Source organism: Panicum virgatum, chromosome 1N, assembly GCF_016808335.1.
Source record: "Panicum virgatum strain AP13 chromosome 1N, P.virgatum_v5, whole genome shotgun sequence".
Lineage (NCBI taxonomy): Eukaryota > Viridiplantae > Streptophyta > Magnoliopsida > Poales > Poaceae > Panicum > Panicum virgatum.
Genome location: NC_053145.1, coordinates 56,061,564 through 56,168,683, shown reverse-complemented (window position 1 = coordinate 56,168,683; position 107,120 = coordinate 56,061,564). Strand labels below are relative to the sequence as shown.

The 107,120-nt window shown below is 47.3% G+C and overlaps 6 protein-coding genes, 1 long non-coding RNA gene and 3 pseudogenes across 8 annotated transcripts; 6 read left to right on the top strand and 4 right to left on the bottom strand.

Moving 5' to 3' along the window:
- Nucleotides 1-2,594: 2,594 nt before the first annotated feature.
- Nucleotides 2,595-2,941, top strand: LOC120656829 (annotated as a pseudogene).
- A 16,337-nt stretch (nucleotides 2,942-19,278) lies between these two features.
- Nucleotides 19,279-20,520, top strand: LOC120656828. Its single transcript, XR_005668002.1, has 2 exons — nucleotides 19,279-19,983; nucleotides 20,071-20,520. It is a non-coding gene; the product is annotated as an uncharacterized LOC120656828 (long non-coding RNA).
- A 10,258-nt stretch (nucleotides 20,521-30,778) lies between these two features.
- On the top strand, nucleotides 30,779-32,056 carry LOC120656826 (annotated as a pseudogene).
- Nucleotides 32,057-46,132: 14,076 nt separating this feature from the next.
- LOC120656825 lies at nucleotides 46,133-50,445 on the bottom strand. Its single transcript, XM_039935008.1, has 4 exons — nucleotides 49,920-50,445; nucleotides 48,981-49,205; nucleotides 48,541-48,885; nucleotides 46,133-47,092 (listed from the first exon to the last, which is right to left on the bottom strand). Exons 1-4 carry the CDS (start codon nucleotides 50,379-50,381, stop codon nucleotides 46,625-46,627), a joined length of 1,500 nt encoding a protein of 499 aa, XP_039790942.1. The 5' UTR covers nucleotides 50,382-50,445; the 3' UTR covers nucleotides 46,133-46,624.
- A 3,755-nt stretch (nucleotides 50,446-54,200) lies between these two features.
- LOC120654206 (probable helicase MAGATAMA 3) lies at nucleotides 54,201-56,421 on the top strand. Its single transcript, XM_039931740.1, has 3 exons — nucleotides 54,201-55,280; nucleotides 55,386-56,050; nucleotides 56,127-56,421. Exons 1-3 carry the CDS (start codon nucleotides 54,201-54,203, stop codon nucleotides 56,362-56,364), a joined length of 1,983 nt encoding a protein of 660 aa, XP_039787674.1. The 3' UTR covers nucleotides 56,365-56,421.
- Nucleotides 56,422-56,688: 267 nt separating this feature from the next.
- On the top strand, nucleotides 56,689-58,075 carry LOC120656824 (cytosolic sulfotransferase 5-like). The gene has a single exon (XM_039935007.1). The coding sequence runs from the start codon at nucleotides 56,776-56,778 to the stop codon at nucleotides 57,772-57,774; it is 999 nt and encodes a 332-aa protein (XP_039790941.1). The 5' UTR covers nucleotides 56,689-56,775; the 3' UTR covers nucleotides 57,775-58,075.
- A 1,750-nt stretch (nucleotides 58,076-59,825) lies between these two features.
- On the bottom strand, nucleotides 59,826-60,930 carry LOC120656821 (testis-specific gene A8 protein-like). The gene has a single exon (XM_039935005.1). The coding sequence runs from the start codon at nucleotides 60,738-60,740 to the stop codon at nucleotides 60,039-60,041; it is 702 nt and encodes a 233-aa protein (XP_039790939.1). The 5' UTR covers nucleotides 60,741-60,930; the 3' UTR covers nucleotides 59,826-60,038.
- Nucleotides 60,931-61,327: 397 nt separating this feature from the next.
- LOC120656822 (tobamovirus multiplication protein 3-like) lies at nucleotides 61,328-64,414 on the bottom strand. Its single transcript, XM_039935006.1, has 8 exons — nucleotides 64,162-64,414; nucleotides 63,465-63,555; nucleotides 63,320-63,372; nucleotides 63,069-63,233; nucleotides 62,488-62,606; nucleotides 62,114-62,231; nucleotides 61,954-62,031; nucleotides 61,328-61,804 (listed from the first exon to the last, which is right to left on the bottom strand). Exons 1-8 carry the CDS (start codon nucleotides 64,294-64,296, stop codon nucleotides 61,706-61,708), a joined length of 858 nt encoding a protein of 285 aa, XP_039790940.1. The 5' UTR covers nucleotides 64,297-64,414; the 3' UTR covers nucleotides 61,328-61,705.
- A 568-nt stretch (nucleotides 64,415-64,982) lies between these two features.
- On the bottom strand, nucleotides 64,983-67,188 carry LOC120654205 (heavy metal-associated isoprenylated plant protein 45-like). Its single transcript, XM_039931739.1, has 2 exons — nucleotides 67,101-67,188; nucleotides 64,983-66,994 (listed from the first exon to the last, which is right to left on the bottom strand). The coding sequence occupies exons 1-2, from the start codon at nucleotides 67,152-67,154 to the stop codon at nucleotides 66,500-66,502; spliced, it is 549 nt and encodes a 182-aa protein (XP_039787673.1). The 5' UTR covers nucleotides 67,155-67,188; the 3' UTR covers nucleotides 64,983-66,499.
- Nucleotides 67,189-74,766: 7,578 nt separating this feature from the next.
- LOC120656820 lies at nucleotides 74,767-81,672 on the top strand (annotated as a pseudogene). Its single transcript, XR_005668001.1, has 5 exons — nucleotides 74,767-77,877; nucleotides 78,228-78,344; nucleotides 79,161-79,772; nucleotides 79,857-79,985; nucleotides 81,171-81,672. The product of XR_005668001.1 is annotated as a pentatricopeptide repeat-containing protein At3g49240, mitochondrial-like (transcript).
- Nucleotides 81,673-107,120: the final 25,448 nt, after the last annotated feature.

Sequence of the window (107,120 nt, the reverse complement as noted above, 5' to 3'; positions counted from 1 at the left end):
CTGCATGCCTGCCGAGCGGGCGCAAGTTCCACCGCCTGCATTGCTCCCTCGACGACAACGGTGAGTGTGACCCTCGCGCCATGGTGTTCACCGAGGATGACGTACAGGAGGACCGAATAGGGTGGAAGGCCGACATGGACGTGGACTCGTCGCGACAGCTCAGCCCGGCTCCGTCCTCAAAATCAGATTTTGTTAGAAAGCTAGAGGCCCTGTTTAGGGGAGTTAGAGCTTCTCCAAAAGCTCCATTTGGAAAAGCTCCACCGCCTAGTTTAAAAAGCTACTTTTCAGAGAAGCTAGAGAGGTTTGTTTGGGGGAGCTTCTTGACCATCAGCTTCTATCTCCTCCCTCCTTCCTTGCCCGCCGGCCTCCGCCACCATCGCCGTGCTCGCCCTCCTCCGCCGTCCTGCTCGCCTCCCGACGTGTAGCCCCGCCCGCCGTGCTGGCCTCCCGGCGGTCATGCCAGACCTACCGCCGCGCCGACCTCGCCGGGCCCGGCTGGCCGCACCGCGCCCCGCCGCACCCCGCCCGGCCGTACACGGGCGCTGTAGCCTCTGCACAGAACCCCTCCGCACCCCGATGAGGCCCGCCGAGCCCCTCTGCACCTTGCCGAGGTCCGCGGAGCCCCTACGCCGCGCGCGCTGGATCACGGGGGGGGGGGGGGGGGGAGGGCGACCTCGAGGGAGGGGGAGAGGAGGCCGCCGGATGCGTGCGAGCGGGAGAGTGCTCGGGGAGGCAGAGGTCATCGAAGGAGGGAGCTCGAGAGGTGCCGGCCGTCGGCTGTCAAGGGAGGGAGCTTGGGACGGCACCGACCGTCGAGGAAGGGAGCTCCGGGCGGGGCGGCCATCGGGGGAGATCGGGGCGGTGCCGGCAAGGGGGAGGGGGCCATGGCGGAGGCCGGCGAGGGGAGGACTCAGGGGGCGACGGCCGGAGCAGAGGGGAGGGGAGGGGCGCGGAGGGGAGAGGAGGAGGAGCGATGGCCGGCACGGAGGGGAGGTGAAGGGTGGCGGTGGTTGGCGCGGAGGGGAGCGGAGGGGGAAAAGGAACGGGGAAGGAGGTGGACGACGGGACGAGCAAAAGCTTGGTAAGCTCCTCTCACCGTGCTTTTCGTCGCTAGGAAAAAATGAGCTTCTGGGTTTGTTCGCTGGTGGGAGAAGCAACCCCGTTTGGGGGAGCTTCTAGCTTTTCCAGCTATTTGGAGTAGCAGAAGCTGCAGGAAGCTCCCCCAAACAGGGCCAGAGGCTCTGATGTTCTGTCACCTCTCAAGTTGCAAAAGAGTTGTTTAATGTGGACAATGTGCTATGTACAAAATGAATCATTCAGAATATCCTAGGAACTAAATTGAAGAGTGGAATGTGCTGGACACAAAGGCCTTGTTTGTTTTCCTCACGCTAGAAAAAGAATCTGTCATGCATGGAGTATTAAATAAAGTTTATTTGCAAAATCTTTTTATAAATGGGTGTAACTTTGCGTGACGAATCTAATGACTGTAATTAATTGATGATTGACTACAGTGATGCTACGGCAGGGTTAACGAAACCGGTGGGAACCAGTCCGGTTTGACAGGTTACCGGTCAAACTGGCCCGGCCCGGTTACGGTTTGGGTCGGTATCAAACCGGCCCCAATTCAAAATTTAAATTTGAATTCAAAAAAATAAAAATTCCCAAACCGGTCATATCGACCGGTAAACCAGTCAAACCGGTCTACCGGCCCCAATTCAAAATTCAAATTTGAATTCAAAAAAATAAAAAATTCCCAAACTGGTCATCCCGGCCGGTAAACTGGTCATCCCGGCCGGTAAACCTGTCAAACCAGTCGGTATACCAGTCGGAACCGGTTGCACATGCGATTTTGAATTTGGATTTGAATTCAACCGGTTTCTACCGGTTTTCGGTAAACCGCTACCGGAGGGCGGCGGTTTGACCGGACCGGTCTGATTTGGAAACCCTGTGCTACGGTAACTATCTTCTAATCGTGCGGTCAAAGGCCTCATTACATTCACCTCGCGAATTAGCGCAGGGTTTATAGAGTTAGTTTTGTAAATTGCCTTTATTTAGTATCTTTAATTATTGGTCAAAGTTTATGCTACTTGTGCTACATACCAAATCAAACAAAACTAAAATCACCTATTGAGGATGTGCTATTGACAAAAAACCCTTCATCCAAACAAGCCCTCAGTGCAGCGGTGCAGCCCCCATACGCTTTGGTGGACCACTAGCTAAGCAGCACCCCAAGAATTCCAAAACAGTGCCACGTCGAGGATTCGTCCCAACCCCAGGTCGCATGTCCCCCACCATCAGATCACATCCAATGCCTACAAACCTCACTCCACGGATCGACCCGTCCACCTCAACGATCCACAGCAACAGCACCAAAACCTATCCCACCCTCCAACCTCGATCCGACGTCCCAAACGCGCCCATCCACCAAACCATCCCCCCGAAATCCTCCCCTCCCGCCCAAATCCCTCAGTCGCGCTCCCCTCCCAAATCCTCCCCTATAAATCCCACCCCAAATCCGCCGCTCCACCGCACCTGGCCACCAGCCACCGCCAGACAACTCGACAACTCCGCCAAATCTCTCGTCGTAGCAGTCCTCTTCCTCTCTGGCTTCGGCGATGTCTGGGCACGGCAAGGGCGGCAAGGGGCTGGGCAAGGGCGGTGCCAAGCGCCACCACAAGGTGCTCCGCGACAACATCCACCGCGACAACATCCAAGGTATCACCAAGCCGGCGATCGGGAGGCTGGCGACGAGGGCGGCATGAAGCGCATCTTTGGGATCATCTACGAGGAGACCCGCCGCGTGCTCAAGATCTTCCTGGAGAACGTCATCCGCGATGCCGTCACATACACGGAGAACGCCCGCCGCAAGACCGTCACCGTCATGGACGTCGTCTACACGCTCAAGCGCCAGGGCCGCACCCTCTACGGATTCGGCGGCTGAGCGCGTCCGCTCCCTCGTGAGGAATGTTGAGTACCATTCTCCTGGCTGTGATGAGTGAATTGTCAACCGTGCGGTGTGATCGTGTGTTTGGTCTTTGGTTGCAAGTACACGAGCGTCGAGTGTCGACGGAGAGTTGCCGTGAAGGAACTCAGGCCGGGCGGCAGCTGTGGCGTCCACTCCTGGATCGAGGGCGCAAGCAGCAACGAATGGCGGGTTTCTTGGTTTGCGCCACAAAACCAAGTTGGTGGACGGCGGTTGAAGACGCCAAGTCGTGGAGGCACGGGCGTCGGTCTCGGGACTGGCGGAGGAACGGGCGTCGACGGCGTCTAGGGCCTCGTTGCGGGCCAGGAGGTGACGGGCGTCGGGCGACATCTACGGCCGTCAGAAGGCCGAGGCGGGAACTGCGTCTAGGGCCACGGCGTGGAGGCGGGAGTCTTCCTGCGCGTGAAGTTTTGGCGGTTTTCTCAAAACCGGCCACCTACCTGGGTTTCGCGGAACTTCCAAAACTGCGAACCGGATCTTCATCGACATGGTGGCATCGCGGAGAAGACTTCGTTTCGAAGAAAGAACCTCGGCCGTCGGATGAGATCATGTAAATATTTCCGGTTTAGCCCCTGCGGGCGTTTTAGTCTCTAGTTTGAGTCTAGGGGTATTTTGGACCCCTGCGTGGGCACCTTAAATACCCCCTCACCCCTCTCCTCTCTCCGGCGCGCCAGGCACCAAGCAGACCAGCCGCCCAGACCCATCGCCCTCTCTCCTGGCGCCCCCCTGCTCCTTCTCCTCTCTGTTCCTCCCTCTCCTCTCTAGGATTAGGACTTTAGGGATGGATTGTTGAGACCTTGGAATGAATTTGATTGGGAAAGGAGGCCCTATCCTCCTTGTGCCCTCCGGGGTTTTGATCTCGTCTCAATCCTTTTCGTTTCGTGCCTTGTTTGGTTGAATTTCGATTGTCGTTGTCGATTTTTGTGCACGAGGTGAGGAGTTGGTTCTTGTTATTTTCGTGACTCCTTGGGGTGTTTCTAATCCTTCTAGCCTAGTGCTAAAACCCTCGGATTCACGAGCTCCTTCGAATTGATGTCTTTGAGTTCTAGAGAAAACCCCGTTCTTGCTCGGGAATTCCTCGATTCCTCCCAAACCATGGACTAATTCGTCGATTCCTTCCGTGGACATGTTCACATGTCCTTTGTGATTGTGCCTGCAAATTTTGGTGAGGTTTGGACTCGATTTAATCCTCCAATCATCGAGTTTTGGATCGAACCGAGAGTAAAAACAGAGTTTCTGGGCTCGGGCTGTATTTCTACCTAACACCGGTTAAACCGACGCTCAGGCCTGAGATCGTCGGTTCAACCGGTGAGTAGGTTTTCGTGCGTTAGGGTTTTCTGCTGATCGCCAGTTGCACCGGTGCTCTAGCTATTCACAGGCATCGGTTCAACCGGTGAGTGTTTTTCTGCTGTTGTTTTGTCCGTTCAACCGGCGTATAGAAATACGTTGACGTCGGTTCAACCGGTGCTCTGTGAGTTCATTTTGCAATCTCTCTGGACAACTGCACCAGCGTTTAAATTGGATTTTGCCGGATCATCTGGTGTAGTAACACCGGTTGAACCAACGCAGTTCAAACCATTGTGTCGGATCAACCGGTGCTTGCTTTCTCGGGCTGCCGGCTCTGTGCATCGGTTAAACCGATGAGGTGCCCCTGTGCACGTCGGTTCAACCGGTGTGTATACCGTGTGTGTTTTTCAGCATCTTCTTCTCGCTGTTTGCTTCCGCGTTACTTCTCGCTTGTTCCTAGGGCTGTTTTGTGTTAGTGTAGTTCCTCTATAGCTACTCTACACTTCACCTAGGACTTGAGGGTTGGGTGCGAACGTGGGATCTTAGGCCGATCTTTCGGTTGTGAGAATTTTCAATCGGCTCCCATTCACCCCCCTCTGGTCGTCCTTTCGGTCCTTTAATTGGTATCAGAGCTTGGTTGAGGTTTTCAGTACCTTAACCAGTTCGAAAACCACTTGGCGACCATGACGAGTCTTGGTAAGATCCCAGTGTTTTCCGGCGAGGACTATGCTTATTGGAAGGTTTGCATGCGTGCCTTATTGCAAAGCATGGGAGCCGAGGTCTGGGATATCACCAAGAACCAGGCGTACGAGGTGCTTGCCATTCGGACCTCTCCTCTTCAGGTGTCCGAGCACGAGGCGAACGCCAAGGCTGTCAATGCCTTGTTCGCTGGCGTTTCTCGTGCGGAGTTCTCACGCGTCCAGAGTTTTCAGGAAGCCCACAAAGTCTGGATGTGTCTTGAGAACTATCACGAGGGTAGACCTCAAGTGAAGGCTAGACTATTCGAGACTCTCCGGCGTGAATATGAGAACTTCACACAGGGGCCGGGTGAGAGCATTGGCGACATGTTCAGTCAGTTTCAATTGATTGTGAACAAAGTCAGTGCGAACAGATCTGCTGATGCCCTTGACTACACAGACCACGAGAAGGCCCTCAAGTTGCTCTACGCACTTGACCACTCTGTGTGGGATCTCAAGGTGAACACGATCATTGAGTCTGCAGGCTATGAGACTCTGACCATGAATGAGCTTTTCAGCAAGCTCAAGGCCACGGAGGTGGATAACCAGACACGATCCAAGCTCAATGGTGCCCCTCCTTCCAAGAGCATCGCTCTTGTGACTGTCTCAGGTGGATCGAGCTCTAACACTAACTCTGCTCTTGGCTTTTCTCTTGCCTCTTTACCTTCTGTTACAGATGAGCAGTTAGGGACGCTGGGCGACGACGACTTATGCCTCCTCATCAACAAGTTCCAGCATGTATACCACAACAGGCAAAGGAAGAAGAACCCCGGGTGCTACCACTGCGTCGATCTGAACCACTTCATCGCCGACAGCCCCAAGAAGTCCGGCGGTGGCCAGAACAACAACTTCGACTACTACTGCCACCACGACCGTGACGAGGGAGGCTCCAACAAGGAGCGTCGGTGCCACAAGCACCGCAGTCATGACCGGGACAAGGGAGGACACTTCGACAAGGAGTCGCTCAAGAAGCGCTTCCAGTACAAGGCCAAGAAGTGGGAGAAGGCTTTCCTAGCGTAGCTCAGCGACCTGGACAAGATCTCTGACACTGATTGCTCTTCTTCACCGACCTCTGACGACGACGACAAGAAGAAGAAGAAGAAGAAGAAGCGGGACAAGGATGCCACCGGCTTCATCGGCCTTTGCTTGGCGGCCGATCGGCACAAGGGTTTCTGCACCATGGCGGGTGAGACCAATGGTGCTCGTGCGTCTCCAGGTGGACATGCTACACCGATGCATGACGACTCTTCTCCTGGATCCGAGAGTGATTCAGAGGTAAACTCTACTATTGACCTGCTTGATACTGAGGTTAGGTGTTGTACGCCGCTCTCGACAACCAGAAGAGGCTGCTTAAGGAAGCAGCTAGAGAGCGTAGAAAGCTTAGGGCTGAGCTGGCTTGCGCTAGAGAGGAATCTGGTGAGGATGAGTGCGCTGGCTGCATATCTCACATGAATGATCTTGTTGCTCTCTGTGCCAAGCATGATGAGAACGTTGCGAACTTGGATATTGCCAAGACTTCGCTTGCTGACGTGTCTTATGAGCTAGCTAAGGCCAAGCATGAACTTGAACTGGCTAAGGACGCTCCCATCATTAGTGATGTGCTTGAATGCGATGAGTGTCCCATTTTTAAGTCTGATCTAGCTTCTTTGCAGTCTAAGTTTGCCACTGTTGTTTGTGAGCTAGAGGAGCTTAGATCTAGGCCTGTTCTGCTTGGTGCCTATAAGCTTTGTCCCACGCTTAGGTCGGAGCTAGATGAGAAGAACGCCTTGATTAAGTCTTTAGGGAAGATTAAGGTCGGGGAGTCTAGCCCACCTATTGATTGTCATGTTTGCCCTGGTTTGATTTCTGATTTGGATAATCTTGCGATAGAGAAAGCCAACTTGGAGAATGAGAATACCTATCTTAGGGCGATTCTGAGTTGGGTTTCTAGCAGTGAGCTGCAGTTGGGCATGATGATCAAGCAGTTCAAGTATGGTGATGGTTTTGGAGTCGGTTACACATACACGAAGTCAGACTTTGACAAGTTGTATGGTAAGATCGACAAGGCTGCTGGAGCTCCAAGTGCTCTAAACACTGCTAGCACGAGCACACAGCCTTCGCTTGTTGACCCCGTGGATGGTATGCTTAAAGAACCATCGAAAGCACCTCCACAGAAGCAGGTTTGGGTTCCAAAGCCCAATGAGCTGAGGAATCCCCTCGATACGCTCCATGCTGCCACAGCCCAGGTTGCCCAGAAGAAAGGGGCTGCTCCTCCCCGTCCGCAGGCGAGGCCTCCACCTCCCAAGAGAGAGGTGAGGTACCACTATGAGTACTGTGACAGAGAGGGTCACCTGGAGGAGTTTTGCTTCAGGAGGAAGCGGGCTGTGAGGTGTGAGCAGGAGAGACGCAACCCGGACATGTACTCTGCTCGGGTACATGGTCCTCCTCGGCGTGGTGCTAGGCAAGATGCTAGGGCGCGCCGTGTAGGTGGAGGACAGGGAGACGGTGGTGGTTACCGTGCTCCAGCGGGTGGTCGCTTTGCCGGTCGTGCTCCTGGTCGTCCTCAGTACGGCTATGGACCACGGGACCGAGGCTTTGGAGGAGGTTATGATGCACCACGCTTTCCTCGCGGTGGTGGTCGTCAGCCTCGCAGTAGATGGGACAGGGGATACGCTTTGCCTGATTTTGCTAACCCCTCTATAGAGCAAATGGCTCGATACTGGTTTGCTTCACACTTTGCTAACCCCAGTGTTGAGACATTTGCTCACCCTTGGTCTCACTACTGATGTGCAGGTTGGAGGCTTGGAGAACAGGTGGATCATGGACTCCGGTTGTTCGCGCCATATGACCGGGAATGACAAATGGTTCTCCAGGCTCACCCCAACGCGCCACAAAGAATACATCATATTTGGGGATAATGGTAAGGGCAAGGTACGTGGTGTTGTCGCTATTAGAGTTTCTGATCGCTTTACCCTAAGAGAAGTTGCTTTGGTTTCGAACCTTGGGTTCAATTTGCTCTCTGTTTCGCAACTTCTTGATGAGGGGTTTGAAGTTTGCTTCAAGGAGGGTTGTTCTCGTGTTTTAGATTCCAGAGGAGATTTGGTTTGCCGGATTTTACCTCGCAATCGGGTTTTCTTGGTTGACTTCTCTGGAACTTCTCTTGGCCCTTCTCGTTACTTGTTGGCTGGTCCTTCCGATCTGTGGAAGTGGCATAGGAGACTTGGACATTTGAGCTTTGACTTGTTGTCTAGACTTAGCTCACTTGGCCTAACCCGAGGATTGCCCAAATTGAAGTTTGAAAAGGACCTTGTTTGCCATCCGTGTCGCCACGGGAAGATGATTGCCGCTTCTCATCCGCCTGTTAATCAGGTGATGACCACTCACCCTGGAGAGTTGCTACACATGGACACAGTTGGTCCTTCTAGGGTGATGTCAGTTGGTGGGAAGTGGTACGTTCTTGTGATCGTGGACGACTTTTCTCGCTATTCTTGGGTCTTTTTCATGAGAACCAAGGATGAGGCTTTCGAGTTTGTTCGAGACTTGATCTTGAGGTTGAAAAACGAGCTACCCCAGGCCATGCGAGCGATTCGCAGTGACAATGGTACAGAATTCAAAAACGCTCGTTTTGACACCTTTTGCAGTGATCAAGGGCTTGAACACCAGTATTCTTCTCCCTACACTCCACAGCAGAATGGAGTTGTAGAATGGAAGAATCGGACGCTGGTTGAGATGGCGAGGACGATGCTCGACGAGCATAGGACTCCTTGAAAGTACTGGGCTGAGGCGGTCAATACCGTTTGTTATGTGTCCAACCGCATTTTCTTGCATGCTTTCATGCACAAGACTTCTTATGAGTTGCGATTTGGACGCCAGCCCCGTGTTGACCAACTAAGTGTTTTCGGTTGCCGGTGTTTTGTGCTGAAAGAAGGAAATCTTGATAAGTTTGAGTCTCGCTCGTTTGACGGCATTTTTCTCAGTTATGCATCTCATTCCAGAGCATACCGTGTGTTGGTTATTGATTCTAACATCGTCAGAGAGACTTGTGAAGTTATTTTCGATGAGACTGCACCGTGCAATGCTTCTGTCTTTGAAGTTGCAGGAGAGGATGAGCTCGGCAGCTCCATCTTTGAAGATGAGGAGGATGAAGCTGCGGAGGGTGATGCTGAGGCTACCACGCGTGCTGTGGACCCAGTCGCCTCTGCCACGAGCTCAGACGATGATGACGGCCCCGATCCTACTACGTCTACGTCCCGGGGGCCAGTCGAGCATGTGACTCAGCCTTCACCAGCTGCACCTGAGGAGGCACCAGCTTTGGTTGAGGAGGAGGTGACTTCGACAAGGGAAGCACCACGACACATTCAGCGTCGTCATCCACCTCAACAGATGTTAGGTGACCTCAATGAGCGAGTCACACGGTCCAAGGTAACAAGTATCGCTGGCTTTGCCCATTCAGCGTTTATTGCCTCTTTTGAGCCCAAAGATAATTGACACGCTCTTTCTGATTCTAATTGGGTCAATGCCATGCATGAGGAACTCGAAAATTTTGAAAGAAATCAAGTTTGGGTTTTAGTCTAGCCTCCACCTGCTCGTAATCCCATCGGAACGAAGTGGGTTTTCAAAAACAAGCAGGGTGAGGATGGGTTGGTTGTTTGAAACAAGGCTCATCTTGTTGCCCAGGGGTTTTGCCAAAAAGGAGGGATTGATTTTTAGGAAACTTTTGCCCCTATTGCTCGTTTGGAAGCGATTCGGATTTTTCTTGCATTTGCTGCTTCTAAGGGTTTTAAAGTTTTCCAAATGGACGTTAAATTTGGCTTCTTAAATGGTTTTATTGAAGAAGAGGTTTATGTGAAATAACCCCCTGGTTTCGAAAATCTCAAGTTTCCAAACCGTGTTTATAAACTTCAGAAAGCACTTTATGGTTTGAAACAGGCACCTAGAGCTTGGTACGATAGGCTTAAAAACTTCTTGCTTGCTCAAGGTTTTAAAATGAGATGTGTTGATAAAACTTTGTTCCTCATGCGCTCTGGTTCTGACTTTTTGTTGGTTCAGATATATGTGGATGATATCATCTTTGATGGCTCTTCTCACACTCTTGTTTCCAAGTTTTCTGAGCAGATGTCCTGGGAGTTCGAGATGAGCATGATGGGTGAGCTGCAGTTCTTCCTCGGGCTGCAGATCAACGAAACTTCCCAGGGCACGTTCATCCATCAAGCCAAGTACACGAGGGACTTGCTGTGGAAGTTCGATATGAGTGACTTGTCTCCTCAGCCGACTCCGATCAGCACATCGACGGTGCTTGATGAGGACTTGGACGGTGAGGCGGTGGATTAGAAGGAGTACAGGAGCATGATCGGCTCTCTCCTGTACCTGACGGCGACCCGGCCGGACATTCAGTTCGGGGTCGGCCTCTGTGCGTGATATCAGGCTTCACCGCGCACCTCTCACAAGCAGGTGGTGAAACACATCTTCAGGTATCTGAAATTCACCCCTGAGTTTGGTCTTTGGTACTCTGCGGATTCTTATTTGGTTTTGGTTGGCTTTTCTGATGCCGATTTCGGTGGGTGTCGGTTGGATCGCAAGTCGACATCCGGCACTTGTCAATTTCTCGGTATATCTGTGGTGCCTTGGTCCTCTCGCAAGCAGGCTAGCATAGCGCTTTCTTCCACAGAAGCTGTGTATGTTGCCGCTGCTAGCTGTTGCTCCCAGATCCTTTGGATGAAACAAACCTTGCAGGATTATGGATTGAGTTTTGGTAGGGTTCCCATCTTTGTAGACAATATGTCCGCCATTAGCATTGCAAAGAACCTTGTCCTACATTCCAGAACCAAATACATCGATATCCGGTTCCACTTCCTGTGAGATAACCATGAGAGAGGCCACATAGACTTGAACCATGTCCCTTCAGAGAGGCAAACTGCAGATATTCTCACCAAACCACTTGAGCAGGACACCTTTGCTCGCTTGCGAGGGGAGCTTGGGGTTTGTTACCCCTTTTGATCGCTGACTTTTCTTTGGTTAGCTTTGTAGGTTTTATTTGTTCTTCTCTTCGCTTTCTAGGTTTGGTAGTTGGTTTGTGCATATGCATTGTACATTTCTGCATTTTGCATTACTTCACTTGCACTAGCATTTCTGTATACATTGCTATGGCCTTCTGGTGCTTGCTAGTGTGAGTTTATAAACGTGATCATGTTTAGCTTGCTCTACTGTGTATATTACATCCTCTGAGTATAGCTACTTTTATTTTGAAAATCTGAAAACATGATCACCCTGTCTTGGCTACTAGCATGTTAAGGCGTGTTGATATGCTTTGCTATCTTATTCATGCTAGTGTAGCTTCTTGATACTTGAAGTGTTGCAATTCATCCTGGTTCAACAATTTATACTTGACATGCTCTAAAAATTGATAAAATTGCTTGAATTGTGCTTGAAATGGAATGAAAAGATCCAGATGGGATTGCTTGTCGCACTGATCGAGCTTTCGGGACGGCTCACCTTACACTTGTGAGAACCCGGGCAAGGCTGTGCATGACTGAAACGAGTGTCTTAAGCTTCTGACTGCCTTTGGCATAGGCTTGACCTCGTTGCTAAGTAAAACTTGATAAGCTTTCAACCCCTGGCATTAATAATTTAATTGCATAATGGATGTCTGCAACTTGCTATGGTTGTTTTAGCTCACTTGTATGAGTATGATTAGCACAGTTATCCATTCCCAACTTGCTAGTGCTAGATCATGGGTGATGCTTTTATTTCTCCTAAACTGAACTTGCCTAGCTCTAGACGTGATTTGATATACCCTGTTGAGCTAGATGCAGGTCTGGTTTGTGGATGCACACATGCTTGTCACTAGATGATGCTCATATCCTTGTATCCCTGAATGCTTTCAATTACACCTCCTGCATTGCATTCATTGCATAGCATACTGTTAGGGGGAGTCTCAGTTTCAGGGGGAGCTTTAGGTCTGTTTAGCCTTGATGTGTGCATGTGCCAACAAGGGGGAGAAGTTTAATGATCGAACAAGGGGAGAATTGTTTGATTTTTTTGAGAGAACCAAAAATTTGTTGTGCACAGGGCTTTGAGAGTGCATACATGTGGTGAGAGTTGCACGTGTGAGGGGGAAATGCATTTAAGGGGGAGTTTCTGCTTTGTTTTGGCTCCTGGTTTCCTCATTTCCTCGTCATTTCTGCATGACTGTGTCGAGCCCTGCCTCTGTCTTTGAGGAGTCATGCTTGTGTTTGATCGATTGCGTCGAGCCGTTGCCCTTGTCTTAGGGAATCGATCTCTGCTTGGTCAAGTGAATTGTTCTTGCTTCTTTCGAGCTTTTGTCACTTGTTCAAGTTTTCTCTTGCTTCTTCGTTCTTCTCTGTTTTTGTTTCTCTCATTTGGTTCGATTGTGGTGTGTTGACAATGCACTCATCAAGAGGGAGATTGAGGAATGTTGAGTACCATTCTCCTGGCTGTGATGAGTGAATTGTCAACTGTGCGGTGTGATCGTGTGCTTGATCTTTGGTTGCAGGTACACGGGCGTCGAGTGTCGACGGAGAGTTGCCGTGGAGGAGCTCAGGCCGGGCGGTAGCTGTGGCGTCCACTCCTAGATCGAGGGCGCAAGCAGCGACGGATGGCGGGTTTCTTGGTTTGCGCCACAAAACCAAGTTGGCGGACGGCGGTTGAAGACGCCAAGTCGTGGAGGCACGGGCGTCGGTCTTGGGACTGGCGGAGGAACGGGCGTCGATCTCGTCTAGGGCCTCGCTGCGGGCGAGGAGGTGACGGGCGTAGGGCGGCGTCTAGGGCCGTCAGAAGGCCAAGGCGGGACCTGCGTCTAGGGCCACGGCGTGGAGGCGGGAATCTTCCCGCGCGTGAAGTTTTGGCGGTTTTCTCAAAACCGGCCACCTACCGGGTTTCGCGGACCTTCCAAAACCGCGAACCGGATCTTCATCGACATGGCGGCATCGCGGAGAAGACTTTGTTTCGAAGAAAGAACCTCGGCCGTCCGATGAGATCATGTAAATATTTCCGGTTTAGCCCCTACAGGTGTTTTAGTCTCTAGTTTGAGTCTAGGGATATTTTGGACCCCTGCGTGGGCACCTTAAATACCCCCTCACCCCTCTCCTCTCTCCGGCGCGCCAGGCACCAAGCAGACCAGCCGCCCAGACCCATCGCCCTCTCTCGTGGCGCGCCCCTGTTCCTTCTCCTCTCTGTTCCTCCCTCTCCTCTCTAGGATTAGGACTTTAGGGATGGATTGTTGAGACCTTGGAGTGAATTTGATTTGGAAATGAGGCCCTATCCTCCTTGTGCCCTCCGGGGTTTTGATCTCGTCTCAATCCTTTTCGTTTTGTGCCTTGTTTGGTTGAATTTCGATTTTCGTTGTCGATTTTTGTGCACGAGGTGAGGAGTTGGTTCTTGTTGTTTTCATGACTCCTTGGGGTGTTCCTAATCCTTCTAGCCTAGTGCTAAAACCCTCGGATTCATGAGCTCCTTCGAATTGATGTTTTTGAGTTCTAAAGAAAACCCCGTTCTTGCTCGGGAATTCCTCGATTCCTCCCAAACCATGGAGTGATTCGTCGATTCCTTCCGTGGACATGTTCACAAGTCTTTTGTGATTGCGCCTGCAAATTTTGGTGAGGTTTGGACTCGATTTGATCCTCCAATCATCGAGTTTTGGATCGAACCGAGAGTAAAAACAGAGTTTCTGGGCTCGGGCTGTATTTCTACCTAACACCGGTTAAACCGACGCTCGGGCCCGAGATCGTCGGTTCAACCGGTGAGTAGGTTTTCGTGCGTTAGGGTTTTCTGCTGATCGCCAGTTGCACCGGTGCTCTAGCTATTCACAGGCATCGGTTCAACCGGTGAGTGCTTTTCTGCTGTTGTTTTGTCCGTTCAACCGGCGTATAGAAATACGTTGACGTCGGTTCAACCGGTGCTCTGTGAGTTCATTTTGCAATCTGTCTGGACAACTGCACCGGCGTTTAAATTGGATTTTGCCGGATCATCCTGTGTAGTAACACCGGTTGAACCGACGCAGTTCAAACCATTGCGTCGGATCAACCGGTGCTTGCTTTCTCGTGCTGCCGGCTCTGTGCGTCGGTTAAACCGACGAGGTGCCCCTGTGCACGTCGGTTCAACTGGTGTGTATACTATGTGTGTTTTTCAGCAGCTTCTTCTCGCTGTTTGCTTCCGCGTTACTTCTCGCTTATTTCTAGGGCTGTTTTGTGTTAGTGTAGCTCCTCTATAGCTACTCTACACTTCACCTAGGACTTGAGGGTTGGGTGCGAACTTGGGATCTTAGGCCGATCTTTCGATTGCGAGAATTTTCAATCGGCTCTCATTCACCCCCCTCTGGTCGCCCTTTCGATCCCTCACCTCTCACCTCGTCTGCAGCTGCTGGCGGTGGTGCCTGACTGTTCATTTGGGTTACCCGTGCTGTGCTTTTCGTTTGGTGATGTAGAGATATATCAGATTCGTAGATCTGTGGTGTATTTTGTTCTTAGTAGGTGGATGTGAAGTACGGGTCTAGAAGTTCCAACTGCCAGTTATATCCCAGTTTCGTTTCGTTTCCTCGTATCCTTTGCATTGCAGCAATGAAATGTTAACCTCGATCTGCTACCAATGCTCTTTTGGCACTTGTGATTTTAAGAGGCGCCATGACGTTTTATTTTGGTATATGATTGCAAGTTGTGACTCTTTTCTGCAAACCTGATGGATTGAGCTGCTGGCTTGCTGCTCTAAATTGTGGATGCTAATCTAGAAATCCTGGACCTGATTTATAACGCGAGTTTCAATTTCTGTTACGGATAGGCAGCACGCCTGTTCTGCGAAACCTTGAATTCTTATTTGGTTTTAGTTCCGTTGCAATCTGTCCACTGCAATTCCTATGTTTCATCATGCATTTGTGATTTCAGTCCTCTCATTCGTGAACTTTTGGTTTATTCGTTTTCTTCAAACCTGGTGCAGTTTGTAAAGGCAATTGAATAACGCATGATGCTACAGACTTTTGTAATTGGCCTCAATTTTATTCTTGAGTAGCATATCTGACCTGCTGCTTTGAGGCAAACAGACAGGCTGACAGGAAGGGGCAAGAGATGCATGACAGAAGAGGTTGATCATTATCTATCAATACTCTTGCACATTTCTTCACCCATGCTGCTGAATCCTGATTTTTAGGGTGTGTGAGGGCGCACATTTCTTCACTGGTGGCGATGTTTACTTTTCATCTCCTTTCGCTGGGAATATTTGGAAAGAGAGGAATAGGCGAGTTTTTGACCATCAAGCTACCTCACCTTTAGAGTTGTTGCAAGCGATCGAGAATGAGATCTTGGAAAAGAAGATGGCTTGTGGTGGCCCAGAGCTACCTTTTATCGGGGGCGGAGTCAGAAATAAGTCGAGCCCCGGGCTAAATAGTTAACCAATGCCTAACTTCATAATAGCTTTAACCTATCTTCTTAATCTGATCTACCATTGTGTTTTAAGCCTAGGACCCGGGCTGCAGCACAGGCAGCATGGGGCTTTGCTCCACCACTGGCCTTGATGACAGCCTTGGATGGTCATCATGTGTCTCTTGATGATTGATCTTTAACTGATGAAATTATGTATTTGTAACGACCCGGCCCGGGATAACGGTTAAGATATAGCCTGCACATTGAGTAAACCACACCTACTAAATAACTTTCTTGCGTTTTCGTCCTCGCTTCGCGCGAAATGCTGCAGTCGGAGTTACCAGCTTCCCACGACCGACCCTTTTAAGCTGGTCTGATTCGCTACCGATCGGCAGTATGGGACTATCTCTGGGAACACTGTACCGGAGCTACAGCACCCGCCGAGCTACAGTAGCCCAAAACTGGCCCGGCCCATCTTAGCCTGTGGGCTGTTCTGTTACAATCACCCACCCTTTAGGATTCAACGTCCTCGTCGCCTTTAGGATTCGATGTCCGATGTCCTCGTCGAATCATCGAACCAGACTACCCATATGGGATAGGACCAGGATCTCCTCTCTTGGCCACGACTGTATGTCCTAGTGCCCATCAACACATGTACACGTCTGTGCGTCCAGTGCTAACGGCGCATCCCCGATGCCCGCGCGCACTGACCCGCACACGCCCATGTACATGCTGGGCCCGTGACCCACACCTACCCGTGAAACCGCGAGAGTCGGCTCTGATACCACTGTAACGACCCGGTCCGGGATAACGGTTAAGATATAGCATGCACATTGAGTAAACCACACCTAATAAATAACTCTCTTGCGCTTTTGTCCTCGCTTCGCGCGAAATGGTGCAGTCGGAGTTACCAGCTTCCCACGACCGACCCTTTTAAGCTGGTCTGATTCTCTACCGATCGGCAGTATGGGACTATATCTGAACACTGTGTCGGAGGTACAGTACCCGAGCGAGCTACAGTGCTGTAGCTACAGTGACCCGAAACTGGCCCGGCCCATCTTAGCCTATGGGCTGTTCTGTTACAGTATTGACAGTAGGCTTAGCCATCTCACACAGTTCCAGCTTGTTCGTCTTCATGAGCTTCCTTACCTTCTATAACCAATGACCCAAACAGTTTTTGCTTGGCAGTCCTATACTTGGTGCCTTGGTGAGCTGACACAATTTCTGTGTAGATTCTGAAGCAAGTGAGTTTACTGCTTACGTAAATCTTTATATTTAGGTGTGTCAACTTTTAATTTTGATACCTCATCTTTTGCAAAGATATGAAAGGAATACGATTCGCCACATTACATGAGGTTCAAGCTTGCATGAATTGGACAGGAAGCAGCTGAGAACGCGTGCAAAAGAGTAAGTATGATTTACCTCACGAAAATAGACTTCTTCTCAGGGCAACATATCACCGCACCTGCCGTTACAAAAATATGCTCATTGACCTGGGTTCGGAGAGCAATGTTTCATCACTAATCACTAAAAGAAAAATGCAACGGGTGTTTAAATTAGAACCAAGATTTCCGGCAATTCAATTTTCCCTCTATTTTGTCATCGGCGAACAAAAAACTGTGCCTCAATTTTGCCAGAAGGTTTTCTCCTTTTGGACTCTTGGGCATTAAGTATTTGCAGGTTAGCTCAGCCCAGAAGAAGAGCTCTACAAGTCACTAAAGCTCAATAAACGGATCGCCAAAGCCGACAGGAGGTGCTTCGATTCTTTGGTAGTGTTAACATGTTGGATTCTATGGAAAGAGCGCAACAGGAGGACTTTCGATCATCACGCGTGCACTATCGCTGACTTGCAAACTCTAATTTCTGATGAGGTAGTTTCTTGGTGTCAGGCTGGACATCAACAATTAGCTCCAGTTGCCGCTGCTTTCGGTAGGGAGTCGGGTCGCCGGAACGTTCGTAATAGCTTCTTTGCTTTTCTTTTCGCGGTGGATTCCACTTTCTGTAATCTGCCGTTGTAATTATATTTTTCTACCCTCTTAATGAAAAACGTGCACAGACACGTTCGCAAAAAAAAACTAAAGCTCAATATTCAGAAGGACTGAGTCTCCACAATATTTGATGGAAGTGCGTTGCATCTTATTTCTATGACAGATTCCAGCCGTGTTCCTCATCTCCCATCTTTTTTCTATGGCAGATTCCAGCCTTGTTCCTCATCTCCTTGGACATCATCTTTCTATGTGCATAATTTGCTCTGAGATGTGGATAAAAAGTTGCTGCCATTGCGAGTTGCATTAGAATTGGTGGGCAGCCATGGGTCGAATTGAACGCTTGCTAATCAGCTCTCAACTAGGCATATAGCCCGCGCATTTGCGCGGCTAGTATTGAAATTCAAAAATTTGCATGACGATATATCCTTACTTAAAGATTATACTATTTTTTACCATACATCACTTTGTTCATTATCATAAATTATGTCTTATTATTGATTAAAACAATTCAAATATAATCTACTTATAGTAACAATTTGATTTATTGAGCTTTAATAATATTATGCATATAATTATTCTTATTTTTGTTTTATTTTGATTGATTGTTGTTAGCTTTAGTTTTTATTAATAGTATATATTTGTAACTGATACATAGCTAAATTGTATTTTATATTCAATTTTTCATAATGGCATTGGTGGGAGATTTTTAATTAGGCACGGGGGTATTTTAGACTAATATTTATCATAATGGCAGTGGTGGGTAATTTTTATTTTTTATTTTTCTCCGATTAATGTGGGAATTTCTAGGCCTTGAAAGCGAACGTTGAGGCTCCGTTTGTTGGGCAAATAATAAAATAATAGATACCAGATGTTGCGATGCCAGAGTATCTTTTCTAATGAAATCGTGAAGCCATATATTTCTCCAGAAATTTGGAAAGCGATATACCTCTGAAGTGCATTCTACTGTGTATAACGAGCATCAATAAACCAACATTTACATATTCAATTGTAACTTACTGAATCCGAGAACATCCAATGCTTGGGTCAGGTGTAAGCCGGAGCCATCCAATGTTTAGACTCCCAACTTTCTTCAGCAGCGCGGGTGTGGCAGAATGAAACCGTTCTAATCCGATCAGATTAGCACCAGCTTCAACTCTCCCACGCCAACGCGCCATGCGCTCATGAACTTGAAGCTGCATCCACTGTGATATCTCAATATCTGTCGCCCTTCACCTGAGCTTGCCCTGCAAATAGGAACGACATAAATCAGAGTAACGCATCACGCGGAGCAGGACGGCCCATGGTGCATCAGCTATGAAACCGTGGCCATGTAACATCAGCGTTCTCTATCGATCGTAAAGACATGGCACACACCACCGCTCGCCGGAGATCGAATCGCGCCGCCGCAACATCGCCGCGGCGCGGACGCCAGCACCTGGCACTCTCGTCTAGGCTTCAAATCTGAAGCAGTGGGACTCATCCTCGCCGCATTCGACTTCTGGAGCATCTCCAGCCCCCGCGTCCGCCGCAGTGGAGGATCGCCGCCGCGATTCAACTTTTCAGTTAGCCCCGTTACTTATTTGGACCGCGATCACGATTTATTTTTATTTTACCACTGATTCGAATCGTGATTATTAATCTTGATCCGAGTTTTTACGCTTTGCCCCCTGGTTTGGATCGCGACTATTAATCAAGAATCAAGATCCAACGTTTACGTTTTACCCTCTCGTTTGGTTTGGACCGGAACCAATCACGATCCGATTTTGTACACTTTACCTCATGTGAGATTTTGTACACTTTACCTCCTGTAATTTACATATCACCTTTTTTATCAGGCTAATTTTAGTGGTAGTGTCATCGACACAGTTATTAAAACTGGAAACTTAACTGTGTTAGTAGAGTGTTATGTTGATGACACTTCTCTCACATTTTATGACACTTTTTTTCTCTCTTCTCATACTATTGATACATATTAGCAAATTTAATATACATAATACTTCTATAACACTCTCACTGAGATTGTTCTCACTGTCTAGTCCTCCCGCCGCCTGCCGTTCACCAGCTAGGGCCTTGCCGAAACTCGAATGGGCCACGAGCTGCAGGAAGACACCGCTGCCGTCCCTCGATGAAGGAACAGGCAGCCCTCCTCTAGGCGGGCGGACAGCTTGACCAGATCTTTCGTACGCCGGCGCCAGCGACGCTCCTCGAGCATCAACTCGGTGCTGGGACTGGGAGGCGGCCTTGCCTGTCACCTCTGCGCGGAAACGCAACGCTTGGTTTGTTGACGTAATGCACCCGTCGCCGTGTTCTCATTTTCTCACGCCGCTTGTCACACGTCTGGGCCCGAAGCTTACAAATCTGTCGCCCGAAAACATGTTATCTTTGTCTGACTAGGATAATCTGGCTGTCCACAACTCCCTACCTTTCCTGTCAGAACGAACTCCCAGCCATGCCCATTACTTAAACACTTCTGTTTCTGTCGACTCGCGGGCAAGCAGGTGCGGATAAGGGGATAAGCGTACTCGATTAGCCGCACTAGCCCCGGCCTTCAACTTTAACTAACCTAACCTGTCATAGACTATAGTTTGTCTCCTCAAGCAGATAAGCTCATGCCGCATGCCAGGCCACGAATGGATACGGTTTTCTTCCCTTCGATCACCTGAGCTGAATATTTCAATCCTTTTTATTTGACTCGCTGGCCTCGCTGAGCTCTGAACAACTTGCAGGGGGGATCGGCGACGGCGAGGCTGATGGATGGCAGATTCGTATCGCTCGGTGATCTTGGTGCTTTTCCATGGGATTCGGCGGGCGTATTCCGCAATGCTTTTCGGCGGAAACGTTGGGATTCTTTGCCGTATGGTACTGGCAAAGCTGAGCCCAACAAACTGAATGGCTAGCTACCAGCTGTCCAAGGCATTTCAGATAAGAGCTTCGTTCCTGCTGTGGTTCCTCATGTTGGGGGGACAGCATTTCGCTATCGGGAGCTGCCAAGATAAGGCGCATGAATGGACAGTGCGAGTCCATCCTGGTGAAAAAAAAGGTGTGGCCAAAAGCGAAGATTGGACCCAACTCCAACAAATTTATTTTCCCTTCTCCTCTTTCTCATCTTATAGGGGAATCCCCCATCACAATTTTAGTTTATTGGAAAAATATGCTCCAGCAGATTGATTTTTCCCTTTCCCTTTAATTCATCAGTGGATAAGATTTTCTCATGTATGTGGATTTTGTGGCTAGGAAAGAATGGATAGAAAAGAAAAAGGAGAAGGTGGAATTCCCCTTAAAAAAAGGAGAGGGGAGGGAAATAAAAGGGAAAGGGGAAAAGAAAAAATCAATCTGTTAGAGCTAAATTTTTTCCTCTATATTCTCTTTATGACTAAAAAGTGGAAAAGAAAAAAGAGAAAATTAATTTATTGGAGTTGCTCTTAGTGGTCAAGGGGGCAGGACTAGGCCAGCTGAGTCAGCTCCGCACAAGAGTTGGCATCTGCTTAGGGAGAGCGTCGAGACCGAACGGAATCTTCGCCGATTTCTCTAGGTTTCCTCCGGGGCGCTTTGATCAGCTTTAGATGAAGACAGTAACGTCTACTAATGGTCTCGTGTTGTTTCTCGCTTTGGGCAAGTTGTTTGTTCCTCTCTTAGATTATACTATCAATCATATGGTTCTCATATGTCTAATTTATAGCCGTATCTAGCGGCTAGTGTCATACTATACGATGCACATTATTTATTTCTGCCATTGTCGGAGGAGAGGAAAGATATTTTTGCCCCAAAAGAGGTGAGCATGAACGCATGTGTTTTCAGTGCTTTCCCATGGCATGAAAATCGGACAGGTACCCGCAAAACAATACCGTGCATATGATGAATATCATCGGATCGCATATTCTCAGAAATTTCCAGATAACTGCAATTGTTGGTCCTGCTCCCGAAAGTAGTCTTTGCTCCTTTGCTACTTTTTTTTTGAAGAAGTTTGTTCCTTTGCTACTCCAAGTTGCAATTGAGAAAGATAAGGAAAACCTCTTTTTCAAAAGTAAAGAACGGAAAAATCTGGACAGGGCTTCCATTTCAGGCGAGTAAATTCTCCCAACGGAATAATAAGGTCTAGTTTGGTTTTTTAAAGTAACTATCATATCAAATATTCAGATATCAATTTGAATGCTCCGATGTCAATTTAATATAAAAAGAATTAGAGGTCTAGACGAATCTATTAAATATAATTAATGCAGAGGCTAGGGCTCGCGTGGGCGCCGGGGAATCTCGGCGTCCGGGCTGGGACGCGTGGAGGCATCCGGGGCCTCCGCGATGGGTTCTTGGCGTGCAAGGCGTGGGCGACAGGGAGCAGACAGGGCGGGCAGAGGGCAGGCGGGCGGTTGCGGAGCTTTGTCGCGAGGCGAGGACAGGCGCGCGCAGGGGTGCGGGAGCAGGTGAGTCCGCGGCGGCGTCCGCGTGGCGTCGTTGCGGAAAGGGGAAAAGCAGAGCGGCGTGAGAGAGGGAGGAAGGGGATGGGTGAGCAGTGACGCTGGCAGGTGGGGCCGAGACGTCAGCGGCTCAGGGAGAAGGTGAGGGCGCCGGTTGGGCTGTCCGCGACGCGTGTGGCGTGCGACGCGCGCGTGAGCGCGGCGCTCGGATTGACGGGCCGGTGCAAGCGGTGCTAACGGGCCGGGGCAGCAGGCCAAGCGGAGGCAGGCCGAGGTCGGGGCGGATTGGGCTGGTGGGGTAAGGCAGGCCGGAGGGGAAGGCTAACTGCCGAGCTGGGCCGCGCGGGTCTGGGTGGCGAGCAGGTCGGGGCTAGAAAGGTTAGGGAAGGGTTAGAGGTTTGGACCTGTTAGTGGGTTAGGTTGGTTAGTTTGAGTGAGAGGGGAGTTGGCCTTTGGAATTAATTTGAATGGCCACTTTCAAATTAATTCCCACACAAGTTCAAACAAAGTGAAATAAATTCAAATCAAATTTTAGATAAACAAGGTAGATTCGATAACTCCAAATAAAATCCAAATAAATCATACTAACAATATTGTCCTTATATTTATTTGGTTTTAAATTCTAGGAATTTTGAGATAGAGAAGAAGTCATTCTTAGATTATTCTAGCTATTATCACTTCCACACAAAAAAGTTTTTAAAAACTCGTATTTTCGTAATATATAACATTCCGTAAAAATTACGGAATGTTACTGCGGCTGAGCGCGTCCGCTCCCTCGCCTGCAGCTGCTGGCGGTGGTGCCTGACTGCTTGTTCATTTGGGTTACCCGTGCTGTGCTTTTCGTTTGGTGATGTAGAGATATATCAGATTCGTAGATCTGTGCTGTATTTTGTTCTTAGTAGGTGGATGTGAAGTACGGGTCTAGAAGTTCCAACTGCCAGTTGTATCCCAGTTTCGTTTCGTTTCCTCGTATCCTTTGCATTGCAGCAATGAAATGTTAACCTCGATCTGCTACCAATGCTCTTTTGGCACTTGTGATTTTAAGAGGCGTCATGACGTTTTATTTTGGTATATGATTGCAAGTTGTGACTCTTTTCTGCAAACCTGATGGATTGAGCTGCTGGCTTGCTGCTCTAAATTGTGGATGCTAATCTAGAAATCCTGGACCTGATTTATTACGCGAGTTTCAATTTCTGTTACGGATAGGCAGCACGCCTGTTCTGCGAAACCTTGAATTCTTATTTGGTTTTAGTTCCGTTGCAATCTGTCCACTGCAATTCCTATGTTTCATCATGCATTTGTGATTTCAGTCCTCTCATTCGTGAACTTTTGGTTTATTCGTTTTCTTCAAACCTGGTGCAGTTTGTAAAGGCAATTGAATAACGCATGATGCTACAGATTTTTGTAATTGGCCTCAATTTTATTCTTGAATAGCATATCTGACCTGCTGCTTTGAGGCAAACAGACAGGCTGACAGGAAGGGGCAAGAGGTGCATGACAGAAGAGGTTGATCATTATCTATCAATACTCTTGCACATTTCTTCACCCATGCTGCTGAATCCTGATTTTTAGGGTGTGTGAGGGCGCACATTTCTTCACCGGTGGCGATGTTTACTTTTCATCTCCTCTCGCTTGGAATATTTGGAAAGAGAAGAATAGGCGAGTTTTTGACCATCAAGCTACCTCACCTTTAGAGTTGTTGCAAGCGATCGAGAATGAGATCTTGTAAAAGAAGATGGCTTGTGGTGGCCCAGAGCTACCTTTTATCGGGGGCGGAGTCAGAAATAAGTCGAGCCCCGGGCTAAATAGTAAACCAATGCCTAACTTCATAATAGCTTTAACCTATCTTAATCTGATCTACCATTGTGTTTTAAGCCTAGGACCCGGGCTGCAGCACAGGCAGCATGGGGCTTTGCTCCACCACTGGCCTTGATGACAGCCTTGGATGGTCATCATGTGTCTCTTGATGATTGATCCTTAACTGATGAAATTGCGTATTTGTAACGACCCGGCCCGGAATAACGGCTAAGATTTACTCTGTACGTTGAGTAAACCACACCTACTAAATAACTCTCTTGCGTTTTCGTCCTTATTTCGTGCAAAAGACTGTAGTCGGAGTTACCAGTTTCCCACGACCGACCCTTTTAAGCTGGTCTGATTCGCTACCGATCGGCAGTATGGGACTATCTCCGGAAACACTGTGCCGGAGCTACAGTACCCGCCGAGTTACCGTACCTGAGCTACAGTAAACCAAAACTGGCCCGGCCCATCTTAGCATGTGGGCTGTTCTGTTACAATCACCCACCCTTTAGGATTCGACGTCCTCGTCGAATCATCGAACCAGCTTACCCATACGGGATAGGACCAGGATCTCCTCTCTTGGCCACGACTGTATATCCTAGTGCCCATCAACACATGTACACGTCTGTGTGTCCAGTGCTAACGGCGCATCCTCGATGCTCGCGCCTCCTCTCTTGGCCACGACTGTATGTCCTAGTGCCAATCAACACATATACACGTCTGTGCGTCCAGTGCTAACGGCGCATCCCCGATGCCCGCGCACTGACCCGCACACGCCCGTGTACATACTGGGCCCGTGACCCACACCTACCTGTGAAACCGCGAGAGTCGGCTCTGATACCACTGTAACGACCCGGCCCGGGATAACGGCTAAGATCTAGCCTGCACATTGAGTAAACGATACCTGCTAAATAACTTTCTTACGTTTTCGTCCTCGCTTCGCGTAAAAGGCTGCAGTCGGAGTTACCAGCTTCCACGACCGACCCTTTTAAGCCGGTCTGATTCGCTACCGATCGGCAGTATGGGACTATCTCTGGGAACACTGTACCGGAGGTTACCCGCCGAGCTACAGTAACCCGAAGCTGGCCCGGACCATCTTAGCCTGTGGGCTGTTCTGTTACAGCATTGACAGTAGGCTTAGCCATCTCACACAGTTCCAGCTTGTTCGTCTTCTTGAGTTTCCTTACCTTCTATAACCAATGACCCAAACAGTTTTTGCTTGGCAGTCCTATACTTGGTGCCTTGGTGAGCTGACACAATTTCTGTGTAGATTCTGAAGCAAGTGAGTTTACTGCTTACGTAAATCTTTATATTTAGGTGTGTCAACTTTTAATTTTGATACCTCATCTTTTGCAAAGATATGAAAGGAATACGATTCGCCACATTACATGAGGTTCAAGCTTGCATGAATTGGACAGGAAGCAGCTGAGAACGCGTGCAAAAGAGTAAGTATGATTTACCTCACGAAAATAGACTTCTTCTCAGGGCAACATATCACCGCACCTGCCGTTACAAAAAAAATGCTTATTGACCTGGGTTCGGAGAGCAATGTTTTATCACTAATCACTAAAAGAAAAATGCAACGGGTGTTTAAATTAGAACCAAGATTTCCGGCAATTCAATTTTCCCTCTATTTTGTCATCGGCGAACAAAAAACTGTGCCTCAATTTTGCCAGAAGGTTTTCTCCTTTTGGACTCTTGGGCATTAAGTATTTGCAGGTTAGCTCAGCCCAGAAGAAGAGCTCTACAAGTCACTAAAGCTCAATAAACGGATCGCCAAAGCCGACAGGAGGTGCTTCGATTCTTTGGTAGTGTTAACATGTTGGATTCTATGGAAAGAGCGCAACAGGAGGACTTTCGATCATCACGCGTGCACTATCGCTGACTTGCAAACTCTAATTTCTGATGTGGTAGTTTCTTGGTGTCAGGCTGGACATCAACAATTAGCTCCAGTTGCCGCTGCTTTCGGTAGGGAGTCGGGTCGCCGGAACGTTCCTATGTAATAGCTTCTTTGCTTTTCTTTTCGCAGTGGATTCCACTTTCTGTAATCTGCCGTAGTAATTATATTTTTCTACCCTCTTAATGAAAAACGTGCACAGGCACGTTCGCAAAAAAAAACTAAAGCTCAATATTCAGAAGGACTGAGTCTCCACAATATTTGATGGAAGTGCGTTGCATCTTATTTCTATGACAGATTCCAGCCGTGTTCCTCATCTCCCATCTTTTTTCTATGACAGATTCCAGCCTTGTTCCTCATCTCCTTGGACATCATCTTTCTATGTGCATAGTTTGCTCTGAGATGTGGATAAAAAGTTGCTGCCATTGCGAGTTGCATTAGAATTGGTGGGCAGCCATGGGTCGAACTGAACGCTTGCTAATCAGCTCTCAACTAGGCATATAGCCCGCGCATTTGCGCGGCTAGTATTGAAATTCAAAAATTTGCATGACGATATATCCTTACTTAAAGATTATACTATTTTTTACCATACATCACCTTGTTCATTATCATAAATTATGTCTTATTGTTGATTAAAACAATTCAAATATGACCTACTTATAGTAACAATTTGATTTATTGAGCTTTAATAATATTATGCATATAATTATTCTTATTTTTGTTTTATTTTGATTGATTGTTGTCAGCTTTAGTTTTTATTAATAGTATATATTTGTAACTGATACATAGCTAAATTGTATTTTATATTCAATTTTTCATAATGGCATTGGTGGGAGATTTTTAATTAGACATGGGGGTATTTTAGACTAATATTTATCATAATGGCAGTGGTGGGTAATTTTTATTTTTCTTCGATTAATGTGAGAATTTCTAGGCCTTGAAAGCGAACGTTGAGGCTCTGTTTGTTGGCCAAATAATAAAATAATAGATACCAGATGTTGCGATACCAGAGTATCTTTTCTAATGAAATCGTGAAGCCATATATTTCTCCAGAAATTTGGAAAGCGATATACCTCTGAAGTGCATTCTACTGTGTATAACGAGCATCAATAAACCAATATTTACATATTCAATTGTAACTTACTGAATCCGAGAACATCCAATGCTTGGGTCAGGTGTAAGCCGGAGCCATCCAATGTTTAGACTCCCAACTTTCTTCAGCAGCGCTGGTGTGGCAGAATGAAACCGTTCTAATCCGATCAGATTAGCACCAGCTTCAACTCTCCCACGCCAACGCGCCATGCGCTCATGAACTTGAAGCTGCATCCACTGTGATATCTCAATATCTGTCGCCCTTCACCTGAGCTTGCCCTGCAAATAGGAACGACATAAATCAGAGTAACGCATCACGCGGAGCAGGACGGCCCATGGTGCATCAGCTATGAAACCGTGGCCATGTAACATCAGCGTTCTCTATCGATCGTAAAGACATGGCACACACCACCGCTCGCCGGAGATCGAATCGCGCCGCCGCAACATCGCCGCGGCGCGGACGCCAGCACCTGGCACTCTCGTCTAGGCTTCAAATCTGCAGCAGTGGGACTCATCCTCGCCGCATTCGACTTCTGGAGCATCTCCAGCCCCCGCGTCCGCCGCAGTGGAGGATCGCCGCCGCGATTCAACTTTTCAGTTAGCCCCGTTACTTATTTGGACCGCGATCACGATTTATTTTTATTTTACCACTGATTCGAATCGTGATTATTAATCTTGATCCGAGTTTTTACGCTTTGCCCCCTGGTTTGGATCGCGACTATTAATCAAGAATCAAGATCCAACGTTTACGTTTTACCCTCTCGTTTGGTTTGGACCGGAACCAATCACGATCCGATTTTGTACACTTTACCTCATGTGAGATTTTGTACACTTTACTTCCTGTAATTTACATATCACCTTTTTTATCAGGCTAATTTTAGTGGGAGTGTCATCGATACAGTTATTAAAACTGGAAATTTAAGAACTTTGTTAGTAGAGTGTTATGTTGATGGCACTTCTCTCACATTTTATGACACTCTTTTCTTCTCTCTCCTCATACTATTGATACATATTAGCAAATTTAATATTTATAATACTTCTATAACACTGTCACTGAGATTGGTCTCGCTGACTAGTCCTCCCGCCGCCTGCCGTTCAGGGCCTTGCCGAAACTCGAATGGGCCACGAGCTGCAGGAAGACACCGCTGCCGTCCCTCGATGAAGGAACAGGCAGCCCTCCTCTAGGCGGGCGGACAGCTTGACCAGATCTTTCGTACGCCGGCGCCAGCGACGCTCCTCGAGCATCAACTCGGTGCTGGGACTGGGAGGCGGCCTTGCCTGTCACCTCTGCGTGGAAACGCAACGCTTGGTTTGTTGACGTAATGCACCCGTCGCCGTGTTCTCATTTTCTCACGCCGCTTGTCACACGTCTGGGCCCGAAGCTTACAAATCTGTCGCCCGAAAACATGTTATCTTTGTCTGACTAGGATAATCTGGCTGTCCACAACTCCCTACCTTTCCTGTCAGAACGAACTCCCAGCCATGCCCATTGCTTAAACTTAAACACTTCTGTTTCTGTCGACACGCGGGCAAGCAGGTGCGGATAAGGGGATAAGCGTACTCGATTAGCCGCACTAGCCCCGGCCTTCAACTTTAACTAACCTAACCTGTCATAGACTATAGTTTGTCTCCTTAAGCAGATAAGCTCATGCCGCATGCCAGGCCACGAATGGATACGGTTTTCTTCCCTTCGATCACCTGAGCTGAATATTTCAATCCTTTTTATTTGACTCGCTGGCCTCGCTGAGCTCTGAACAACTTGCAGGGGGGATCGGCGACGGCGAGGCTGATGGATGGCAGATTCGTATCGCTCGGTGATCTTGGTGCTTTTCCATGGGATTCGGCGGGCGTATTCCGCAATGCTTTTCGGCGGAAACGTTGGGATTCTTTGCCGTATGGTACTGGCAAGGCTGAGCCCAACAAACTGAATGGCTAGCTACCAGCTGTCCAAGGCATTTCAGATAAGAGCTTCGTTCCTGCTGTGGTTCCTCATGTTGGGGGGACAGCATTTCGCTATCGGGAGCTGCCAAGATAAGGCGCATGAATCGACAGTGCGAGTCCATCCTGGCGAAAAAAAGGTGTGGCCAAAAGCGAAGATTGGACCCAACTCCAACAAATTTATTTTCCCTTCTCCCCTTTCTCATCTTATAAGGGAATTCCCCATCACAATTTTAATTTATTGGAGAAATATGCTCTAGCAGATTGATTTTTCTCTTTCCCTTTAATTCATAAGTGGACAAGATTTTCTCATGCATGTGGATCTTGTGGCTAGGAAAGAATGGATAGAAAAGGAAAAGGAAAGGGAGAAGGTGGAATTCCCCTTAAAAAAAGGAGAGGGGAGGGAAATAAAAGGGAAAGGGAAAAAGGAAAAATCAATCTGTTGGAGCTAAATTTTTTTTCCTCTATATTCTCTTTATGACTAAAAAGTGGAAAAGAAAAAGGAGAAAATCAATTTATTGGAGTTGCTCTTAGTGATCAAGAGGCGCAGGACTAGGCCGGCTGAGTCAGCTCCGCACAAGAGTTGGCATCTGCTTAGGGAGAGCGTCGAGACCGAACGGAATCTTCGCCGATTTCTCTGGGTTTCCTCCGGGGCGCTTTGATCAGCTTTAGATGGAGACAGTAACGTCTACTAATGGTCTCGTGTTGTTTCTCGCTTTGGGCAAGTTGTTTGTTCCTCTCTTAGATTATACTATCAATCATATGGTTCTCATATGTCTAATTTATAGCCGTATCTAGCGGCTAGTGTCATACTATACGATGCACATTATTTATTTCTGCCATTGTCGGAGGAGAGGAAAGATATTTTTGCCCCAAAAGAGGTGAGCATGAACGCATGTGTTTTCAGTGTTTTCCCATGGCATAAAAATCGGACAGGTACCCGCAAAACAATACCGTGCATATGATGAATATCATCGGATCGCATATTCTCAGAAATTTCCAGATAACTGCAATTGTTGGTCCTGCTCCCGAAAGTAGTCTTTGCTCCTTTGCTACTTTTTTTTTTGAAGAAGTTTGTTCCTTTGCTACTCCAAGTTGCAATTGAGAAAGATAAGGAAAACCTCTTTATCAAAAGTAAAGAACGGAAAAATCTGGACAGGGCTTCCATTTCAGGCGAGTAAATTCTCCCAACGGAATAATAAGGTCTAGTTTGGTTTTTTAAAGTAACTATCATATCGAATATTCAGATATCAATTTAATATAAAAAGAATTAGAGGTCTAGACGAATCTATTAAATATAATTAATGCACGATTAGCAGATGGTTATTGTAGTAATTAGTGATCAAATTATATACTATTAGGCTTAATAGATTCGTCTTATCATTAAGTCATGACTTATGAAATTAGATTGTAATAAATCTATACGTAGTACTTCTAAGCTGAGGCGCAGCGCAGTGCAGCCGATAGGGATGCCACGCACACTGCCCGCGCCAGCGCATGTCAATTCGAATTCGAAAGGGAGAGCCGAGAGCTCTCTCTCTCCCATCTCCGGGCTGCGGTCCTCCTCCCCCAAGAAAGCATAAAACCTCTCGGAAAATGAAAGCAAAAAACCTGCAGGCAAAGAAGAAAACTGAAACCCCTCGGGAAAACACGCGTCGCGCATGTATAGAATTTGAAGGCGTGTGTGGCCCAGCTTGCTCCCCCGGTCCCAGCGCAGCGAGCAGGCTCAAGCGCACGCGGGTTCCAAAGCCGCGCGAGCCGAAACCATGTGGCGCCCTTATCCTCTCGCCGATAGCGAAAAAGAAAATGAGAAAAACCTGCGAGAGCCGGGCTGAGGATGATAATGCCGAATCCAACGCTTCCCGTCGCATTTACTTTTACTTGCACACGAGGTCATGTTTAGTTCCCATTCCGTAAACACAAAAACGCAAAATTTTGTGTAGGAATCTTACTAATTTGAAGTGCTAAATGAAATCTATTTATAAAATTTTTTGCATAGATGGGCTATAAATCACGAGACGAATCTAATGAGCCTATGTAATCCATAATTTACAACAGTAATATTACAGTAACTATCCGCTAATTATTAATTAATTATAGATTAATTAGCATCATTAGATTCGTCTCGCGATTTACAACACATCTGTGCAAAATATTTTATAAATAAACTTCATTTAATACTTCAAATTAGTAAGATTCTGTCGAAATTTTTTTTGCGTTTATACAACAGGGAACTAAACACGGCCTAAATAAACCGGCCTCCCTCTTTATCCCCTCCGCTCGCGCGCGTCCGCTGACTCGACTCCTCCGCCCGAGCGCGCTCCCCCGTCGCGTTCTTATCCACGCCCAGCTCCGTCCCCCCATTTATACCTGCCCGTCCGTCCCCCAAAGCCCACGCCGTGTCACACCCACGCTGTTGCTCTCTCTGCCTGCCTGCCTGCCTTCTTTGATCTTTGCTTGCGTTTCATCTGGTGTCTGATCGGTGTTCGGGCTTCGGCGACGCGGAGGATTTTGGATATGGAAGCGTACTTCCTGTTCCGCGGCGGGAGGCCGGAGGAGGCCGCCGCGTGCGGGGAGCAGGAGGAGGACATCGGCTCGCCGTCCACGTCGTCGTCGGGGGAGTCGTCCGCGGGCTCGTCGTCGGAGCTCGACGACGACGCGACCTCCTCCTCGGGCTCGGGGTCGGGCGGCTTCGAGATGTCCGGCCTCATGGCGCAGCTCCCCTTCAAGCGGGGCCTGTCCAGGTTCTTCGACGGCAGGTCGCAGTCCTTCGCCTCGCTCGCCGCCGTGGGGTCGCTGGAGGACCTCGCCAAGCCGCCACGGAAGCGCCTCAAGCCGTCCCGGAGCTACGGCGGGGGACTCGACGCGCACCGCGGCCGACTCCTCTCGCCGCGCGGGCATGCGCCAAGCCCGCCGCAGCAGCAGCAGCAGCAGCAGCGGCCGGCGTCAGGAAGGCGGCCGTGAGGACCGGCGCGCTCTCCGTGCTCGCGGCCGCCGCGCCGAGGAGGCCGGCGCTGGCCGCGGCGCCCAGGCCCGAGGGCGTGGCCGGCAACGTTCTGGTCGTGAGTTAAAGGAGGGGTTCATCGGACTTGGCGTTCGCCTGTGCATCACATGACGGGGCGTAGGCACACGGCTACGCGGCGCCGCATCCACCACCTGCCGGAACTAACCGCCGGGGCAGGCAATGACATGTTCGCTGTTCCCCAATGCGTTCGTGAGTTTTTGTAATGTAAATTCACGGTTGGATTAGAATGGCTGCTTCAAATGGCAATTTGCATGTCTTGAGCATGAAACAATTCAGCATCCATCGCATTTCCATCGTGCTGAAAGTCGAAAGAGCCCGATTGCTTATCAGAGATTCAGAGTTGCAATTTTGTCGCGCTTAGTCTATACTCAGACGCGCTAAATTTGTTGAAAATAATTAAAGGGGTGATCTCATCCCTTAATTATAACCGCTAATCTCGCACCCCTCCTCATCCCGAATCAGCACGTCCTTTGGGCGGTTGCCATCTGTAACATGTATAAATATAGAACTTAATGATCAATGGAAACTCTCGGTTACTTGGTGATTCATTCTGTCACTTGTCTACTCGCGATCTCGATTTACATTTCACACGTTATCAGCACTTTGCTTCCACTGAGAAGAAGGAGAACGAGAAACAGAAGAAAATCGAAGGAAATCGTACTCGACTTCGACATCCAGAGGCAAATCGATCCCCGTCGACGAACTTTCGGCGATTTGACGCAAGGTACAAAGCCGAGACGCATACCGTCGACTGATGAGATTGTTGCCCCTGTTCTTCGTAGGAGGACGACGTAGCCGCACGTGCGGCCACTGTTGAGGTCTCGGCGGCGACCATGGCCGGTGGCTCCGACGGCGACGGCGAGCCCGCCCCGGCCTTCGTTCCCGTATGCTCGGCGGTCGGCAGAACGGGAAAGGAGGTGGACGCTGCTCCGGCCACCGGACCACCAGATTCGGCCGGCGGAGTAGCGGATCCGGCCAACCCTAGGACGGATCTAGGGGCGGAGGGCGGCGGTGACTTGCATCGGCGGCGGTTGCTGAGCGGCGGCCGGAGCTGTTGCAGGCTATGCAGCACGGATACGGATACGTGTATCAGTATCGGACCGATACGGATACACGGATACGGCATTTTATCAAAAAAACTTGATACGCGAATATGTTTTATAAAATTTTTAATAAAATAAATAATAGTGCACATTAAAATTAGAAAAATTTAAAAAGACAATATATAACAAATAGTAGCAGAAGTTTAAGTGTACAGAACTACACATAGTCAAATAGCAAGGAGCCGCCCCCTCCCCCTATTCTTTCTCTCATGCCAGCCACGGCCCACACACTCTCAGCAGCCTTATTCTTTCCCTTCCCCTTCTCTGCTCCTTTCTCACCACCCACCGAGCAGGCGAGCAGCACAAGCATGGCGCCACTAGTCCCTTCCTCTGTGTCTTCCACTCTTCCCCCACCGCAAAGAGCAGCAGCCGACAGCCTTGCTCCCTCGGCCCTGTCCAAGCTTCCCCTTGCGCGGCCAGGTCGGGCCCGGCGCGCGGGGCGAGGCCTGCGGCCTGTGCGGCCAGCCATCCACGGGACCTGAGGGCGATGCTGGTGGCGGCGGTGCGTCCCACGCCGGCCGCTGCAGCGCCGCCCCTCCGCCCTCCCTCCCTCGCCGGATCCAGGTGGTGGCGGAGGACCTCGAGCCCGGCGAGGTGCGCGAAGGGGCGGGGCGCGAAGCAGGGGGTGGCCGCGGCGCGGACGGCGGGCCTCGTCGCGGACCGGCGAGGCGATGCGTCACTCCGGCGGGCGGCGAGCGAGTGCTCCCTCGGGTGCCAGCGGCGGCCCTCGAGCCGTATCCGCGCTTCTCCGATACGTATCCAAATAAGTATCCGGATTTTTTTCTTATTTATTTTTTTCCCGATACTCCTCCGATACGTATCGGTGATGTATCGATGGCGTATCCGTATCGGATACGTATCCGATACGGGATACGCCCATGCACCGGCGTATCGGGGTAGCGTAGGTTGCAGGCGCTGTGGCTTGACGGCCAGTTGCCCAAACTGCTCAGGTTTATACCATTCTCGGGCCATCTGGCTACATGGGCCAGTGCGCCTCGCAGGCCGCCTCGCGGCTTGGGCCGGCGAGCGGTTAGCAGGCCAGCGCGGCTGGCAAGTGAGGCAGGAAGGGCGGCTCGGCAAGTACAGCCCAGGAGCGGCTGCAGGCACTCACGGGCCGGTGCGCGTAGCGCCTTGGTGTTTTTTTTTCATTTTTATATTAAAAAAAATTTCAAAAATATATGCCGAATAATTTTTTTTTCAAAAATGGGTCTCTATCCAGTGGGCGATAGGAACTAAATGTAAAAAAATTATATTTAGGTCCTGGCGCCCAGGGCGTATTAAACAGTGAACTTATAAAATCGTAGAAAAATCAGAAAAATACAAACTCAACTGTTCTGGATTCTATGAAACAAGATCTACAACTTTTGTTACATAAAGTTTTTCATTTGATTAATGTATCTTGCTCTATTTTAAATACCAGTTTAATGCACTTTTATTTAAATCATAAGATCCATCCTTTAGATGTATGTCATCTTTGGCTAGAGTGTTGCATATGGTGAGCATAGGCTTGTACAAAATCTGTAGGCCTAGAAAACATTTCTAGAATAAGTTTTTAAATTAGATCTTGCAATATGTCTAGTTTAAATGGGTTATTTATCCATGCTGCTATACTGAGTTTTAGAAGCCATAACTTTTATAGTACTATTATTTTATTTCTTAAGAGCTACAAAAAAAGTTTGGTAAATTTTAGATAAGCATAACTAGACCAAATAAATTATTTCAGATTTTTCTAGGTACAAGAACTATTTTTCTTGATTTAGTGCATTTACCTTAGTCATAATTCATTTGGTCCAGTTGTGTTTATCTAAAATTTACCAAACTTTTTCTATAGCTCTTAGGAAATAAAATAAGGCTACTGCAAAAGTTATGGCTCCTAAAACTCAGTATAGCAGTACGGATAAATAACTCATTTAAACTAGATATATTGCATGATCTAATTTAAAAAACTTATGCTAGAAGTGGTTTTTGGGCCTACCAATTTTACACAAGCCTATACTCACCACATGAAACACTCTGGCCAAATATGATATGCATCCAAAGGATGGATCTTCAGATTTAAATAAAAGTGCATTAAACTGGTATTTAAAATAGAGCAAGATACATTGATCAAATGAAAAACTTTATGTAACAAAAGTTGTAGATCTTATTTCATAGAATCTAGAACAGTTAAGTTTGTATTTTTCTGATTTTTCTACAATTTTATATTAATTTAAAAGTTCACTGTTTAATGCGCCCTGGGCGTCAGGACCTAAATATAAAAAAATTACATTTAGGTCCTGTCGCCAACTGGATGGGTGACAGCCCCCTATCGCCCATTAGGGGGGCGACAGGCACCCATTTTTGAAAATTTTCCCATTCGGCATATATTTTTGAAATTTTGTTTTTTTAAATATAAAATTGAAAAAAAGGCCGCCTCGGTGCTGTGCGTGCGGCTAGAAGGCCAGTTTTGCTGGCCGGCCGGCGCAACAAGCGAGCTGGTGATGCGGCGAGCGGGCCGGCACTGCTGGGAGCGGGCTGGCGCTGGACGGGCGAGGCTGGCGCTGGACGGGCGAGGCTGCAAGGCTAGCTCGGTACTGGGCAAGGAGATTTTTTCATTTTTATATTTTTTAAAAATTAAAATTTCAAAAATATATGTCCGTTTTCAAATATTTCAAAAATATACCCCGGTCGCCCTCCCATAGGGCGATAGGCCCAAAGTGTAATTTTTTCTTCTTCAAATTTGCAACGAAGTCCCTGGAGAAAAAAAAGGAGGGGGGACCTGTCGCCCCCCCAACGGGCGACAGGGGCCTGTCGCACACCCCTCGGGCGACAGGCCCCTGTCGCCCGTTGGGGGGGCGACAGGCCCCCCCTTTTTTTTCCAGGGACTTTTATTTTTCCAGGAACGTGTATTCGTCATCATCGTCGGCAAGATCTCGGCCGCTAACTCCTACCGCACGTAACTTGTCCTTCATTAAATCACGGGAAAAAATCGCAAGAACTTCCCTTATTTCACGAGCATTATGGAACCCACAAACATAATAAGTTCACATCAATAATATCTATAGAAACAAATGACAAGTAATCTACCACAATCATAAACATCGGATACAAATAAGCGGTCCACAGCTATCTCATTACAAATAAACATCATATACATCTAACCACCCCTAGGGCGTCGGACCCTCTTAGGCCTCTGCTGGGCACGGACATGTCCCTCGGAGTAGGTGAGAACATCCGGAGACCTCACCTGTCGCTCAGGACGCGCAAGGGGCTGCGGTGTCTGCTGCTGAGAGATCCCAAGTGGTGCTCCTCCTAGCTGTGAATACCCCAAGACATCGGGGTCACCTTGCGCGGCAGGCTCTTCTGGACTCAAGCTGTCGAAGTCGTCTAAGGTGAATGTCTCGTTATCTAGTCAAAAGGAGGAAGAAGAAGGTCCGGCGCCCGCATCGGGGTAGAATCCTACGCAAAAAATGTGGATGTTAGCGTACGCTCGTATATTTCGTAATGACATGTAGAAACCGAAATACGAAACATAAATTAACCTGTGTACGCCGGTATCTGTGGCCCCGGTACCATCCCTGGATACGGTCCGCCAACTGATGCTGTCCCTCTAAACATTCCAGTATGGCCGAACGCAGTAGCTGGATCGTATCCTGTATGTGATATTAGTAAATATGTAGGAACACTTGATGTAATTTTAAAGAGATATGTACGTTACCTGCACTTGGGAAGAACTGCGACGTCGGCCCGTGCATGGTCGACGGACACGGGAACGACGACGAGGCCTGAGACGACCCGTGGCTGTCTTCGTACTGCACACGGCTTCCGAAGTTGTGCGCTACCTGACGCAACTGATCACGCTGCCTCGACCATGCCTCTGTCTGCTCAAACTGGGTCATTGGGGATCCGGCACGTACCCTCGTCAGGTAAGTCGAGCAGTCCGTCTCCATCATGTTGCAAAGGCGAAGCTGCATCAATTCAGTAAAGTTACAAACACATGAATTATCTTATGAATATGATTATATATATATGCAAATATGATCAAGAGACTCACCGCGCCAGCTAGTGCCTCCACGCGGTGCCGGCCATAGCCATCCTGAGGCCTCGCCTGGTGTGGCTGCGGGTGAGTGTCAACAAAAACCAGACGAGCCCGAGTCCGGGGTAAGTACCAGGTGAGGTAAGACCTAAAGGAGCTGTCTGTGTGTGGTCCTGTTGGATGGACCAAGAGCTCGTCTGCCTGTTCCCATTGGTCCACCCACGGCTGGATCTTGGTGAGCCAATCATCAGAGCACGGCAAGCCACTCCTTGACAACCTACAAAGTGGATTACGAAGAATCGTTAGATTCGACACGAATGTATGAGCCAAGTTCATTCATAATTACTTGTGGTCCTGGCGACTTACACGCTCCAACGCGGTGGGCACCAGAAACTCCTGGCGCTGCCCAAACTGTCTCCTGACTCTCCAGGGGCAATATGCCTCAACCGCGATGTCATAAACCAGGACGGCGGAAGTAAGCCACAGGCTCGCATTCGCGGAGCAGTGCGAAGACAGGCCTGCTGGTGCACGTCTAGCCACAGCCTCTGGGCTGTAAGGCTCCCAGATAACGTCCTCGGGCGTCAGCATGTCGTGCTCCGAAACAAACTCAGGATATGCGCGTCTAACCCGCGCATGTGCCCAGGACCTCTGCATTCCGAATAAGTAAAATTAAAATTGCACTAATACATCATGTAACAATGAATAACAAAATTAGATTTGATACGAACGTACCTGACGCCAGATCCAGATAGTTCCCATAGTGGGCCTCTCGTCCTCCTCGTCGCCGTACATGCCTCCGTGGTAAGGCTCGTGGCTGACAAAGGGCCGACCAACGGCTAGCCTCTCGTACGACCAAAGCTGTAGCAGTAGTGGGCACCCTGACAGGATAGCGTTCCCATGTGTCTTAATGCAGCCGTCACAGAGTCCACGGTAAGTGGCTGCAAGTACCGCCTCACCCCAGCTGTAGGGCGGTACGTCCTCGTCCCCATCCGCAATCTCCCGTGCATACGGAAGGAGAATCCTATCGACCGAGTTGCCATGAGTGTTGTTGAACATGATGTAACCAAACAACCAAAGTAGATACGCCTCCAGCGATCTGGTCACACTGTACTCGTCGGCATCCGCAGCCAAAAGGATAGGCTGCATAAACAATTAAGATTAATGGTTTCAACTATCAATGGAACATGTGAATTGTAACAATTAAATTTATATTTGGAATGAATACGTACTGTAAACTGTAGGAACCAGGTCTTCGAAGGACCTGCTGCTCGCGGGTGCGGGTTGATCGGACCTGCTTCTTCCACGCGGTCAACCAGGGCAAAACGGGCCTCCAGCTCATCCTTCCATGAGGCCGCCACCACACGCGGACCTACAGCATCCCCGACGATAGGGAGGCCGAGGAGGTAGGCCACGTCCTGCAGCGTAGGAGTCATCTCCCCACACGGGAGGTGGAACGTGTGTGTCTCCGTCCTCCATCTGTCAACGAGCGCCGTCAGGAGGGATCGGTCGAGCTGAATAGGCCCAACCTCGACAAGACGGCTCAGAGTCAGTAGGCCGGCCTCATGTAACCAGCAAAAAAACAAAAAATGTACTAACCTGCAGATCACAAGTGCTGAATCCGGCAGTGCTTCGCCGCTTTCCTTCTCCTCACTCCTCTGTTTTTTTCTGGATTTTTGGTGGAATTTTCGGGCTCAAATGAGGAGGGAAGGGGAGGGCTTGAGCTTATATAGGGGGAGTACCCCCGGTCGCCCGCGGGGGGGGGGGGGGGGGGGCGATAGGCCCCCCTGTCGCCCGCGGGGGGGGGGGGCGACAGGCCCCCTGCCGCGCCCGTGGGCAGGGCCCAGCGGCGGTCGCCCGTGGGCTGGGCGACAGGCACCTGTCGCCCCCCCAACGGGCGACAGGTTTTTTTTATTTCCAGGGACCTTATTGCGAATTTGAAAAAAAAAATTCACTTAAGGCCTGTCGCCCTATGGGGGGCGACCGGGGGGTATTTTTGAAATATTTCAAAACGCACATATATTTTTGAAATTTTAATTTTTAAAAAATATAAAAATGAAAAAATTTCCTGGGCAAGCACGGCTGACAGACCGGTGGGCAGGGGTCAGAACTCGGCTTGCGGGAAAGGCCGGCCAGCATGGTTCGGTCCAGCACATGACGACCATGTCTGAGCAGCTTGCAGGCCGATTAACTTTTTATTTTTATTTCAATTTAATTTGAACATACATTACTATTTAATTTCATATTTTTCATGTATTTTAGTACTGTTAATTTTGGTCATATGTTATTGTAAATGTGTTTTGTACTCAAGTTTAGTTCATTGCCATGTCATTTTAATATTACCTTGCAAATTATTGTTATGGTCCATTTTTTTGTTATGCTTCATACAATGCAATGCAATGTTTAAAGTCTCTATTTCGGAATAATTTGATCCATTTTCTTAGATGTTGGTCATACACGAGGAGGAATCTACGCTATGTTTCTACATAGCGACTATTCCTAAGTGAGATTCCAACATAGAATTTGGACAGTGGGTCTACACCATTTTTGGTGATTAACATGAATTCAATTTGAAGATTGAATTCGCAATGACTTACATCAAATTAGAGATTACCTTGATTCATTTTTCAAATTGGTCATACACAAGGTAGTATCTCTATACTACTGCGGGATCTATACTATGTTCTACATAGTGACTATCTTCAACGTGTGTATCCAATTTTGAATTTTGAGTTATAAGTTCTACTCTATACTGATGATTGTCATCATAATTATTCCAAATCGAGTTGAGAATTAATTGCTGGAATTCAAGTTTATTGAATTCGCATAATTGCATTATTTATGCCAAATAATTTATATTTGGCATTGGATTTTGTAGGAAAAATGGCCGCCAAAGAGTTCGAGGTTCTCGCACTCGATGGGTCCAATTTTTCTCAATGGGCGACGGAAATTAAGGTCAGTCTATCGACCCGTGGAGTGTATTAGTGTTTGACTCCACCTGGTACAAATGATCCACCTATACCAAAAACAGTGAAGTATGGGGCCTTATATATTATAAGGAACCATATTCACTCGGACTTGAAGTCTGAATACATGTTGGAGATGGAACCACTAAGGTTGTGGGACTCCCTGAAGCAAAGGTATGAACAGCAAAAGACGATTGTCTTTTCTGAGGCTTCCTATGAGTGGAACCAGTTGCGCGTCCAGGATTTCAAATCCGTGGATGCATACAACCATGCTGTTCATAAGATAAGGCAGAAACTCAAGTTCTGTGAGAAGGAGCCCTCTGATCTTGATAAGATTGATAAAATTGTCCACAATGCTTCCATCAGAGCGACTCATCACTCAGCAGTACCGTGAGAAGGGTTTCACAGTCTATGCAAATTTGATTCAGACTTTGCGTCAGGCAGAGAAAAATCATGAGCTCACTGTTTGGAACTCACAGCAGCGTCCTCCGGGCACTGCTCCTCTGCCTGAAGTGCATGTCACTCAAAGGACTGGGAGGGATGGCTCTAGCAGTCATCCTCGAAACCATTCTGGTGGCAAGCGGAAGAAGTTCCGTAAGCCTCGGGGAAACTTCAACAACAAGGGTAAAGGCATTTCTAAGCCAAAGAAGAACAATAACAACAAGACTTGTTTCAAATGTGGTTGTTCTGATCATTTGGCTAAGAAGTGCAAGACCCCACAACATCTGGTGGATCTGTATCAGAAATCCACGGGTAATGGGCACAAGGCTCAAGGCATGAAGTATGAAGCACACTTCGTCACTCATGAGTATGAGGTTGGCACTTCGGCCTTGGGCTCCAATGGAGCGGGACCAAGTGAGACCGAGACACCCCATCAGGGGGAGACCTCTTCGGGTGACGACAAGATGATCGTGGAGTACGAGTCCAACGACATCTTAGGGGACCTTAACTAGATTCATTATCCTAGTTGTTAGATATTTGGATAATTCGATTTGCAAGACTTGTAATATTATGACATGATGTTGTCCTTACTTTGGTTGTACTAGCACTCTGTTTACAATATCTATGACATTCATATGTGTTTCTATATATTTGCATGAGTTTTTATGTTTAAATTCTACAAATTATATAGATTTTCTACGGGAGTTGATCCGATAGAGGAAGAGATGTGCCTGGTGGACAGTTGTTCATCAAATACTGTGCTTAGGGAAATGTTTTAACCATCGCTGGACGCGATGCTATGATAGTGGGTTCTGGATGAGCCACTATTGTATTCCCTATGGGTACGCAGATAACAATCGAGGAAGCATTGCTATATCCAGGAAGCAATGTTATATCCTGATGTGACTCGTACCCTCCTAAGCTACAAAGATATCCGTTGTAATGGTATTCATGTTGAGACACATGAAGAGAATAACAAGGAGTTCCTCTTATTCACCAAGGACAACGGATTAGGCAAAGAAACACTAGAGAAAGTGTTATATCTTCCGCCTGGATTGTACATAAAGCCCGTACCGCATGTTGCATACAAGGTGATTTTCCAGAATGTCGATGCATTCCAAGTTTGGCATGATCAACTTGGGCATCCCGGAGTTGGAATGATGAGAAAAATCATAGGCAATTTGATTGGTCATGATTTGAGTAGTGCTAAGTTCCCACAATCTTTGGATATCACGTGCACTTCATGTGCTACTGGGAAATTAATTTTGAGACCGTTGTATCTCAAAATTAAGGAAGAGCCTCTCAAATTCCTTGAGCGTATCCAAGGTGATATATGTGGGCCAAATAAGCCGTTCGGTCCCATATGTTCACACACAGAATGGATTGTCAGAAGCATTAATCAAGATGATTAAGCTTATCGCTAGACCAATATTGTAAGGTTGTAATCTTCCAACAACGTGTTGGGGTCATGTAGTTCTACACGCTACAGACTTGATACAACTTCGCCCAACTGCATACCATACAGCTTCCCCGCTGAATAGTGCGAGGTGATCCTCAAAGTATTTCCCATCTGCGAAAATTCGGTAGCGTTGTATACGTACTGATCTCACCACCCAAGCGAACATCGATGGGGCCACACAGTAAATTGGGGATCTATGTGGGATTTATATCTCCGTCGATCATAAAAATACCTGGAGCCCCTAACTGGGGATTTGCTCACGGCCCGGTTCGCTGATAGTATCTTCAATGAAGATCATTTCCCGGCTTTAGGGGGAGAATTTAAGTACCACGCTAAAAGCCAGGAAATAAACTGGGATGCAAGGGGCATCGCCAACGAGGATCCTCGTACTCAAGAATCAGAACTGTAAGTTCTAAGGATTCTGAATTTGCAAAATATTGCAAATAATCTGCCAAACCAATTTAATGCTGGTAAAGACGTCACAAAGTCCTATATACCGGCAAGGAATGTGCCAGAAAGAATATAGGTATCAAATAAAACTATTCAACTTCCTTCTTCTGGGAAGAGTGGAAGAAGTACGGCAATTCCTGCAGGTGCGGCTTCTCGTAAGCGTAATAGGAAAGAGAAGGATAACCCTTCTAGACTAGCAAATATGACACAACGGTCAATTGAGAGAACTGAAGTGGATAGGAAAATTCCACATCTCGCATCAACAGTGCACACCTATTCTGATGCTGGGATTTCGGAACACCCTAACGGGGTCGTATTGGGAAATGACGAACCGTCGAAGGGGATACAAGAAATTTCCATAAATTATCTTAACACTGGAGAGAGATATGATCGTAAGGCTACAATTGTCGACATATCCTTCTCCGAATCAATTGCTAAGAATCTCCATAAAGATCCAAAACCTAAGTCCATGGCAGAGTGCAAGAAGCACTCAGATTGGGATTAATTGAAGGAGCCAATTGATGCGGAGTTAACCTCGCTTGCTAAGTGAGAGGTATTTTCATCAGTGATACTTACACCTCCTAAAACCTTTCCTGTGGGTTTTAAATGATTTTTCTTTCGGAAACGGAATGAAAACGAGGTGGTGAGATACAAAGCAAGGCTAGTAGCACAAGGGTTTACGCAGAGACCCGAAGTTGATTTTAATAAAACATATTCTCCAGTTATTAGTGGAAATACGTTCCGATATCTAATATCGTTGGCAATACAAAAGCGTCTATCTATGCAGTTCATGGACGTAGTGACCGCATATCTGTATGGGTCACTTGATTCGGATATTTACATGAAAGTTCCCGATGGGATTTCTATACCGAATCAGGGCGCGAATCGCTACATGTATTGTGTAAAATGAGAAGGTCTTTGTATGGCCTTAAGAAGTCGGGACAAATGTGGTACAACCGATTGAGGGAGTACCTTTTTGCAGAAAGGTTACTCCTATAGTGATGATTGCCCAATATTGATAAAGCTCGCAATCATCTTAAGACGGAGTTTGAGATGAAGGATTTGGGTAAAACCAAATTTTGCATTAGATTTCAAATTGAGCCTTCATTCAGGAATCCTAGTGTACCAGTCTGCCTATATCTAGAAAATATTGGAGAAATTCAATATGGATAAGTCTTATCCAGCCAAGACTCCCGTGGTAGTAAGATCGGTTGATCTCGAAAAAGACATTTTTCGGCCACGGGACGAGGGAGAAGAGATACTAGGGTCGGAATTCCCATATCTCAGCCTCATTGGAGCACTTATGTATCTCGCGAATAGAGATGGTAGCGGATTGGGTTCGGTGCGGATATCCGTGGGTTTCGGTTTTTTGGGTTTCAGGTTTGGTATTGATTTTTCACCCACAGTTTTCAGGTTCGGGTTTGGGTTTGGTTTCGGGTTCGGTTTCGGGTTTTGGTTTTCACACGTGGATATCCAATGGATATCCGAAATAAATCATTTGAAATTAAAACTCATGTTTTATAATATGTTAATGATAACTTGTTTACTTAGACTATTAAATTTATTGAAAGTTGACTCATGAAAATATTTATTATTTGTTGCCTTTTATTTATACATGTGAATATGTGTATATTTATCCGCGAGTTTTGGGTATCCATTCGGGTTTCGGGTATCCGCGGGTTTGGTTTTGGTGATGGATTTCCACCCGAATCGGTTTCGGGTTTGGGTTCGGGTTTCGGTTTTGGGTGCACGGAGACTCCACCCGATCCGAACCCGGCCCGTTGCCATCCTTACTCGCGAATAGCACCAGGCCTGGTATTGCTTTCGCGGTGAATTTACTTGCAAGACATAGTGCTGCTCCGACGAAACGTCATTGGGTAGGAGGGAAGCAAATCCTCAGATAACCTGAATGGCACTAAGGACTTGAGTTTGTTCTATGAGAAAAATCAAGATCCTACGTTGGTTGGATACACTGATGCTGGCTATTTATCTGATCCCCATAATGCCAGATCGCAGACAGGATTCGTTCTCTTACATGATAGAACTGCCATTTCTTGGAAATCGTCTAAATAGACATTTGTGGCAACTTCCACAAATCATTCTGAGATAATTGCACTTTATGAAGCATCACGAGAGTGTGTATGGCTTCGCAGAATGATTAATCACATACAGCTGTCGTGTGGTATTGGTTCTTTGGAATCACCAACCATTATCTGAGGATAATGTTGCTTGTGTTACTAAGATGCAAACATGCTACATAAAGAGCAACATCACGAAGCATATTGCTCCTAAGCTGTTTTATCCTCACGAACTCCAACAGAGTGGTGAGATAAACACCTTGCAAATGAAGTCTTGTGATAATCTTGCTGATTTGTTCATAAAGTCCTTACCTGCTTCAACATTTGAGAAATGTGTTCGTGGTATTGGTGTGTGGAGACTTCGAGATTTGCAAGATTCAGGGGGAGAATCCCCAAGTGGTATGCCTTGTTAGAATGCATCACATTGTACTCTTTTTTTCTTTATGAGTTTTTTCCATGGGGTTTTCTCAGTAAAGGTTTTTAATGAGGCAATGTTAACACAAGCATATGTCAGTATTTCTAGTTTTCCCCACGGGGTTTTTTATGGAAATACAAAAGACATAGATTATTCTGTTGAACTCATTGAGTTAATGGAGTAATCATTAGAAGGAAATATTCCCCTTTTTTCCCATAGGGTTTTTGAGGAATAATATAAGTTCATTGATCTAAAGATGGATTCAATCAAGGGGGAGTGTTGAAAATAATTAAAGGGGTGATCTCATCCCTTAATTATAAGGAAAAAGTCTATATAACCCCCCAACGTATCAATGGTGGATCACATCACCCCCTGAACTACAAAACCGGATTTCTAACCACCTCACCTTTGCAAAACCAGACATTTAACCCCCAAGGGTGGTTTTAAAGCCCGGTATTGCTACAGTAGCCCGGTTTTATTTTTCCCTTTTTATTTATTTTTGCTGAATCTTTAAAAAATCATAATAAATCACAGAAAATTATAAAATAGAAAATTTAATTTTGTTGAACTTCACATGAGTAAATCTATACAATGAGCATATAATATAGTATGCTTTAGTACTAATTTTTTGTTGTAGCTTTAGATCTATGCTTTTCTGTATGGAATAATTTATAGATGAAGCTTCTATGGTCCAATTGTGTTGAAATTTTTATGGTGGGCTAATTATAGTATGCTTTTACTGTAGTAAAAATTTCATACTCATTGGATCATGTATAACTTAGTTATAGATAAAGCATAGATTTAACAAACATAAACCTAAATAAAGTTATAACTAAGATATACATGACCCAATGAGTATGAAATTTTTACTACAGTTCAATAATACAATAATTCTCTCACAGTAAAAATTTCACCACAGTTGGACCACAAAAAATGCATCTATGGATTATTCTGATTAATTGCAGTAAAGCATAGATCTAAAACTACAACAAAAAATTTGTGCTAAAACATACCATATTATATGTTCACTGTGTAGATCTACTCACGTGAAGTCCAACAAAATTAGATTTTCTATTTTATGATTTTTATGTGATTTACTATAATTTTTTAAAAATTCAGCAAAAATAAAAAAAAGGAAAAAAGACAAAACCACGCCACTGTAGCAAACTGGGCTGCAAAACCACTCTGGGGGGTTAAATGTCCGGTTTTGCAAAAGTGAGGGTGTTAGAAACCCGGTTTTATAGTTCAGGGGGTAATGTGATCTACCATTGATACGTTAGAGGGTTATATAGACTTTTTACTAATTATAACAGCTAATCTCGCACCCCTCCTCATCCCAAATCAGCACGTCCTTTGGGCGGTTGCCATCTGTAACATGTATAAATATAGAACTCAATGATCAATGGAAACTCTCGGTTACTTTGTGATTCATTCTGTCACTTGTCTACTCGCGATCTCGATTTACATTTCACAAAATTATCGCAAATCGCTGACTTGGACAGAACTTTTTCCAGGAACATTGGAGTGTGACTAATAAAAAAAAACAATGAAAGTATCAAGCTCAACGCGCGATAATTTTAGTTCAGACTGGTATTACAAGAGAGAAGAATGAACTGGACAACACCATCGTGCCCTGGGCATAATATCAAGACCCAGAAACTGCAAATGGGTAACTGGGGAAGAAAAATGGATCCACCATGAAACACAGAAAGCTGACAGTACAGATTCCACAAATTAAAGGAAAGCATTCTGAATTTTGCTATCGTTTGAAAGTGAAGTTCAGTTTCAGCGTCACAAATCTTGATAAGCGAACAAAAAACACTAAGTCTACCCGTTTCCCTCTCCCATGCATGATACAACACACAGCTGTCTTCAACTTTAGTCTGCAAGGATACAATTCAACATTTCAACATAGAAACACGGATTGAGCGCATTATAGTTTCCCCAAACCCCAAGAGGGCGCCTTCCACGGTGCATCAGTACAGTGAACCTGCTGAAGTGAGTTATGCAGAGCAGCCCACAGGAATACACAAGTCAAGGTCCATATCCCCTCCGAAAAATTGTGAATGGGATCCATCTCCTTCATTGGTTCTAGTGCAAAGCAATGGCCTTCGAACCAAGTTGAACCAAGTTCGAAAAAAACAAACTTCCATCCAAGTGCAGTTAATGATCTGAGAGACATCGAACCAAGTTCAGACAGCCCGGTACTCGATAAACAAACTCAACTTCTGAACCAACACAGCCTGTGAACCATATACTGGCTTCCTCCCTTCACTGATCCAATTCTTCTCCAAACTTGCTGGTTTTGCATTTGCTCGCAGGTCATCAATGAAGGCTGAAACTATCTGATAAACTGAAGTCCGAAGAACATCAGCCATGGCATAAACTTTCTTGTGCAAACCGCCTTTTTGCGTGCTCACAATTGCAATTCCAGTTCCTTTTCGTACTGTGGAGAAGTTACCCCACTTAATATTTTCTGGACCCAATGCGGGCTGTGGGTTCATTTTCTTCCCTAAACATGCCTCAATTGCCAATAGAGCAGACAGTAATGTGGTCATCACGGCAGCATTGCAGCCAGTGAGTTGAGCAACTCCATAGCGGTCCTCCTGGCGTGAGCGTGCAGTTAATCCTGCCAATGTCCGAGCACACCATGTGCATATCTACAATGAACAAGTCACAGAAAATAATTTTAAGTTAGGCATTAGTTTACGAAAGCACCATTGGCTAATACCAAACAATTAGAAACATTCCAAATGAAAACACCATTGGCTGCATGATGCTCAATATGAATGCTAACAACTGTAATGTTGTATTCACAATATAAAAACTACATTTTCAAAATTATTCAACATGAATGATTTTATAATGTAAAACAAAGAATTCAAACTACATGTGTTGACCATAATACCGAAAAAATTTGCTGCTATTACATGGATCGTGTTTTGCAAGAATTCATTGTGCATCTACATGCCTGCTAGCAGTTCCATTCTGGTGGTATCTTACAACTATTAACTGGAGGATCCTTTTGGAGCCTCCACGTTAATCCTCACGAGACTTGTCATCTATTCATCATTGATAGTAATAGCCGTTAGATCTATCGTATATTCTTAATAACCACACATGCCATTATGAAAATAGTCTAAAGTATGCCTTTATAAAAAGCGAAAGGGTGCCTAGCCGGATTGGTTAGGTGGCCTCAGTAGCACTCCTCAGGTCCTGGATTCGACTCCCGGTGGGAGCGAATTTCGGGCTGAGGTTGAAAAAATCCCCTTGCCTGCACGCCAAAGCACATGGAAATAGGTCCCGGCTCACCCCGGCCCGCTCTCACACGGGTTACGGCGCCCCTGTGTAAGGGTGGGGCAGGGGTTCGGGGGTTTTCTCGGCCTGCGTGAGAGGTCCTTCTTCTTACATTAATGCCCGGGGGGCGGCTTGCCCCTCGCGGGTCGAGTTTTTTTTTGCCTTTATAAAAAAAAGTCTAAAGTAACCCCCTAAAATCTATATAAATTACACACACCTACCATTATCAAAATGATAATACCCCTGCCCTTAAATACATGACATTTAGGAGTTAGGACTAGCTAATTGGTTAAAAAATGAACTAATTTGCCAGAGTATAAAATACTCAACTAATATCCATACCCTCTAAATTTGAGTCTAATTACCCATCTCCCTAATATCAATAACCTAAAAGTAACCATGTAGCTCTACATATTATTACCATCCTCCATTATTATAATTTATAAAAGAATTCCCATGGTTCTCAGATATATGTGCTTACAATTACCCACTTCTGATATTGTTAACATAAAAAAAAGCTAACTCAAAGTATATCTATATTACGAACGAGGATGAAAACACATATAGAGTAATCGTAACTAAAGTATATCGAAACTCTATAAAGATGAGAAAATATCTATACAAATATTATGTTATTAGAATATGAACAAATAAGAGAGACCACAAAGATAAGGAATCGTCATTAGCTGCGGCCCAACCAAGAATGCACTATGTTAGCAACCAAGACACAAACACGAATAATTCACAGCAGAAAATACAACATCAGAAGTAAAATAGAGTTTTATATCAACCCAAGTCCTATTAGCTTTACCTGAGAATCATCAAATGCACTGAAGAGTATGGACTGTTGTGACAATGAATCTGGCGAATAATCTCCAAGGGCTTGAGCAATTATTGAAGTAAACTCCTCAAGTGGCTTCAAACAAGCTGTCACAATTCTTTTATAAGTTTCACCAGATTCCTCAAAGAAGGCACCTCGGCGCCAAGGTTCCACGTTACACTCAGATACCACACACAAATCTTGGTAAGCAAGATATTGTATTAATGATCGTGGATCACTTTGTTCCAATGTTTCCAGGATAAATTCTGTGGGATTAGTCTCTGCAACGGCAGTGCTCTGAGGTGGAGCAAAACTGCACCTCCTTGTATGTACAACCTGAAATTTGTTGGACGGGAAATTAAATTACAGATCATAGGATTTCAAGTTAGTCATGCTCTGAACACTGAAGACTTGGATCACAAAAAGGAAACCTGGACAAAATGATGGCTTATTTCCAAACAGAAGGAAACCCCAGCTGTGACTATAAAAATGCTGATCTGAGTGAGTCTTTGGCTTCCAATAGAGCCTCCGATTCTGAATTCCCGAGGAAGGAGTAAAATTAGGACAAAGGAAAGGCAGAAGGCCTGAAGCGACACTTTCAGGGCCCTTTTTCCAGATGGCAGAAGCCCCATCTTCAATCCATAGAATAGAGGTCGCTGCACAGAGAAGAAGTGGCAATTAAGAGTACTGACCCAATGCTTAAGAGATTGGTAGAAGGAACTAAAGTATACTCCTTTTTTCTTCTATATGGCGTATTAGGAGTTTACAAAAGTCGTTGAAAGTGTACCTTGACAATTAATTTTGCTTATAATATACAATCAGTTGCTACAAAATCAATATGACAACAAGAACCTATTGATGCATCTTTGGTATAGCAAACATACAAATTCGACCAACAAATACAAGGAATAATTTACTGTATGCATGCAAATTCGACCATAACCCCTAGATGAAGCACAAGCCTATGACAGGACAGGTCTAATAAATCATTTGAAAACAGAATAATACTAATCTCCTTCCTCATGTCCATTGCTTCACCTCAGATTACAACCAAAGCCGGAAGCCATCCCCACATAAGTTCACATAGAATCAAAAACATACTGTAATGAAGCTGTAGAAAGCAGCAGGAATCATGCAGCATACTAGAATAAATCAAGAATAGCTTGAACACTTGCCGTTGCTTTAGTAACAGAAATCACAACCACCAACCTAAGCAGGTAATCCAAACGCATACCAATGTGATGCCTAAGCCTGAAAGTTCATCTTCTATTGTTGCAACAGCCTCGAGAAACTTATAGAACATCTTCAATTCGAGAAAACTCAAAACAATTTGATGTGTGAGAAACCCTAAATTCCCCTAATCCACTCACCTGCACGATGGGGAACTGGAGCAACCACCTCCCACGGCCAAAGTAGTGCGCGGCGAAGACGGCACCCAGCACGACCCCGCGGAACCCGAGCCCAGCGACCGCCGCCCACCCGGCGTCCTCGGGGAGAATCGTCGCGGCGGCGCCCACGGAGAGCGCGCCGGCGGCGGCGAGGAGGGCGGTCGCGAGCGCGCGGCGCTGCAGCGGGGGCGGGCGCGGGCGCGGGGATACGGTGAGGCGGAGCGCCAGCGCGAGGAGCCCCGTGGCGGCGCAGGCGAGGAGCGGGTGGAGCGCGAGGAGGAGGCCGGCGGGGACTCCGAGTAGCGGGTGGCGGCGGCCGCGCGGGGACGCCGCGAGGTGGAGCGCGGAGGCCGCGGCTGAGAGGACGGCCTGGAAGGCGAAGACGGCGAGCCACCGCTGGCCCACGGCGTCGCAGGGCGCGCCGCGCGGAGGGGGCCGGTCCATGGCGGCGACGGCGACGGCGGCGGGGGCGAGGGTTTTGGGAGGTTTTGAATCTCTGGAGCCTTTTCTTCCTGGGGGGGGGGGGGGGGGGGTCTCGGCGCGTTTGAACTGGGGAACTCAATGCGGTTGTGCCGTGTACGCGTGCGTGAGCGAGCCAGCGAGGTGGTTGCCTCTTGTCTGTTTTGAGCCGCTTTGCTCATGGGGTTGACACGCGGAGTTGGAGACTAGCAACTATATGAGCGTTTTCCTTCGTAGCTTAATCTCTAAGCTATGGTGATGGCCTTTATATTTTTCCATAGAATTTTTTTATGAGTAGGAGCCAAAATCCAGAGCACAATAGTCCCACAAATCTTTGTGGGGATTGATTCATAATATGCTTTCATAGAAGGAGAAGTTTGAAAAAAAATCCTTGCAAAATGAAGAGTGTGTTGAAAAGATATAAGAATTGATATCATAACGACAACTCTAAGGGTTTGTTCGGAAGAGCTCCGGCTCCTAAAAAACGGTTTCGCCTCCGGGTTTTTTAGCAGAGCGGTTTTTTTGATAGAGTTGAAGTCGTTTTGGAAAACATTTGGCAAAAACAGCTTCTTGATATTATCTTAAAGATACAATGTCAAAATTACCCTTATCATCTTCTCTTTTTTTTCTTATCATCTTTTTCACACACTCTCTCCTTGTTATCCCCTTTTCCCTCCCGCCCGCTGGCTGCACGCCTCGCCCTCCTTCTTGCCGCTGGATGCGCGCTCCTCCCTCCCTCCCGCTATCGGTCGCGCGCGCCAGGCCAGGACAGGCCGCCGCACTAGGCCACCACAGTCTCCGGCCTCCGCCTCCTGTTGGCCGCCTCGAGCTCCAACGGCCACCACTTCGTTCGGGCCACAGTCACACCCGCGCCTCGCGCCACTGGCTGCCGCGGCGGTCCCACCTGCCTTCGCACGCCATCAGGCTCCGCCTGCGCTAGCTACCTCACTGGTCCATCCCGCCACCGCGTCGCTGGCCTCCGCGCACGCCGCCGTCACTGCATGCGCTGGCTGCCCCTCCGGTTCCCCCACCTCCGCGCGCGCCGCGCCGCGTCGCACCTTGCTCCCTCCGTCCGCTGCCCTTTCCGAGAAAAAGGGTGCCCACGGACGGGAGGAGCCGCATGGAGCCATATTTCCGGGCTTCGCCCCGCGTGTGGAAGCCGCGAGGGGCTCAAGGTGCAGCTCCGGACGCGGAGCCACATCTTTTGCATCGTTTGGCAGGAATCCAGTTAGAGCCGGTTTTGGAGTCCTTCCTAACAGACCCTAAGCCCCTAAGTATTAAACCAGAGCAACGTGCTAGCGGCGCATCTCGCAAGAGGCAAAGCTAGAGCAAACATGAGTGGGTGCATTAGTACTAAGTTGTTATAAGACTCATCTCAAATGGGAGTTTTATAGATATGTCACGAGTATTGAATTTATATCACATAAGTAAATTTGCTAACATGACAGAGTCAATACGAGGAGAGGGGAGGATGAGAGAGGAGTTTCACTGCAAATACACTACTCCGGGTACGGTACCACCTGTATTACACTCCCCACTAAGACTGATATATATAGATTCTAATTTGAAGAGTGTATAAATGGAGGAAATATTATTGTATGGTGCATTGGCACCCACTAACTACATGTCTACATCACTCTCTATGTAGCCTAGTCAACCCAGAGTTCACCTAACCGGTGGGAACCGGTCCGGTTTGACCGGACCGGTTACCGGTCAAACCGGTCCGGTCCGGTTTCGGTTTGGGCCGGTACCAAACCGGTTCAAATTCAAAATTCAAATTTGAATTTGAAAAAATGAAAATTTCTCAAAAAAAAATCTAAAAATACTTCAAGGTGCGACGAATCTAATGGTGTCAAATTTTCTCAAAAATTCGTTCGTTTAACATACTTTTAGGGCATTTAAAGTTAAAAGAAAAAAGAAAAAGAAAAAAAGAGACGGCCCATTAAGACCAACTTGGTAAACCGATCAAACCGACTGGTAAACCGGTCAAACCGGCCGATAAACCGGTCTAACCGGCCGGTATACCGGTCCTAACCGATTACACATGCGATTTTAAATTTGGATTTGAATTTAAACCGGTCAAACCAGCCGGTAAACCGGTCTAACCGGTCGGTATACCGGTACGAATCGGTTGAACTAAATTTTTTGAATTCAAATTTGAATTTGACCGGTTTCTACCGGTAACTGGTCAAACCGGTCCGGTAAACCGGAACCGGAGTGCTCCGGTTTGGGGTGTCCGGTTGGGAAAAAAAACCCTGAGTCAACCTGGGAACCGGTTGGCGGTCAATTTCGCGCGCATGGCGAGTGGCAGCGGTTCCTGCGACCTCTCGGTTGTTTCCGATGGATCGACCTGCTCCTCGATTGTCCTCCCACAGCGATGAATTGATGGCCATCCAAACTTTTAACTACGCAGCCCAACAACCATTGAGAATTGGAACGGCGGATTTGCATTGAATCCATTGATCAATCGTTTGGCCTCTGGCATTCCAACTCAAAATTTACTAGGCACTCGGGGATCCCACTGGTCACTGGTGTTCGCCCCTATAAATCACCGAGGCGACGCCTGGCGTTCGCGCAAACCGGGCGCATTGGTAGTCAGCCTGCAAGCAGTCGAGCATTTGTCAGTCGCCGGAGTTCGGCTGGAGGCGCGGCGATGAGCGACTACTACGACAGCGACGATGGCTTCCAAGCGAGGTCCGCCAGAGGGAAGGAGACAACCAGCAGGTACGGGACGTGGGAGCAGAGCGAGCTGGAGAGGCACATGTTCTCGTGGTCGCTCCAGGATGTGCTCAACAAGAATCTCCTAAAGAAAAAGGTGAGCATCTGCCAGAAATGCATGTCATTTTTTATTCCGACTTAGGAGTATCTGGTCAAAGACAAACCTACACTTTTTTACTCTGATTTGTTTTTGTTGAGGAATAAACCTGAATTTGTCAGCGGACGAACAACATAGTTAGTCACTAGTAACAATTATCCAATGAAAAATGCAGGTTAAGAAAATACCCAAGACTTTCGCCTCTCTGAAGGATTACATGCAATCCTTCATGATGCCACTGGTCGAAGAGACCCGCGCCGATCTCTGCTCCGCGCTGGAGGGCATCAAGCACGCACCGGCGGCCGATGTGGTCAGGATGGAGCAGCTCGCCAGTGACCAGGCCATCTTCAGCATCGCCGTCAGGAAGGCCGGTCCCAACGCGCCCCAGCGAGATCAGGTCTACGCCCCGAAGGACGCCGACGTGCTCGTGCTGACGGATCGGAAGCCCAGGCACAGCTCGGACCTGGGGCGGACGGGGAAGTCGTACCTGATCGGTTCCGTGCTCAAAGCCGAGGGCGGCGACGGCACGGTCGTGCGGCTGTCGCGCAGGCCTGAGGAAGGACTGCCCCTTGTCGCGGTGTTTCTGATCAACATGACCACGTACAATCGCATACAGAATGCTGTGGACGTGCACGCTGCGGCGTGCAGGAACACGAGCATCATTGAGAAGATGCTCAATCCAAAGGTATGGATGGCTCCATTTCCCTAGCTAGTGAATACGCTGTGATTATTTACTTTTACAGTCTGTAGATTTCTTTTTCTCTTATGACAGATTGGCCAAGGGTACAGTGTGTCGTCGTTAGTGCTGCCTTCCTGTCTTCTGGATGGGACGACCTTGACGCACTTGAAAAGTTCGAGCTCAACGACTCGCAACTGAAGGCCGTGCACGACTGCGTTTCAGCAGTGCAGGAACCGACGCGATCCGTGCGCCTGATCAAGGGCCCTCCTGGGACGGGAAGACCAAGACCATCAGCGCGCTCCTGTGGTCCATGCTGATCAAGAACCACATGACAGTGACCTGCGCCCCGACGAACACCGCGGTGGTGGAGGTGGCTTCTCGAGTCCTCGGTCTCATCGAGGAATCCTCCGGCGGAGGTAGCAAGAAGTGTTTCCTGAGTGATGTCGTGCTCTTCGGCAACGAGGACAGGATGGGCGCGGACGGGGACCTAAAAAGGATTTTCATGGAGTCCCGCGTTCGCCGCCTACGTCAGTGCTTGATGCCAGGGTCAGGGTGGACACACTGTCTGAGTTCTATGCTCAGTCTGCTTGAGCATCCTGTGGTTCAGTATGAAAGGTATATTGAAGGCATCGAAAATGACATAGATGAAATGGTTTCAGAAGAAAAGGATGTAAGGGATGACCTTGTCACTAAGACGAACAAAGTGCAAACATCATCCAGAAAAGAAGAAACCAAAGAGTTACAGAAAAAGCTACAGGACATACAGAAAAGTATACAGGAAATAGAGAGAAATAAAATGTCGTTCATGACCCACTTTCAGAGTAACTACAAACGTCTGGAGAAAGATTTGCGCAGCTGTGTGGAGATTTTCTGCGACGATCTTCCCAGATCTGCAACTTCTGAAGAAAACTTTTGCTGCATGGCTGAGGTTCTGCCCTTGCTCAACGCGTTTGCAGAGCTTGTACAATCTGAATCTGATGAACGCCTGCGAACCCTGTTTGAAAGTGACGGCGATGGAACAGACCGTTCTTTGTTCCGCAATTTTTTGACCCATGTGCACGACGGTGTGAGTTTTGAGCTGAAGCAGGCAAGGTCGTCGTGTCTTCTGAAGCTAAAACACCTGTGTGCTCACTTTGAGCTGCCAGAATTATTCGACAGACGAACCATCGAAGAATTCTTGCTTCAGAGGGCAAAGAGCGTGCTCTGCACAGCATCGAGTTCTTACCGTCTGCACTACCAGCAGAAGGCCCAGCCGTTCGAGGTCCTCGTCGTGGACGAGGCAGCGCAGCTTAAGGAGTGCGAGTCGCTGATACCTCTGCAGCTCCCTGGCGTCCGTCAGGCCGTTCTCATCGGTGATGAGCGCCAGCTTCCGGAACTCGTGAAAAGCAAGGTAACTCCTTTTCTTTGTGTGCTATTTCACCTGCCATGATTTGAAATCTGCACTGTCAGTTCGGATGAAAAAATCCTGATCTATTAACAAATAAAACTCGTGCAGGTTTGTGACGATGCTGGATTCGGAAGAAGCCTGTTCGAGAGGCTGACATCCCTGGGGCAGCACAAGCACCTCCTCGACGTGCAGTACAGAATGCACCCGTGGATCAGCAAGTTCCCCGTCGAGAGCTTCTACGGCGTCCAGATAGCCGACGGCCCGAACGTCCTGAACAGAGACTACGAGAGGATGTACCTGACCGGCCCCATGTACGGCTCCGACTCGTTCATCAACATCGAGGGCGGCAACGAGAGCACGGGCAAGCACGACAGGAGCCTGATCAACCCCGTCGAGGCCGCCGCCGTGGTCCGGATCCTGCAGAGGCTCTCCAAAGGTAGCGGCGCAGCTCCCCCCGAGACAATTTTTTCTACTCGGTTATCATATCCGACGATCTACACGTCGTGTACGCTTGCAGAGTCCGCGGACAAGAACAAGGCGGTCCGCGCGGGCGTGGTGTCGCCGTACAAGGGCCAGGTGCGAGCCATCGAGGAGAAGCTCACCGGGGTGTACCGGAAGCACGACGGGTTCTCCGTGAAGGTGCGGTCCGTGGACGGGTTCCAGGGCGCCGAGGAGGACGTGGTCATCTTCTCCAACGTGCGGAGCAACACCGCCGGCAAGATCGGCTTCCTCGCCGACATCAACCGCACCAACGTCGCGCTCACCCGGGCCAAGTGAGCGCCTAGCCCGAGCGTTCGCAGGAACCTTTTGCACGTTTCACTCACCGTGGCGTGTTCTGTGTCGTCGCAGCCATTGCTTGTGGATCCTGGGCGACGCGAAGACGCTGGCGAGCGGCAAGACCATCTGGCGGCAGATCGTGGCCGACGCCAAGGACCGGGGCCGCTTCTTCGACGCCAAGGATGACGAGGACCTCTCTAACGCCGTCATCAAGGCCGCCATCGACCTGGACCAGGTGGAGAGTCTGCTCAAGTTCGACGGCCTCCGTATCGGTGTCAGTGGTGGGTCGCGGTCAGGGGTCCGATGGTAACATCGCTTCCAAATTGTAAAAACCTTGGCTGGCTCCCATTAGCGGAGTGTTGGCCATCACTGGAGTTTATCTTGCTTTGTTTATGAGGTGGTTGATCATGTGAACCCCTTGAATAATCGCCATGACAAGATAATATTTCGCTTGTTCAGTTGTCCTGGTATAGTATAGTAGAGCCACTATCTTCAGGTACGTCGTCTGTCCATAACTTGGAATATAGAAACAATCACGAGTTCTGCATGGCATGCGACGTCTTGTAATCGAGATGACCCATCGAGCCGATTTACTACTTTCTAAGCTTTAGGATTCGCTGACGACGAATGGTAGATGATGTCGCGAGTGCCTGCATAAAAGGTGAGCCGTGAGCAGCATCCAGTCACATAGTAGGCACGACGTCCGCAACAGTCAACAAAGATGTTCGTCGGCGAGAGCGGGTGCGCAGATGCCTTGTCCAAGTATGAGGCGCTCGCGGCGTCCCTCCCGGCCCGGCAGGGCCTCGGGATCACCCCGTACCGGAAGTACGACGGCTTCTGGTACCCGGAGCACCTGATGGCGCCGACGCTGGCCGTGCGGGACACGTTCGCCGCCCGCCCGACCGACGTCATCCTCGCCACCATGCCTAAGTCCGGCACCACGTGGCTCAAGGCGGTCGTCTACGCCGTCGTGCACCGCGGCCGCCACGCGCCGGCCGGCGGGCGCCACCCGCTCCTCGCCTCCAGCCCGCACGATCTGGTCCCGTTCCTGCACTCCTTCTACGAGAGCCCCCGCTCCGCGCCGCCCGGCCCGCTCCTCGAGGACATGCCGTCGCCGCGGCTCTTCGCCGTGCACACGCCGTTCACGGCCCTGCCCGCGTCGGTGCCGGGGTCCGGGTGCCGCGTCGTCTACTTGTGCCGGGACCCCAAGGACGTCTTCGTCTCGCTCCGCCACTTCCTCGACGAGATCAAGCCCGGCGGGTCCGACATACCGCCGTTCGCCGAGGCGTTCGACCAGTTCTGCGGCGGCGTGTCGCCGTTCGGGCCGGTGTGGGGCCACATGGCCGGGTACTGGGAGGAGAGCGTGGCTCGGCCGGGGGAGGTGATGTTCCTCCGGTACGAGCACCTCAAGGAGGACGCCGTGGGGACAGTGAGGAGGCTGGCCGAGTTCCTCGGCTGTCCGTTCACTGACGAGGAGGTGGCCAGCGGCGTCCCTGAAGCTGTAATTGCTCTGTGCAGCTTGGACAGGATGAGAAGCGTCCAGGCCAACCAGGACGGGGTGCACGGGACGGGCCGTTTGTCGTTCAAGAACACGGCCTTCTTCCGGAAGGGGGAAGTCGGGGACTGGAAGGCGCACATCACGACGGAGATGGCGCAGAAGCTCGACGGCATCGTGGAGGAGATGCTGCGAGGATCTGGGCTCTCCCTCGCAGGCAAATGATGGAGGTAGCGCATCGCACCGGTGCGGGTCACCGATACATACTTGCGGATCTTCAAACTTGTTCTGCTTAGTATTTACAAAAAATACGTGTTCTGTTTTAGCTTTTGGCTTTGTCTTATCGTAGCCCAGAAGTCCGACCTACGCAGTGAAATGTGATGGCTTCGTTGCCATACATGAATCATGAATGTTCCCATGTTTAAAATTGGGCGAAATAAAATTATTGCCATAGCACTGTAACATGTATTGTACTGTGTCAGGAACAAAAAGATTGCCATCATAAAGCTGGTGAAGTTTTTCGTTACATGCGGAGCCTCTTAAATTGGATGGAGCATTTTGTTTTCTTGTTGCTTTAAAAAACTGATTTGATTTGCAACAAATTTAACTACGGTTGTCTCCGGCAACATTCTCCACCAAAATGCCCCTGTTGATTGTTAATCACTATTATCTTAGGCACCTTACTAATTGGCATTTTTTGCAGCCTACACGTGAATCCACCTAGAATCCTAGGTGAACACTTTAAAAATAGTGAAATTCTAAAAATTCTCGTAAAATCAGAAGCATTCGGCTGTCAATGCAACAACTCTAATTTAATAGTCATTGATATGTTATCTTTCCTAATAAACTATCAACGTATGATATTATATAAATAGACTAAAGTAACCCCTAAACATATATCTAAATTACCCACTTCTACCATTATAAAAAATTTAAATTAACCCCCCGATCTTTATGTAAATTAACCACTTATGCCATTATAAAAAATAATATAAATAACTCCCAAAACTTACATATAAATTATTCAATTGTGTTATTATTAAAAGTTAGCTTTCCCTAAATCTGAATCTGAATTATATAACTATAATCAAATATAAAAGTGCACCACATAAAATTCTAAATTATTTCTATCATTATTAATATATTATTTATATTATTATTTATATAAAAATAGTATCCACGATACGTGTCACCATATATTCATGCATGATGGAAGAGATAAAAATATCAATTCGCAAACAAATGGTTCAATCAAATATATATCAAACATACATGGAGGTGTGATACAAAATGAATATATCGTAACTAGTTAATAATAAATATGTATTTTAGATTATGCATTAGAATATTAATAGATGAATTATTGTCTGTCCGGAGAAAATAATATTGGATCAGTAACATCTTATTTCATCAATGCAAATTTACAGAATTTGAATTACTTATTGAACTAGCTATTTTATTGAATTTTTATGTTTTACATGTGGCAACGCAGGGGGAATAGACCTAGTGGCAAGATAAAAAAAAACATTATTAAACTTTGTTTAATCGAGATTAACCGCTAAATGGGGACCTAATGTCTATGTTTAACTTACGTTTAATCTACATTTAACCTTTCTAAGCACTAATCAGTAGGCTAGTGCCTGCCTAGTTCCCAGCGTTCTCTTGAACATTGCCTGGTGGACAAAAAGAATTAAAGCAAGACATTAATTACTATAGAGCTTTCGCTTCCCGTTTCAGCTTCGCGGACCAGACATTCAGTTGTGTTTGGTTTGACCGTTTGAGGATTGGAGTGGGTTCGGATCGGACTTCGATAAACCTGCGCTTGGTTACAGATACACGTAGATTGCATTAATTTATCCCGCAAGAGAATATTCCACGTGAATGGATCCATTGATCCGGTTAGAAATGAGCGGACGGGATCGACCCACTTCACCCCATCCACGTCCGTCTCGCGGGCATAGGGCAGCCCGGCCGCAGGTGAGTGGCGGGCCCACATGTAGGCGCTGGAGCGGCGGCCGCCGGCGCGGGGTAGGGGCGCCCGGCCGGCCCGTGTGGCGCCCGCGCGGCCGGCGTATGGCGAGGCAGCAGCGGCCGGCGTCGAGACAGGCGGATGCAACAGCTCGTGTCCTACATTGATCGTCATCGGAACACGAACATGAACGTGCATTGCTAGATTGGTAAAATATTTATCAAATTAATCATAACCCTGAAATAACCACCAGCGGGGGCCGCCGGGGGGTGAGGAATCCGCGCGCGCGCGCGCACACACAGGGACAGGGCCAAATCGATGTGATTATTATATTACTCAAAATCAAAATGAAGTGTCCATCAACAACATTTTCAAGGTATCATGAGCGGTTCAATTTATTAGCAGCCATGTAAACGTAAACGGGCATCTTTACTCAGATCCTAAACATCAGCAATGACGTTTTAAATTTCCCTCTATTCCGTATCGCCGGAGCATGCACACTCCAAGTCAAGTCACGCGGTCAAACCTTCGCCGGCTCCGGCTCTACCTCCTCGGCGTCAACGGCCTCCGCACCGGCCGGCAAGACCACCGTTGCTGGATCCACGACTAGCGCGGCGCAGTCGCAGCCGGCCTCGCGGCAGCGCTGGAGCGCGGACTCGGCCTCCGCCTCCCTCCCCAGGGCGCGGTACAGCACGCTCTGGCAGAAGAGGGGGCGGTAGTCGGCGGGGTCCTCCCGCGCGAGCTCCTCGAGCGCCGCGATCGCCTCGTCCACCATGCCGTCCACGAACAGCGCCTGCGCCGCGAGGAGGCGCGCGCAGCTCTCGCCTCCGCCGGCGGCGGACAGGCGGGCGCGAGCAGCCTCCGCGTCGCCGGCGCGCGCGAGCGCGGCGGTCTCGACGATGAGCTTCTCGAACGGGAGGGAGGCGTCCTGGACGGGGGCGTCTTCGGGCTCGGCCGCGGCCGTTTGGGGAGTGGGCGGAGGCGGAGGCGCGGAGGGGGTGCACGCGAGGGCCGGGGAGGTGGCGGCGAGGAGGACGGCAGCGGAGGCGGCCATGCGGAGGGAGGAGAGGATGGGGTGCGGAGAGGTGGCGGACCCGGACCCGGAGCTGGCCGTCGCTTTGGCGGCCGCGGGGAGCACCGAGCGGCGCCCGGAGGAGGCGGCTACGTAGGTGGGGGCGCGGAGGGACGAGGCGGCGGCGGCGGCGGGAGCGAGGAAGGCCATGGCGGCGGCTAGGGTTTGCGGCGCGGAGATTGCCACGGCTTTGAGTTTGAGGTTGGAAGGAGCAGCGCGGCGGCGGAAGAGCTGAGGTGGGCGTGCGAGCGGGGGATACGCGGAGCGGATGGGAATCGAGGGGAGCAGGTTTTCTCCGCTCCCCCAACCGCTTGTATAAATTTGCAAATCGATTTTGTCAGCTCCGTAGGAGAAGTAGGCGACGATTTTTGCTTTTGGCAGCGCTTCGCGGAATTCGGGGTGGAGCTGAACGGAGAGAGCGCTATGGATTCTGTCAGCTCACAGGAGAAGTAGGCGACAATTTTTTATATTTGGCAGCGCTCCGCGGAATTCGGCGTGGAGCGGAGCAGCGCGAGCGCTGCCAAACTGGACTTTTCGTGAGGACGTTTGTGGAGATTTTGTGGAGAGAAAAGAAAATGAAACTTCAGTTGGTTCGGCAGTAGCTGGTTGGTGGCATCCGTGTCTCTGCTAGGTGGGCCGGCGTCGGAGGCGCCCGGCGCGGCAAACGAACCACAAGTTTCCTTCACAAATACTATTTCGCTGATTGGCCGTCTGATTGAATATCAGCGGCGCAAACCTGGCTTCTAAATAACTGGGGCTTCATATCGTTTTCTTTCTCAACACAAGGCAAAGGCGACTGACCTTGCTACCAACTGGAGTCGGAGCTTGGTGTACCTTTGACCACCGGTGAGCAGCAGCGGAAGGTAGGTGATGTTTGACTCGCTGCTCTTCACATCTCTCCAGTGTTACAACGTGCTCTCAATACCATTAACAAACAACTAATTGCATGGAATCAGAACATTCTACACTGAACTAACAGGGTCAGCTAAAGATGGTCTACAGGAAAATTTCGGATCGCTACTGTACAGGTGTTATACAGTGGGCTCGCTCTTGCATTGGTATGACTCCGCATCGGCCACCACGGTTTCAGCTCACAAGATGACAACGCCTCCCCTCTAGCCGCTGCTGAGGAGGTGATACTGCGATAGCTGTAGCTTTGCAGGGATCCTCCTCAGTATGTACAGGACAAGTGCTGAAGGAAGAATTTCGACAAGCTGCAGGCGGAGAAGACAAGGACAGTAGATCCTCGAGTTATAATATAGTAGCATAGACACCAATTTGGAGTTACCAGACTGGAGCAGATCATCTCAATACACACACTACAAAAGCTGAGTTTGGCGTTCTTTGCAGAAATGGTACTTACCAGGTAATACAAGAAATTAAGGACGGGGTGATCAAGAACGTCGAGGTCAGCTTCTTTGTTAAACGCATCGAAACACATCTGCAAAGCAAATGCAGCACGTTGTTGTAAAAGAACCGTGAAAATCAAACTTGCACGACTGCCAGTGAACAGAAATCCTTACCATTATGCACCGTGCCATGAAACAACTGAAACATATACTGGCAACTCTGCCGACCTCTCTCAGCTTTTGTTGCCTCCCTTTTGACTCAAGAGGGAAATATTTCAGCATGAGGAAAAGCCTGCTCAACCAAACCATGAGTCTATTATGTACATATGTTAATGTGGTACCATAGCTGCTTAATTGGCTACATCAAAATCTGAACTAATGGATATCAATTGAAGTACTAAAATTTAATGTTCTTAGATTAGCACTTCGATGGTACATGTTTTGCCAACAGCCTAGGCAATCCGTTTGGCCAACAAGAAGATACAAAATCCTGATGCATCGCGGTTCAGAACTTCAGAAGAAACATCGAGTGGTATTCCGAATCTTACCTCCCTCCATATAGCAGAAAACCCAAGGCAGTGAAAAAGGAAAGGACTGCGATGAATAACTTCGAAATGACTAGCATTGAATGATTTGGATTCCACCACAAACATAGCCAAAGAAAACCCTGAAGGGATGCACTTCCATCAGTATGTCGTGAATAGCATAATAGGTAGGCGGCTGAATATAAACATGCAAGCAATTGAGGTAAGAAGATTCCTGCCTAAGATAAACACGAGCAACCATATGTAATATAAATTAAGCAATCATTCATAAAAGACAACCAGGAAGTGCTAACAGATGACTCTTTGACGACCGGAGATACTTCCTTTTATCTCTGTCCATTGTTTCTATCTGCTGCTAAGTGGTAACAACTGCATATTTGTGTTAGTAAGCATATATTTTGGCATTAGTGTTGACCTTTTTTTTTTGCTTCAATCTTATAAAATTTACACTTCCAATTGGCTTCTAAATAATGTGGGATAACATCACCTCCAATGAAAATATTATCTGTTGCTTGCATGAATAATCCAAGAAAAAATTGTACAGCTTAAACTAGCAGTGCAGATTTAGAAAGATCATGCTTTACCTGCAATGCATATACAACAACATTAATGGTGTAGAAACCTAATCGAAGTTGATCGGTCATTAGTCCACGTGCTTGATAAAGTATCTCAGCCCAAAAAAGTGCTAACATGGCATAGGTAGTGAAGAATGCAAGCCCCGGAAGGTCAAGGATAATATGATGAAAGATCTGAAATATAAATGAACATGAGGCATTTAACTCCGGTTGATCAAAATTGACATTTATGTTACAGGAGAAAGTTAAGGCATGCAAACCGGAGGGTTAACTTGCTGCACTAAGCGACGGAAAGCAAAGATAGAACACCTGGCTGCAGATTTGCAATGCAGTTAGGTTAGCATCAATCAGTAGATAGCAGAGCAAGTAACTTCCTTTTTTTGTACAAAAGATTGAACCATGTACCCCCATTGACCACGAAATTCAGGAACTGGAAGACCTTTTGGATTGTCCATCCACATTCAGGAACTCTGCACTGTATTCTGGCAACTTGGATCTGCATGGCACATTATAAACATTTTGCCCTCTGTTAATTTGTTCAGCAAACAATGAGCAGTTTACATGGCAACGACAAGTATAAAGAAAAATATTTGCACTCTTACTTCATGCAAATATTCAGAAGCTACGCATAGATTCTTATCTTTCACTACCCATCAGGTAAGATTTCAATGTTTCAGAAAGATGAGTACCGACAAGCAACCTCGAGTCCTAGTCCAACTATCAATCTTCATTCCAAATCGGACTTTTCATCTTGATTGAACTAAATGAGTGCATATATGATATATTCCCCCTGGTTATCTCATCTTTGTCAAGGTTCGGATGCAAAACACTTGTATGCTCAAGGTACAAAGCAGAAAAACCTCTCTTTATTCCCAACTAAATTTGCTGATTGTGATATGGCAAATTTATGGTACTCATGTCAAATAGAAAGAAAATCAAGTATCTATTCTCCATCCATGAGCCCGTGACATCAAGGCGAACAGCAGAGGCTTATTCCGTCGAGGCTTCGACAGTATTACCGGTGAGTAAAGAATTCAGCAAAGAAGCATCTTTCCTAGCCGGCGTCCATGGCTACACTAACAAAAGGAGACGAGACGCTTACGAATGAGGCGGCAGCGACGATGCCGTAGAGGACGGCGAGGGCGCAGAAGATCCCGTCCTGCCACGCCGGCGAGCCGTTGACGCGCTCCCACCACCCTGCGACGGCCGCCGGCAGGGGCGCCGGCGCCGGCGCCATCGCCGCACAGTGCGCAGTGAGAGATCCTTTTTTTTCAAAAAAGAAAAAAGGACAGGGACAACACAACACCCAAAAGGCCTCCTCTCTCCGACCTGAAATCGTGTGCTCGCGGCGGGAGTTCGGCGGCGACGGACGGCGTGGATTTATACGGGGCGGGTCGGGTCGCGACGTTGCGTCGCTTTCGTCGCTCCGCAACAGGGGGGCACAGGTTGGTGTCCGGCTGTGTTCGGTACGGGCCACTCGCGCAACGGATTAATTTACCCGTTAAATCAATCCATTAATTAGGTGGCTCAAACTGGATCTCCGCAGCCAATTCGAGTTTGGAAAACGTCGTTTTTTTTCGTTGTTGTTGGGTGTCTCCCTAAACTACAATTGTTTCAATTTTTAATCTATAAACTATACAAATTTAGATCATTTTTTCCAATGATACAATTTATCTTTCTCGTTTCTCCAAACATAAGTTGAATTTTATTTTCAAATTTTGCATGATAGCAATGGACATCATAGTGCATATTTAAAAAATCATTATAATTTTTAATTGTTATTTTTCATATATTTTTGAATTTAATAATTAATTTATAATTAAATATCCTAACCTATCAAAATTATGATAAAAATTATAATGTATTTTCTAATATGTGTTATGATGTGTACTATTATCTTGTTAAATTTCAACTTAAAACATCACCTAGCATGAAAAAATGAAAAAGACAAATTGTATTAAAGAATAATTTGAATTAAAAGATATTTGAAGGGTAAAATGAATCAAACGATACTTTAAGAGGTTATCCAAACTTTAACTATAGTTCATAGGAGTAATTTAAATTTTTTTTCCTTTTTTTCGTTGTTGTTGAGTTACTCCTGATCGTGATTGACCAGGTCTGGGGCGTGGTCAACACGGCTGAGATCCCAGATCAGCGCATGGTTTGGGTTTCGTTGTCATGAGAGGCACGTTTCTCACGAGCAAACTGGACGCCGGCCGGGCTGGAGAGCTGACCTCCGCGGAGGTGACGCATTAATCTATCTGAACGGCGATTCGTTTTTTTATTAGCGGGTTCGTTGGTGATTTGGCACCGTAATTGTCGGATGGATTTCGCATCTTTGTTTGTGTATAAATTATGTCCGAACAACCACTGAACCTACCACAAGTCTGGATCATGTTACCATGTGTTGTGGTGTGGTCAAGCCTGACGAACAAAAATTTGCAAGCAAAATCATATCCTGATTGGTATGTTATGCGCCTGAGCTGTTGTTGGTGCACCAGTCCCGGGGGTAGGAGATGGGTGGGAATCGTGAAATTTTCCAAGCTGTTTGGTCATGGGATTACTGAGGTTCGAGGGGCGATTTTTAAAGGGTGTTCTGAAAGTTCAGAGGGAGCAATTGGTTGACAGGTTTGTGGATTTGAAAGCAGAACGTGCTTCCCAAATGGATGGTGCAGAGCAGATCAATGCACCTGACTGCTCCTATCATCGATCCAGTTTCTGATTCCGTGTCATCTCTAGCACAAATTCCCTGACAAAACGAACAGACCAAGGAACGAACCAAGGAACGCGGATCCCCACGGCGTCTCTTCTATCCTTTTCTTTGCTGTCTTTAGTGCTCATATCTTCAGACTGTTGCACATAGTATTTCTCAACGTTTCTCTGTTCATGAATAGTAGCATGTCCTGAAGACAGTCAAATGCCGATTGCATTGTTGCTGTCGGGTACGTGAACGGAGCTGCTAATCCATCATAACGTGTTTTCAAATGTAAAATTAGTAATTACCCAGTGCTTGCTGTATAATGCAAGGTTAAGGCCTGCGTGCGTATGGCATAAGATATCTTCCTAGCTAGCTCGAACCAATTTATCATCACTTTTTGGCTGAGCAATTTGACAGCTACAAGAATAGTGCTTCCTTTTGGTACTCTCCGTGTCGTCCAGTGATTCTAATATTCTAGCGAAAACTATAGATACCTTGCTGACTAATACCACCCATTGGCTCTGAACAAAGCCAAAGTTTTACCAGCAACAATTCTTTTTTACTATGTCCGAAGCAGATTTTTCTTTAGTTGGTGTTCTTGAAAAATTGTTATCGATTATCACCACCTGAGCTGAAATTTTTTTAATAAAGGACTGACTGTTGTTTTCTTCCCGTGAAATTAATAACTCGTGCACGCTGTGGTTACGTTGTTTTCTTCATCAGCTAGAGCTCCGCGCTTCCCTCACATTACGGCGCAGGCGTGGACGTTGTCCTCGTGGAAGACGGCGAGCGCGTCGTCGCCGACGACGTGGGTGAAGGCGTGGCAGGGGTAGGATCCGATCATCGGGTCGTTGTAGCCGTGGCGGTAGTACCTGTCGGTGGCCACGTAGGTGTCGTCCACCAGGTACTGGATCGCGAACGGGTAGTACTCGGCGTCGTAGGGCCACGGCCAGAACTCCGCCGCCCTGCCGGTCCGCCGCGCTGCGCGCAGCACCTCCCGCCGGTCCACGTGCCCCGTCACCGTCACCTTCTGCCGGTCCCTGTCGATCTCCACCGAGCTCACACCTGCACGTACGGCCACACCATTACTAGCACTTCGTTGCTTCGTCTCCGCGGGATGGTAAATTGGTAATGGAAGGACCGTGACGGCCGCTTGCGTGCCTTGAAGCCGGGACATGGCCTTCCTCACACGCTTCTCGCAGCCGTCGCAGTCCATGTGCACGTTCATCTCCACGATCTTGGTCACGAGAAAACACACAAAAGGAAACTCGAACTCAATCAGGCGACAGAAACAAATTTTTTTTTTATCATTTTCACGAATCTGTTTAGCTGTTTTTACTCACGGATGAGGCGTTTGACAAGGTAGAGCTCCTCTGCGTCCTCCAAAACCGCAGCATTTTTCAGGCGCCGTCGGAACGGAGCCGCCGCCGGCGATGGGCGCTGGAGGAGCGCAGGGACGGGGCATATAAATACTGCCGCGGAAGGAGAGAGAGAGGCCCCACGACACGGTAAGCTGCGGGAGATCGACATCTAATGCAGATGGATATGGATGCCAAACCACGAGGGATCGATGCCTCTCAACAGGAGAGGATATGAGCGCCGATGCGCGGAGAACAAACATTATTCCTGGGAATTATTTCTGCTGGCCTTTGGTCGGGAACCGCTTTGACAGCTGAACTATCTCTCCACACATGGTGGATGATTTGAAGCTCATCACTGATTCACTGTACAGTAAACACAGTGCATTGTTTATTTGATGCTTACATCAATTGCTGATATAGTTTTATTTAACAGAGTGGAAAGGATGAGAAAACTTTAGCCTCCTGTTTCACAGGGTTGGGCGTCATTTGGAGAGAGTGAGAGACCAGATCACAAGAACACGTACAACATGACCAAGAGAAGAAATGAAGAAAAATGAGAAGCAACTTTGTTCAGATTTGATGGCTTTGAATTGATCTGAATCAAATTAGTGATCAAAGATTTAAATGTAGTTGGATCATCGTTAAAATTTGGTGATCTCATTCTACACTTATAATACTTCCATATGGTCAGCTGGTCCAAGGATTGGTCCACTAGAACATCAGATTCAAAAGGGGTTTGTCAGTGCAATTTTAGTACAAACTTGGTCTATTTAGATGATTAGTTTGAGCAATAAAACCGAGTCCAATTAAGCTAAAACTTTGTTAGTGGATGGTGACTTGTGAGATGGCAATGGGTACCCGATACCCGAATACCCGACGGGTTTTACCCGATATAAAGGCGGGTATGGAATGAATTCTTCACCCGTGGGTATGTTAATGGGAATAATCATCTACCCGTCGGGTAGGCGGGTGCGGGTACGGGTGTGAACTACCCATAACCGCGTACCCATGGGTAATTTATACCCGCAACAATCATGCATAGAACATAATAAATTAGATCCATATAGGTATATATATTCAAAAAATTGATCAATTTGTTTGTTGCTATGTTTTTAATTATTGTCTTCCTCTTATTTACTTATATTTGATGATTTGTGATTGTATTTATATCATATATTTATTAGTTTTGTGTTATTTAATATGTGCATAGCGGGTATCTAATCGGGTACGGGTTACCCATCGGGTTTATTTTATCCGACGGGTACGGGTATGGGAACGATTTCGTACCCGCACACGGGTATGGGTATTGTAGCGGGTATAATTTTTTTTCGCGGGTACGGGTATGGGATAGAACTACCCGGCGGGTATATACCCGTTGCCATCCCTACTTGTGGACCTACGTGCTAAAATTGCAAATTAATCAGGTGATATGTTAGCGTTCACTTCCAAAAACTAAAAAAAGTAAGCTGTGCAAAACTGCAAAGGCTTTCAACTATCAGGAGCACGCAGCGAGTACCGGAGCAGCATTTGTAAGTCTCTGTTCAGCCAAGGCGCAATGCAGAAAACCATTCATACTCTGGTGTTACTGATGAGATTCGCCCATCCGCTCCCAATTCTGAACTCCGAAAGGTCAAAACCTCCAAACTCCTCAGTTATTTTATTTTGATAATTTTAGAAAAAGTGGATATGTACCATTAAAAAATTTCAAAGTTACATATATACTATTGTGATCCACAATATCATTGACTCATGTAAGCCTCGTACTCCCTCCATATCACTTTTAGATGTCGTTTTGGATATGATTTACAATACCAAGGCGTGATTAATTAGAAGGTAGTATTCTCTGTCTGCTCATATTAAATAGCATCTTCTACCTACTTTCATCAGAAATTCGTTCCGATCTGAATGGCTAGAGTGGACAGCCTCCGATGTAGGAGGCCGCCGGTTCGAGTCCTTCAGCCAGTATTTTTGCTGCCGCACTTTTTGCTTTTTAGCCCTTTTCGCGAAAGAATTTCACATATAGATCTTTTTTGAAACGATTTGCAGAAATAGACCCTGGGGGTCGGCGCCGCAGATCACAGCACTGAACTAATACGTCTCGGCGCCGCAGTATACGGCGCCGAGCCCTGGTCAGCGTGCCACAGTAGCTGCTCCCGTGGCGCAGACGTGTTTCCCAACTCGGCGCCGTAGATCTTGGCGCCGGCCTTGGTGCCACAGATCTTGGCGCCGAGCTCAGCGCCATGATCCACGGCGTCGAGCTCGGCGCCAAGGTCTACGGCGCCGATCTGGGAAGCACATAACCCCGCGGGCTGCTTTCTTTCCTGAGCTTGCATTCACTCTTCTTCACCCTTCTCGATTTTTCTTTCCCTCCCCACTTGCCCTACCATTTGAATCCACATATTGGACCTTGGAAACTTCGAATCAATCCATACATCTTCAAGAGCAAGGTATCCTCTCTCCCCTCCTCAATTTGTATGTTTTGATTAGCTAGTTTACATGGTTTTTTGAATGTAGCAGCTCTATTACTTAGGGTTTAGGGTTTGATTGATTTAACGTGTATTATGCAACTAGGATGCCTAGGCGTGGTAAATCTAAGAAACCGCCGGTGTGGACTGGTGATGCTTATGTCCGTTTGCCGCTGCCTAGTGGAGTTCCTGTATCGATGTGCTTCTGCGGTGATCCTTGCAAGATAGATGTGTCCGTTGAAGAGGACACATATAGACAGAGATATTGGATGTGTGCCAACTATACCTTCGATCCAACACCTCGTCAGATCCGCATCGGTTTGCTGGTTAGAATTTATGTTTAGTCTTTATTTACTTTGATATTATTTGAAATCGTGTGTGAATATTATGTAACAATGGATTGTTTTGTAGACCCCTCCCCCGCTCTGTGATTTTGAGCAGTGGGTTGACACTGAGATCAAGGAGGAGGACAAGAGGTATATGGAGATGTGCAAGAAGTGGGAAGCAGAGTGGCTGGAGAGGGTGGAGAAGAGACACCAGGAGGAGGCAGCAGAAAAGGAGCGGCAGGAAGAACAGCAAAGGAGGCTGGCAGATGAGCGTAGGGAGGAGAGGGAGCGGAAGCTTGAGCATGCTCGTCGTGCCAAAGCAGCAATGGAGGAGAATCCAGATGCTTTGAGGAAGGGGAAGTGGCCTCATTGCACGCAGTAGTATGCGAGTTTAGCTTGAACAAGTCTAGCGAGTATTGAAATATTGTGTTCGACTTATGTCGTGTTATCATGTAACGAACTATTAGGTGTGTTGTCATCTGTTCTGGTATTGTCATGTACTGAACTATTTGGTGATGTATCATGTACTCTAATTTTAATATGTTGTCATCATTATTTGTTTGAGTAACTTTTGTGTTCTTATGGCACATAATATAAATATTAGTGGCATGTCTGGAATAACCAGAGGACATAATCAGATGGAATTAAAGACATGCAATAGAAGACATTACAGAATTAGAAAGAGACAACACAGTAAGTGGCATGTCTGTCTAATGGTGTAGAATAGTAGGATGATGTGGTTCTAGACTAAACCTAACATGCCTTATTCCACTAAACGGGAGAAGTAAAATTGCATGTAGCATAGGAATGCTACCAGAGTAGTCTAGTAGTGCGGCCACCTAGCATATTGTGTTGCACCTTCTCCATAGTATGCTTCAGTTGCATGCAGTGGTGGTGGCAGTGTCGGCAACGATGGAGAACCCTGGTTCTTGTGACAGGGGCAGCTACAATCCGGCTAACCATTGTCTGCCACGATGGTTTGTTGCCGTTTTGAGCTGCTCCAACTTCTCCTCAAAGAACTGCACCTCAAGCTGCCGGCCTACTTCTTCAAATAGACTGAAGTTATCCTTGTCATTGTCTTTCTTAAACAAATTCTCGGCAAGGTGCCGAGTACACCAACGATGGTGCAACGGTGCGTACCCCGGGATCTGCTCCTATACAGCATTGAGTATACCCTGGTGCCTATCTAAAATGACACAAACAGTCCTGCCAGGGCCTACAACATGTATGCGAACAAGCCACAAGAACCATCCCCAACTATCTTTGTTCTCCTTCTCCACCAAAGCAAACGCCAGAGGAACCAATGCATTGTTAGCATCACATGTAATGGCTATCAACAGTGTGCCCATATACTTGCCAAGAAGAAAGGTACCATCAATGGAAAAAACCGGACGACAATGCCTAAAGGCCTTCACGCACTGGGGAAAGCACCAGAAAGCACGGAAGAATACCTGTCTCCCATTGATCCATACATCCGGTTTTGGAATGTACTCATAATGCATGCCTGGATTTGCTGCTTTCATTGCATGGAACAGTGCTGTCAACTTCTCATAGGCCTCTTCCCAGTCCCCATATATAATTTTCCAAGCTCGTTGCTTTGCCCTCCATGCTTTTCCGTACTTTATCTTGTATTGAAATATCCTCTCAGTCATTGCAATAATTGACTTGACCTTCATATTGGGATGCTCCTTCAACACTGAACACAACCTTGAGGCAATGAGGGTAGATGTCAATTGTCGATGCCTCTGTTCTAGCTCTTTCTCAGCACAAGTGTGTGGTCCTACAACCTTTGTGATCTTAAACTTTCCCGTGACCTTCTGTTTCTGAGCACATACCCGCCAATTGCAATTTACCTTGTCACACACAACTGTGTAACGACGCTGAACATAAGAATGCCTAACCTTGAAAGGCATTTTTCGTTTCATTGAATACTCCTGCAACCACCTCCTTAATGTAGGAAGGTCCCTAAACACAAGACCCTTCATAATCTCAACGACATCCCCATCCCCGTGCTCACGGCACTCTAGCAACTCATCTTCTCTCCCTTCTGCATAAGCACTGTCAAGATTCCTGACACCGCTGAATTCAGGAACTAGTGGATCACGATCGGGGCAAAACCGTCTAATGAGCTCTCTATCCTCTTCACTCAATGGAGGCACCGGACGATCATCATCTGAATCAACAGCTCTTGCAGTCTCATAAGGCTCGTCTTCATCATCAATCGGGGCCTCAACACTGTTAGAGGCTCGAATAGTATAGCCTGATTCAGGGACTGGAGGAAAACCAATATTATCCGGAATCTCCCCTGCAATTTAGGCACATAAACAATAAAAGTTTGGTATGAATCATTGGATTTGTAGTTGAGGTCAAAATGGAAAAGAAAGTGTTAGATAGCCACTTACTTGGGTGTTCTTGGCTCAAAGGAATCTCCTGAGGAAATGTAGGAATATCAAGACTAATTCCAACTTGATTCGGGCCGGATTGAGCATCAGGAACCCGAACAACATCTTCAACATCCACCTCAATGTTGGGTAATGGGGGATTAGAGGCTCCCGGATTACCCTCTCCTGGCGATAGCACAAGAGGGGTTGGATGCTCATAACGGGGTGGAGACACTTGAGGGGCCGGATCATTTGACATTTTTCGAATAACCAAATCCAAACATTGGATCTCATTGCCCATGACAATATTCACATATCTCTCCCACGCAGCCTCAGATGTAGTTTTGACTAGCCGGCTAAAAATTCTCCCAGATTTACCATAGTGGACAACCCCTTCAACTGAGAAGGCATCCTCATTTAAATTCCATTGCAACTCCTCACAAGCCTTACCAATGACCTCACTAAACAGCGCTCGAGCATCAAACATCAAAGAAACACTTTCCATTTCAACAAATCTGATATTCGATAAGTGATCTTTCTCCACAATTCCTCCATGATATACGGTCACTAATTTGTCCATCTAGTTGGTACGCAAAACATGAAACTTAGTATGCCAATTAATGGTAATGGAGTCTAAATCGACTATGTCCAACTAATATGTCTTACTACAAATTCTCTAACTATACTAAATTATCTAACTAAATTATAAAACAACTATAATTATCTAACTAAATCTCTAAACAAGTTCATTACTAATTATGTAACTATATACCAAATTATCCAAATATACTAAATTATCTAACTATATTACATACAAACTAAAATTAAAGACCTAAAACTCTAAATAAGTTCGTTACTAATTATCTAACTATATTAAATTAACTAGTTTGCAAAAAAAATATACACACATCTACTGGGAGGTTCGCCGGAGAGGTGGGGCGCGGCACGACCCTGTGGCAGGCCGGGGGGGGGGGGGGGGCGTGCACGGCCGGCGGCCGGCGTGCCGACGACGAGCCCGAGTGCGGGCGCCGAGTCGGGCCCCGCGAGGAGGACGACCGGAGGGGACGCAGGGCGGAGCACGCACGGCGGCGGTGGGGCGGAGCGGTGGAGCGGAAGGCGGGCGGCTATGCGACGAGAGAGAAAACTGAACGAAAGAAAACCGGTCGCAGGGGTATGTTTGCCAGTTCGGCGCCAAGGTCTACGGCGCCGAGATCTACGGCGCCGACCTGGCTGCCACGTCGACGCCACGCGAGCAGCAACCGTGGCACGCTGACCAGGACTCGGCGCCGTATATTGCAGCGCCGAGACGTGTTAGTTCGGCGCCGTGATCTGCGGCGCCGACCCCCAGGGTCCATTTCTGCAAATTGTTTCAAAAAGGACCTATATGTGAAATTTTTTCGCGAAAAGAGCTTAAAAGCAAAAAGTGTGGATTTTTGCTGCGCGTGGAGATTTGCTTGGCGCGGGAATTTTTTATTCGCATGCACAACGCTGGTGACCAGCTTGGGCAGGCGAGCAACATGCATGGCTTCATTTCCCCATGCGCTTTTTCTTTCCGAGGGCGGCGGCAGAGCTTCGTTCCCAGCAGGATGTGCTTCGCTGGTAGGGGTAAAGTCGTCCAACAGCACCTCGAAAGAGTAGAACGACTTCTATTTTTACCTATCTATCAACTGCCTAAAACAGCGAGGCCAGGAAGGAGGGGATTTGCTGAAGCCCCTGTCTTGGAGCCGGAGGCTGGACCTGTTCAGGTGTCCGGCCTTGCTTCTTCTTCATCTCCGGTGGATGGCGGAGGTAAGAGGCTTTTGTTCCAAGATTGCATAGCAGGCTGGGGGATGTGTGGATGTTTGGTGACTGAATCTGGCTCGGTCTTCCTTCGACGACGACGGTTGTCGACGGTGAGCTAAAGTCCAGGAGCTGGGGAGCTTGGGGCGCGGCCCCGGTCGATGTGCGATTGCTGATGGCTCCATCCCGTCCTTTGGGACGGGCGTCTACTGCGACTCACCTCAAAGCCGGCGGGCGATGGAGTTCCTTCAGCTCATGGGGTTGCTCGGCGTTCTCCTTTACGGCGGCGGCCGGCGCTAGAGATCTCAAGCATCGATTTCTCAAGGACCTAGGGACTTGGTTGTAATTTTTTTCTTTTCTTCAGGGTCCTTTGTGATGTTTGGGTGGGACAGTTGTCTCTGTATCCTTCCAGTATGTTCCTGTATGGGTACGCGTATTTGTAAGTCTTTCTTATCTAGAAATACATGAATGTTTATAAAAAAAACAGCCTAAAACGACATGTCAAACTGATATGGAGGGAGTATGTCAGTAAGATAACGATGATATATATATCTAATTTTGAGATCTTTTAATGATATAGATTCAATTTTCTCAATATTTTAATAATAAATCGTGTCAATCTAATTTTAAACTAAATTTTAATAATTAGTGTTAATACAGTCCCACCCAAACCCTAGGTTTGGACGAACAATCTCACTCTCCCCTACCGCCCCGACCCAACCTCTGGCTCCCGCCGGGCGCCGCCACCCGCGCCTCCCTCCGGTCGCCGCCCCCGGCCATCCGGCGCCGCCAGCCGCGCCACCCGGCTGCCGCTGCCAGCCGCTCCTCCCTCCTGACGACTGCTGCCACCAGCCGTCATAGCCATCGCGTACACCATCCTCATCAACCAGGACGACAACATCCTCAAGCACCTTCCCTCACTCTGTGACCCCTCCTCCCCGTCCGGCGGCCTCTTGCGGCGCCGTGCCCAACCGCGGAAGATGTCCCTTTCCAAGCCTCTCTCGGCGCGCCGCCTCGTGCCGGCGCTCTTCCCGCTCGCGCACGCGGACGCCGCCTCGGCCGCTGCGGCACGCCGCGAGCGCCGCCAGGACACGTTCGTCGCGACGCCCCCCGTCCCCGCGCCCTCCCCGAAGGCCGTGCGCCTCGCGGAGCCGCTCCCCACGCTGGCGCCGTCCCGCCTGGCGCTCCACAACCGGATCCTCGCGCTCCTCTCGGGCCCTCAGGCCGACCTCCCGGAGGCGGCGCTCCTCACCCGCCACGCGCTCCACTCCAACTGCCGCCCTTCCTCCTTCACCTGCACCGCCGTCCTCGCAGCGCTCCTCCGCGCGCGCCGCTTCAATGACTTCTTTGCGTTGCACCGCTTCGCCCTCCAGGCTGCCGTCCCGCCCACTGCCGCCACGCACGTGCTCTACCTCTCCGCGCTCGCAGCGCGCCGACTCCCTGACGACGCGCTCCATCACCTCCGCCTCCTCGCCCGGCCCAGGTCCCCCGTGCCGCCCTCCCCTACGGCCTATCGCGTCGTCGTCGAGTGCCTGGTGGCCGACCACGGAAGACTCGCAGATGCCGTCCTTCTCAAGGATGAGATGCTCGACTCTGGGGTTGTGGGGCCCGGATCCAAAGGTCTACAGCCTCCTCATGGTTGGATTCGTGGGTGCTGGGGATGGAGCCAAAGCTGTGGAGCTATACCAAGAGCTCACGGACAAGGTTGGGGGCAAGCCGGTTCTTGATGGCATCGTGTATGGAAGTCTCATGAAGGCGTATTTCCTTATAGGAATGGAGGAGAAGGCTATGGAGTGCTACAAAGAGGTGCTTGGTGTTGAATCGGAGGTGAGGTTTGGGGCTGAGAGCTACAATGAGGTGGTTGATGCACTTGGACAGCATGGGAGGTTGGAGGATGCACTCAATCTGTTCGACAGAATGCTCGGGGAGCATGACCCTCCACTGCGGGTTGCAGTTGATCTGAGAAGCTTTAGGGTGATGGTCGATGCCTATTGTGCTGCTGGGAGATTTGAAGATGCAATTGCAGTGTTCAGAAGGATGGGGGAGTGGAAGCTGGAGCCAGATGTTGCATCCTATAATAATTTGATTCGGCATCTGGGACTTAACCAATTGATAAGTGAGGTGGAGATGCTCTACAATAAGATGTGCGAATGTGGTGTTGGTGCGAATGAGGAGACACTTGTACTACTCATGGAATCATGCTTCAGTGTTGATCGCATTGATGATGGCATCTCTTACTTTGACAAAATGGATGGATTGGAGCTGAAGCCTGATGCGATCACATATCATAAACTTCTTGGTGGCCTGGTGGGTTTCAGTATGCTTGATAAGGCTCAGGAATATTTTGATCAGATGAAAGGGAAGGGAGTTAGCCCAAGCATCTCAAGCTATGAGACATTGCTGAAGGCATATGTTGCTGCTGGTCAGTTGGATGATGCGGCCAACATTGCAAAAGCTATTCTTTTGGATGAGAAGGTTGTCTTCAGTGACGAAATGAGGGAGCTCTTGGAAGGAGCTCTACGTGGAGGCGGGCGGGAAGATGACATTACCAAGTTATATGAGGATGTGGAGAGGCAACATGCTGAAGCAGATGCCCGAGCCGCGGAAGAGAAGGCGAGGGCAGAGGCTCTTGTCAAGGAAGAGAGGGAGAGAAGGAGGGCAGAGGCTGCTGCTAAGGATGAGGATGCGGCTAAAGCCAGTGCTGCTGCTATTGAAGCTATCCTAGCCCATAAAAGGAAGAAGGAGAGTGAAGTATCGCCTGCTCCTGATGCAAACACCCTGGATGGTGGCTTTCTCAGTAAGCTAGGCCTTAGATCAGCTGGAGAAGGTGCACTTCAAGGCACTCCGCAAATTACAGAAGGGATGGGAGGCGACGGGCAGGGACAACTGCGATGACCACGAGAAATCCTATACATCCAGACAAGCTTCTAAAGTCAGCTGTAGTTCACAGTGTCCCAGATATGTCGCTTTTATTTGAGGATAAAACATGTAGGAGATGATCGTATTCAGGCATAGTTGTGCTTAGGAGATGAACTGCAGTTGGTAGAAGTTACAGTATATTGTGCCAATTTCTATTTCTGTAATCATGAAACTCATGATTTGCTAAAAAATTTTGAAGTAAAATTAATCCTCTTTGGCATGTCCTTCAAATCAGCACATAAGCAAAGCCTCCGGAGAAAATGAAAGCTGGAGGCACTCACCACGTTACAGTGAAATATTAGAAAACTGGAAGATATATTTGACTATGCCATATCTGATGATGTATTACAAACTGGTGAGCATTCATAAGCTTCATTTTTTGATAGCGCAAAACCATGAAAGTTCAGATACCTGAGCTCTACTTTAAACTGTTAAGACACTTGCTAATGGATGTAAATGTTGAGTCCAAAAGTTATCCTATTATGATTTTACATTGCCATCATTTCTTTTTGCTTGGAGTGCAGCATAAGAGCTCAATGTTTGCTTCCAAGTTCTGGGGTTCTTATAGTCATTGATAAGATTCGCGCAGCCCATCACTCGTTCTAGAAGAATGTTACAGTTAATTCATTGCCTGCTGCTTGCATCTCTTAAGTTCAATTTTGGTTAAGCTGTGTATGCAGGTTTGCTCTGGACAGTTTAGTACATTTATGGGTATTTTGTTCTTCGGATCCATTTTTTTTTTACATTTACTCATCGACATAGTTTTAACCCCTTCCACTAAGGCAATGAACATTTGTAATTGTGCTTGCAGGTTATAGTACCCGGAAAGAACAAAATGTTGGATGTAAGATTATTGGTTCACCTATTCCTGTTCATTTTGCCAACACAGGTCAGAGTATATTTTCTGCCTACAACCATGAGTGTAGCCATTAGCCACTAGGCAGACCTTTCTTATCAGCCTATAGGGAAACACTCAAACATGCACTTTTCATGCTATGTGCTTGCATAGTAGATATTGCAAACTAAATTGTTCGACAAAGTATTATATGCTTATGGGTTCAATGTTCCACAAATCCTGTTATTGGGTCTGATTGCAATTGATGGTTGTTCAATCCCTGTGTTCTGTTTCGAGATCATTTTGTGCTGGCCTTCATTTGTCTTTGACAAGGCATGAATTCCTCAAATGTGGTGTTTTTAAGGCATACTTAATAACCTTTTGTGATGCTTTCTATGTTGCAGATAATCTTCCTATTAAATTGGGATTACAAGTACATTCATGAGAACAAAATCTGTAGATACTTCTGCTGGTAGAATAAGATGCTGGGAGCTGAAAAGAAATTGCTGGCCTTTAAGCTGGTAAGTTTCCTTGCAGGATTACATTTGAACTGTGTATCCAATGGTGGAACATTTGATATCGGGGCTTCTTTGGAGCAGGGCCCTGGGAGTTAATATGAAAAACTCGCTACTGCAGCTTTGTGCCCTCTGATGGTGTCTGTAGAATATATGTTGCTGAAATGCCAATTCAGTTAATGTTTCTTAAAATTTAGTTCGATGTAGAACAAATGCTATGGGCTTGATTCAATAAGGATTTACTTCCTTAAATCCTTAGTATTTGGGTTTGGAAAATGTCATTTTCAGGTGCATTTTATTAGTTAAGTTTCGATGAGCAGCCAAACATGCTGCATAATCTTCGGTTATCTGTAATTCTTAATGGTTAGGGTCAGAAATGCCATATCCCATGAGTAGAGCCTGAACCTTTGTATAGCAGGCTCCATTTGGACCACCATATGAAATAGTCGAGGTTTGAAATATAAATGTAAGGCTGTGGATATGATGCTGCTGACACTCCCGAATTGTCCATGCATAGGTCTTCTATATCTGCTAGAGAACATCTATGCAACAGTAAAAGCCATCTCCCTCCATTGCACACGAGTGGCTTGGTTCAGTTACCATTCAATAAAACAAATTAGGTGGGCATGTGATTATGATCTGGAAGGCCTCGTTCTTGAGAAATTGATGACAGATATTATCATTTTGAAAAATTAATTCTGGATATTAAGCATCAAAGTATTGGGGATTGGATATTGGGTCTCTTTAGCTATAAACATCAAAGTGTTGGAGATAATCCAAGCTAAACTAACTTGTTTCTGATCTTCATTTTTTTCTCGACAGGAGGCAAGTTTCATTTCCATTACTTAAAACGGAAATACCGGCAGTTTGGTATACACCCAGAAGGGGAAAGGGAAAGCCCAAAGGAGATCTAACCTGATTCAAGCTAGACCACCTTAGTTTTGACACCCAGCATTCCCAGGCGCTTGGAACACTTGATCATCTCCAGCAGATTACTTATCCTTCTCCCTAACTAAAAGTCTGTCCTTTTGGTAATGGGAGGTGATCCAGTAACCAATTCTATCGCCAATACCAAAAAATTTTTGGTGATCGCCAAAACACACCTCCCTTTTGCTCAATGTAGGGTATTCCCCCCTCCATCCTATTCAGTTTGGAAGCCCACTTCCTGGCGGGGATCCCCCGCGCCCAACATGCGCCTTTGGAAGCCCTGGTGCGTGGGGGTTTCGGGCCCGGGTAAGCCCAGTTTCCCAGCGGAATAGCGCCCGGCCTATAGACATCGGGCAGCACTCCCCGTCCCTCCTCGTTTCGCTCCGCTCGGCTCCGCGAGCTCGAGTGGGAGAGTGCCGCAGCCGCATGTCGATCTCGTCCTCCGACCTCGCAACCGCAGCGTCTTCTCCACTGGTGTCTTTGCAGCCACCTCCTCCTTCGCATCAGGTGATTCCCCCTCCCTCTCCCCGCACATCTCCCTGCCTCTCGCTAGGGTTTCTCCACTCTTCTACTCACACATTTTTCTTGTAGATCCTGCTGAAGAAGACTTGCGGTTAGGAGCAGAGCAAGATTCGGGCATGAGCCGAACGCAGTGAGCAGGTGATCTGACACAGGCACTGCTCTCCCTCTCCCCCTTCCCAGGTGGACCTCTCGTTCCAGGTAAACCTCAATCGAACTCTGAAGTGCCATGGCTCCAAATCCATATATGTACTGCCGAACTAGCTCTAAAAATGTTGATGTAACTGAACTCTTATGTATTGTGTACTACTATTCAGAATGCATTGAGTAGCTTTGTATATTGAAATCTTGCTTTAGCTTTTGGTGATTCATAATTCATATTGTCCTTAACACGAAATTAGCACCCTGAATTGTTTGATGTAATCCTTGTGTTCAGTAGTGTTCTGCGTCGCAGTCTTTTTGTTTCAGTTAGCAGAGTCTGTTAGTCAGCAGTCCGAGTCTGTTCAGGTTGTCAGAGGTCAAGTCCCTGGCCAAGTCATGGCTGGATTGGCCCGATTGGGGATTGCTCCATTGGTCTGTTACATGCATCATCAGATAAAATTTGGTGAAAACGAAACAGATGGACGGATTGCAGGTCTAGAAGCCATTGGAAAATCCATCATACTCCTATATCTGTTGTTCACGGTATCATCTTCATCGATCATAATCAGGCCCTCATTTTTACATTGTAGTATCACATTTGTGAACATGTGGTGCATTCATATACTGCATGCGATGCATAATATATTGATAGATATAGTGCAAGCTTGCCATGGTCTGATGCCTCTAGATAGATTGAGATTAGGTACACCCAATCTGCTACAAAGCAGTGTGTTGTTCGTCATCCTCTCTGCAAATTAAACAAGTATATTATTATTACGCCCGCCGATCTACTGAAGCCTAATATAGTGTCCTAGCCTTTTATTTATCTTGACCATGTATAAAGCTAAGAATTGTTCTAGAGACAATATTTTCCCAACCCTTCAGCTCTAGTTATTACCATTGGTTATCATGTTGTTTGGTGATGTTGCAGTGTGCAGACATGGACTGAATGTTCTAGTAGTAGTACCAATTTATTGTATGATAAAATACAATCTGTTAGGTAGTTCAAAAAAAATATAATTTCTTACTAGCTCAATATCGGTTATCCTCTCAAATAAAATGTTTGTTAGCTTAAAGAAATTTTGGTTCAGCATCTGTTAGCATACAACATGATATATGGATTTTTTTTTTTTTTTTGGTTTCTCGCTCAGAATTCAGCATTCTAGCTTCTTGAATTTATTTAGTCCGTGCAGTGCATTCAATATTTAGCATTCAGCTTATGAGGTTTCTTTACGTTACTTGCAGAGCACTTAGTGGTACCAATGCATATATAGAAGTTGGAACTTTGTGACAGGAGTGGCGCAAGTGCGGTGTTGGTTGAATATTGTGATGTTGGTAACTTAAAGATCACATGCAGCTTACACCTTGCTTCTGCTTTTGTTCATCCACGTGATTTTTCTTTAGTTTTCTGGAAGAAACTATTACCTAGCTAGTAATCTATCTCCATGGTCTGTCTTCTCCATGATTTTTACCTCCAACTGTGGACAATGCCATATAAAGCGGTTCATCTCTGTTAGGAAACGGTGTTTGGCAGTCGATACAATCTTTTGATATCTGATTTTTGATTGATCTCAGTAGTTTGATTTGTAAGGTGTAAATCATTTTAGCCATGTCTCATCATGAGTATGTTGGTGCTGGTCGAGATGGATTAAGCTTATATGGAATAGCATGTGCCTGTTACCCAGGACCATTCAGTAACTATTCTGCTTTTTTGGATGATATCTTGACAATATATGGATTAAGCTTATATGGAATAGTATAATATTTGACACTTTGCATTTTCTATTCGTTTATCTCCTGATAAAATGTTGCTTACATGGACCAGTAAAATAATATCTACAATTTCTCTATTGTAATGCACCAGCGAAAATAAAGTAAACAAACGCCAATGGACAGATCATTTTGTTAGAATTATGGGCTTGGACTATTTATTTTAATCAATACAATAAAAGAATTTAAAGCCTACTATTAAATGTTAGGGAATCAATTGCTTAATTCTGTACCGGGATTTGAGGATGATCTCAACCGACTTAAAGGGTGGACTTCGTGTACACCACTTGTGAAGCCGGTAAGAGGAGGTCGGTGAACCCCGCGCGCTCGCCGCGCCGGACCGAGGCCGTGGGCGTGGGTGAGGCTGTGGCCGTGGCGAGGCGAGGCGCGGCCGAACGGGCGGTGCGCGTGCAGGTGCGGTGCGACGTGATGTGCTGAGATGAGAAGAACGTTTTGCTGTTAAGAATATTAAAACAGAGAATAAACGTTGACAGTAATGACTGGAGAATCACACCGAGGTTGTGGTCGTGGCGAGGCGAGGTGCGGCCGAACGGGCGGTGCGCGTGCAGGTGCGGTGCGACGTGATGTGTTGAGATGAGAAGAACGTTTTGCTGTTAAGAATATTAAAACAGAGAATAAACGTTGACAGTAATGACCGGAGAATCACACCAGTAACTGCCGCTTATCAAAGCTCTTTACGACGTCCAGGTTCGTTGAACCTAAGGCACACAGAGAATAAACGTTGACAATAATGACTGGAGAATCACACCAGTAACTGCCGCTCATCAAAGCTCTTTACGACGTCCAGGTTCGTTGAACCTGAGGCACCTCCACGCCTATATAAACCACCCCTTCCTCCTCTCATCTACACACACTTCAGCACTTGATCCAGGTACTCCTGCTTAGGAGACCTCTCCCTTCTCCCTCTGCTACTTCTGTCGTTCCCATCGCTAGTGCTGCGCGCACAGCTCTAGCGAGAGCAGGCATCCGGAACCTCTGCTCGCTGAAGGTCCTGCACGGGACGCGGGCAATCAGGTTTTTGGGGAGCGTCTTGACGCGACTGCTCGCTCCCTGATCGACTACTTCGTCTACTTCCCGGCATGAACGAACGACTACTTCGTCTGCTTCCTGGTGACCGTTCGTGGGACTGCACTGCGAACCTCTTCCTGCATCGACATCGTTTGGCTACTTCAGGCAAGGCCAGTCGAATAGCATGTCTATTCCAGCTGGTAACGGCGCAACCGGTGCCTCCGGCACTGGTCTCGCCTTGGGGTACACTCTAAACCTATTCTGATTTAACTTTTTGTTCATGCTTATTAGTAAGAATAACATGAACACATGCACATATCTTATTCACACATTATCACTCATTTATGCCATGAAATTGCTAGTAATATTTGGAATTAAAATATACCGAAAATTGCCTAGTTATCTAACAATCCAAAAACCTGATTTTGTTAATAGCCTTTCGGTATCTAGCTTTGCTGCATCAATCAAACCACCACCTTTTGATGGTTCAAATTACAAACGTTGGTAAGAGCGGCTTATATTATGGTTAATAATATCGAGAGTGATCCATGTAAAAGAGGGTAAGCCTGAACAGTTCACTCCAGAGGAAGGGAGTGCGTTCGATGAGGCTGATACCCTCTTTCGAGGCTTGGTCATTAGTGTTCTCGGTGAAAACCTGGTGGATTCCTATGTCCGGCTGCCAACTGGCAAAGCGTTGTGGGATGCTCTTGAGGCTCAATATGGAGTGTCTGACACCGGCAGTGAGTTGTATACGATGGAGTAGTTCCTTGAATATAGGATGATCGAAGACCGTTCTGTGGTGGAACAGCCTCATGAAATACATACTCTGGCAAAAGATCTCAAAAATTGTAGCAAAGAGTCCCTATGTGTGTTACCCAATAAGTTTGTGGCCGGAGGTATTATCTCTAAGCTGCCACCTTCTTGGAGGGACTTTGCTACTTCTCTAAAATACAAGAGATGGGAGTTCACCATAGATGGACTCATAGGGACTCTTGATGTTGAGGAGAAGGCGAGAGCAAAGGACATACGTGGGAAAGGAGTTGTTGGTGATTCTAGCGCCAACCTTGTTCAAAAGAACAACTCCCACAAGAACAAGAAAAAGCCACCGCAGAACCAACCATAGACTAAGCAGACAACCACCTTCAAGAAGAAGAAGAAGAAGGGAGCTTGCTATGTGTGCGCTAGTACAGAACACTTTGCTGCAAAGTGTCCGAACCGCAAAAGCAACAACTCCGCCAACATGGTCATTAGCGAGCCTGGAAGAACATCGGGGTACGGTAATTTATTACCTACAGTTCTTTTAGTTTTTTGTTCACCCGAATGGTGGGTTGACACTGGTGCTAATATTCATGTTTGTGCTGATCCTTCTTTGTTTTCTTCTTACCAGGACGGAGGGACTTCCTCCTTGCTGATGGGGAATGGATCGCATGCGCGTGTTCTTGGTGTTGGTACGGTAAATCTGAAGTTTACTTCGGGGAAGACCGTGCAGCTGAAGAACGTGCAGCATGTCCCCACCATCAAGAAGAATCTAGTCAGCGGCTCTCTATTGTGTAGAGATGGTTTTAAATTAGTCTTTGAGTCCAATAAATGTATCTTGTCTAAGTTTGGTACTTTTGTTGAAAAAGGTTATGAAAGCGGAGGCTTGTTCCTTCTTTCTTTGTCAGATGTTTGTAATAAAGTTGCATACAATGTTATTAACGTTGATGAAACAAATGTTTGGCATTCGAGGCTTTGTCACGTTAATTTTGGTTGTATGATGCGCTTAGCTAATTTGAGTTTAATTCCAAAGTTTACTTTTATCAAAAATTCTAAGTGTCATGTATGTGTTGAATCAAAACAAACTCGCAAGCCTCATAAGGCCGCGGAGGCGAGGAGCTTGGCACCCTTAGAATTAATTCATTCCGATTTGTGCGAAATGAATGGAGTGTTGACAAAAGGTGGTAAAAGATATTTCATGACTTTGATTGATGACAGTACTAGATTTTGTTACATCTATTTGTTGAAGTTAAAAGATGAAGCTTTACACTACTTTAAAATCTATAAAGATGAAGTAGAAAACTAACTTGAGAGAAAGATCAAAAGAGTTAGGTCAGATCGTGGTGGCGAGTACTTCTCAAATTTATTTACTTTATTCTGCGAGGAACATGGTATTATTCATGAGAGGACGCCTCCCAATTCACCTCAGTCAAACGGGGTTGCCGAAAGAAAGAACCGCACTCTAACGGATTTGGTTAACGCCATGTTAGATACAACGGGACTTTCCAAGGAATGGTAGGGTGAGGCTATATTGACTGCATGTCATGTCCTAAACCGTGTTCCTACAAAGAATAAAGAGATAACACCATTCGAGGAATGGGAGAAGAAAAGACCAACACTTTCATACTTACGTACATGGGGTTGTTTGTCAAAAATGAGTGTGCCAATAACCAAGAAACGTAAGCTTGGACCTAAAACTGTGGATTGTATCTTTCTAGTTTATGCTATTCACAGCGTTGGGTATAGATTTTTAATAGTGAAATCTGGAGTACCTGACATGTATGTTGGTACTATAATGGAGTCCAGAGATGCTACATTTTTTGAAAACATTTTTCACATGAGAGATGAAATAAGTTCATCTAGGCAAGAGTTCATCAAGGATGATAGCTCTGCTGAGCCGATAGAACACAATGAACATACACTTGTGAAAAATCCCGAGGAGGATAACAATGATGCTCCGAGAAAGAGCAAGAGATAAGGACTGTAAAGTCTTTTGGTGATGATTTCATTGTATACCTCATAGATGATACACCCAGAACCATTGAAGAGGCATGTTCATCTCCTGATGCTGACTATTGGAAGGAAGCAGTGAGGAGAGATGGATTCTATTATGTCTAATGGAACCTGGGAGGTCGTTGAACGTCCTTATGGATGTAAATCGGTTGGATGCAAGTGGGTGTTCAAGAAAAAGCTTAGGCCAGATGGTACTATTGAAAAGTACAAGGCTAGGCTTGTGGCCAAGGGTTATACCCAAAAAGAAGGAGAAGATTTCTTTGACACTTATTCATCAGTTGCCCGATTGACCACAATTCGAGTGTTACTTTCCCTGGCAGCCTCTTATGGTCTTCTCGTTCATCAGATGGACGTTAAGACGGCTTTCCTTAATGGAGAGTTAGAAGAGGAGATCTATATGGATCAGCCGGATGGGTTTGTATCAAAGGGTCAAGAAGGAATGGTTTGTAAGTTGTTGAAATCTTTATATGGTCTCAAGCAAGCGCCTAAGCAGTGGCATGAAAAGTTCGACAGAACTTTGACGTCTACTGGCTTTGTTGTGAACGAAGTTGACAAATGTGTGTACTATCGCTATGGTGGGGCTGAAGGAGTGAATTTGTGCTTGTATGTGGATGACATACTGATCTTTGGCACTAGCCTTAATGTGATTAAGGAAGTCAAAGAGTTTTTATCTCAAAGTTTTGAGATGAAGGACATGGGAGAAGCTGATGTTATCCTTAATATAAAGCTGGTAAAAGAGAGCAATAGTGGGGTGATTCTTACACAGTCTCACTATGTGGAGAAGGTGTTAAGTCGCTTTGGTTATAGCGACTATAAACCTGTCTCAACACCATATGATGCCAGTTTAATTCTTAGGAAGAACAAAAGGATAATGCGAGATCAGCTGAGATATTCTCAGATCATTGATTCATTGATGTATTTAGCTAGTGCTACAAGACCTGACATCTCGTTTGCTGTAAGCAAACTGAGCCGGTTTGTTTCAAACCCGGGAGATGATCATTGGAAGGCTCTTGAAAGAGTAATGCGCTATCTAAAGGGGATAATGAACTATAGAATTCACTACACCGGGTACCCAAGGGTACTAGAAGGGTATAGTGATTCAAACTGGATTTATGATGCTGATGAGATAAAGACCACAAGTGGATATGTGTTTATACTTGGTGGTGGAGCTGTTTCCTGGAAGTATTGCAAGCAAACCATCTTAACGAGGTCAACTATGGAAGCAAAACTCACAGCATTAGATACCGCCACTGTTGAGGCTCAGTGGCTTCGTGAGCTCCTTATGGACTTGCCGATAGTTGAAAAACCAATACCGGCAATTCTAATGAACTGTGACAATCAAACGGTGATTGTCAAGGTGAACAGTTCAAAGGATAACATAAAGTCATCTAGACATGTGAAAAGGCGGTTGAAATCTGTCAGAAAATTGAGAAACTCTGGAGTTATAGCCCTGGACTATGTTCAGACGGCTAAAAATCTGGCAGATCAGTTTACAAAAGGTCTTTCACGAAATGTGATAGACAATGCATCTATGGAATTGGGCTTGAGACCCACGTGAGTCATTCTATAGTGGAAACATGTCCTATGTGATCGGAGATCCCGTGAATTAGGATGGTGAAACAAACTAAAGTCTGACTGAGAGAAGAGAACCTTTGTGAAAAGGGCTCATTCCGTGTATAAGGTGCATTTCTCTTCTAATCTGTATGACAGGTTGGTCTATATCTTAATGTGTTCCATGTGGTTTCTTTAAAACAAATGAGTTGTTTTCTTGAAACAAAGATGTTGTCCTACAGAACATCTGAAAGGAACACACCTATATGAGTCTGACTACTGGTCATGGTTTATGAGAACTGAGTATTCTCTAGAAACTCATGAAGGGCCTGGAGTATGACTTATAAGCTCCAAACCGTGGGGATGCTTTTGCAGCCTAGTACCAGTGTAGGGCTCTGGTCAAATTTGTTTGCACAAGACTGCCAATTCACGGCATAGTCCATTGTACAGCTGTGAATAAGTGTAGCTTTTGTCATAAATGGAAGTTCAACTTAACAGTCTCTGTCAAATACTAGTATATCAATGAGGGAATGATGGCATTTCTAGTGTGGCTTGAATTTCTTGGTGGGGATTGTTGGAATTATGGGCTTGGCCCATTTATTCTAATCAATACAATAAAAGAATTTAAAGTCTACTATTAAATGCTAGGGAATCAATTGTTTAATTCCGTACCGGGATTTGAGGAGGATCTCAACCGACTTAAAGGGTGGACTTCGTGTACACCACTTGTGAAGCCGGTAAGAGGAGGTCGGTGAACCATACGCGCGGGCGCTCGCTCGCCTCGCCGGGCCGGGCCGGGCCGAGGCCGTGGCCGTGGCCGTGGGCGTGGGCGAGGCGAGGCGAGGCGAGGCGCGGTGCGGCCGAGGCCGTGGGCGTGGGCGTGGGCGAGGCCGTGGGACGTGACGTGCAGGTGCGGTGCGACGTGATGTGCTGACATGAGAAAAATGTTTTGCTGTTAAGGATATTAAAACAGATAATAAACATTGACAGTAATGACTGGAGAATCAGACCAGTAACGGCCGCTCATCAAAACTCTTTACGATGTCCAGGTTCGTTGAACCTGAGGCACCTCCACGCCTATATAAACCACCCCTTCCTTCTCTCATCTACACACACTTCAGCACTTGATCTAGGTACTCCTACTTAGGAGACCTCTCCCTTTTCCCTCTGCTGCTTTCTGCCGTTCCCATCGCTAGTGCTGCGCGCACAGCTCTAGCGAGAGCAGGCCTCCGGAACCTCTGCTCGCTGAAGGTCCTGCACGGGACGCGGGCAATCAGGTTTTTGGGGGAGCGTCTTGACGCAACTGCTCGCTCCCTGATCGACTACTTCGTCTACTTCCCGGCGTGAACGAACGACTACTTCGTCTGCTTCCTGTTGACCGTTCGTGGGACTGCACTGCGAACCTCTTCGACATCGTTCGGCTACTTCAGGCAAGGGCAGTCGAATAGCATGTCTATTCCAGCTGGTAACAGCGCAACTGGTGCCTCCGGCACTGGTCCCGCCTTGGGGTATACTCTAAATCTATTCTGGTTTAACTTTTTGTTCATGTTTATTAGTAAGAATAACATGGACACATGCACATATCTTATTCACACATTATCACTCATTTATGCCATAAAATTACTAGTAATATTTGGAATTAAAATATACCGAAATTGCCTAGTTATCTAACACATTTAGCTTCCAAACGGCACAGGGTAATTTCCCCTTCGTGGGATATCGTCCAAGGAAATTTCAATGACGGGCTTTCTTCTTTGGGTTAGTTAACATCTGCTGCCAGACTAGCCCAGCATCTACTAAAATGTACTGTAAAAGGTATTATTAGTGATGAATAAAAAATATAAAAATTAGTATGAGAGATAGATAATCTGGTGGGGCAACTTTGAAAACGCCATTCGACCTGTACGGGCTTCACTGAGAATTCTTTTGAGCAGGGTCGGTCGGACGGCACAAGCTACGGACCTGATCCGTGACATGCGCGCGCACGCACCACACGTGTTGCTGGGTTTGGAGTGGAGACTCGAGAGACGTTGCTCGAGCGACACGCTTCACTGCTTCAGTAAAGACCACCTCGCGCGTCAGCGACGCATCCGGACTGGGACTGCCACTTGAGACGCCAGAGGTGGCCCCCAATCCCATGGTCCCACCCACTGTCATTGTTTTGCCAGCGATGGCGATTCGACAGCCAGGCGTCCGATCGTGATCCAACGGCCAATGCCCCAAAGGTAGCATGTGCCGCCACGTGGATGTCGGAAATATCCAGACGCCCTCACACTCACTCCTGACCGTGACTCCATGGACAAAGTGAAACCCCAGTCACATCCCGGACGAGCTTCGAGCTATCCAAAAACTTGCTTTGAAATTGAACGACCAACCAAAAGCTATCCAAATTCTGAAGTCCAATCCAAACTGGAAAAATAGAGAGAGAGAGAGAGAGAGAGAGAGAGAGAGAGAGAGAGAGAGAGAGAGAACAACCCTGAATCTCTTCTTCATCAGTCACGACGTGGTCGGAGAAACTAAATAAAAAAAAAAGATTTACAAGGAGCTCCTGCTTCAGCTTCTCAACGAGGAAGAGCCGCGGAGCCACCACCAAATCTACGGCAAGCTCTTCCAACCCCAAGGTCCAGACGACCAGCGTAGCGTGCGTGGCGGACGGGCGACGCCGCCGTACGCGGCCGTGGGGTTGGTTCAGGTTCAGCCGCGTGTGTCGACGTGGAGCGCGTGCGCGGGCGGCGGCGGCGGGAGCGGCGGCGCGGCGAAGGGGAGGCTCCGGAGCATGAGGAAGCGCATGCGGCGCGGGAAGGGCGCGCCGCGGAGCAGCTGCTCCAGCACCCGCGCCACCAGCACCGTGTACTCCTCCATCAGCTCCGCCACGATCGCCACCAGGATCATCTCGGGCTCCCGCTCCCGGCCGTGAGTGGTGAGGTGATGATTGGTTGGTGTGCGCGGTGATTGGCTGATTGCCTTTAAAAAAGGGCCGACGGCCTGGAAATGGGACCCAAACCGCTACCGCTTTTGGGTCCGGTGGGCGCGGGCGCGGGCGCGCGCGGCTGGTGGTTTGCAGTTGCAGGTCGTCGCCGCACCGGGTGCGCGAGGTTCGGGGGCACCGAGGGATGTGTGCCCACTGCTGCAGTGACACGATTCGAGAGGATGGTCCATGGATGATTGGAAAAGGACATGTATGGCACCTTATCCGATAAGCCTGATACCTTTTGACGTCACGTGACTCGCCAGCCAGCCCACGGGCCACGCGGCATTTCCGTGTCCGGCCTCAATGATTTGTAGTTTGGCGGGCCGGGTAGGATCGAAACACACAGAAAAGCGCGCTGGGCCGGAATTTGCCCGATTAAGATGGGCCAAAAGAACTTGTGCTGCTGGGGAATCGGATTTATTCATGAAGGCCCATGATAATGTTAGGCTCGTATTCTTGTTTCCGGGCCGTACGTGTCTGCTCAACGCTGCAGCTCCTGCTTCCATTCCGGCAAGAATGCCCGCTACTGCTTGCTTGGGTGGTTCTATGATCATGTTCCTACTTTTCCTCGTTACTCGAGTTACTTTTTTTTTCTTCACCTCATGGCTTCGTTCTCGCCCGTAGGCATCTTTGACATCCTCTCATAGCGTTGCAACAGGGCCGGAGGAAACCGAACGCGAACCTGATTTTCATGGGGGGCGATCGTTTCGGTTGTGGATCGAGTGCCTGCCCACTGTCCAGGGCACCTTCAGTTCTGCAGGTCTCCGGTCACATGCCAACCAGTGATGTGTGGTGTGGATGCGCAATGAAATTAATTGGCGCGCGCATATGCCAAACCGTTAGCTCGCCCACCAGGGGCACCTTGGCGAACGAAACAACCTGGCAGGAACAGAACCCGTGGTAACTGTAAGTTGAGCCGTCTGATACAGCAAGTGGCGACAGCAGAGCGATCGAGAGCCCGTGGTTTGGTGGACCCGGCCCCTGGTTTGCTACAGTTTGGAGCTGTTCGATCGTGCATTCCATGCTAGTTCTTCCACCACACATGTATGTCAGTATGTGTATAGCTAGTCATCAGCTGGGTCGTCATCCCATATACTGTAGAGATCATCAACCACAAACGTCGTCAGAAAATCATATATATGTAATATATCCTAGTAGAGATCAGAAAGAAACACCATCACAGACTGACGCAAAATCTTCAATTTTTTTCCGTCTTTAAATTTGCGTCGGATTTTGCGTCAATTTTTTTTAAAATTTGCGTCATCACTGCGCTACGGAAAATCGAAACTAGGTCTGGCGACAGGACAACATGACTGGATCCATGGATGCCAAAAAAGGGCCAGGCAAAAGCAAGCAAGCGTATGCTCCCATGCCTAGTACGTCGTCGCCAAGAGGTCTCTCCGCAATCCGCATACTGCTCCAGCTACGTACTACTACACTACATATCGTACTCCCCAGATGCGCGCGATCCCACTTTCTCTCCCGGCGCGCGGGGGGACCGGCCGGCCGGCTAGGTGCGATGGTGGGGCAGGCTCGCCGGCCGCCCGGGGGTCAGGGCCATGCATCTGGCGAGAACGAAGAGTAGGGCTTCGTTGTCACGGACGGGGATATCCTCCGCGAGCACGCCGCGCGCCCGGCCGCCCCCGCCCACGGGAGCACATGCGTACGTCGAGGTGGCCGCCGCGACAGGGATGGGGGGAGAGAGATTGGGAGAGATAAGGCAGCACGGGGAAGGGCCTCGCGCGCGGCAGGCCGGCCTGGAAAGCGATGTGACGAGGGGGGGAGCTCAACGGTTTGGTCAGATCTCGGCGTCAGCCGGCCGGGCGAGCAGTGCCGCGTGCAGCGGCGGATCGGAGGAGGGGGCAGGGCACGGGAGCGCGGGGCCGAGCCCCCGGCAGCCGGCACCGGCAGGCAGGCATGCGGGCCGGAGGAATTTGTTCGGGGCTTCGGGTGGGGCGCTCTCCCGCCTCGCTGCCGGCGGCCACACCCCACGCGTCTCATCATGCAATAATACGAGCGGCCCGGCCGGCGGGAGGGAAGGAGATCGGAGAGTGCCCCGGCCGGCGCCAGATCAATCGATTCCATCGCGGATTGCTTTATTCTCTCTCTCTCTCTCTCTCTCTCTCTCTCTCTCTCTCTCTCTCTCTCTCTCTCTCTCTCTCTCTCTCTCTCTCTCTCTCTCTCCTGTTGTAATGCTACACAAAGCCCGGACCATATGAATCTCCCTGTCTCTGGAAAAGACAAAGACCCCCGCAGGAATTGCACTGTGTCTGAGCGTGCCTTAATGCACTCGTTATTTATTTATTTACTTTATGAGGAGAAGCTTAGCTTAAAAGCTTAATGCCCTTGTTGGGTTCTTCTTGGATGCTTTCCATCTCTCATCGATCACATGCGGCAATAATTAATCTTGCAGGGGGGTAAAATCTGGGGAACAGGTCAATCCGATCCATTGGCGCAGACGCTGGTCGTTGCAGGCGTTCCGCTGCCGTGACTACGTAAGCAGCATGAGATTTGAAGTGTGCGCAGGCCACGAGATTTTTTTTTTGTAAGCTTGAGGAGGCCGAGATATGAGTAGCATGCGCCGGTTTTAAGAGGAAATTAAAATACTACACCCTCCGTTCCAAATTATAAGTCATTCTAAGAATTTTGGAGAGTCAAAGTTTTCTAAATTTGACCAAATTTATACAACAAGATAATAACATCTACGATATCAATTAAGTACCATTAGATTCTTTGTTAGTTATATTTTTATAGTATATCTATTTGATGCCATAAATCTTTGTGTTTCTCTCTATAATTTTGGTCAAACTTTGAAATGGTTTGAATCTCCAAAATTTTTGAAATGACTTATAATTTGGAACAGAGGGAGTACTAGGACCTATACACAACGGCAGTTCCAGTTGGGTGGACAGATAGTCTCTCTCACTGTCTCCGTGGCTGACCAGGGGTGCAATGCCCGGCAGCCCTAGTTCAATCTATATATGACCCCACTTGAATTATTTAACAAAAGTTAGATAAGCTACCTTTAAATTAGGTAATTTTTCTCTTACTTCGTCATCTTCAAAAGGTCGTCATTGAGATTATTTTATTTCAAACACATAATCCCCGTTTCTATAAGGAACAAGTAATTGTATTTTTTGACCAACTATATTGTAGGCATCAGGATTATTCCACGCACTAACAAGATTAAGTACACTTGATTTATCAGGATATATGCAATATTCTCCAAATGCATGATGACTATTTATCCCCAAAATGCATAGCACAGACATGTTTGTACAAAATTTTCTGCACCAATTCCTTGCCTTGTCATCTATACTTTGGTTCTTCTTTCCTCATATACACGTGGGAGTGGCAATACGTGTGTGTAGAATGGGATTTTCTTATATAATACACCACGCAACTTTCTTGTTGTTTTGGATGTTTGAGTTTTCTCAAAAGAATCTTATTAATAAAGATTCAGAAAAATGATTTCATGGATCATACGTGTTAGAAATGAAAAGTTGTTTGCTCCGTACGAAATATTTACTCCTCTTCTTTTTGCAAGTGGTGCATGTGCATGTGACTCAAAATTCAAGCTCGTTTCACATTTGACTATTATAAAATTTTAGTATATATCATGGGATTTATACTTTTTTAAAAAATTCATATGACGTCAATGTTTAGTCATGAACATATGTAATAGCGTATTTAAGATCAAAGGAGAGGTAAAACAAAAAAAACCAAACCAATTGATTTCATGCGGAAACGCAAATAGTCTAACACATTATTACATTGTTACGGCATATAATTAACAAGAAACATGTCATATATTTGAGTCTCACTCCACCCCTCAGCTCAAGAAAGTGTAAAAAAGATACACATAAAACTCCACAAAACCGTCAGCTAATTAGCCTCGAGTCTTTAGCTATTCAATCCTGGCAAGGTCACTGTTATGCGTGATGCTCCAACAAAGTACAGGCTGATAATCATTGATCTGATAATATTTCGGTTGCGCCGGGAGGCAAATTCTGTGGGGGATAAGGGATGTTGATGGTGACGAGGTTGGACCGCGTACGGGTTCCAATTATGGGCTGACAAATTAGAGGTCCCGATTCCTCGAACCCACAAGATGGCTCGGCTCGGGAGCGAGGCAGGCTCTTCTGTGCCCAATCAGGCTTGCCGGTCGGCCTGACCAGGTCTGGGCACGGATGGGCGCAGGAGCCATGGCGGCCATGGCGGCCGGGGTCGCCCATCTAGAGAACGCACGCAGAGACAGGCGGGCAGTATGTCATGTGCGTGTGTGGCGAGCACCGAGACGCGGTGGGGACCTCCGACCTCCGGCCACTCCCCTGCCCGCATGCATGCAGCTAGATCGGACGCCACGCCCGGGGCGGGGCGCCGAGGAGCCAGCGAGAGCCTGCTTACTGCCTGCCTGCCAGCGGCCGTGCATGCCTTGCTTGTACTACTCCTTCCAGCAGCCCACGCACCTGACCGCTGCGCGCGCCTCTAGCTCGCTGCCGCGCTGATCTGACGCCGATCCCGATCAAGAGCTCCGATGGATCTCCGGCCGGTGCGGCGGCTCAGGGCATGCATGCATGCGGGCATGGTATGGTGCCTCAGAGAATACGGCCGGCGGCCGCGTCGCATGCATGCCAGTGTGGGCGCGGCGCACGGCCGCCGGCCGGCGCGGTGTAAGCCGGCCAACCAATTCAATTCCGCAGGCGGCAGGCCAGTGGTCGGTCACGCAAGCGAGCGAGGTTGATGCGCGTGCGTATTGAGAGACCGACCGACCAACCGATCGATCAATGGATCGCGATTGAGCTGCAGACTGCTGGTGTAGTATGTTGGATCATTAACCAACACTACGTTTTGCTTCCTGACGGTAGCTTGGTTCATTTACTTCCTCTCAAGTTGCAGATGATAGCATGCATGCCCGGCCCGCGATCGGTGCAGCGATCGAGCGAGCGATGTCGTCGCCGTGCATCCATGCAGGCATTAACCTGCACGACTGCGTGCGTGTCGCCGAGCCAATGCATGCGTTGACCCTGTACGTCTCTCTCTCTCTCTCTCTCTGAAATAACATGTGTCCAGTTATTTTGTGGCATGCAGTACGCTCGCCCACATGCGGATGCCCAGTCCGCCATTGAATAAATCGTTTGATCGCTAGCTGCGATTTGCAGGCAGTGGAAGCATTATTGTACACCCGGCAGTGATTGCCCCGTCCGGCCCATCTCCAACAGTTTGCCCAATCAGATTGGCATCTTTGAGTTTTGGCAAAAACAACAAAGAATACCTCTCCAATAGTTTGGCGAATTAAAAGACTTGACATTTTTTGGCATCTTGAAAAAAACCTACCTCGAGCGCGCAAATATACACGTGCGCCTCCGATTTGGCATCGGCTTTTCTCTCGAGGAGAAGCCAGGTGGGAGGGTGAAAAAAGAAATAAAAAATAGAGAAGGGTTCCTGATGCAAATATATAAGAGAGAGAAAGATTTGGCAAGTTAAAAATAGCAAATTCTTGGAGATGCATTCTTTTTTTAGAGCATCTCCAGCAGTTTGGCAAATCGAATTGCCATCTTTGATTTTTGGCAAAAACGTTAAAAATACTCCTCCAACAGTTTGGCAAAAGACTTGGCAATTTTTGGCAACTTGGGAAAAACCAGCCTCCAGCGCGTAAATATACGCGCGCGGCGCGCGGTTGGCATCATGGTTTCTAGTCAGGTGGGAGGATGAAAAAAGAAATAAATAACAGAGAAGGGTTCCTGATTTAAGTTTTCAAGAGGTGGAAGGGCTAGGTATCACTTGTTGAGGGGGAGATCTACCTCAGGTGCTGATGATGGTCTGGAGTTACTGCGCCGGCTGCAGGCTCCATCCCCTTCCTACTTCGACTACATGGATTTGGTCGAACAGGAGGTGTACCCGCTGAGGACGCTGGGGAGGTGATCTCGAGCTTGCTATGCTCTAGGTCCAGCGGGATCTTCATTGAGGTATGTAAGTGTTTGACTTGTATGATTTCTTCCCAGGATAGACTTGTGGTTTTCTGATTGTTATCTTTTCATGGTACTCAGTTGGATCCATTTTGGTCTAGTCATGTGTGCCTTTGAGCCTATGTATTTGCTGAGTGCTTCATTTGCTTAGCTTTTGGCTTGTCTTTCTCTTAGTTTTAGCTTGGTTAGTTGCATTGTGCATATACATTGTACATGTTTGCATTTTGCATTGTCTCACTTGCACTAGCATTCTTGTATACATTGCTATGATCTTCTAGTACCTGCTAGTGTGAGTTGATAAATTTGATCATGTATAGCTGGCTCCATTGTGTATATGACATCATCTGAGTTAAGCTATTTTGATTTGAAAATCTGAAAACATAATCACCCTGTCTTAGCTACTAGCATGTTAGGGCGTGTTGATATGCTTTGCTATCTTATTCATGCTAGTGCAGCTTTTCGTTCAGCAATTCATACTTGAAATGATTTAAATTTGATAAAATTGCTTGAACTGTTCTTGAAATGGATTGAAAAGATCCAGGTGGGATTGCTTGTCGCATTGATCGAGCTTTCGGGACGGCTCACTTTGCACTTGTGAGAACCCGGGCAAGGCTGTGCATGACTGAAACGAGTGCCTTAAGCTTCTGATTGTCCTTGACATAGGCTTGGCCTCGTTGCTAAGTGAAGCATGACAATCTTTCAACCCCTGACATTAAGAATTGATTGATAAAAATTTGGTTGAAAAATGAATGTGTACAACATGCTTTGGCTGGTTTGGCTCACCTGTATAAGTATGAGTAGCACTGCTCTCAATTTCCTCTTGTTAGTGCTAGATCATGGGTGATGCTTTTATTTCTCCTAAACTGAACTTGCCTAACTCTAGACTGATTTGATATACCCTGTTGAGCTAGATGCAAGTCTTGTTTATGGATGCACACGTGCTTGTGACTAGATGTTGCTCATATCATTGTATCCATGAATGCTTTCACTTACACCTCCTGCATTGCATTCATTGCATAGCATCTGTTCAGGGGGAGTTTCAGCTTCAGGGGGAGCTTTAGGTCTTTTTCGACTTGATGTGTGCATGTACCAACAAGGGGGAGAATTTTGGGAGAAGTGATCGAACAAGGGGGAGACTTGTTTGATTTTGGAAACACTTGTTGTGCACAAGACTTTGAGAGTGCATCATTTTGGGAGAGTTGCACTTGTGAGAGAGAAAAACTTTGCTTGGGGAGTTTCTGCTTTGGTTTTGGCTCCTGGTTTCCTCGTTTTCCCTCTGCTTCTTGCATGACTGCGTCGAGCGTTACCTCTGTCTTTGAGGAGTCATGTTTTGGCTTTTGATCGATTGCGTCGAGTCGTTGCCCTTGTCTTAGGGAATCGATCTGTGCTTGAGTAAGTGACTATTCTTGACTTTCAGAGCTTTTCTATCACTTGCTTGAGTTCTTCGCTTTCTTGTTTCTCTTTTTATCACTTCTCTTATTTCAGGTGGTGTGTTGACAATGCACTCATCAAGGTGGAGATTGAGGAACGAGAGTACTCTATCCTACCTGAGATGAGTGAATTGTCAACCGTGCGGTGTGATCGTGCGCTTGGTCTTTGGATTGCAGGTACACGGAGGCGACGGGCGTCGACGGCGTCTAGGGCCTCGCTGCGGGCGAGGAGGTGACGGGCGTCGGGCGGCGTCTAGGGCCGTCAGGAGGCCGAGGCAGGAACGGCGTCTAGGGCCATGGCGTGGAGGCAGGAATCTTCCCGCGCGTGAGGTTTTTGCGGTTTTCTCAAAACCGGCCACCTACCCGGGTTTCGCGGACCCTCCAAAACCGCGGACCAGATCTTCGTCGACGTGGCGGCATCGCAGCAAAGACTTCGAGTCGAAGAAAGAAGCTCCGCCGTCGATCGATGCTGTACAGCGGGGTGCTGCTGACCCGACCGGTCTGACCGGTACCCTGGACCGGTCTGACCGGTCTAGCCGCAGCAGCCGGGTATAAATACCCCCCACCAGCCCGTGGCTGGGGGAGTCTCTTGAGTCTTTTGTTTTCTCTGTGTTTTTCCTTCTCCCTGCCCCTGCTCTAGGTTAGGGCCAAGGACTCCAACGCAACGAGAGTTTAGATTATAGCTATTCTCTTCAATCTAGTGGGTGGATGATGGGCGGATGGCTCTAGCTGTTGTATAGGTGAATTCCTCTGAGAATTAATGGATGAAATTTGTTTGCAATTCACTTGTGTGTGCTGAGCATCTCGTCCTCCCATTCTCTCTTGCGTTTTGGGTTCAATTCTCCTCTTTTAGTGTGTTCTTTGTTTGGAGGAGAACAACCCTTGATTTCATGGTTTGATGAACTCTTTGGAACGATTCCTATGCATATAGCCTAGTGCCAAACCCCCTGGAATCATGAGTTCTCACGAATTGGCGATTTTGTGTTCTTGAGAAAACCCCAATTCTCTTTGATCTTTCCTCGATTTCTCTCGATCCAAGAATCTTTTGGGTGAGATCTTTTGGGGATATGTTCACGGGGTAGTTACAAGCTTTCCTCCAAGTTTGGTTGGATTTGGACTTCATTTACTCAAGATTTGACATTTGGAACTTTGTTGGCGGGCTGTCTGGGAGCGACCGGTCTGACCGGTCTGAGTAACCAGTATGACCGGTCTGGAGTTTGAATTCCCAGCCCGACCGGTCTGACCGATCTGTGCAACCGGTCTGACCGGTCTCTGCAGTCCAGTTCTGCGTTTCGACTCGCTTTGCTTCCGCGCTGCGATCTGGGTCTTCTGCTTCGAGATAGCTTGTCCATAGCTATTCTTGCTGACCTAGGTTCGAGGGTTTGCGGTGATTTTGGGACATAGGCCGACGTTTTAGATTTCAGAAGAAATTTTGATCAACTCCCATTCATCCTTCTAGTCGCCAGTTTCGGTCCCTCATTTCCATCTTCTATGATAGCAAAAGGCTGCCGCCTACTCTCGAATTGGCCGCCATCAGATTTCGCTTCTCCGATCCCCTTTCTTGCGCCAATCGTCGTGGCGGCCCGACGCCCTCCGATCCTTCCCGTCTCCATCCCGGTCACTACGTGTATATGTTGTGCGCGCTACCAATTCTGCGGTGGTTGCAGCCTTGTTTGCAGTCGTCGTCGTCGTCGCTGGTCCAGGATAGTAGATCTCGAGTCTTCCCTGTACGTAGCCTGTACACCGCCCCAACAGTGCGGGGGCGAGGGAAAAGATGATTAGACATCATGATGCATGTGTCAGGTGTGGAATTAGAAGCCTCCGCGGGTCTGATTCTGAAAGATGCCCAGCGGCGGCATGCATCGACCATTCGACCCTGCACCTGCTGACCTGCTGATCAAGCATCACGCACTGCACTGCCATTACTGTAACTGCCCATGGGTGCCAATACTAAATGCGACCAACACCATGCATCATCTGGATCGATCACGTGCGTATACGTACGTAGCGCCTAGCGCCCCCAGGTCGCCAGTACTCGTGTTTCGTTTATTAGTCATGTACGCCGTACTGTCTATGTTGCGCGTACATACGTCGTCGCAGTTCTACGCGTATGGCCCTGTTTAGTTCTTTACATGTAAACACAAAAAAACCGTAAACGCATTAAAGTGAAAAGAAATCTTGCTAATTTGAAGTACTAAATAAAGTCTATTTACAAAATTTTTTGCATGGTTGGGCTGTAAATCGCGAGACGAATCTAATGAGCCTACTTAATCCATGATTTGCAACAGTGATGCTACAGTAACCATCCGCTAATTATTGATTAAACATGAATTAATTAGCATCATTAGATTCGTCTCGCGATTTACAATCTATCTATGCAAAAAATTTTGCAAATAGACTTTATTTAGTACTTCAAATGATCTGTTTACATCTTTACACATTTTTGCAAAATAAACTAAACACACCCTATGTCTCAGTGCGTGTGTGCGGCGTGTGGCTCAGGTACAGGTACTGGTACGACCACGAGTAGTACTACTAGTATCGCCTATGTCTCAGTGCGTGTGTGCGGCGTGTGGCTCAGGTACAGGTACTGGTACGACCACGAGTAGTACTACTAGTATCGCCGCTGATGGATTTGGGCCGTGTTTAGATGCCGTAAAGACAAAACGTAAAAATTTTGTAAATCCTTTGTATGATGTACTAAATGTAGTCGAAAAATAAACCGCATTATAAAAATGGACTGTAAATCACTAGACGAATCTAATGAACCTAATTAGGACGTGATCAGACACCAAATTGCTACAGTAAACATGCTCTAATGATAAATTAATTAGGCTCGTTAGATGTCACATCCTGAAATTTTTGGATTTCAAGATGTTATTAAAATTAAAAATAAAATAACAATTTTCTCATAATTTTTAAAAGTTTGCCAACATTTATTTTCTTTTCAGGGAATTTTGTACAAAAAATAATAATAATTGGTTGTCTTCTAAATTAAATGAGGCCGTTTTGGTTGTTATGCATTCATGCTGAATTGCATTTATTTTATTGTTTGGGTTCAGTTGAATTTAAATTTTCCTAATTTAAATTTAAATGAATGTGTTTGAGTTGTTTTCAGGAAATGAGAAACCTTTTCCTTTTCTCCTAAACCATTTCAGCCCTGGAGGCCCAACCCTCTCCCTTTTCCTTTCTTTTTCCCGGCCCAGAAACCCCCCCGCCGGCCCATCTTCTTTTCCAGCCCAACCCGGCCACTCCCCTCTCACTCTCACTGCCATGCGGAACCCGCCCGTCAGGGCCGTCCCCTTCCCCGCGACGAGCGGACTCTCGCAGAGTCCGGCCGCCGCACGCCACGCGCCGTCCAAGCTTGGCGTCGCCCGCACGCCGAGGCCCGTCCCCGCCCCTATAAAGGCGCCGCGCGGACCACCCCCTTGACCCGCATTAAGTCACAGCCGCCGCCTTCGCCTTGAAACCCTAGCTCGCGCCGCGCTCTCTGCTCGAGCTCGGCCGCCGCTCGCGTACCGCCGCTTCGCCACCTCCACGTCGTGTTCGAGCTGCTCAGAGCTTCGCGCCAGGGTGAGACACGTCGCCGAATCCTTTTCTCTCTCTCTCTCTCTTGCTCTTTCTCGCCCGGATATGCTCGTCGGAGCAAGCTCCTACGGCCGCGCCGCCCTCACCGTCGTGAGCCCTGCTCCGCTCGCCTATACCCCGCGCAGAGCACCCAGTCGAGTTCGCCGCGCCGCTCTCTCACTTCCCGTACCAAACCCGAGCCGAATCCAAGCCTGGACGGCCGTTTCGACCAACGCTGGCGAGCTCCGCCGCCGCGCAGTGTCGCCGCCGGCGCCTTGCGTCGCAGCTACCCGCCCGATCCAATCCTGGCCGTTCGATCGAAATTCAGCGGCCCAGATCCAATCTAGCCCGAGTCAAACCAGCCATATACCGGTCAACCGAGGAACTTTTGCAAAAGAGCCCCTCAGTTTTCTTGAAATCAACCCTCGGTCCAATCTAGTTCAAAAATAATTGCAAAAAGGTCCTTTCTTTTCTGTTTTAGCCCCTGTCTTTCCCAGAAATAGGACCCTCCGTCCCTGGACCTTGTTTTTGCTTGTTAGCCCCTGCGTATAGGGTTTAATTAGGTTTTTAGCCCTGATTTCTTTGATGCTAGCCCCTGGAAGTTCAATACTCTCACAAACAAATCCCTGGTGCACTGTTTTAGCCATAACTTCTTCGTTTTAGCTCCGTTTTCATCAATTCTCACGCTCACGTGATCCTTGCAACGTGTGCGATAGCTTTATGACCTTGTTATCCTCTGTGAGCACAGTTTGCTATGTCTTGCAAATCTTTCCCGCTAGTCTTCAACTCTATAGTTAATCGCGACTAGATCGTTGAAGCACCGTTTAGTCTATAGAATCACCGTTTTAGTTCCGTTTTCTGTGTTCCTTGCGCTTTCGTAACCGTAGCAGCGACCCCTATCCTTTAGTACGCTTTTTAAAGCCTTTCTTTTGTTTTGGTGTATTATTCTTAGATATATCTTCTTGTTTGCTTTGTATGTTTGCCCGATGATTGTTCCGAGTAGAAGGATCATTGTTCGAAGATTGAAGATCAAGTTTTCCAAGTGAGTAAAAACTGAAGAGCAGTAAGAGTACTTTTTTCGTTGGAGAAAGGCAAGTGACCCTAACCATACTTCTATCTATGCTTATTTATGAGAATACTTGATTTAATTGGAACATGGAGAACCACCCAAGAAAACCGTACAACCACAATACCATATGGCTCTGGTCTTGGCTAAATAACTAGATGATCTATATGTCGTGCCTGGGGCGTTTGATTGGTGGATTTTTTGGGTTATCGAGCTTTGAGGAGCAGGTGAAGGAAGCTTCGTCTTCTGAGGTACCGTAGAAAGCAAGGGACCAGTGCGTACATATAGTGATTATTTGGAAAAGCCTCGTAGCGTCCCTATGCAGTCATACCTAAGGAAGTGTGATATGGTGCTTGGCCCGCACTTGCATGGTTGGGTTCAAAGTTCTTCGGAACTTTTACGCTAATTGTGGTGAAAGTGTACAACCTCTGCAGAGTTAAAACTTACCGGTTAGCCGTGCTCACGGTCAAGAGCGGCTTGGACCCTCACATGATTAATAAACTTAAAGATGGAATTAAATTATTTTCTGGTTATTTCTTGTGGCCTTGCTGAGTACCAACCATAAGTGTACTCACCCTTACTTACTGCTGCTCAGAAGAGAAAGTTGAAGTATTTGAAGATGATGCTGAGTTCTAGGCGTGCGCAACCCCCAGTCAATTGCATGTGAAGTTGAAGCCATCGTTTTCAGGATAAGCTGTATAACTCTGATAATCTTTTAATTATTGTTTTTACTTACTGATTATTCACTTATAATGTCTCTTTATGTATGAAACTTGATCCTGGCATACATATAGCTATGCATTCGGTTTTGTCTTTAAAACCGGGTGTGACATTAGATTCGTCTCGTAGTTTACAGACGAGATCTGTAATTAGTTTTGTGATTAGTCTATATTTAATACTTTAAATATTAGGCGAAAAGCTAGCTAGGCAGCTGCTTCAATTCAGAGCGGCGCATGCATGGGTCTGCGTGACGGCATGAATGTGAGCAGTGCCATGCCATGCACCCTGCTCGCTGCTGTCGCGGCAGGCAGCTGACACACCTCTTCCTTCCTTGCATTGCATTGGAGTATTGGACCACGCCGGCCCTCTCCTCTGTCTGTGTGGGCGTGGATCGGAGCAGCAGGCAGGCGGGCGAGCTGTAGCAAATGGGCCTGTACGTACTTGCAAAGGGCGCCCGGCCGGCCATGATTCCGGCCTTTAAAGTCATGTGTTCCCTGCTGAAAAAGACGTGAAAAAAACTGGAGATCTCCCCATGCAAAAGGCTCAAATGATACTAGAGTAGAAGCAGCGGTACCAACTCCATACAGCATGGCAGCATGCATCGTGCGTGTCTGCGCAAAGGCGCCCGGTTTGTCCCGTCTAAGAGTGCGTGCTCGCACGCCGGCCTTCTCGATTGCTTTCTTGACGATGATCAGCAGCAGCAGCGCCATGGGCAAGCTTTTAGCTGCAAAAGTTGCGTTGGGTATATGCGTACGTACATGCATACGTCGGTCGTACACAGGCTTTATATGTTGAACGAAGTTGCAAGTTCCCGCAGGTTACATATAGGATGGCAGTGGATGATAGTTGGTATGTGCTAATTTGTTGTCAGAAAAAATAATGCTGGCTGGTGGCTGATGCTGATTTGGTGTAAGAGAAAATCACTACTGACTAGTTGGCTGACAAGCCAGTTGAACAGAGCCATCTATCAGTAACCAAAGGTTGTTCATTCTTGACATCATCAATATTATTCTGTTCTGATAGATGGTGGTACACAGTACTGTGCAAAAGTTGTAGGATCTTCAAGTTTTAGTTAAGGCCCTGTTTAGTTCCCAAATTTTTTTGCACAGTACCCGTCACATCAAATCTTCGAACATATACATGGAGCACTAAATGCAGTTGAGAAAAATAACTAATTACACAGTCTAACTGATTATCACGAGCTGAATCTTTTAAGCCTAATTAGTCTATAATTAGATATTATTTGTCAAGTAACAACGAAATGTGCTACAGTACCAAAACCCAAACTTTTTCACCAACTAAACACACCCTAACCTTAAATTCTCTGAACTGTTCCAGAAGCCGGACGACCCCTACATCTATCAGATACCATGAATTTCTTGGACTTTGCTGTTTGTTTGAATCTTCTTCTCTGCCATAGTAGTCTGGCCGCGCGCGTCTGATGTAGCGTTGTCATGTGTAATCGCTTCAGCTTTTGCTAGCGAAACCGTGCGCCAGGACTTGGTGCCAGTAGCCGCAGTGGTCCTGTGATTCACTTTCTATCGTTACGTATGATAATTCAATTATGAGCGTTGCTAAGACAGGTTTGGGTTTTTATTACAGCAGGTTCGTACGGCCTAAGTATCCTAGCGTGTCCGACTATAGTAGTATACTAGTATACGATACATATCGTCCCGGGACAGATGATCTAGCATATAGAGAATAATATCTCTACCTTTGGTTTAGTGCGCGACAAACGGCGGCCTGTATAGATCAATATATTACCCGTATAGTAATAAGCTTAGCTCTGTGTGTCCCCACATAAATGCCTCTCAATTAGTCAATTTGTCACTATACCACGCTCAGCTTGACCATGTTAGCCCGGTCAAGCATAGCTTCAAAACATGATTCCCTTTAAATATTCATCAACTTTAGCTATATATATGTTTTTCCCAAAAATAAAAACATGTTACAATAATTTCATAGAGGACCCTGCATCTGAAGAACCACAGACGACATGATCGAACTTTGAAGAGCAAAAACTCTTACTGGAATTTCACATGAAACCGTTCAGTTACAGAAGGAATATATATAGCTAGTCCTCTTTAGGTTAATTATGCTGCAAATCATCACTGCTGACTACTGAGTCCACAGGACCGGCATGGAAAAGCTTCATATGTTTCTTCGCTTCATGCGCCAAGCCAGAACATTTTTTCCTTTGAAACTTGAACATTATTAATTCTTTTAACTTTTTTCTTTACGACCACCAGATGTGCATGGTGACACAATAAGGGTCTTCTGCCCAAAGGTCCAGCATCCTGCGCTGCAGTAAACCTGACAGGTGGGCCTGGCTGAGAAGTAGGAACACCGTACCGTATGATACATGGGCAGTACAGGACCAGTAGTTACAGCCAGAGTTGATTTTGGACTGCATGCTTGTATTGTATGCAGTATACATGTACAGATAATAGCATGGACACGTGACTCAAATATCAATTTGCCGTCCTTTCATGTGCTGTTCTTGAACTCTCCAACCAGGGCGCGAGTCTCCAACACAGTGAACTCGAATCCTAGTATGCCGCTTCAACAGGGACAACACGCGCATCTCTGCATTGTTAAAAGAGAGACTCGACCGACCCCATTTCTTGATTGGTTACGTTAGCACCAAAGTATAATAATGTGGCCTTGTTTGGATCACGCTAGAATTCTAGCGCGCACTTTTTCCGAAAAAGGAATCTCACATGTATGGTGTACTAAATGAAGTCCATTTGTAAAACTTTTTTAGAAATGTGTATAACTTTTCGCGACGAATCTAATGATGGTAATTAATCAATGATTTGCTATAGTGATGCTACAGTAACTATCCTCTAATCACGCGGTCAAAGGTCTCATTAGATTCTTCAGGGTCACTAGTGCGGGGTTCTAAAATTGATTTTGTAAACTGGCTTTGTTTGATACCGTAATTAGCGGCCAAAATATAACTATTCCTAGCACGGAGAGAAACCAAACAAGGCCAAGCATGTGAAGATAACCGGGAGTAGTTTAGTTTAGCCTAGAGTATTAGATCCCATGTTGGTAAAGTGGGCGCACCTCAAGTCACATGCCGCTTTACTTCTCCTTGCCATTTCCAATCACCATAATATGAGAAGCATGCATGTTACCTTATCAACCTCTGCTAAGTCTTGAGAGTTGAGAGGCATCTAGCTTTTTCTCTGCACAAGTTCTAGGTGAGCCGCTAGGGGGTCCAGCCGTCCAGGAGAGAAGACCTCCCTCCCCCAACGCCTCTCTCTCTCTCTCTCTCTCTCTCTCTCTCTCTCTCTCTCTCTCTCTCTCTCTCTCTCTCTCTCTCTCTCTCTCTCTCTCTCTCTCTCTCTCTCTCTTCCTGTCTGTCTGTTCTCTTACTTCCAATTTCTCCAACATCTTTTTCTCTCTCTATGCCACGGCATGCGCACTAAAATGGACCCCAATGTTGAGGAGGGAAAGGATGAAGCACCAGCCTTTGCAGTGTACAATAATTAGGGTTTGTCTGATGGGGATCGAGATGCCTACTCAACAAGCTGCATTTGAAGAAACACTGTTCATACTTCTACGCTGGCATGATGGATTTATACCTAACGCCGAAAGATGATGGTTCCACCAAGCCACCAGGACACGCATGCCTGATATAGTTGTTGGATGGTGAGATGTAAAACAAAATTTAAGGGCAAAAAAAGAAGGAGGGCGACGCATGGATAGCAAATGCGTTTCTGTTCCTCTTTAACGGGATTCACACATCCTCCATGACTTATACTCTCATCAGAACAGAGACAGATCGTCGACGACCTCCTTCACTGATGTCTTATCATGTTGAGGGAAAAAAGTATATAGTACGTTATGTGTACCGTGTTGAGATGGTGATTGTACGTGCATCTCATCTCTACTACTAGATCACGAACAACCACTTGTGTTGCTCGGTTGGAGTTTGAAAGCATTATTAATGCAGTTATGAGAAAAAAGGCAATAGGTACTAGCGTTGGAGAGAGAAAGAGACATTCGTGGACTAAAAATCTACTGAGCCGACAAATATAATCCAGTTAATCACCTGGAGAAGATAAATACTGCATAGCATATATGGATCTTTGTTTTGTCTTTTTGGACTATAAGACATGCATACACTCAAGGTAATTAATCTCTCACGGGGGCCTTTTTTTTTATACCTCACGCGGGGCTTTTAGCTGTACTTGTTTATTTAATGAGTTTTTTTATTAGTTAAAGCAACCTTTATCAAGCCTATAACACTACTTTTAATATCTAGTACCAGAGTAGGAGGGAACATCTAACAGAAATAAGCTCTGACCCATCATTTGCAATAATAGTACAAGAAACTGCCACCAT

Excerpts from the sequence above, each read along its gene's own strand:
- LOC120656821 (XM_039935005.1), bottom strand. The coding sequence starts at position 60,740 with ATGGCCTTCCTCGCTCCCGCCGCCGCCGCCGCCTCGTCCCTCCGCGCC.
- LOC120656825 (XM_039935008.1), bottom strand. The coding sequence starts at position 50,381 with ATGGACCGGCCCCCTCCGCGCGGCGCGCCCTGCGACGCCGTGGGCCAG. Across the intron at positions 49,206-49,919 it reads TCCAGTTCCCCATCGTGCAG|CGACCTCTATTCTATGGATT; the intron begins GTGAGTGGATTA and ends TTCTCTGTGCAG. Across the intron at positions 48,886-48,980 it reads TAAGCCATCATTTTGTCCAG|GTTGTACATACAAGGAGGTG; the intron begins GTTTCCTTTTTG and ends AACAAATTTCAG.
- LOC120654206 (XM_039931740.1), top strand. The coding sequence starts at position 54,201 with ATGCTGATCAAGAACCACATGACAGTGACCTGCGCCCCGACGAACACC. Across the intron at positions 55,281-55,385 it reads CGGAACTCGTGAAAAGCAAG|GTTTGTGACGATGCTGGATT; the intron begins GTAACTCCTTTT and ends AAACTCGTGCAG. Across the intron at positions 56,051-56,126 it reads GTCGCGCTCACCCGGGCCAA|CCATTGCTTGTGGATCCTGG; the intron begins GTGAGCGCCTAG and ends GTGTCGTCGCAG.
- LOC120656822 (XM_039935006.1), bottom strand. The coding sequence starts at position 64,296 with ATGGCGCCGGCGCCGGCGCCCCTGCCGGCGGCCGTCGCAGGGTGGTGG. Across the intron at positions 63,373-63,464 it reads GAATTTCGTGGTCAATGGGG|CCAGGTGTTCTATCTTTGCT; the intron begins GTACATGGTTCA and ends GCAAATCTGCAG. Across the intron at positions 62,607-63,068 it reads TTGTTGTATATGCATTGCAG|GGTTTTCTTTGGCTATGTTT; the intron begins GTAAAGCATGAT and ends GCATCCCTTCAG.
- LOC120656824 (XM_039935007.1), top strand. The coding sequence starts at position 56,776 with ATGTTCGTCGGCGAGAGCGGGTGCGCAGATGCCTTGTCCAAGTATGAG.
- LOC120654205 (XM_039931739.1), bottom strand. The coding sequence starts at position 67,154 with ATGCTGCGGTTTTGGAGGACGCAGAGGAGCTCTACCTTGTCAAACGCC. Across the intron at positions 66,995-67,100 it reads CCTTGTCAAACGCCTCATCC|ATCGTGGAGATGAACGTGCA; the intron begins GTGAGTAAAAAC and ends CTCGTGACCAAG.